The sequence below is a fragment of the Papio anubis genome, chromosome 6 (assembly GCF_008728515.1).
Source record: "Papio anubis isolate 15944 chromosome 6, Panubis1.0, whole genome shotgun sequence".
NCBI classification, from domain to species: domain Eukaryota; kingdom Metazoa; phylum Chordata; class Mammalia; order Primates; family Cercopithecidae; genus Papio; species Papio anubis.
In genome coordinates this window covers 38,974,561-39,118,739 of record NC_044981.1, presented here as the reverse complement: position 1 = coordinate 39,118,739, position 144,179 = coordinate 38,974,561, and the positions used below count along the sequence as shown (strand labels likewise).

Genomic DNA, 144,179 nt, shown 5'->3' with positions numbered 1-144,179 from the left:
TGGGGAGGGGGATGGTGAGAAGTAAGCAAGAAGGCATTGTAAACTCAGAGGGCCTGGAAAATCACGCAGGAGAGACTGCATGAATGAAGAGTAACCAAGACTAGGTAATAGGTTGTATGTGGGTCACCTATTCCTTCATTCAAAAAACTTTCAAGAGCCTTACTATGCCAGGCACTGTTCGAAGCCGAGGCGATTTAGAGTGAATGAGACAGGTGTGGTTCCTGCCCTCTGGAAGCTGACAGTCTGGTAAGAGAGACAGACATTAATGCAGTGATGCTGCAAATCAATAGGGGATCACATATAGCAAGACGAGCCTGTTACAGCAACTTGATCAAATTGGAAAGAGGGAGGAAGTGGGTCAGGGAAGGCTTCCCTGAGGAAAAGAGGTGTCCCTGGGATGCAAAGTCTGAGTAGAAATGTTCTAGGTGTAGAGCAAGTGGAAGGACATTCCAAGTTGTGAGAACAAAGGCCTGGAAGTAGCTAGGACTCAGAGAGAGCAAGGAGGTGGGGAGGGTCTTGGTAAGAGAGGAGGCTGGGAAGGCAGGGGAGGACCTGCAGGGCCTGGCAGGCCATAGTGAAGATTTTGGTCTTAACTCTAAAAACAGTAGGAAGCCAAAGGAGCAGGGATGAGCATGATTCAGTTTGTGATCCTAGAAATCTACTCTGCTTGAAATCTGAAGAAAGAATAGGAGTGGGTCCAAAGATGATTCTTGGAGGGCAGTTAAGAAGGTTTGGCTGTAAGCCATGGAAATGAACGCTGATTATCTCAGCCACAAAACGATGGACTGGAACCAGTTAGGACACTCACAGAACTGAAAAGAAGGCTCTGGGGACCTTGGTGATTGGCTTGGGTTTAAGTCCCCCAAGACTCTTTTTCCCTTTTGTTGTCATGTTCTCGGGTCTCTCCACATGCTGAGGATATGGCTGCCAGCTGCTTTGGGGTCATATCTTTATATTCATTGCCCAGAAAAAAAAAAGAGAATATTCTGCAAAAGGACTCTGATTGAGCCCCATGCTTGGCCTCAGGATCTAATGGGATGGGAGATACAGTGGGGCAGGAGTACTGGGACTGACGACCACACCAAAACCAGATGGAGCCTGGGAAGAGCACCTCCCTAAAGGAAGGGGTGAAGGACTTGGGGGATTCTCCTGCCAGAAAATGACAGAAGGGATATGCACAGACAGAGGGGAAAATAGACGTTTAATGCAGAAGCGATGGCAACAATCTAGACGGGGAGAAACAGAGCCCGGAGAACGGTTTGAAGGAGAATGGAAAGGAAAGGAACTAGCATGGATGAAGTTACTGTGTGCCAGGTATCGAGTTGGGTCATGTTCCTTATTTTCACAACAATTCCATGACGTAAGGTTAATTTTATAGAGAAGAAAACCGAGGCTCAAGAGAAACAGGGTTGCTTGCCTGAGATCTCACAGACATTCAATGGAGGGGTTGAGAGTTGATTCCAGGATTTGGGGGTTAATTTCAAACCCTATGCTTTCTCGTAGTCAATGTGTATCTTCCCTGGGAGTGAGTTTGGGTGGAGAAAATAATATTGGCCTTTGACATGACTTTCCAATTACAGGGAGGCCAACCAAAGAGAATAGCCTTGGAAACAGCTTAACACCCAGGTTGACAGAGAGAATGAGGGGTTCAGTCTAGATTTGGAAGTTGAGAGGTCATCTGGCAGGCTCCCAAGGCATGTGAGTCCCCATTAAAATGGATCTCTGTGCACCGTCTACCTCCTTTTTCTCCCCCCCGCCACCCCCCCTCCCAACCCCCGCCGCGATGTGGTCACCTGACTGGCCCAGTTTTTGCTGATCTTCTAATTAACAAAAAAGCCAATTGCTTGTTTTTTTTAATTTTTATTTTAGGAAAGGAAGCAAGATGATTTTGCACAGGTTTGTCTGATTGCTGGATTAGCAGGCGCCTTCCAACTTGCTTAATCCTTATTTAATTCCTTGATCAACCTGGTTCAGCTCAAAACAGCCTGCACCTAGAAAACTCAGAATAAAAGCTGTGTTTTCAGGCATTAAGCACTGGCATTGTGTTTATTCTTTAATGTGACCAAATGTGCCTGTCTGTAATGAGAGCAACAGGCATACCAAGAAGTGGTTGCCAGATACAGAATTCAAAGACTGGGTCTGGAAAATGAGGTCAAGGGGAGACGGAAAGGGGCATGAACTTGGGGGTGGAGTCAGGAAGGAAGTGTGACTGGATACTGTGCCCCAGGCCCAAGCAGAGACTGCTCAAGTCATAGTTAGGGTTCAGATAGGAAACAGATGCCACATGGCAAGTGAGGAGTTTGTAGATGGTTTAATAAAGGGACCATTTAAAGAGGAGGGCAGGGTACAGAGAAATCACAGGAATAATGTGGTGTCCAGGGCTAGTAACACAGGGGCCATTCTCACTCCTAGATCTGAAGGGCCAAGGGGATGGAACAGAAGAACAACGACCAGAATCCAGAGGCAGAACAAACTGTATGAAGAGAACCACTGGACAGGAGCTGCGGCCTCCAGGTAAGGATCCTGCAGGTTGGGAGCTGGGAATGAGCACACCAGTCTCATTCTCCTTCCTCCTCCCATCTCCTGTTGGTGTTCTTCATTAGCAAAACCCAAATGGAAGCCTGGGGGCAGAAGGCCCAGTGAGGGATCCCATAGACTGGACAGGGTTCTTGTTGGGGAGGGGTTGGGAGGAAGAGCATATACAGAGGGCCCAGCACAGCTCTCTGCAGTCATCCTCCTGGCCTCTCTGGCTGTGGGCTGTGGAGAAATGCTATGTGTGCGTGGGAAAGGGGGGAAGGAGGACAAGCTTCAACCTCAGTCATTGCTGTCTGAGCCTGGCCTTCCAGCTTCCTGCACACCCAGGCTTGCCAGTCGTGTCTCCATACCCTTCCCTCCTTTCCTTACCTTTACCAATGTGTATTTGTCTCTCAGGGCTTGTTAGGCAAGTGGAACTAGTCTGACAGATAGAACCTGGTTTAGATGTGTTTCCCCTTCATGTTCCCATTCATAGAAAACCAAAAGCAACACTTGCCTTTTAGGTCCTGCTTTGGACTTCAGGGGAGTTTGGACACAGCTCCTCTGAGGAAGAGGAGAATCTACCTGACCCAGGTGTGCCAAGCCTGCCTCCTTGTTTTGACTCTCATCTTTTCCAAGACCTGAGAATTCATCAGAGTGGAGCATAATCTGGATATGCTACCCTTTTCTCACTCCTCACTCCATACAGACTGCCCATCTCTCTCCCTTCCTTCTAGGAAGTTTTCCCTGATTACCCCACCAGCATCTGCTCACTTCTCTGCACCATCAGCAATCATCATTCACAGGTTCCTGTTGCTCCTGCATATGGTTCTGGAAATGTGGGTTCTAAGCCCACTGGACTATGATCACTTTCATGGAGCATCTCTTTGGAATGTCCCCAACTTTTCACCATCTGCACCAGCTGAGCCAACATCTCTAGGATATGTGAGGTTGCAGGGGAGGTACGGTGTTCTGCACAATCAATCATCTAACCTGACCCCAGAGACACAATGCTGAGTAGTAAAACGTAATATATTCAGGGTTCCATGGCTTTGGGAACAGAGAGAGACCATTGAACCAAGTTCTAGTTCTGGATTTTGAAAACTGAGATTGTTAGAATTGGAAAGAAGCAAAGAGATCACTTAACCCAATAGTTTACACTAATTTTTAGCTACAGAATCTTTTATTTCCCACAAATTAAATCTTTTGTGGATTCCAATAGCTAACAGAGAAAAGGCAGCTTCTTTGATTAAGGAGGTTTAAGGGTCAGAACTCCACTCAGCCTCAGCTGGTCTTCAGGTATGAGAGTCAAGGGCTTTATGTGGCACAACGCCAAATCTCTGAGCAGCCCCAGTGTGAACATTGAGGCCACAAAGGAAGGTAACTTGTCTTAGCTGGTTGCTGGCAGAGGAAGAACTGGAACCCTGGTCTCGGCATTCCCAGGCTGATGTCCTTTCTTTCTCACCTGGCCTCTTCTGAAAGTCGTTTGCCTTGGTCATTCGTGGCCCAGCTCTCTCCCCTCCCTGTAGACCAAGAAGCCAGGTCTGTGGGGGGACAAAGCATAGCCCATGAAGCTGTGCTGGGCCTATGGGGAGTGCTGGACATCTGGGACTGGAACAGACCTCAGAAGCACCTCCTGATTATACCCCCAGCTCGTTAGACCCCAGTGGCTGAGCAATCCAGTTGCCAACAATCCCGGCCCAGGACTTTGGGTTGTGAAAAGCCCAGGCTGGATTCTCTCACTCTTAGATGAGTGCCTTCCTCTGACCTCTCAGGAGTTTATTGGTGACCTGGCAACTTGGCTGTGTCGAGATCCTGTGTGAGGTTCAATTAGCATGCAGGGCCAATGCTGGCTGGCTCCACGTATTATTTGCACAGGTTAAGTATTCCTGATAAGGCTTCTCAAATCAAAGGGCTGAAATGAACTTAATTAGAACTTGGAATACTCAAGGTAGAGATAAAAGGAAGCACCTACAGTTCTCTGAAACAACACACTGGGGGTGGGGAGAGCAAAAAGGAAATGGTGAGGGAACTGGTCCCAAGCCATGATAAAATCCTTCCGTGTGCAGACAAGGAGGCTGGAGGCCAGCCCTTGAGTCCTGGTCTTCCTTCTAGGGATCTTCTCTTCCCACCAGACTTAAACTCAGACCATCTCCCTGGAAAATGAATGTCAAGTGTACTCAGGGGCCAAGCAGCATGGGTGTGAGGAGAGTGGGTGGGTTGGCGGGCAAGGAAAGGAAAGGGAATTCAATTTTTATTCCATTTAGAAAGACCAACAGCCCCCAGTGCTTATAATTTCCAACAGGTTGGGGTACGAAATGCAATCGTCAGAGACGGCAGCTTCTTAAGCCTGGGTAAGAGGGCAGGGGAAAGAGAAACTAGTTAGTTTTCTCTAATTCTTTCAGATTTTCATGTTAGTTCTCTCCCAGATTCTACACTTCCAGGGATCTGAGTCCCTTCTAGTGGCACTTTCAGCTCATTCCCCAGTGGGATAACTAGAAGACACTCTGCTATTCCCATTGGGGCCGGGACTCTTGGTGCTTCACCCACGTCCCCACACATACTCATTGCTCAAGCGTGAGGTGTGTTCTGCACAGGGCCCCAGGCCTCCCCAGCAGGACTGAACCCCAGTGGCCCACAGCCGTCGTCTACTCAATACTGCACCCTGAAGTGGCTGCCTCCCTTCCCTGCCCAGTTCCATGCTCCCTGTGCTCATGGCCCTAAGAAACCACTTGCATTCAAATCCTTGTTTCAGAATTTCCTTTGGAAGATGCAAGTCAACATGCTTAAGAATAAAGAATCTTCAAAGAATGGGGGTGGTAAGAATAAAGAATCTTCAAAGAATGGGGGTGGTTGTTATTATTTTCCTCCTCAACTTTCTCACAAGCTTGGACTGAAACATTGCAGCTCCTGTATGATCTCCCTGGTCTCACGTCTCTTTATCTCTCATCTGATTGGTGCTGAACCTCCGGGGGGTGTGACTCACTGTGGCCTCCTTTTCAGCTTCTGCCATTGCCACTGGAGGTCATCTCATCACTGGCTCACCCTGGCCATGTACTCCCTTTCGGCCTTGGTCTAGAAAGCAGTTTCAACTCATGTCCACTTGCCCACATGATGCACTGGTAGCCAGAAGCATGGTATCCCCCAGAAGCCCCCACTCGTACCCTTCGCCTGCAACCCTAACCTCTGACCCCTTTGAACCCCAGTCTCACTTCTCTGTCTCTAAAGTCTTTATCCACTCTCTGCTATGGTTAAAGATACATATCTTGTCTTGGGGAGGACATTTGAGAGCAGAATCTAGGTTGGATTCATCTCAAGGCCTGTGCAGTCACAGACATTGTTGCCCTCAGAAACATTTCTCCCCCTTCCCCTGTTCTGTTCTATAATAGGGGGCTGACCCCTACTGGCTGTGTTTCTCAGGCTCCCTCATCAGCTTGACTGTCTTCTGGGTCCACCGATAGGAGGCCCTGATGAAAATTGGAGGGTGGGAGGAAGGGAGAGTGTTTCTGCTTTTTATTTCCAGCAGTGCCTGCCTTTCCTCTGGTTCTAGTTTCCTTCTAACAGGCTCATAATGTTCAAGGTGACTTCTACTGCTAGGGTTTGGTGATTTCCTTCTTTCACCTCCAGCCCTACGGGTGACAGTGGCTTTTTGCTATTGCTAGCCTTGCTGTTGTCTTACTATCCCCTGTTGACTTCCCAGCTCCCTGCATCATCCAAGCAACCAATTTTCTGCATTAAATTCCCTCTGGTTCTGTACTCTGAGTGGTTTCTATTTACTGGGTTGGACCTGCCTGATTCATGTGCCATTGCCATATAACCCTCCGGATGCAGGTCTGTAAAATGGGGGTAACATTAGAATATACCTCAAAAAGTGGTTATGGGGGTCATACGACTTAACCCTTGTAAAGCACAGAGCACAGCACCTGGCATGTGGCAGGTGTTCAGTAAATGGATGGTGCTATTATTAGTGAACTGTGTGTGTCAGTGAACTATGTATGTTAATAAACTGTGTGTGTGTGTTATTACTAGTGAATGGAACTGATAAATCTCTGTGGATGTGAGTGTGCATTGGGGAAGGGGAGGATGTCCATTTCTGGGGGCAGCTGTGTGTGCCCTGTGTAAAAGGGTGCCTCTGTGGGTAACCAAGCCAGAATTGAGGAATTGAGAGCCCATGTAGAGTGCTGTCATTGGAAATGCCCCTTGTCACCTCATTATCCCCTTGTACAATCACCTTTCCCTTTGCAAGCTTATAAAATCAAAGAGCCTGGAAGACTCTGGGAGCAGAGAATAGGTGCCAGCCGCAGCCCTCCTGGGGTTGGCACATCAGAGATATGGCTTGTCTGTGGGGAAGACAAGGTCTTCTGTGGCTGAGTGGCCAGAGGAGCAGGGATAGGATTGCCTGGAGCCCACGGTGCTGTGTGGGCCATGCGGGAATTTGTGCTGGACTCGACAGAAGTCATCCCATGCGACCAAACTTTCTGATCCTTCAGCATGTGCATCCTTGGTCCAGGCATGGGATGAATCACATAAGAGCTTCAGTCCATGGGCGTTGGCAAGGGACCTCCAACTCCTCTGATCTGCAGACACATGTGGAATTTAGAGCTCATGAGCGTTAGAGACTCATTCCTATCATAACACAGAGGAGGAAACTGGCCAAGAGAGGGGGAATGACTTGCCCAAAGTCACTGAGCTGGAATTAGAACTCAAGTCTCCTTATTCTATGCTATCTTTTTTTGTTTTGGGCAGAGACAACCTTCTCTAATTTTCCAGTACAAATGGATATTTCAATAAGAGCAATTATCTTTTACCTTTGTTTTAGGCTTTACAGTTTACAAATACCTATCTCATTTGTGATGGGGATAATATTTTGCAAATATGAAATCAATGCATTTTAATTTCCCCTCTAAATTGTGTTCTCATCCAGTATTCTTTCTCCAAGGCTGAGCCATGAGATTTGTCACTCCAGTGAGGGGAGAGTGGTCCTGCTTGGAGCAAAGACTCCATGGAGTTGGCCTAGAGGACTCTGGTGAATCTAGTAGGGCTCAAATCCTGGCTCATTCGCTGGGCAAATAACTTCTGTATGTCTTAGCCTTTTCCTCTGCAGCCAGAGGATATATCTCAGACCTCCCTTATAAGGTAGTTTTGAGATAGGAACAGAGTAAGTGTTGCATATGTGCTATCAGACCTAGAGGACTTGCTCATGGTTTCCATAGGGAACACCCATCACCCACTCATTCCAGTTTTGAGGCTTGTAGGGGAAAGAAGGGAGCTGGAGATGAGAAGGGAGGCAATAAGACCTGAAAACTGGCCTTTCTCCAGGCTAAACTCCCCTGTATTAATGGAGAAAACACCAGAGTAGAAAGGATTCTGCCCCAATCTCTTTTAGGATTCAGGCAGGTCATTGGCCTCCCAGGCCGCTCCTGCCGTAGCGTGAGGTGGCTGCACTGAAGCTGACTGGGCAGTGTGGTATGGTTAGTGGGGAGAAGGCTTGAGTTTTGGTCTCCAAGTACCTCTTGATTTCTGCGTGCCTATGATGGAGCCCAGAAGTTTCTGCTTGCCTGAAATGAGGTAATTCTAGTTTGAGAGTTTCCCAAAGAGTTCACAGAAGGCTGCAGGACAGGACCTCAGAGGGTCTTCAGCATCATCAAGAGGCAGAACGGGACCTGTTCCATATGGGAGTATCAGGGGCAGTCCTGCCCTGATGGAGATGGAAAAAACATGCCAGAAGGTTATCGGTCTTGCCCATCAGCAGTGGAGGGCTGCTGAACACTCAGGGATAGACCACCCACCCTCATCTTGCTGGGCACCAACCCACATATACCCAAGGACTGCTTGAGGCCACATGTACCCTTCCCTCCAGTGCCATAGGAGCCTCTCGCCATCCACAAAGGTTCCACCCTGGAGGGCAGGAGGGAAAGAAAGATTGGCATTTTATCCACAAGAAACTGAGTGGTTTCTTTAAAAGACTGTTTAAATCACTGAATTGAACTTAGATGACCGTATTGGGCTAAAATTTAGTTGCCCCTCCCCCATTCCCACAGACTAGGGGCACACACTCCAATCAGCTAACAGAAAATAAAGAAAAGTGCCTTCTCTGCACATCTGAGTGTGCTGTGAGTACATCTGTGACCTTGCCACACATACATTATCTTGTTTGATTCCCATATGTGCTGGAAAACGGCCATTGCTGGGGGTCAGCTTAGAGTGGCCATATGGTAGGGAATAGCAGAGGCCATGGTGGCGTGCCCAGAATTATCTTCATTATCACCATTTCCACTTCTAGTGGCTCCAGAGGCCTTGGGCTCCTCCTGCTAGCACCTCCCTCCATGCTGGGTTCTGAGTTGAACTGAGTTTGGTGAAGGAAGGTGGATGCAATGTAACTCACAGTAATGTAACAGCTCAGGCTTTGGACACTCCCAGACCAGACCTGGGTGGAAATCCCAGCCTTCTTGCTTACCTGCCATGTGAGCCTGGGAAAGCAACTTCACCCCTCTCAACCATAAAATGGAGATCTTAACAAAGTTAACTTTGCAATTTGAATGTGAGAGTGAGGTGCAGGTAGAGTACTAGCACAATGCCCTGGGCATGGCAGGTTCTTGGTAAATGGTAGCAAATTTAAGGATGAATAAATGAATGAATGAATGAGCCACTGCAGAGATAAATACACAGGTAAGGGTCTCACACTGACAGGCAGTATAATGTTGTGTTTAGGAGTGAGGGCTCCAAAGCCAAGTGGCCTGGGCTTAAATCTGGCCTTGGTCACTTACTTGCTATATGGAAAAGTTACTAAATCCCTCCAGGCCTCCGCACCCTTGCATATACAATGAGAATGGGGATAATGATACTCATCTAATGGGGTTGCTGTGAGGATTAAATGAGTTAATGTACATAAACCTCTTATAGCAGTGCCTGGCCCAAAATGAGTGCTCTGTAAGTCTTAGCCATTGACATGATGATGATAGCTGCCATTTCATTTCACTCCTGCCCTGTGCCCAGCATTGCTCTAGGTCCTGTGAAGAATATATGAGAAGCATAAGACATGACATCTGGCCTCAAGCAGCTCGTTGAGGAGGCCAGATGTTCATCCCTGCAGCAACCATGCTCAGGCTGGCATGTGGGCCAGAGTGAGGCTAATAGAACCAAGGACCCAGGGGAAGTGCGCATAAAAGATAGCACTGGGAGCAGAGGAGCAGAGTAGAAGTAGGTGGGCGACTGAGGTGATGGTGCCTCGGTGCTCTTGTGCTATCCAATTTCACACACACCCCTTGTCTCCCCACTAAAGTTTCTCACTATGGAGGCGCCTGCGGTAGCCAAGCTAGTGACAGTGTAGCAGGAGTCCAGACACCAGTGGCTTTTGTATTTGCCTCACCTTTCTGAGAACAGAAGACTGTGGACAAGTCACTTGCTGCCTTGAGCCTCCATCTCCATAAACATAAAATGGGAATCATAGCACCTGTCCTTCCAATTTCTCAGGGTGTTCGCATGGTAAGATAAACCGATAGAAAGTACCAGGTGGGTAGTTAGGATCTTCAAATGAATTGGCCAATGCATGAACCACCAGCCCATGGACTACTGGGAAGATAACTCAAATGAACCACCCTCTGAAGGAGAAGTTGGGGTACTTTCACCCCTGATTTGGTGAGAGGACAACTGTCTCATTCCATATACCTAAAGATCTTCTGTTTTTAGTTTTAATCTCCTCCGAGCGCTGACATTAACTGTGGGGTAAATAGCTGACTTTGTAGCCTTCCTGCACCGCAGCTGCTTGCCCATGGATATCACAGCTGGGGAAGGCAGAAGCACCAAACTCAAAGCTCCTTAGCGAAGAAGATAATGCAACCCACACAACCCTCTTTGCTGGATGGTGACCTTTGTTTTCTGCCATAAGATGCTGGCCTAGGGGCCCCATCTGCCTGCTGCCCCGTGAAACCCATCCACCTCTGCTCACGATTTCCACCCTACTTTCTGTCTTCTCATCCCTCAGATATCAAACTTAATCACCTTCTGTCTGGCTTCTGCATTGCGATAAATAGTTGCGGCGTGCTTCTGAGGAGGAAAAAGATATCCAGCATTTAAAATATTGAGCCACTCAGAAATAATTATTCATGAGGTTTTTGTGCATGCATTAGAGTTTCCCCTCGAGGCTGAGGGCTGCCTGCTGGAATGAACTTAGCCACAACTTGGCCTTTATTTCCTTGTTTTATTTTTTTCTTTCTCATTTTTTCCTCCGTGAGTTTATGATTCCTCAACACATCTGAGAAATTGAAACATTAAAAATGCTCATAAGCATGACATGGGCAGGGCATTTCTGAGCTCATCAACAGAAGAAGCTTATGATGAGGAGGAGGGACCTTAGAGATGTGAGGGCTGTGCAAGAGGGCGCCCAGTCGAGTGTGGGAGGAGGCAGAGCCCCTGTCTTCAGGGAACTCCAGTCAGAGAGGAGATGTAGCCCCATCCCTAGGGAGCCCCAGTCTGAGAGGAGATGCAACCCTATCCCCAGGGATCCCTAGCCTGAGGGGAGACGCAGCCCCGTCCTCAGGGATCCCCAGTCTGAGGGGAGACGCAGCCCCGTCCTCAGGGAGCCCCAGTCTGAGGGGAGATGCAGCCCCGTCCTCAGGGAGCCCCAGTCTGAGGGGAGATGCAGCCCCATCCTCAGGGAGCCCCAGTCTGAGGGGAGACACAGCCCCGTCCTCAGGGAGCCCTAGTCTGAGGGGAGACGCAGCCCCGTCCTCAGGGAGCCCCAGTCTGAGGGGAGACGCAGCCCCGTCCTCAGGGAGCCCCAGTGTGAGGGAGACACAACTCCATCCTTAGGGAGCCCCAGTCTGAGGAAAAGGAAACCCAGGCTCTCTTGGGACATCCTGTAAGAAGGGAGATTCTGTTCTGCTTTAGAGATGCTGTTCTCAAGCTCAATGACTTTCTGATTGGGAGATGTGTTTAATAGTGTCATTTTTCAGTGGGCAACGGAATTGACTGATTTACTTATTTATTCATTCATTTAACAAATATTTATTGAATACAGTTTTAATTCTGTGCCAAGTAGTCATAATACTGAGGGATTCACGTGAAAAAATAAGACACAGTCTTTTTTGCTCAAGACCACCAGCCTTATTTGGGAGACAGGTAGGTAGGTAACAGTGTTCACCGTAAGTTGTAATAAGTGCTCTAACAGAGAGGAGCCCACAGGTCTGGGGAGAGAGACAGGCACGGCCCAGTGTCTCCAAATTTGCTGTGGAGTCTTTCAAAAAGATGAAACAGGAAGAAAACAAGTGTTGAATGTGGAATATCGGAACCTCTCTAAAGGATGTTTTTCACTCATTCATTTATGGATTTATTCAGTAAATATTTTTGGAGGCCCTCTGATTCCAGTACTGTGCCAAACGTAGGGATAGAAGGGGGGCAGGCATGACTCCCCCTCTTCAGCAGCTCATTGACCTGTGGAATCTTCAGCAATTCTTCACTGGCATATTCCAGAACTTTAGAGCAAAAGCCACTTGGAGGCCCTCTGCTTCTGTCCCCCAACTTGAGACACAAGGTTGTGTGGGCAGACCAGATCCCAGCACCCGGCATAGTGCTCAGAGAGGAGCACTCTAAAGCCAGGGAAATCCAGCTGCTCTTACCTGATCCCCACTTTTTGTTTGTTTGTTTGTTTGAGTCTTGCTCTGTCGCCCAGGCTGGAGTGCTGTGGTGTGATCTCCGCTCACTGCAACCTCCGCCTCCCAGGTTCACACCATTTTCCCACCTCAGCCTCCGGAGTAGCTGGGACTACAGGCGCCGCCATGATGCCCGGCTAATTTTGTTTTTGTAGTTTTAGTAGAGATGGAGTTTCACCGTGTTAGCCAGGATGGTCTCAATCTCCTGACCTTGTGATCCGCCCTCCTCAGCCTCCCAAAGTGCTGGGATTGCAGGCGTGAGCCACCACGCCCCGTCACCTGATCCCCACTCTTAACAGAGCTCTGTTTAGGTCTGATCAGCTTTCCTCTATCCCTGTTGCTGCAAACTCATCCCTTTTTCATGTGGGGGCGCCATGGATGAGCTCTTCACCCTCCCTGCCCTCCAACCTCCTCTGCCTTCCTGGCTTCACAACAGCACACTAGCCTAGCCTTCTCTGTGGTTTGTGCTCACTGAAAGGCCCTGAAGATGATCAGATAATAGGTTTCTAGGAGCCCAGAATCAGGATCTTCCTGGGGCAAAGGTGCGCCACCCTCTGGGGAGCTGGGGGGCTGGGGTGGGGGTAAATCAAGAGCACACCTTGGGAATTGGAGCAATATCCTTAGGAACTGCTGGGCCTGCCCTGGGAGGCAGGGGCGGGGGCGGGTCTGGGTGAAGTGGTCCCACCTGGGGTATAGCTGCCTTTAGAGTGGGAAGTGTCCTTTAGGATAGCTGAGTTAGGGAACAGGTGAAGCTGCTGTAATAGAGGCTCAGAAGACAGTGGCTGACATACAGGGGAGTTTACCACTCTCTTTTGTGATAAGCTGGAGGCAGGTGGGTAGTCTGGGTTATCTACCCCAGACTGGGGGTGCTACTCTGCCACTGTCAGCACAGGCCTTCCGTTGCAGGCTGCATGAGGGCTGCTCCAGTGGTGGCCAATCTCCGGCTGGTGGGAGGTCAGGAAAGAATAAAAAGTATTCTCCTTTTTCTTTTTTTTTTAAGGACACGGCCTGGAGATTGCTTCTGCCCACACTTTCACTCACGTCCCATTGGCCAGAACTTAGTCACAAGGCCAAGGGCATCTTGTCAGGGCATCTTGGAAATGTAGTCTGCATCAGGGAAGCTATCAGCTCTGCTAAAGCTTGAGCAATACTAAAACAAGGAGAGAATGGACACTGGGCATCATTCACGGTTTGTGTCACAGGGATCACCTCAACGCTGCCGAAGATCCATGGCAGCTTTATTTCCCCCAAACACCTCAGCAGCCTTTCTGTTCCCAAGGAATAGCAGGGTTCGAGGGAAAAGCCTCCAGGGCAACCAGCTCCGAGGCAGGAAGAAGACTTCGATACCGCCTAAAAATGAGGTTGGTGATGGGGTCCCTCAGAAGCCAGGCTGAGACCCTCAGTCCACCAGGGCTGGTGCCTAAAGCTTATGCTGTGGTAGCAGGGGCTGAGCACCGTGCAGTTGTGGCACCCACAGGGGCCCCTCCAGGATTCTGGGGGGTTCACACTGTCCTGCCCCAGCAGTTGCATTTGGTGCCCTCCTCTGTCCTCTTAGTGTGCCCTTTTAAATTCTATTTCCAAACGAAATGATGGCTCCTTTGTGAAAGCTCCTGTGCACACTGCCTGAGGGCTTTCTCTGGTTACTGGAGCGTGCATGTGCCCTCCCACAGGACAGAAGTGCCAGGGAATTACCCTAAGGGGTAGCTCCCAAACAATACTAAATGGAAGTTGGTGCATAAATAGCCACTCTGGAATGTGTTCTATGCAGTCTCTGAGATTCCCAGTGGGACTGAGCTCCAGTTACCCACAACAGTAACCTGCTCCCAGGACTGGCTTTTTTTCCTTTCTTATTTTCTTTCTTCCCTATAGGTACTTTTTGGGGTGACTTCCCAAATCAACTATTTGTCCTAACGTCATTGTCTCTGACTCTACTTCTGGAGAACCCAGACCAAGAAACCTGAGTTGATTGGTTCTCCTTGCTCTCTCCAGAGAGAAGATCCGACAGCCAAGGCAGAGGACTCCAAACTGGGAACGAGCAGGAGCTGCGTCTTATTGTCTCTGTAGTCCCAGCACCCGGCATAGTGCCACACACAGGACAGGTGGATACGTGCCCAGAAATTATTCCATTAGATTGAGTTAATTAATTAAAGTGTATTCTCTCATCAACTTGCTATGTGATTTTGGGCAAGTCACTTTACCTCTCTGAGCCACACTTTCACCCTCTACAAAAACATCACCTACTTAGAAGATGAAATGAGATAAGAGGTGTGAATGAGCTTTGTGATTCTAACATCTTCTGAATCTTAAGGGGTGAAAGATTAGAAAGCTGCCTCTTATTCTTGTTGCTGCTTTTTGAAATGACCAAATGAGAACATTTTAATGACTAAAAGACAGCATCAATTTTCTCATTGAAATTCTTTTATTCGACAAAGTGGATAATCTTAGTGGAAGGAATATACATTATATTTTCTGTAAGATGCATTAAAGTTGTTTTCATTTTGAATTCAACATGCTGTTTCTGAATATTTGTTCTGAATTGGTCTTGTGCCAAAAAATAAATACATAAATAAAAAAGAGGAAGGCTGCTTCCCACTAATTTTCTCATTTGATAGCTGAGAAAATGGAGAAGGGAGGATTGTGTCCCTAGGGCTACAGGCTAGTTAGGAAATCCGTTCATTCTGCAGATACTACGTGGGCACAGTTATGACCAAGCACCGTGCTGGTTGTGGGTGTGCCTTGGTGAGCCCAAATGGTCACAGTTCTGCCACCATGAAGCTGTCAGTCTCATGGAGGCTGTGACTCTGAACAGAACAGTCACACTAGGGGTTGAATAGCAAGTACTATGACAGAAAGGAGCATGTTTCTTCAAGAACTAAAGCAATGGACCTAAGCTTGTGGTGGTGGGGAATGGAGAGAGAAGGTACCCAGAGAAAGACTATTTGAACTGAAGTCTGAGGCATTATCTGGGAGAAAAAGGAAGGGACAGCCTAGAGGAGATAGGATATGCAAAGATCCTGTGACCTGAGGTGGTACATACATGGTGGGTTTGAGGAAGTGAAAGAACGTCGTTGTGGCCAGAGTATGGAGCACAAGGTGTGGGGTGATGAGAAATGAAGCTGCAGAGGTGAGCAGGAGGATCCACATGGGTCCTTGGAGGGCATGTGTGCTAAGCCAGCTGTGGGAATCCAAGTTTTATTCATGTTTTTCTGCCCAAAATTGTCTACAAAAAATTTAAAATACAGAAAAGTTGCACAGTGAACACTCATATACCCACCACTTGGATTCTACAATTTGCATTTTGCTCTCTTTGGTTTATCACATATCTTTCCATCAATCCATCCCTATTCATCTATTAATCCATCTTATTTTTCATGCTCTTCAAAGTAGGTTATGACATCAATGCAGTTCAGCCCCAAACACTTTGACCTGCATATCGTATCACTGGCAAAAGCACACTGCTGTGCAGCCCAGATCCTTATCAAGACACCAAACATTCCATCACTCCAGAGAGTTCCTTTGTGTCCCTTCTCAGTTAATTCCTGCCTTCAACTTTCAGGCAACCACTGTTCTGATGTTTTGCACCGTAAATTAAATTTACTTATCCTAGAACTTCATATAAATGGAGTGATTCATTATATCCCTTTTTGGGCAATGCTTTTTTAACTCAATGTTTTAGAGATTAATTCACATTGCATGTATCAAGAGTTCCTCCCTTTTTATTGTAAAATAGCATCCCTTGTATGTATGTCTTACAATTTGGTCTTCCATTCTAATGTCGACATTTGGGTTGTTTCCAGTTTGGGGTGATTAAGAATAACACTGCTATGAACATTTTTGTACAAGTCTTTCTGAGGATGTGTGTTTTCATTTCTCTTGGGTAAATACCCAGGAATGGAATTGTTGGGTCATAAGGTTGATATATATTTAGTTTTATAAGCAACTTGCAGACTTTTTTCCAAAGTGGCTATACCATTTTGTATTCTCATGAGCAGGGTAGAATTCCAGTTGTTCCACATACTCATCAGTACTTTCTGTCGTCAGCCTTTTACATTTTTAAATTGGTGAGTGTGTAATGATAGTTCATTATCATTTTAATTTGCATTTCTCTGGTGGTTAGTTGATGCTGAGAACTTTTTCCATGTGCTTATGGGCCATTTGCACTGACTTTTGGTGAACTATCTGTTAAAATCTTTTGTCTACTTTAAAAAAAGAGAATTATTTATCTCCTTATTATTAAGTTTTAGGGGTTTGGGGTGTGTGTGTGTCCTGCATTTAAGTCCTTTGTCAGATATATACAGTAATTATTTTATCCAACAAATGTTAATTGAACAACTGCTAATACCAGGCAATGTGCTAAACTAGACTGCCTGGGGTCTGCCTGTGGAAAGTCACAGTCTAGGTCCCCTGACTAGCAAATCCAAAGCTCTTCCTACTAAACTCACCTTCTTCAGAAGAAGAAGGCTTTAGATTCCATGTTTCTTTAGGCTCCTTGAGCTAGCAGGAAAGGCCTCAAAGGAGACATCAGATCCCAGCTCAGCCACTTGCTGTGTGATTGGGGGCAAGTCACCTAACTTCTCTGAGCTTTTGTTTACTCACCTAAAAAATGGGGAAGGGAAGGGAAAAAAAAAGACCTACCTCATAGATTTGCTGTGAAGACTAAAGGAGGCAAAAACACCGGGCATACAGTAGACCCTAAGCCCATGTCAGTTTTCTTTCTTTTTCTTCCCCTGGGACGAGAGACTGTACTAACCCTGAGGTGACTTAAGCAAGGCTTGACCTGTCTTTGCAGGGTTCTAATAGAGAAAAACTATGTAGTTTAAAACTTAGATGTTATGATGGTGCTAACAAAGTAGTGAGTACTTATGCCTCCGGGGTTGTGCTCAATGGCCCCTGTTTTCCAGAACTGATGAGATTTCCTGGGTTTGCTAATGCAGTATGTTTTTAATGGGCTTCCTGATTTCTCTCCATCAGCAAAGAGCTGAGGGAGAAGCACGCTGGCCTGGGAGGGAGAGGGCCTATGTTCCTGGCCTGTCTTAGTCTTAACCAACCACGTGCTCCAGGCAGATTTCTCTCATTCCTTTTGTGCAGACCCTTTGGAGTAAATCAAGGAGTGGGGCAAAGCAATTTCTAAGGTCTCTTTCAGTTCAAATATTCTGTGCTTGCAGGTTTCTTGGGTCCCTGATGAATGCTGGACCACAGCTGGGAGACACGTTTTCAAGCAGAATTGACTGTTAGATCAGCAAGCATTTATTAAGCACTTTTTTATGATCTTATGTTTTGAGACTTGGGGTGGGAGGACAGAGGTCCAAAGGAACTGTTAGATGTATCACAACTCAAACAGTCTCAATCAAACCTAAATTTAAAAATAATTGATAGGCAAGATGTTAATGTTCTTGAAAAAAACGAAGACAAAATAACTGCATACCCAGTTACTCAGACACCTCTGTGTTCAATTTTCCTTTAAGCAACTTCTTAACAGTCAATTAATGATTCTCCCTATTTACCCAATTGATGGAATTGGGGACTGTCTCACTACTCCCTTTATTTTTGTCTAAGTAGAAAACATATATTTGTTGGCTGTAAGGGTTTTGGATGGTTTTTTGTTTGTTTGTTTGCAGATTATATATCCATGAGATGAAAGCCATTTCTCTTCTCTAATTTACTAATTTGGTAAATTCAAAGCTTCATGGGAGGGATTTGTGTAAACTGTGGTTGAAAAGGAAGGCAGCTCGTGGGAATAACAGCAGCCAGGCTGGCAGTGCTTGGAGGGGCTTCCTCCGGCCCCAGCCTGGGGCTCCCCTGAAGTTCACAGCTAAGTGGGGCCAGCCCCAGGAGGCAGCATTGCCGTGTTTCAGAGCAACCAGCTGCCTTTGTCACCTCCTAGGTGGGCACATTACTCTGGGACTCGGATTCCTCACCTGTATAATGGAGATGGTGGTAATGCCAACCTTGCCAGATTGTTTAAGGAGTACGTGGGGTGGTGAGTGTAAAGCACTCAGTACAGTGCCTGGCGTATCACAGGCTCCACATCCATGTTACCTGTCGCAATTATCAGTATGAAGGGAACAGTGTTGGAGGCCCCTTAGCTTCTAGTCACTTGGATGTAAGGGACTCCTTGAGCAGACACCTAGGAGTCAGCCTCTGAATCCTTTCAGTTCTCCCTCAGGGATATGTTTCCTCTGTATTGTCCCCAAGGCTTTATCCTCAAGTGACAATTTTCCCAACAGTTTTTTTCTTCTGAAACTCTTGGTGTCCATTTACATGTAAATTGGATGTCTGAGCTCCTAAGGCCACAGAGTTTGTTGAATCTGGCTTTCACATTTCAAGGGAGGTAAAGAAATACCACAACAGTGAGGGATATAATTTTCCTCTTCCCGGTCCCTGATAATCTCCCATTAGTAGGTGCTAGGACTAGGCGTGGTGAATTTCCTATTGCAAAGGGTCTCCGCAAGGCTATTCCCTAAGGGGCTCATTTAACAGGGCTTCTGTCATAGTCTATCAACACCTCTCAGTCCTGGCACTTTCTACCTCTTCAAGCTTTTACATACCTGCAGCAAATGCTTCCAAGCAACAGGAGTCAGGGTAAAGGCCTGCTTGATTGCCTTTTCCCGTAACACCTCCATCCCCCTCCTCCAGGTCCTGAAGTCCCCAAGACCAGTGTTGTGCTGAATTGGAGGAGGCAGTAGAGGGGTAAGTAAATCCTAATAACAAACACTACTGTATAACAGCATATTGGATGCCAGTCCCCATTGGCTAACCAAATGCTTTCCTTACATCATCTCATTTCATTCTCAAGAACCCTGGGAGCAGATACCATTATTCACTCAACCAGAATCAGGAAGCTGAAGCTCAGAAAGGTTCACCAATTTGCCAGACACATGAACTTTGCTAATGGTAGATCTGGAATTGGAGTCAGGCGTTCTGACTCCCGAGAGCAGCATGCCATCCTCTGCTGTAAGTGTGATCCTCATGGGAGGGATGAAACCAGGATTTGGCCTTGGGCCTGTCTGACTCCTCAGCCCTGCTCATGCTGCTTAGGAGAGACTCACTGTAGGTATCATACAATGAGTTTTCAAATAAATAAGATGCAGCAAAACCCAGAGAACATCAAAACCCTGTCGGATGCAATTTAATGTCTCTTAGAGATTCAGGGAAGCACATTGTGCTCATTCAGGAATTCAGGACCACGGCTACTGTGTTGATTGCACTGAAGATGGGCAGAGCTAGTCAACTGCTAAGGCTTCCAGGGAAGGAGAACCAGGTAATGGAAAGGTTTCCTGCACTGTCTTAGTTTATCTTCTTATGAAAATGGTGATTGGATTTTAGAGCCAGGGATGGGTGAAGCTCATAGAGAACTGTTTAGATGTGAAGACAGTTTGATCCCACTCACCAGATAGCCTATAATAAGGAATAATAGTAGGTACCACTGAATTTATATGCTAAGCAGTTTCTAGACACACACACATATATTTAACATAGTATCTCATTCAAAGTTTATCAACTTATGAGGTGGATATTTTCCCAGGTTGACAGATGAAGGCATGGCCACCCAGAGATGTTAAGTAAGTGATGCAATGTCACACAGCTGGGAATTAGAGGGTTTGAACCTGGGCACTCTGGCTCTAGAATATGTGTTTTAATCATGTTCTATATTCTGTAACTATTTAGTGAGCCTCTGATGAATGGCTAGCATGATGCTAGGAATATTAATGTGTTAACCCCCAGACCCCTGCACATCTTCTTCCTTAACAGGAATCATATGGGGACTGGTCCATGGCTTCCTTCCTAAGATCATGTGTATTCCATGGGGCAGGATCCCAGCCAGCTTGCCCAGCTGCATACTCAGCCATTGGTAGAGGCTCTGGCACTCAGCATCAACTGAGAGATTGAGACACTTCAGCTCATCCCACCACAACTAGCCAGGTGAGCTCCAAGCCCAACGGCTAGAGCTGCAAGAGGACCTGGGGTTGGAGAATGTGAAGCAGGGAGAGTGGAAACTCCAGGGAAAAGAAAAGAAACTCCAGGGAAACTCCAGTAGCCTAAGGCCCTTCTGTTGTAAGGCCCTGGGTCATTTCTAACAGCATCGGCTTGTCAGAAATGCAGACTCGGACCCATCCCAGTCTTGCTAATCTGAATATGCATTTTAACAAGATCGTCAAGTAATTTGTGTGCACATGGAAATGTGAGAAGCACTGGTGCTATGGCCTCAATGTTTGTGTCCCACACCCCAAATTCACATGTACAAACGCTATCCCCCAAAGTGGTGGTGAGGCCTTTGGGAAGTGATTAGGTCATGGGGTTGGAGCTCTTATGAATGGGAAAAGTGCACTTACAAAAGAGACCCCAGAGAACTCCCTCACCTCTTCTATCATGTAAGGACACAGCCAAAAGGCGCCGTCTATGAACCAAGCAGCAGACCCTCACCAGACACCAAATCTGCCAGCTCCTTGATCTTGGACTTTCCAGCCTCCAGAACTGTGATAAATACATTTATTGTTTGTAAATCACCCAGTCAAAGGTATTTTGTTACAGTAGCTTGAACAGACCAAGATGACTGGTATCAGGAGCTATCATCAGAATGGCTGAGATGACTCTAAAACTCTTTGTGGAACTGGCTGGTTCCATAGGTTTAGCAGGCAAAGGTCAAGTTCAAAAAGGTCAGCTCTGAGAAGTTAATATGCTGAATCCCAGGGGTTAGTGTCAGCTATGGGAAGGTTGGACCTGCAAGCAGGACTGAATGTGATCCCATGACAAAGGTCGCTTGTATCTCTCTCTCTCTTACTTTCTCTGTATGAACTGGCCTAGACTTCCCTCACAGGGGGTAGCCAGGCGTGCAAATGTGCCTGTCCGGGAGAGATGTAAGCATTGATCCACAAGGTTTGAAGTCACTCTCTAAGTGGAATCAGACTAACCTCACCTCTGCTTATTGTATCTACTGCTGCCCTGATTCTTGTTCATGAATACATAAGTGTATCTTCCATGTACAGCTAGAAGTCTGTCCATATACAGGATTCTAGTGTCTTACACAGAACACTTTGCAGAACACAGTTCTCTACTGGAGTCCCTTTCCGCTTATATTAGACTTAATTATTTAAATTTCATCCATTAGTAGTTCTATATTTAATTTTTTAAAATTAAATTATTCCCCTATTAATAGATAATAAAGTTTAACAGCTGTTAACGAGCATTCGAAATAGATAAATTATTACATTCTGTACATAATACCAATATTTACTCATGACACAGAAAAGTCATACCTATAAGAAGCTTTACCTTTTTGACCTGGTTCTCTTTTACTGTTAGCAAGTAAGAACTAATCACTCTATTATGTCACATAAATAAGAAAGGGAGGGGGAGATGAAGGTGATTTACGTGCTAAGAGCATGGTTTGTTCAACTCTTTTGACTGCTCTAGCCCAGCCCATGCTCCCTCCCATCCCCAGCAACTAGGGGGAGATGGGGAGTAGCCCACGAGGGTTGCTGTTGGTTACATGGTGTTATAAACCACTCAAGAGTAAATCGCCCATCCCTCTCTTGCTCGGTGTTTCCCCAGAGTATTGCTAAAAGAGCCTCATGTAAAACCAGAAGTAGGAGGGAGCTACACACTGAATAAGAAAAGCATCCATGAAAATACTGTTACTTTTATTATACAGGGAGTATAAAAGGCATATAAATAAAAATATTTTATTATGTGATTTGAACATTAAATTTCATTGCCATACCCCACATGCTTTGTTATGCAGACTGACGTCTGCTAGGAATGAGATTCTGGCATTGCCTTTCTAGCTTGTGTAATTCTAAGAGGTCCTGAAACAGTGTATTAGAATTTCCACTTACAAAAAAGCTACATGTGTGTGTATGTGTGTGTGTGTATGTGTGTGTGTGTAGGTGTGGGATGTATGCATGGAAGTATGTATATATGTATATGCATGTGGATGAAAAAAAGTAGATACACTCGCACGTGTAGTCACTCATTCTGTTTGTCAGTTAACTATTTATTAAAATGTCTACTATGTACTGTTTTACATGCAGAGGATTCAGCAATGCACCTAAACAGAAAAAATCTCTGTCTTCATGGACTATTCTCATGGGAGAGGGTATTAGGCCATTCTTGCATTGCTTTAAAAGAATACCTGAGACTGGGTAATTTATAAAGAGAAGAGGTGTAATTGGCTCACAGTTCTGCAGGCTGTACAGGAAGCATGGGCTGGAATCTGCTTGGCTTCTGTGGGGGCCCCAGGATCCTTGCAATCATGGGGGAAGGTGAATGGGGAGCAGGTATCTCACATGGCAGAAGCAGGAGCAAGAGAAAGCAGGGAGGAACTACGCACTTTTAAACAACCAGACCTCGCAGGAACTCACTCACTATCTCCAGGACGGCACCAAGGGGATGGTGCTAAACTGTTAATGAGAACTCTGCCCTCATGATCCAATCACCTCCCACCAGGCCCTACCTCCAACATTGGGGATTACAATTCAACATGAAATTTGATGGGGACACAGATCCAAACCATATCAGAGAGAAACACCATATCCAAACCAACAAACAAGCAAATATTAAGTGAAGAAAACCAATTAGAATGAGTGATCAGGGTGCTACCTATGGCAGAGTGACCAGGAAAGGTGTCTTTGAGAGGGTAACGTTTAGACAGAGACCTTCGTAAGGGGAGGGAATGAGGTATGCTGGAGGGGCAGGAATCCAGGAGGAGGGTTCAGCTTATGCTAAAGTGTGGACACAAAGGCTCACTTAGAGGTTTGGGGAACACTGAAGAGGGTGTGGAGAACAGTGAATGAGACAGGTTCTGTGTACCAGACAACAAGCTCCTCAAACTAGGGACCATGGTGCCAGACCTGTGGGGTGAAAGGGGCTTCATAGCTTACCTAGCCAAAGCCCCTCATTTTCTGGGCAAGCTGAAGCCAGAACTGGGATTTTGCACTTAGGAGTCCTAACTGTGAGTCTGGGGGCTCTGCCCTCTCCCTGCCTCCATTCCCTACCCCTAAGTGACTCAGCTTCCCTGGTACAGGCCTGAGCTCAAAACAAAAGGGGCTACTTCCTACACAAAAGGGGCTACTTCCTGCTTGTTTATGGACTGATCCTGGCTCTTGCTCCCTGGCTCAGCCAGACTCAGAGCCTCTGGCATTTCCTTAACCTCTCTTCCTATCCCTGACCTTCCAGAAAAGGACTGGCATAGCCTTGAAATCATCATTCGCGCTTGTGCCATTCTTTGCTTTTACAAACTGCCTAGGGAGGCTTCATTAGGCTTCAGGTCTCACGAGGGAGGGAGGTGGGGAGCTACAAGCATTATTTTGGGAGAGGGGATGTTAAGAAGATGGTGATATTTGTGTTGAGAAACTCTGAGGCCCAGGGAAGTGACTGAGACAGCTTTCCTGGAAGACAGTGACAGGCAGGCCCTGGCTTCCAATGGAAGGTCTTGGATTCAAGGTGGGGTTGTGGATTATCTCAGCACAGTCACTGCCCTTCCAGGGATCTCTGAGCACCGGGGGCCTAAATACTTTCTGTTTTTGGAGACCTGCTGTATCCATTAGTATTAGATTCAGTTGCAGGACAGAAAGGCCAAATATTGAGTAGGCTACTGGCCAATATAATTCGAGTTTGCTCTTCTCTCATGTAAAAGAAGCCTGGGTTGGCAATCCAGGCCTGTCAAGAGGGCTCCTTGGTACCATCCATGTTCCAGCCTCCATGTGTCTTTCTGTTTCTCAAGGCCACACCATGACTTAAGATGGCCACTAGAATTCCAGTCATCATGTTGATGTTCTAGCTAGAAAGTAGGAGAAATAGGGTATCTATCGGCTGAGAAACCTCCCTTTACAAATCCTTTCCAAAATCCCCACCAGTGACTTCCCCTTATATTTCCATGGTCACCCCCATCTGCAGGGAAGGCTGAGAAATACTTTTTTGTTTATTAGGTGGCACATTTCCACTCTAAAGAAATGGTGATTCTGAAAGACCAGACCCCATCTCACTCACTATTCTCCACACCTCTTCAGTGTTCCCCAAACCTCTAGTGAGCCCTTGTGTCCATACTTTAGCATAAGCTGGATATATGGTATTAAATCTCTGCCACTTATGCCAACAGAGCTCAGACCAGCTCAGGCCCCTGTCTGAGGTCCCCAAACAGGTGGGGGATGGCAGAGAACAGGCATCCCTTGAGGTCCTGGTTGGTTGGAAAGAAGAAAGGGACTCCTGTGTTTAGCTCTCTCTCTCCAGATGGAATTATTCTCAGTGGATTTGTTAGGGGTAAGAATGAAGGACTTGGATGGAGGCCATCCTTGGAAAGATGGTCCCCCCTCACCCTTGAATTTCTGTAACACCTGCACATGAGTATGCTGGTCCCTGGACATGATTTCCTCGTTTCTCTTTATAAAACGTGATGATGTTGTAGTTCATAAGGCCGCAAGGAAGAAGAACAGAGAATATGAAGAGAATACAAAACCTGAAGCAAAATTTTGTCATATGGTAGGCACTCAGATACAGTAACAGTTTATTATTGTTATATGTGTGTGAGCACACATGTGCTTATATAAACACGTGTGTGTGTAAGACATGTGTGTGTGTGATTGTTCATGGAGAGGATGGCACAAAAGACAGAAAGAGAGGCTGTGGCAGGCTTTGGTTTTTGTGTGTCCTGTGCCCTGCTCTGCTACCCAGCAGGGCAGGGCAGGGCAGGGCAGGGCAGTGGCGACAGGGCCCTCCTCTCACAGAATTGAGTTTCCATGGGAGGCGCTTTAACACCAAAAATTTCTGCAGTCCAATTTTGAGGGCAACAGGCAGAGAGAAGCCGGGTTGCCAGGCAACCAGCCATTAACAGGAAATTAGTCGCTCATCTCTGAATGTCCTGTCCCATTTCCATCCTACCTCCCCCACTTCTGCCAAACAGAAACACTCACATACAGGAACACACACAGAGCCATACAACTGAGTGTCTCCGGGAGCTTCTACAGAGAATTCACATTGCTGGACTCACATCCAGCTACAGCAGGCAGGCCAGAGCATCACCAGCCACTTCCTCCTCTTTCCCCACCCTCTGTTTCTCCTTCCCTACCCATTCCTCTCCAGGCATCGCTCAGCCCTGTGTCCCAGTGGGCCCTAACGGCCTGTGTTCATGTGTTTTTCCCCTCGAGCTTTCTTAGGTCAGGGACCTTTCTTTTTCACCAATCTGAAAGCTCCCTACAAGTAGTGCTCCCCAGCCTCTCAAATCTCACCCTAACCTCATCTCTCAAACCCTACTCAAACCCTATCCCAAACCCAAATCCCAAGCCTGATTTTTGGCCCAGGTTTCTTGCTTCAGGAGCTGGGCTGCACCTGTCGTCAAAGGGACAGGGCCACCTCAATACTCACTTGGGGTCTGCGAGAAATGGATGGCCCATCTGGGGAAAAGAGTGGAGCAGGCTTGCCTGGCCTCCCATATTGGCCAGGCCTAGGTCAGGGGCTCAGGCCAGGAGCTGCTTTTGCCTCAACCCCGTCCCAACAGAGAACAGTGAAGTGGGGGCCCCTTCAGGTCACCCGATACCTCCTGTGGAACAGGCCCCTTCCTTGGATCTGTTCTGCCCTCATGGGTAGCACTTGGGGTCTTCATAGACACAAATATATCTGGAGAGAAAGCCGCATACCCAGTATTACCATCTCCAGCCCCAGCCATATTTCTAGCAAGTTGACCTCAAGTCCTGAGGCCCCTTCTCCACCTATTCCCTCCCTCCACACATTCATGGACGTGGGCAACTGATCCCCGATTAGCAATGTCAATTGGACTACACACTAAGCTAGACTCCACTGTAATTCCCCTCTTGGAAGGAGCCTATGGCCCAGGGAAAGAAACAGACACGTAAGTAGTTATGTGCCCAGCAGAGGCATATGAAGGGCGTGGAGACCCAGGACAGGAGCAATCCAGTCTGTTGAAGTTGAGGGGGTGGGTGGAGAGAGAAATAAGGGAGCAGATGATATGTCAGTTTGGAGTATGAATAGAAGCTTGCCCGACAGAAATGTTGGGGACAGTGTTGAGGAGAGTGCATTACAAGCAGAGGAAACAGCCTGGACATGGGCTGTGTATAAATAATCACCTTCCAGAATTAAGGAGGAGTGTTGCTGTGTTTTGAAAGTTAATATTTAAAGAACATTGGGATGGGGGCAAGGAGGTTTAGGCCTCAGTTCTGACCCTAATTAGCTGTGCATCCCCAGACAAGTTATGTCACCTCTCTGGACTTCTGTTTTCTCATCTGTGAAACAGAGACTTGGGCCATCTCTGGGGTTATTCTCAAGCCTGACAACCCACGGCTTTGTTTGTGTAGGATGTTCATCTGCAGGGAGGAGGCCCCGGTGGGGATGTCGCAGGGGCTGTGGTCCGAAGACCTGTCTTCTCATTTCTCGCCACTTCCCTCCCTCCCCACTCTGGGACTGCCTCATTTCCTTTTGAGGTTCTCCTGGCAGCATAGAACTCTGAGCATTACAGTGACCTTTGCAGAAAATTGCTTATTTCAAAAGATTTAACTGCATTTAAAGTTAATGTGGGAGGCTTTTAAGCAGGGATTGGCAGGCATCATGGAGTGTAAGGATGGGCTGTGAGGTGTCCTGGAGACCAACACATAGTCTGAGGCCTCCCCTGCCTGAGGAATGCTCTGACCTAGGAGAGCAGGATTAAGACCTGAGCGGTAACCGCTCTCACAAGTTCTGTCCTATAAGAAGCATTATTGTCATGCAGGAGAGGAAGGTGATGAGATGGGCAGAAAACAGCTTATCCTGACTTTTCTAGGTCTCCAACCTCTCTGTACAGTCTACTTACTGGCAGAGCGGGAGGCTGCCTGGATGTCTTTCCTGTCCCAGTGACACCTTCGTGTTTTTGACTACAGGAAAATCCCAAGAAGCCAAGAAAGGTCACGTCATTAGCACACGAGGGTGTTAGCCCAAAAGGAAAGAATGAGGAGGTGCCCAAAAGGGAGACGGAAGGACTCCAGACAGGCTTGATGCCATGCTGTAGCTCTGGGGGGCCTCTGGGCAGCCTCTCCGCTGCCTGGCAGCAGGGCTTATGGAACAACTGACCCTGTTTCAGCCTCATGAAATCATGACGTTCAATGCCCTTCAGGGCCCCAGGGAGGAAGATGCTCTCTCAGTGACGGGAGCGGGGAGAGGAAAGCTTGACCTGTTGCCCCTGTTCCCCGGGTGGTCACTGCTTTCTGGCCTGAGGCTTTGAATCTTCAAAGCCTTTTTTAATGTGAAAGAAATGTAATTTCTTTGTCAAATCAAAGGCTCCTTAGCTGTGCAGAGGCTGCTCAGCCCAAACCCCCTTGCCTTGGGCAGAGCAGAGGCCTGATGACTTGCCATGGGTGTGCTTGTGCATATTTAATTTAATTTGTATTTATGGAGTGCTGCGCTGTCTGCCTCTGTGGGGGCCTGTGTGCTTGAATGCTCCCTTTTGCAGGCATCTCTGCAGGCACTCATGCATGTCTGTGTATTATGTGTTTGGCATATGTCCACGTGCCCACATGTGCAGGCCTGGCCTAGTGATTCTGGGTGGAGTATGCTTATGTGAAGACACAAATGGATGCAGTGGCGGGGTGGGAAGAAGACAGCCACAGAAAGCCTGTGCCTGGAGCATCTCTTGCTGGAGTGCTGAGAACACATCAGCATCTCAGAGAAGTCGCTGAAGCCTGGGCCCCAGTGAATGGAGGGCCAGAAAAGCTCAGGTCCACTGAGTTGTCACCTCACTAGAGGTCTCTAGGGACCTCAAGAGCCTACTGACTCTCTGTGACCTGGATCTGGGCAAAGGATTTCCCATCATAGCCCCTCACCCCCTTATTATTAACTACTCAAGAATGTCCCAACCTCCTTTGCCCATCTGAGCAGTGGCTGGCAGGGTGTCTGGCTGGAGAGGGAGGAGGAGGGCATGGATATGAGGACTTTCCTGGGTAACGTGGGCAGGGGTGGAGGCTGAGGGAAATAGGAGTTTGCCCATTCAGTTCCTTTCCCAAGAGGGGAGCAAACAGCTGAGGCTGGAGCTCCTGGATTACACAGCCAAGGCCTGACCTCCTCCATCTGACTTGGATGCCTGATCTGAAGATGGATCTTGGCTGGAGGATCTGGAGAGGCAAAGCACAGAGATGGTGGGGTAGACGAAGGGGATAGACATAAAGAGACAGGTCTCATTACTCAGGAGAAAGTTGCATTCTCAGTTTTTATAATGCTCTTAAAGAGAAGAGTCAGTTTTTCTCACTTGTAGCTGGCTGGAAAGCCAGGGCTGGGTCAGGGTTCAGGGAGCAGGAATAGGCACTGAGACCTTTTTGGCTGTGGTGATAGATGATACTGATGAACTTGAAAGGATGCTAGGGGTGGAGTTGGGGGAGGGGTTGCCTCATCTCAGGACAGAAGGGGCAGAAGGGGATTATTGTCTGCAAAAAGTGAGGTGGGGGTGGGGAGGCCTGAGGGATCTTTCATCTCTCAGTACCTCTTCCCTCCCTTTCTCCCTCTCTCCCTCCCGAGCTTCCTCTTCCCCAGGGTCCTTCCTCTCCCTGCTTTCTCCATCCAGGCACTCCCCAGCCCAGCTAGTCAGCCTCTCTTCTGGCTCTTGAGATCTATGAGGGACACTGGCCACTCCTGCGGGACACACAAGACTGTCCTGCACCTCTCTCTCTGTGTGTGTGATCATACCGAAAGGTTCTGCTGCTTCCTGCCCCTGGGTTGGCTAAGGGGCTGCTGAGTGCTACCTGCAGGTTTGCATTCCAGCTCCCCCTTTCAGGGACTGAGCAGTGGAGGCTGTTAAAGACAGCGTGTAATTAACATTCTGGGCTGGTAGGTGTGCAGGTACTGCAGGACTCTGAGAGCTGGAAGAGCACCTCACTCTGCATTCCCACCTCTTCATTCTCTCTCCCCAGTTTGCTTGGATTCCCATGTGCGCTCTCTTTCTGCATCTGTCTGCTCTCTTCTCTGTTATCTCCCTGTCTATCTTCTCCAAATCTCCCTGGCTCTGTGTCTCCTTCCAGCTCCTCTGGGCTCCAGCTGCCTCTCAGTCTTACAGGGTTAAGTGTTTTTTTTTCCCGCTTCCTGTTTTCCCTCCCAGAGCCTGCTTGCCTCTTTCTTTCTAAGTGCTCTGATCTTACTTTCAGTCCCTCTCCCTGTCCCCCTGTAGGTCTCCTGCTCTATCAGCCTGTCTCTGTCTCTCTCTTTCTCCCCCCACGCTCCACCCCACTCTCCCATTTGGAAGGTAAATGTTCAAATAAATGAAAAAGGTCAAACCCCATGTGCCTGGCAGTAGAAAGCAACTTTGCAACCCTGGGAGCAAGCGTGGCAGAGACTGTGTGGAACAAAAGATCCCCAATTACTGCCCCTCAGTGCCGGCCTTACTGCTCTAAAAAAAGAGGAATTCAAAGCAGGAGAGGCAGAAGGGCCTTGGTGGGGCTGTAGAGCTGGAGGTATAGCAGGCAGTAGTGGGCGTGAGAGGACTCAGTCTCAAGACACTCCAAGAATTGTTTCTACCTCTCTCATCTGGCTCCAGATTCCAAGCCTTTTCTCCATCTGAGCCACTCTATGGGCCAACTCCACTGGCCTCACTGCATGTTAATGATGCTCATGCCCACCAGGACCTCACCCCCAGACACATGCTTACACCATTAGAATCCCCACTCTATCGCAGGCCCACAGTTCCCCAGGCCACAGCTCTGTCATGAACAGGTGTCAGGGAAGCCACCCTTATGGGCTTGAGACAGGCTTCAAATTCCCTTCTTACTTCCCTCTTTGAAATCCCCTCAAATTCAGTGGGAATCTGTCTCCCCGGAACAGACCTAAACTGCATTTTAACCAATTTCTATCCCTTCCCACTTTCTCTTCTCCAATGAGTAGTGGATTGATAGAGGATGGGGTAAAACTTTGCTATTTCATGTTTCCAAAGACCACCTCTGTGAGTTATAAGAAAAGCTGGTGTGATGGTTAACATTATGTGTCAACGTGACTGGGCTAAGGAATGCCCAGATAGCTGGTAAAATGTTCGTTCTGGGTGTATCTGTGAGGATAAGTCTGGAAGAGATCAGCATTTGAAATGATAGACCAAGCAAAGAAGATCTGCCCTCCCCAAAGCGGATGGGCATCAACCAATCTATTGAAGGTCCAGAGAGGAAAACAAACAAACAGACAAACAAAGGTGGAGGAAGGGAAAGTTTGCTCCCTGTTTGAGCTGGAACATCCATCTTTTCCTGTCCTTGGACTTTAGTGCTCCTGGCTCTTGGGCCCCAGGACTCAGACCAGGATAAATATCATTGTCTCCCTTGGTTCTCAGGCCTTCAGACTTTAAGCTACTCACTTTAAGCCAACACATTACACCACTGGCTTGCCTGGTTCTCCAGCTTGCAGATGGGCAGATTGTGGGACTTCTCAGACTCCATAATTGTGTGAGCCAATTCCTGTAATAAATCTCTCTATATCTATGCCTATGTATACTTCCTATTGATTCTTTTTCTCCAGAGAACCTTCACTAACACAGGTGGTATAAATTTCACAGTTAGAAGTTCTGAACTCAAATCTAGCTTTCCCTGCTTAATAACTTTGTGACCATGGGCAAGTTATTTAATCTCCTGGAACCTCAGTTTCTCTATCTGTCAAATGTGGGCTCAATAATCCCTATCTTACAGAATGATAATTATGATATCTATCTTACAGATAATGCCTATTTCAAGGATCCACTTATTAGGAGCAGGCATAGTTGGCAGTCTGCCACCCCAAAAAACAGTGGTATTTGGAACAACAAGTAACTTATCATGGATATGAGTTTCACAGTTCACCCTTGAGTATATTCCGGAGGTTCAAGTGGATTCCAGCAGGTCCTGGTGACCTATTTATACTGATTTCTGGATGAAATTCAGAATTTGGGCTCCCTAAAGGAGGAAAACTCTTACAGTCAGTGTTATGCTGTTGTTCCAAGGTCTCTGCAGGACTAAGCTTTAGGAACCAGGTGTTAGCCAGCCTGATCACTCACTCTGTTTTGGTTTCTCCCCTTCCCTGTCCCACTGTCCCATTCCTCTTTCAGTGCTTTCTTCACTTCCCAAATAAATGATATTGTACCCACATCATTGCCTCAGGCTCAGCTTCTGCAGGAATCCAAATTGAGATAGCATGATATTGCATAAAGACTCTGGGTTTTAGGATCATGTTCCAGTGCTGACATGATTTAGCTGAAGGTTCTTGCCTTATTTCTTAGTCTATTTTCTGCTGCCATAGCAGAATGCCACAGACTGGGTAACTAAAATAGAAATTTATTTGGTTCATGGGAAATAAAAGAAAGTCCAAGAGCATGGCACTGGCATCTGGTAGGCCTTTGTGCTGTGTCATAACGTTGTGGAAGACATCACATGGCAAGAAAGTGTGAGAGTGTGTCAAACAGAGGGAGAACATTAGAACAGCAAACCCATCCTTTTTATCAGTAACTCACTGTCACAATAATGGCACTGATACATTCATGAGGGTGGCTCCCTCATGGCCCAGTCACCTCTTAAGGGACGCACTTCTTAATTCTGTCACAATGGCAATTATATTTCTTTTCATTCATTCTTTTTTTTGAGATGGAGTTTTGCTCTTGTTGCCCAGGCTGGAGTTCAATGGCACGTTCTCACTTCACTGCAACCTCTGCCTCCTGGATTGAAGCGATTCTCTTGCCTCAGCCTCCCGAGTAGCTGGGATTACAGGCATATGCCATCATGCCCGGCTAATTTTGTATTTTTAAGTAGAGATGGGGTTTCACCATGTTGGCCAGGCTGGTCTCGAACTCCTGACCTCAGGTGATCCACCTGCCTTGGCATCCCAAAGTGCTGGGATTACAGGCATGAGCCACCACACCTGGCCAGGCAATTAAATTTCAATGTGAGTTTTGGAGGAGACATTCAAACCGTAGTACTTCATAACCAATTTTGATCATAATTCTCGCATCTATGAAATGGGGCTACTAAAAATTCCTTCCCTACCCATCTTAGAGACTATGTTATGATGAGATTAAATGAGATAATGTGAGTAAAAACAATAACAAAAAAGCAAACCATAAATCAATATGTACATGTAAGGAGTTACCGTTGTCATCAATATTTGATCTTGTACATTCAACTCTCACCATCAAAAGGCATTCTGGGAGTGGAGATTTCAGGGCCATCTTACCTGGCACAGATTTGGCCGAGCCTGTCCACCAGCCTCTTTTCATTCTTGGTGCACCTTTTGCACTGTGATCACTGAGGGCTCCCACTTACTCTTCACCTGGTTCCCTGACTTTGAAGTTATTTAAAGGAACTGTTATTACTGACTTTGGAGTTCCTCACAAGGGGATTCTCAGATGCTTTTCCTGGACGTTTGACTTCAAATGTACATCTGACCTGCCATGCACTCTTTTTCTTGTAATAAATAATTAATATTAAAATACAAATATATAATATAGATTATATATACTTACATGATGCCTTTCCCTTTACATCTTTACATGACTTCTTTTTCTCTGCTAGTTAGCCATGCAGAGGGATTTTTTTTTTTTTTTTCCTTTCCAGAAACCAGTCTTTTTGATCCTCAGCACACATTTTTTCCTGGCTTTCAATGAGGATTTTCTTTATTTTTTTTTTATAAATAGTCTATGGGTTTCTTATGCTTTTAAAAATGTTATTTAAAACTTTCTTTTAACCATTCCTTTTGATTTTTTTTTCTTCAACACATGCTCTCATTTTCTATATTTCTCTCTACAAGAAATGAGCAGTGGCATAATGGGTATTTTCGGCTTTCCCACCAGGGGATTAAACTTCAAGGTGCTGTGGTCTGAAGGAGGCAGAGCTTCACCCATAAATGTTTTGGCCAGTTCCTGCCCTTCCCTCCAGCCCGTTCCTCACGCTGCGACCAGCAAGCCTCGTGCCTCTGATGGGTGCCCTTATCTCTGTCACCACCGGGGACTCGCTGCACAATGCCACTTTATCACTTGCACCAGCTGCCTGAGCTCACTGCACCTCACCCTTAATTAATTACACCCTCTGCCGTAAGGAGCCATCTCCCTCCCGAAGACAGCCTTCAAACCCCATCAGATGAAGAAGCAAAACCCTTTCATCTTTCCTGATGGCTCCTCTTTTTCTATGTCATTTTTTCCCCTTCCTGCCAACACTGATTCCTTTGTAAATCTGCTGTGCTCTTGGTCTAGAGCCATCCACGAGGCCTGGACTCCGCAGTGAAATCAAGCTCCAGCAAGCAGGTTGTAGGGCCCATTAAGTGTGGCAGGGAGCAGAGGCAGGGTGTTTGTTCTTACGAGACCCCAGAGGCCAGTATTCAAAAAATGGTCAGAGGGCATGGGAGCATGGGGCAAGGTGGTGGATGTGTCCCAGGTAGGGGGAGCAGTGACTGCTGGGGATCAGAGATAGGCTTCAGATATGGTTGTGAAGAATATTCTCCTGTGACATCATGTTTCACTATTGTGTCATAGACAATGAGAGACCCTGCCAACACAGGCACAGGGAGCAATGGGTTCTGCAAATCATGATGCAGACAGCGACGCTAACAGTGAGAAGCTTCAGCACAGGGTTGTACAGAGAGACTGCCTCTGCATTCGTGACACTGACAGCACAGACACCATAACTCCAGCCATGACAGACTCTGCACACAGGGACCCAGGAAGTGAGGGCACTGCAGACCATACCTCTGACAGTGACAGACCCCAAACATCCACAGAGACAGTAACATCAGCACTGACTGGCTCAGCAAACAGAGAAATAGGGAGGAATGGGCTCTGTCGACGTCATAACACCAACAGACACCGTGACAAGTACTGCAAACAGTGACACAAACAGTGCTAGCCTCTCCCAATAATACCGAACTCTGCAAATAAAACTCAACTCCACAGAATAACGAACAGTGCCACGGTCTGCAAATGGTGACACAGGCAATGACATGCTTTGCAAACAGCTCCAAGCTCTGCAAATAATGACACACAGGGCCAAACTCTGCCAACAGTGAGTATAGCTGCACCTGGGGTGTGGACAGCCAACCAAGGGCCACGCCTGGTTATTTCAAACACTGGCCCTGAGAGCACCCACCTGCTATCACCGTCTCTAACACTCCCCATCTCCCTCCCACTCTCTCCACTGCTTCAAGCCTCCTTTCATTTGAAAATCCTTCACTTGACCCACTCTTCCTTCCTCTTATCTGTGGGTGTTCTGCCTTTCAGAGCTAAGCCTTTCCCATGAAGAGCCAGGCCTAAGGCCTTCTGGTACCCACTCCCTCGGCACCCTGGGAAGTCACACCCTCCACCAGAGCCCTCACCTTCATGCCCTGTGGTTTCTGTAGCAGAGCTGCCCACTCCCACTCAGATTTCAGACTGACCTTCTTTACCCCTGGTTTCTGGAATCTGCCCCCATCTGCCTGAAACAGGGGGTGGGGAAGACCGCATGAAGCCATGTCTGCTCATTTCTGCTTCCTCCTTCACTATGACCCTGTGAGGGGCAGGATGTGAGGAGGCAGAAGCACACGAAGGAGAATTCACCTGCCAGGGCCATAGAGATCCTGCGCTGCTGTCCAGCACTGGGATTCGTGTCTGCCCGACTCAGGTGGATGAATTACTATTACGGGTGACGTAGCAAACCGGTTTGGTGTGCAACTCACAGGCAAGAACTGCTTGAATCCTGGCTCTGTGATCTGTGGGAAATCACGTAACCGCTCGCCTCCTCAGTTTCCTCACCTGGAAAATGGGGATAATAATTATACTTATCTGAGAGTGTCTGAGTGAGAATTTAATGATACTTAAATGCCTAAAATGGTTTTTTTGAAAGTTGCCACTGACCTGCTCAGCCCTGCTCTGGTCTCATTTCCTCAGCCTCTCCCCTGTCCCCTCTACTCCACACAGCCTCCTCGCTCTCTTCCAACCAGCTGGACCCCTCTCTGCAGGGGTGATACATGCTCTTCCCTGTGGATTGAGCTTTCCCAAGTGTCCACCCAGCTCGCCCCTCACCTCTTGCAGGTCTCCAGGCTCAAGTGTCACCTCCACAGAGAGACTTCCCTGACTGCCCTGGGTAAAGCGGCGATTTCTCTAGCTCACACTCCCCTCAGCCTGCTTTATTCTTCTTTTGTGGACACCTTTATTGCAAGTCCTGTAACCTCTGGGAGGGCCTGGAGCTCAGGGGCGTGGGTTGCAAATGTAAACAGGGCAATGCAGGGAAGCCAGCATCTGTGGGAGGTAAAGGAGCTGTGCTGTGGCTCCCTGAGGACTTGAAGCCAGGCCAGGAGGATGATGCTGGCTCTTCGTAGGGATCCCTCACCTTGGCACGGTTCAGCCGAGGTGGCCTTTCCCCTCCAGCAGCCCTTTGGTAGGAAGCGGGAGGCCTGCTGGCAGCAAGGGAGATGACACGCCTGAGCCTTGACACTGACACTTTTCCCCCGGCAAATAGGCATGAGGGCTGGAAGAGGAGAAAACAAAACTGGCCAGGAGAAGGCAACCTTCCCTGCTGTGGTGAGCGACAGTTGTGAGCTGTCAGCTCCTCTGGGACATCCTCTCCCTTTCAGTTCCCTGCCTGCAACACAGTTGTCCCTCTCTCCCACCAGAGAAGGCTTGGGCTGGCAGAGAGAAGAGAGAGAATCACCAGAGAGGGGCCAGGCAGAGGGGAGATGAAACCAGCATATGCTGGTGCCTTGGAACTACACTGAGCTCAGACACACAGGCTCTGAGACTGGAACAGTGCTTCGCTCTTGAGGCTTCCTTCAGGCAGGGCCCACAGAAGCTGCCGCTGCACTCTCTGAATTCCAACACTCCAGATGTGCAGGGGGCCAGATGCACAAACCAAAGCCTCAGAGTCCTGGGTTGAGATGCCTGGGCAACAGAGAGCAAGGACTCTGCTTCATTATGGGATGCAATAAGCAGGTAACTTCTTTCACTGAAAGACTGGATTCTCCTCCAGGTCTTGAGTTGAGATCCTGGGTCTGCAGCAGGTCATCTGAGCATCAAACATAATATTAACCTTTTTGGTATCTTGACTGCCGGGTGAGCAAATACTGTGCAGTCAGGAAAATGGCAGCTTAGTTATGGGCCAGTCCTGTTGTCGCGTGGGCTCTGCAGTCCCCTGAGTCCAGGCTTGAGGGTGCTGCACTGTGCTATCCTCAGATTCAGCCTCTTTCTGTCTCCTGTCCCTGCTCCCTGGCTGCATATCCATGGAATCTTCCTTGAGGTGTGGTGAGTTGTTCTACTACTTGTCCAGCATTTCCAGAACATGTTGGAGGGAATCAAAGCCTTCCTGTAGAAACTAATGGGGACAGATTTCATCCTCTGGAAGAGTGTTTTAAGCAGATGAATAAGCAAATGCCAGGACATGGGAAAAAGCTAGAAGAAGCAAGACATGAACACAGCCTCTGTTGGATGGTGTGGGGTCTGGAAAAAAGAGGGGTCAAGGCAGACCAGGATCATGGAGGTGACCCACCTGGTACATGCTGGTCCAGGGCACTGTGATTTTGTTAGTGAGAAGGCCTGTTCATTCATTCACTGACTTGTCCATTCATTTATTCATTCAACAGAGCACCTACCATGTGCCAGCATGGGGCAGCCCCGGGCCCTCAGATGAACAAGAGAGACACAAAACTCACAGTCCAGTGGGACTGATTTCAAAGACCCCATGTTTCCTTCCGAGTTTGTGTGGTTTCTATATACCCAGCCCACACTGCACACTGTCAGGGCTGCTGATGAGAGGATGGGCATCAGGGCAGCATGTTGAGTTGTGTGGATGTGGTCATGGCCAGTAGCAACTAGAGTATTAAGGATTTAGAATGTCAACCCTGCATTCAGTTCTCTTTATAGATCCTTTTGGTCAACTTCATAAAATCCAGAGTAGGGAGCCCCTTTAGGTAAAGATGTGCTCTTATCCCTGGAATGGGTAGATAGGGCATGGCTGTTACAGTCAGCTCCTGATATCCTAAATGGGCAGGGTCAGGGGGAGGTCCTGAACCCACCCTCTCCCCCCAAACACACACACACCATTTACATACACACACACTCATACTGACATATGCAAACACACATATACAATTCACATACACTTATACACTCACACATACATGCACAGATTCACATGGACACACACATATAATTCACACACACATACATGCACACATTTACAGACACACACACACGCATTCTGTCTCTCGCTCTCTGTCTTGCTTTATTTTTCTCCTGCAGACTGGTCCTTTCTGTCTGGCAGTGCTGCAGACAGGAGTCTTAAGAGAGTTAGGGTTAGGAGATGGTCTCTCTGGAGTCAGTTAGCCCTCAATCCTCCTGGACTTTCTGCTGCTGACTAGCTGTGTATCCTTGGCTAATATTTCTGACCCTCATGTACCTGTTCTTATGAGTGAGAATGATATATCGACCCTCAGGATTTAAATGAGAGAAACAAGAACAAGCATGTGAAGTGGACAGGTGTCTGTTTTTGTGGCCAACCTCACTCTCTCCCTGTGTCTGGAGATTTCTCCCTATGTTGGGATCAGAGTGGGTGGCAGAGCCCACCTTCTACTATGGAAGACTTGGCTCTGCCATTTGGATGCACCTGCCCGAGACTCAGGGGGATCCTAAAGAATTATCTCTGGCTGCTGCAACCATTTTAAGAGTTCCCAGGACAGCAGTGGCTGTGCTGCTAATTTGGTGGCCAGCATCCAGCTGGCAAGCTCCAAGCCTAGGGCCAGCCCAGCAACAGTGGTGTTCAAACGTGGGCCATTTTTGCAGCAGCATCTCTTTGGGTGTTATTCTTGAGTGTGTAGCCCCAAACCTGGTATTTAGGCCCTTTAGAGATTCCATGAGCAAGCAAAGATGTTTTTAGTAAATTCTTTTTTATGTTTAAATCAGCCAGAGTTGGTTTCTGTTGCTTGCAGCTCAGAGCCGAGTCTGCTGGAGTGTGTAAAGCGTTCGGCCTGGTGCCCAGAACACACATAGCAGGTGCCCAATAAATGTTAGCCATTAGAGATGACATGCACACAGCTTCAGAGATAAATTGGAGGGGGCAGGAAGGAGGGAGGGGGCTATGAGAACAGGATGCAGCTGAAGCCCTCATGGCGGAAGTGATCCAATCTCCCCACCCTCAGTTTCTCCAGCCACAGGGCCCCAGAAGACAGACGGGAAGCCTCTTTACCTTTTATCTGGTTTCCTGTCACTTGCCTGCTTCCAGCCCAGTCAGGGTTGGGTTTATTTGCACAGCCCAGATGCCCAGGAGTGGTAGTAGTGGGAAGGGCAGCAGGAGAGGCTAGACAGAAATCCAGATAAGTGACTTTAAGTGGAAGCCCCATCAGATCCTGCCAGATCCCCGGTACCAGTTTATTCCCTTTACTCTCCTAGTAAACATGCCTGTATCTGTTGCTTGGTTTCACTGTCTCCATTTCTGCTCCAACAAATCCCAGATCACTGAGCTTCGGAAAAGAAATACAGGAACACCAGGAAGCCCCTGAAGGCAGAGGACTCACAGGGAGACCATCGGCCAGAGCCTGTGGGATTAGTCTTCTGCCCTGCTCCAAAACCCCTTAGGTACATGGGCCCTTTCTCTAACCCCCACCTTCCTCCATGGGAGATACATATTACCTTTACCCAGAGGGCTACATGCAGATATATGCCTTTTCAACTGCACAGAGGCACCAGCTGAAAGTAAAAGTGGAGTTCCTTGGATCCAGACTGGGTCCAACTGGAGGAAGGAGCACCTTTATACCTCCACAAGAGACTACATGCAAGACCATGCCTGCAGCACTATTGAGGGGCTTTGAGAGTTTATCACCATGTTACTAGTTTAATCTGGGAGAATCACCATCCTCTCATTTTCTGTTATTCAGTGCTATGGTTTGAATGTGTCTTCCAAAGTTCATGTATTGAAAACTTAATTCCCAATACAACAGTGTTGGGAGGCAGGGCCTAGCAAGAGGTGATCAGGCCATCCAATCCTCATGAGTGGATTAATGTCATTATCATGAGAGTAGGCTCGTTATAAACGTGGGTTTGCCCCCCTCTTGCTCCTTGCCTTTCCACCTTCCACTATAGGATGACACAGCAAGAAGGCCCTCACCAGGTACAGGTCATTTAGCCTTGGACTTCCCAGCCTCCAGAACTGTAAGAAATAAATATGTTCTTTATTAATTACCTAATTTTTGATATTTTGTTACAATGATACAAAATGGACTAAGACACTCAGAACCATTTCTTAATAATCTCTAGCGGAGAGATTATGGCCTTCAGTTTTCCCAGCTCTCAAGCATGGAGGTGTATTTCAGCGCCTACCTTACCTCCTCTAGGTCTTTCTGGGGCTGCCGTTAATCAGTGGTGACCCCATTTGTTCAGCCATAGGGACCTCCATGCTCCATTTGGTACTGCTCTGCTTGGTGACATGATGGGGGAAGGGTTCGTGTCCTTGTCTGGAGTGCCCTTCTCCTCCCCACGTTCCTCATCAGGTCCGCTTTGCAGTACTATGAAGGTGTAGACAGGACACTGTGGGGGCAGGAGCCACATCTTTAAGCACCTTCTCCCAAACGGTATCTGTGTAGACCTTGGGCCCATGGCACGTTTTAGTGCTCACTTCCCATGATGGCAGAACCTGACTAGATTCCTACTGATACAAGTCTTCCCCTGAAGGGTCAGAGCTGTGAAGATGGGAAGAAAAGAGGCTGTTCATTCATCAACTCAGTAGCTGCTCTCTCTGTTCACGGGGCAGAAGCTCTTTTCAAATTACATCTTTAAAAGGAGTTTCTTCACATGGTTGCCACACCCTCCAGAGGCCTCTCTCGAGTTTCCTGACCTCCTCTTGCAGTGGCCTCCTCTTTTAAGACCCCAGGTCATTTTCCTACCTCCTCCATGCACAGCTGTCTCCCTTCTTCCAGAAGGAAGAGGATATCCCATCCCCAGCCTCAGTCTCCCCTTCTGTCTAGCTAACTTAGCTGTGTCCTCAGAACATCTCCTCTGCTCAAGCTACGTCATTTGAGAGCAGGAAGGGTGCTGTCTGGTTCGGTTAGAGAGGGTGACGTGTCTTCTAAGTCTTTTTTTTTTTTTAATTTTCATTTTATTTACTTTTTAGAGATGGAGATCTCACTCTGTTACCCAAGCTGGAGTGTAGTGGTATGATAATAGCTCACTACAACCTTGACCTCTTGGGCACAAGCAATCCTCCCACCTCTGCCTTCCCAATAGTTGGGAATACAGGGGTATGCCACCAGGCCTGGCTAATTAAAAAAAAAAAAAATCTATGTCTTCCCACCCTTTTTTTCCCCTTGTAACTTATCAATGATTTGAATTCCTGTTCTTTGCAGTCTTCCAGTGCTAGGCTTTTATTGCTTGCATCCCTATAGTGTGGTAGTCTTTAACATATTTCTCTGTCTTCTGTGTTTCCACAAATTAGAATCTGGGTCCATAGGCTTGAGCAGATTCAGCTACCTCCCCCTCCACCTCTTTTTCTTCTGGGATTCCAGGTTAGTCCCACCAGTGAGTGCTATGGCTGATTTCCTCACTAGCTATCAAAAATACAAACATACCCCACTAAGGAAATGTTAGGGTTTTCTCCCAGGAGAGCAAAGTCCAGCCTCATAAGAACAAAAAATATTTCTCCTGGCAACATGACTTTGATTCTGCTCCTTCTGACTCAGGAGCTTCGTGTTCTGGTGCTAAGGAGGACTTGATACCTTCATTAGCCTGACTGACATCCTGTGGCTATCCGCGCCTCTCTCAGCTCCTGACAAGGTGGCTGCCGCAGTTTAAGTCTCAATGATTTCTACATCTCCCTGCTGATATGAGAGCAGGGGGTGGTGTCAGGCATTTCAGTGTAGCCCCACCATTCTAGGAAGTTATCCTTTTCTTCTCACCCCTAAAATAGGCTTCTTCCCCTAAAGACATATTCTTTTCCCTTCCTAACTCTCTGCTCCTCAATCCATCTGGTTGCCTGAGAAGGCCCAGTGAAGGGATGGGTGGGAAAATGTGTAAGACCTTCGTCAAACAACAGAGCCAGATCCTACAACCAAAGTGTTTATTCATCACAAGCTTGAGGACTAGGAATGAACACAGCCCCAAGAATTGAGCAGGAAGTTTTCTACCGCTCCCTGGACCTAAACCTAATCCAACATGGGTTAGATAATGTTCTACTTTGAGGCAGAAGAAGAGCCTCCATGACATTTAAAAAAATTATTTATTTAAGTCAGAATTTGAATAATGGCCACACATTTTGAGTGGTTGATATGTCTTTAAGTGTTTATTAGTCTATAGTTCCTCCCATCTTCTTTTCCCCCCCTTGCAACTTAGGGATGAAATTGGGCCATTTGTGCCATAGTTTTCCATTATTTGGTCTTTACTGATTGCATTCCTTTGGTGTCCTTTAACATGTTCCTGTGTCCTCTGTATTTCCTGTAGATTGCCAGCTGGACCCACAGGCTTGAGTTGATTCAGCTTTCTCTCTCTCTCTCTTCCTCCCTCCCTCTATCCTTCTTTCTTTTATTCTTTCTCTTTCTCTCTCCCTCCCTTCCTCTCTCGTTCCTCTCTCCCCCTGATTCTCTCTTGGCAAAACTACTCACTCTCTCATGGGTAGTGGTGTATTCTTAGGTTAAAAGGCGCAAAAGTCTGATTGTTTCACTTTTTGTAATGTTAGCAGCTCAGTGAGCAATGCCTGAATTCATTAATTCACAGGGGTTGCCAGATGGTGCCATTTTAATTTTATTATTCTTTTTTCATTTATTAGGTGAATTATTTATTTCTCTGATTACATCCATCAAGAGAAACTTTCCCAGATCTACTTTGTGGACTCCATGGAATAACATATTGGAAACCTCCATGACTTCCTCCTCAGCCAGCACACCCACATTTCCAGCACAGGGGCATGGACCAGGGCTCAATGTCCACCCTACTCATAAGGCAGGAATCGCCATCCTCCTTCATGCCAACTTACCAGTTCAGGTTCAGGGCAGGAAGGGGTCTTGGGCTTGGATCCTGCTCTCAGGGGCTCTGCAGTCTGAGGCACAAATACTACTTTTTTTTTTAAGTTGTGTGCTTTCTCGTTGCCATGGTGGGTCATCCACATGGAGGTCTGTTTGCATTCCTCGTGGTGGGCATATTGTCTTTATGTTTAACCCCATTTATTCGCTTATTTGCTAAATACAGAAACACACACCATGTAGTAGCAGAATTTGGAGGTAATGGGGGAGAAAGTGGTGGTGACATCATACCATCAGAAAGCAAATTACTTAGAACTGGATTTTAAATACCAATTTTCTTAAGTGCCTCTGTCTGGTCTCCCTGTCCACCACCCCCATGGAACACCCCATCCTCCCAGTGCGCCTTTGAATTACTTCTCTTTGGCTCTCCCAGATCCCTGGCCCCGGCCCTTGTCTTCTGTCCCTGCCCTTTGCTTCCCTCCCCCAGTTTCTCCCAACACCTCCTGATCTGACTTGATGTAGTCTGAGCTTTCAGGGCCTCTCCATTCATACTCGCTGTGCTACATCAGGAGACTGTTAAACAAAGAGCCATTTGCCTGCGGGGGAATTATGCCCTTCCAGCTGGTAGGATAAAACAGCTATCATCAGTTGGGGTTTTAAATTACTTTATATATTTTTCTTGTAACAATAATGAAGAAAATGAAGCTCAGTTACCTTAAGGACTTTCCAAGGTTTCAAAGGTAGTAAGTAAGGCCTGGAGTTGGGATTCATATATAGATTTTAAAGCTGCAAACCCTAACATACGTCCCTGTCCTCCACTGCTTATCCACCTGTCACAGTAGTTGGCACCTCTCTGCAGGATGAGAACAGATATATACTCATCCACGAGTGCTCAAAGGACAGATTTACCTAATGGGAATAGAGGCTATAGGCTACACCTGGCTCTTATTTCGGCAGTTAAGCTGGACTGTTTATGAGAGCCTTTAAAAGCAAGCTACTTGGGGCATAGTGTGGTGTAGTTAATAGACAAGTGTGTGCTCTGTGAAGTCATGCTGCTTTGATTCTGATACCAGTTCCACCGATTATTAGCAGTGTGGCCAGAGGCATAGATATTGCTTAGCTTGTTTGTGCCTCAGTGGCATCACAGGGTAACGGAGATTATAATAGTCCCTACCCCATAGGGTTGCTCTGACATAGTGACTTAAATGGTTGCACCATTAGCATTATCTGGGAGTCTGTTAGAAAGGAAAATTCCCAGGCCCCCGAGTCAGAAACTGGCAGGGCCCAGCAGCAGTCTGTGTTTAATATACCCTCTAGACAATGCTGATAAGCATTAAAATTTGAGAACTATGGGCTTAACACATGGAAGTACTTAGCATAACACCTGGGACATAGGAAGTGCTCAGTAAGTGTCAGCAGTTTATTATTATTGTTGTTACTAGCCAGGGCACTCATCACTCCTACAGTCTTGGGTGAGGAAGTTCAGCCCAGCTCCAGAGGAGAAAGGATGGAGCACTATTCTCGTGCTCAATTGACCATCTGTGTTCCTAAGGACTGGTCTGTCTTGTCTTGTCCACTGCAGAATTTCCAACCCCCAGAGCAGTGCTCAGAACATACTGTAGACTTAGCAGTTACTCACTGTGTGAAAATGACATCTCTCTCTGTCTCGTCTGTCGGTCTGGCCTTGAGAAGAGGAGGGATGTTAGGAGCTGAGGAGTAGACTTCAGCTCCTGCTGGAAGTGCCCCACATCAAGAGAGCATTCTTTGCTCACCTAGGCTTGATTTCATACTCTCTTGTTTCTGTTAGTCAAATAGAGTGGGGTGTGTTGTGGTGGGTGGGTAGGAAGTTACCAGGCCCCTGTGTTTATATTACAGTGTATTAATAAGAAAAAGACAATTCAAGAGAAAAATGAAGAAAAGCCTTGTACATTACTTGAAAATGAATAGTCAAATGGCCAATAAACATGAAAAGGTGCTCACATCATTAGTCTGAAGGAAAATGCATGTTAAAACCACAGTGGGATGCCACTACACACTCACCAGGAAGACCAAAGTAAAGGAGATGAAAAATACTGGGTGCTGAGGAAGATGTGGAGCAACTGAACTCTTCTATACAGCCACTGCGATAATACATTGATAAAGCCACTTTGGATGACTGTTTGGAAATACTACCAAAGTATATCCTATGGTCCAATATTTCTACTCCTAGGTATAATACACCAATAGAAGTGTGTCCATATGATTCTCTGAAAGACAGGTGCTAGAATATTCATAGAAGCGCTATATTGAATAGCACCAAACTGGAAACTACCTGAATAAACGTGTCTGTCAAGAGTAGAATAGATAAATCAAAAGTGGCATATTCACACAAAAGAATACTACACAGCAGTGAGAATTAATGACCTGCAATTACACTCAACAACATGAAAGAATCACATAAGCATACTCGAGCAAAAGAAGCCAGACATGAGAGAATATGTATACACTGTTTGATTCCATTTATATAAAGTTCAGTAACAGACAAAACCCATCTATGGCATTAGACAGCAGATGGTGGCTCCCCTGGGAGCATAGTAACTGGAAGGCAGCACAAGGGGGCTTTTTTTTTTTTTTTTTTTCCTTTTTTTTTTAAGACGGAGTCTCACTCTGTCACCAAGCTGGAGCGCAGCAGTGCAATCTTGGCTCATTGCAACCTCCCCCTCCTGAGTTCAAGCGGTTCTCCTGCCGAGTAGCTGGGATTACAGGCACGCGCCACCACAACCAGCTAATTTTTGTATTTTTAGCAGAGACGGGGTTTCACCATGTTGGCCAGGATGATCTCGATCTGATCTCGTGATCTGCCCACTTAGGCCACCCAAAGTACTGGGATTACAGGTCTGAGCCACCGTGCCCAGCCAAGTGGGCTTCTGTGGTGCTGGTATGGTATGTTCTTATCTTAAGAAGTGCTAGTTACTCTGACATGATCAGTTTGTAAACTTTCACTGAGATGAATACTTCTGATGTGCGCACTTCTCGGTGTGATTACTTCAACAAAAGATTTAAAAATCTTGGCCAAGTGCAGTAGTTCACACCTCTAATCCCAGCACTTTGAGATACTGAGGCAGGAGAATTGCTTGAGGCCGGGAGTTCAAGATCAGCCTGGGCAACATAGCGAGACTTTGTCTCTACAAAAAAATTTAAAAATTAGCCAGGCACGGTGGTACATGCCTGTAGTCCTAGCTACTAGGGAGGCTGAGGCGTGAGGATTTTTTGAACCCAGGAATCCAAGGTTTCGGTGAGCTATAATTGTGCCAGTGCATTATAGCATGGGTGACAGAACGAGACCCTGTCTCTTAAAAAAAAAAAAAAAATCTAAGTGATCGTGGAATATCAGGCGCTTCATGGCTCCTACTGTTCCTGAGGAGGTAGCCTTGTGGGAGGGAAAGAAGTCCATGATCCAAGACCTAGACCCCGAGCCCAGGACCTGTAAGCATTCCAGGTCTCAGTGCCTATATCAGTCGATTTTGCACTGCTATAAAGGAATACTTGAGGCTGGGTAATTTGTAAATAAAAAAAGATTTATTTGGCTCATAGTTCTGCAGGCTGTACAAGAAACGTGGCACTGGCATCTGCTTCTGGTGTGGGTTTCAGGGAGCTTCCAATCATAATGGAAGGAGAAGGGGAGCCACCGTGTCACATCCTGAGAGATGGAGCAAGAGAGAGGGGTGGAGGTGCCAGGCTCTTTTAAATAACCAGCTCTCCCATGAACTAGTAGAACTCACTCATTACTGTGGGGAGGGCATCAAGGCATTCATGAAGAATCTGTCCCCATGACTCAAACACCTCCCACTAAGCCCCACCTCTTAACATTAGGGATCACATTTCAACAGAAATTTGGAGGGGACAAGTGTCCGAAGTATATAAATGTCCTTATCAATAGATGACAAGGAAACTTAGACCCAAGAGAAGGGAATCTTCCAAGATTGTATAGGCAGTGGTTGGGAGAATATTGGCCACATGCAAAGAGGTAGTCAAGGCCCTGCCCAAATGCTGTTAGAGTGATGAGATGATGTCTGCAGAGGTGCTGTGTGCTTGATGGGTGTGGTAAAGCTCTGCAGACTGCCATTGCCAGCATTCTTTGGGCCAGAGATACATCTAAGTGGATTTCTCCATAACCTCCCAATGCCATGCTCATTCTTTCCAATGATGCACTCTGGTTCTTTCTTGAAAGTGATTGCAATCCCTAAATGAACACACAAAAATAACCTCTTCATTAACCAGGGAAAAAATCTACCACCTGAGTGGAACGTGAACCATAATGCAGTAGAAGCACAGCAGCACATGCTGAACTAATTACCCCTGTCTCCACAGATGGATTTGTTCAGCCCAGTGGTTATGCTATGGGATCGGGTGGCTGGAAGCTGCTTTGTTTAGGACAGCATTTCCAAAGGGTGTTCTCCAAAACACTAGTCCCATGAGATGTTAACAGGTGCTGTGAAGTGGCAATTCCATGCTCAAATACATTTTGGGAACTACAAGGTTAAATGTTATAAGATGTGTCCTTTGCTGCAGGACTTCTCAGAGACTTTAATATACTAGTGGGCATAACGAATCACCAGACAGACATCAAGTAGGTAGCATTTTAAAAAAGTTACTTGATTGCTCAACCCTTTTTGATTTATAGAGAATATCATGAAAAATGTTCTATGAAACTCACAGTGAGAAATATTAGCATGGACTCAAACTTTGTCCAAGAGCCAAGGGATCTGGCTTGAAGATTCAGCTCTGTTATCAATCAGCAGGGAGACCTTGGGCAAGTCCTCCTTCTCTCTGAGCCTCAGTTAACTGGAAAAAAAGGGACTCGAAGAAAAGGAAGAATATGGATTCCCAGAGGGAGACAATGGTATTCTAACCATTGTCTTACCAATTTTTTTTCCTTTTTTAATACCACGGTGTTAGGCAATGAGACAAATTTATATATGGGGCAGACACTATTGATAATCTACCCAATATAATGGCTATTACCTTCATTTCTTGCTAAGATAATCCTGACTTTTCTCATTTGGTAATGATCCCAATGACATGGTAAATCTCTTTCCTTTTGTTTATGAATCAGTTGTGGCCAGTAAGATGTCTAAGGGAAAGTTTTCTGGGGATATCTAAGAAAGGCTTTCTTCTCTGATAAGACAGAGCCACTCATGGAGAAATGCTCTTTTTTCCTGTCTCCCTTCCTGATTAAAAAAAAAAAAAAAGTGGTTATGCAAGGATATGATAGTTAGAGCTGTGGCAGCATCATTTGATCATAAGACAATAAGGATGTAAATCAGGAAACTGAGGACTCATAGAGGAAGGAGGGAGAGTCTGGGTCTCTGATAACATCATGGACCTGCTGACCTAATAGTTGAACTGCCTAACTCTGACTTCTTGTGAAGTAAACCATCCATAAGTGTCCTCACGGTTTTAGTCACTGTTAGTTTGATTTGCTGTGACTTGCACTCACACAGAAACTTGCTGATAATATTTGTGTCTATTTTTATCTTTCACTATTGAATTTTCTTATTTTAAGGGATCCTCAGTTACAAGGTGCATTTCCAGTTGATTTATTAATAAGTTAGGAGTCTCTGATACAATAAGATACTAAAGCTTAAAATCTCAGTGACTTACCACTATAATAACTTATTCTTCACTCCACCATAGTCCAGTATGGGTTGCATAACCCTATTCCAACTAGTGGCAGTGTCATCTGGAACACATGGTATATTAGTCAAGTTAAGCTAAGCTAGGTTGCAGTAATAAACTCTGAAATTTCAGTAGCTTAGTACATAAAGGTTTCTTTTTGGTTCATTTAAAATCTGTTATTGGTCTATTGGCTCTCCAGAGAAGTTCTCTTCCAGCTAAAGGCTCAGGGATCCAGGCTACATCTTATAGATACAGACTTTAGAACAGGTGACTTCCTGGTTGCTGAAGTAAGAAAGGAGGGAGCTGAGGGTCATGCACTAACTCTTAAGTACTGTTGCCTGGAAGTAGTGCCACCTTTCTTTATAGCCTGTTGTCCAGAGCTAGTCACATATCCCCACTTAACTACAAGGAAAGCTGGAAGATACAGAGGAGCGTATGGTTACTTGGTGAGTGCCAACTGCCCCTGATGCAATTTTACAATAATAGCTTTTTAAATAACCTTGTCTCGGTCCCTGAAATGTGTCAAAGGGAGACCATAGGGGACAGGAAGAGGTGTGTGTGAAACTTTCTGGGTACCATTGAATCCAGCTTCCAGAGGTTAGTCCAGGCCAAGCACTAGGTTCAAGGTTGCACATGGAAAGAGCCAACTGAGGACCCAGAAGTCTGGGTTCCATTCACCATGTTGGGCAAGCTACCTTTTTATGGGCTTGTCTAACCTATAAAAGGGTTTTGACCCTGTCCTGGTCACTTCAGGTGTGTCACAAGTCACCCCAAAATTATTTATAACAAATAATCATTTATTATCTCTCATGGTTTCCATGGATTAGGAATACAGGAGTGGCTTGGCTGGGTGGTTCTGCCTTAGGATCTCTTATCTACAGTCATCTGAAGTCTTGACTGGGGCTGAGGATCCACCTCCAAGGTGGTTCACTCATATGGTTGGAGAACTGGGGCTGGTTCTTGGCCTGGGGCCTCAGTTCCTCCCCATGTAGGCCTCTCCACAAGGCTGCTTAAGCATCCCCATAGCAAGGTGGCTGACTTTCCCCAGAACAACAATCCCAGCCACCGAGATGAAAGCCACATGATCTGGCTTTGGAAGTCATACAGAACACTCCACTGTATTCTCTGGGTCACACAGCCCACTCTGCCCTTGTGAGAGGTGACCACACAAGAGGGTGAAGGAGGCGGAATCATTAAGGCCCATCTTGGAGGCTGGCTTTCCATGTCTCATCTCAAAATCCTGGCTTTCTTTGACTATAATCTAGGACGATCATTCATCTTCTAGTTCTGCTGGTCACACAGCAACACCCCTTCCTCCAAAGAAAATGCAGGCAGGACCAAGTCTTCCTAAGGTTTTCTCAAATGTTTCTGGCCCTCTAGGATGTTTTCTAGAACAAAAACCCTAACAGTGAACTCATTTTTTAGTTAATTCTTTCAAGAACTCAAGACAGGTGCTGTTTTTATCATCCACATTTCATAGATTGGGACACTGAGGCCTAGAAAGTTGACTTGTCTAAGGCCATGGTCAGCATATTCCGAATCAGATTTCAAGCCCAAGTTTACGTTCCTAATACCTCGTGGAGCCAGGCTCAGGCCCAGAGGGGTGAATAACAGCCCTGCTCCTTGCACCTGCCCAGGCTTGAGCCCAAGAGTCCTCTCTGCAGCCTGGAGGTGAGGCAGCTAATGTCTACCCCCCAGAGAAGTGCTTGGCACGCCCAGGCAGTTGCCCTTGCCCACACAGAGCTCACTTCTTTCCATGCAGTTCTCACCCTATCTGGAGGGGCTTTGCACCCCAGGAACTTGCTAGAGACTGGAAGTCCCTTGGTGCTTTCGGTATTTTTAGTGCACGTTGAGCTAATGGTGTTAGCAGCAGAACATAACAGTGTGTTTCGGCTTAAGGCAGTGATAATGGAGGCTGATAAGTCAGAACAAGGAGTGATTTCTTTACGAGCCAGCATATTAGGGCTTAGCTGTAAAACTGCCCTTTTCTTTAACTGGCAGCAGCAAGTGAAAAAGCTCCTGACCACAGATTTATTAAATGTTGTGGACTTAGATAAGATGATTTAAAGTTCATGCTTCTGTTCCTGATCTGCCTATCACCAAGAAGCTTCAACAAGGACTTATCCCATCTCAGCAATTTGCCTGTATTTGAATAAGACAAATGGGCAATTTCTTGAGGTCTGAGGACTGGAGGGGAACCAATGAGCCTTAAAACAGCATTGGAAGGCACTGCCATTCCCTTCCAGGGAGGGTCAGAGAAACACTGAACACTGCTGACTTGGTGCATGTCTCCAAAGAGCACAGTGCATTTATTCAGGGATGCATGTGTGTGGTCACGAAGAGTTGGGAGTGGGAGCACCATACATGCGGGGACCCGTGCAGGGGGTGGCATGTGTCCTAGTGGGAACCTGGGAGGTAGTGGTTGAGAGTACAGACCACGGAGACACACTAGAATCTTGGTTCTACCATTTACAGCTGGAAACCCCAAATGGGCTTCCTCATCTGTGAAATGGAGATAATAATAACAATGGCACCTATCTTAAAGGGTTCTTGTGAGGGTTAAAGGAAGTAACACTTGCCTTGCCTTTCATATGTTGCCTAAAATATCGTAAGCACTTACGATGATGGCTACTTTCATTTCACGTGTTTCATATATTTATTCATGTGAGCTCCTGTTTGGAATGCGTATGTATGTGTTTATCTGAATCTGTGTTTAGTTGTGTGTGTGCATAAGGGCAACCATGTGAAGGTGTGCATGAAAGCTTAGAGTGATTAAAGACAATGAACTTCCTGGCTGTTGGGGACTCATCCCTTCCCAGGTGGAATGTGACACCCACACCTTCTAGTTGAAGAGCTCACCTGGAGCTAGGTAGTGATACAAAGTCCTCCCATCGCTGCATAGGGGAGAACAGGTGAGTAACCGGATGGCCACATTTCAGAGGCAGAGAATGAAAGTTTTGCCCGTCAGTATAATGAAACTCGTAGGGTTCAATGAAAATCCAAGGGGCCAGGTATAACTCTGGCTGATTTTTCTCTCTATAATTCTTAGACATTAACAAAATAGGTGGGTTTGCTAAATCATCTGACTGCAGGGCCTCTGCTAGCACTCTCTGCCATCATTGTTCCTTGGAAACTGGGGCTTTAGGAAGGGGGAGTCAGTCAAACATAATGCTGCTGGAATTGCCATGTGCTGCCCGCTGCTGGCTGCCATGTTTGGCTTAAGGCCTTATGAGAAAGTTGCCAATTCATCCCCAGTACTGGGATTCAGGGGTGTAGCTGCTGGTGGTTTTGCCACAAAACTGAGTCTTTGAACTGAGATGGTTTCATCAGAGCCTGGTCTCAGCCTTTCTCCATTTGGGTTAATGTTGAGTGTGCTGTGGGGTGGCTTTGTGGAGGGAATCAGCAGCAACACTTTCTTCCAGTCTCAGTAACTCACTCGGCAGGGGCAGTGTCAGGAGTGTGGGGACCCCAGTCCCACATCTGCTACTGCATTTCTGTGTCTGGCTGAACACTGCCTCACAGTCATCCAGCCACAGGCTCTCCCATCAGTCCAGCTGTCTTCATCCTTTACCCCCGGGAGTGACACACTGACCACCTGTGAGGACACCTCCCAGCAGTGGGGGTGGAGGACCACGTGTCCTCTCTGGGACCCCTTGTGACTGATACCCTATCTGTGAGAAGAGATAGAGAGCTGGGGAAGCCACGGTGAAGGGTGATGTCAGCTGAGCCACTGAGGACCCTAGAAGCTTGATATAATGGAAGAGACCTGGCCTGGAGGTTAAGAGCTGTTTCTTTATCTGCAAATTGAAGGCTAGAGCCAGGGAACATCGGCTTTGCAGATACAAGATTCATCCAGAGAACTTGTTACAGGTAGCTTTCCAGCCCCCAGACACTGATGTTCTAATTCAGAAGGTGTACCGATGGGCTTGGGTACTCCATCTTTGTCAAGCATCCCAGGTGATAATGATGAAGGTGGCCCTCCCAGCTTTTACATTCAGGGGCCTTCAGCCTTTGGTTTGCCAGAACGTAAGGGCCATCTCGGGGATGTGAGGTGTAGTGGTGGTTCTTACTGTGCTACTAGAGACCAATAATGTCACATGCCCTACCTGCTCCCAGACCCTGGCACCGTGGTTTACGAGGCGTTCTCTGCCCCTTTCTTTCCTCCTGCGGAAAGTATATCATAGTGAGTAAATGCCTTTCTATTCACCCAGATATTTAGGGAAAAAGTGTTGGGCATAATCTTAATTATCTTTTTCTCACAATCTATATCCACTCCTTGGCAAATCTTGCCTTTCGAGTCTGTTGCTTACACAGCAGCCAGTGAGATCTTTTGAAAGCATGTAATTCTCCAGGGTGCATATGATGAACATTTCCACTTTATAGAAGAGGAGACGGAGAGAGTAAGTGACTCGCCCAAGGCCACACAATAAGGTCAGCCACAGGACCGGGACTGGACTCCCAGCACGGTGCTCATCTCACCACCAGGTACCTCCTGTTCTTGCTAGAAAAGGCAGCAAATCAAGGTGAAATATTAAGAACCCAGTGCTGCCATTTTCAAATGTGTGCACTAGAACCTCTGTAGAAGAGACAGTTGGCACAGAGGGGGCCTTTTTATGGTCTTGCATCTCTAATAATCTCTGCCTAGCACAGCATGTGCTTCTAGTCGTATTGCTGTAGAGAAGAACAGTGAGAGGAAGGTGAGGTAAACAGTCATTATAGTAACTAAGCTGGTAACCTCTGATGGGCATAGTTCTGTTCCCAGAGATTCCCCCTCCAGTGTTTGAGAGAAGCTTGAATGCCATCAGGAGGAGGAGGACGCTTTGGGAATGGGGTCCTTCCATCTGCCCTCCACCCTCTCCATCTGGTGAGGGATAAAGATTCTGCACTTGATGAGCACATATCTGCACAGGTGATCTTTGGAAACCTGAACTGAGTGAGCAGCAAGTTGCAGGAGGGTGAGGCCACTTGTCCAAAAGGCTAGGCACACCACATTTCTGCAGTCCCACCTGACACTCCTAGAAAGATGAGGTCTATCTCCTGCAGAGGTCATGGCCCTACAGCATTTGCCCTGACACCAGATGGTCCTGTCCTTCCCCTGACCTCTTCCTTCCTTGAATGTGATGTGATGCCTGGAGCTACAGAAACCATCTTGTGACCATGATACTCTAAGCACAAGGAAGAAAACCAGCTTTTGGAGGGTGGTGGAATGGAATGGTAGAAAAGGCCGAGGTCTCTGGCATCACTGAGTGATAAATTGATACCAGCAACACCTACCTCCGGATTACTTGGTATCAGACAACAATAGCCATCTTTTAATTTAAATTATCTGATTGGGTTTCCTGCTAACTGCAGTTGAATGCATTCCTAATTATATGAGCTTCAGAATTGGGCTTTGTTGTTGAATGATGTTCTAACTTTATAACTATGCTTGTTGGAAGCTCTGAGGTCTTTAGGAGGATAGAAGGTGGGGGAAGTTGAGAAGGAAGGGCTTCCAGGAACCCCATCCTGACTGTCAACTGAGAAGTCTCACTTTTATGTTTCTTTATACATTAGAAATGAGGTTCCCAGGTGTTGGTTGTGCCCAGGAAACTTAATGGTAATTAATGCTTGCAGAGCTCTTAATCAGTCAAATAACTTTGCTACCATTTGAGTTGGGAAGAATGTTATGTTCCCCATTTTCGAGGAAACAGACTCAGAGAAGTGAAGTGTCTTAGCTAAAGTAACACAGCTTTTGGGTGGCAGTGATGGGGTTCAAATACAAGTTTTCCAATTTCAAATCCTCTGGAGGTGACAGTTCCACCCTTGTGGAGACCCCAAAGATCCTGCATTTAGGGAGCCCCTGGTCAGATAGGAACAAAAGAATCTGAAAGGCAGAGACTCAGGCCCAACTTTTGAGGAGTGCAGGGGCTTCTGAAAGAATTAAAGGACCTAATAAATCCCTGAGAGAGGAAAGGATGTCAAATGAGGAAAGGTATGTGTCTGTGGCAGCCCTACGCAGCCTTATGCAGAACGCGACAGGCAGATGTGAGACAGTAACCCCTGACAGCTGCCTGAATAGGGCAAGCTTGGCCAGTTTCTGAAAGAGGAAAGAAAATAGAGAACAGCATTCTAGGGGTGGAAAGAGGGCTAAGAATAAAGGTTTCTGGCCAATAAGAGTTCTGGAGAAACTCACCCTTGGCGGGCCACCTGCTCATGTTGCAAAGTTCTGCTACGTTTGGGTCTGTCTGCATCCTCAAAACTCTTCTCCCTGGTGTGTGGACCGCCCATTCATCTCTAGAGCCAGCCCAGCCTCAGGCTCAGATGGGCGAAGACAAGGACAAGTGCCAAGTCACCTGTGTCCCTCACAGCTGCACAGCTGGCTCCAGCTGGCTGCAGAGGACACTTTGGCAGCGAGTGCAGAGAGCTGAACTCTGAGCTCCCCCATCACTTGGGTGCTCTTCGAAGATGGGACCTCTGCCTCTCCCATCAGAATGGGAGCTCCCTGGGGGCAGGAGCTCTGTCACCCCCGTTAGACTGGAGGCTCTTGAAAGTCAGGGGTTATAATTCTGTCAGATCAGGAGTTCTCTGAAGAGAAGGGCTGCATCTCCTCCATCAGATCAATGGCTCTCTGATCACAGAGATCGTTTTTCTCCCAGCCTTAGGGATAAAGAAATAAGACAAACAGTACCCTCTGTGGGTGGAAGAGGTGGATATGTTAGTCTGGGCTCTGTACTGTTTCCACCAGACTATGGTTAAGGGACTAGTTACCAGCAGACTGTGTTTTTGCTCAAGTCTTCTTTTCTAAAACAGCCTTAGAAAAATTCAACACTTTTGTCTTACCCTCCTCACACCCACCCCGAGTTTCTTGGTGAGACAGATGGGAACATCACCCTCAGTTTCATGCTCTGATGGGTCTTTAGAGCTCAGAGGAGATTCTCTCTGCCTGTTCAGCAGCTCAGGCTACTGCCAGTAGGAATGAAAGCCATGGTTCATGGTCAGCCCAGGTTCTGCCACAGGGTTTCTGGGTAATGTAGTTCCCTACCTTCTTCCTGCTCCTATTGGAAGGAAATGGCTTCAAATCTTAAAGTAGCTTCTGTGAGGGGGATCTCTTCAGAAGAGAAGGGAGAAATAGTATAATTGGAGTTACAGAAACAGTGGTTTTCTTTTTTATAGCTTGACACGGTTTAGAGATTTTCAGAAAGGGCAAGTTGCTTTGATACAGACCTGCAACCTGCAATTGCAATGCTATTTTTTTTTTTTTTTTGGAGACTTGGTATTGCTCTGTCACCCAGGCTGAAGTACAGTGGTGTGATCAAAGCTCACTGCAGCCTTGACTTTACAGGCTCAAGTGATCTGCCCACCTCAGCCTCCCAAGTAGCTGGGACTACAGGTACATGCCACCATGCCCAGCTATTTTAAAAAAAATTCTTTTGTAGAGACATGGTCACTGTGTTGCCCAAGGTGGTCTTGAACTCCGAGGCTCAAGTGACCCTCCTGCTTTGGTCCCGCAAAGTGCTGGGATTATAGGCGTGAGCCACTGGGCCTGGTTGCAGTGCCGTTTTTGATAAGATCCTGTCCCCTCTCTGCTGATGGAAGTTGCTCTTTCCCCACGGTTAGGTGTGGGGCTGAGGCTGGGTGGGCCAGTGGGATTTGGTAACTGAGAGGTGCTTCTGCTTTCCGTGGAAACCCCGTAGTGGGCACCACAGTGATTTGTTTCCAAGTATTGATCCAGGCTGGTGGTTATTCATTCACACTGAAGCTTTACCAGTCCACAAGGAAATGGGAAAATAAGAAAAATGCAACTTGTTTGTTGTAAAGCTAAACATATATATTTTTAAAGGACTGTCCTTTGGTTCGATTCTTTTTTTCACTTTTTAATATAAAAATGTGATAGAGACATGGGAGAGGGCCCAGCAGGGAACGAGAGGGAAGAGGTTACCCCATGTGGTGGGTCTCAACATGATTGCTTATGTGTTGGGATATTCATAAAGGCAGTGTTCATCAGTGCAGATATAGTGTGAGTTATCTGCACATTCTGAATTGTCTATGCTGAAGTAAGAGAGAGGTAGAGAATCATTCAATACTGGAGGTGAGGCAAAGAAGGAGAATATTTGTTGAGGATGAATTCAGAAAAGATAATTGACTTGGCCAAGGTCACCCTGATAGTTAACATCAGGTCTGGGACTAGAATCTGTGTCTCCTAATGCCTAGCCTGGAGGGTACTGGATTATAGTAATAATGATTATGTTAATAGTGGATATCCATTGAGCTCACACTAAGTACTTCACAAGCAGTATCTCTCTCGTCTCACGGCAGCCCAGTGAGTAGGCTCAGGAGTTAGACTATTTACGGACGGATGATTCAAAGATGACTTCAGTTCAATTCAAGACACATTCACTGAGCTCCCATTAGGTCCCATTCCAGGTGCTGTACTAGGGCCAGGAAATGGGAACATTAATAAGAGGGGGTTTCTGCCCTGAACCAACTCAGTGGGGAAACATGTGCAATAAAATGATTTCAGTGAAATGTGCTGAGTCTTATGAGCAATTTTTATATAGGAGTACATTGGGGCAGGTGGCTGGATTTCAGAGGAGGGGGAATTTGAAGAGAGAGTGGCTTGTGGTAGGCTTCCTGGAGAAGCTGATCCATGTCTTCCACAGGGAGGGGAGCCTGCCAGGTGAGGAAGGGCGAGGTGGAGATGGGAGGTACTTTGGGCAGAAGGCCTGGTAAAGGCCTCAGGCTTGACAACAGCATGGTGTGCTCTTGCGGGGGAGGTGGAAGGTAGTGAGAGAGGTGTGAAGAAGTTACACATATGGTGCCATCCACTGGAAGTTTTTAAACTGGAAGTGGTATGATACCATTTATAAATTATAATGGGCTCTGTGGGAGCTAAATAATAAGTAGAAGGAAGGGGCTTTCCAGTTCTAGACCAGAAGTGGTGAGATTTGAGCTGGGATCATGGTGGTGAAGAAAAGGGATGGGTTCAGCAATATTTGGGAAAGGAGTGACAGGACCAGGGGACTGACTGGGTGTCAGGGCTAGAGGGACGGAGGTGGTGTTGGAGAGCGGGAGATTCCTCATTTGGATAGCCAGATGGGTGGTGAACTGAACTGAGATGGGGACTCTGTAGGAGGTCCAGTGGGGTGTGTAGATTTCAGGCTCAGGGTGGGGCAAGCTGAATCTCAGTGGCTAACGGCACTGTCACCTATTACCTTCTCCTTCTGATTTATGGAAAGCTCAACTCCGCCTCCATCTCTACAGTGAAGTGTGTGGGTGACAGAAGGGGCAGATGGCTGGCCATGTCTCATGGGACTTGGTGAGCCCATAAACAGTATAGTCCATGAGGTATTACCTGAGACTTGGGTATTTAGGAAAAAATGAAAAGGTGTGCCCTGCCCCCGCCCTAAACCATTGGCCCAAAGGACAGTGAAAGGACATATGACCTCCCTCTTCCTGTGCGCACAGAACCTCATTAAGGGCCCTTCATAGACGACATGTTTCCTGGACTCTTTTCCCACATTTCTGCCTGGGAGACAGCATAGAAGTGCCTCATCTCACAACTGGGTCATCATTTTGGGGTCTTTTTCACTCTCCTGTGATGACTCAGATAGAATGATGCTTTAAATAATTGTCATTACACGTCATTCATTTGTTCTCTCCTGCAAACACCTTGCTCATTGTCCTTGGTGCTGTGCTAGACTCAAGACAGATTCCTAAGACAGACCTTGCCCTCAAGGAGCTCACATATGATCAGGGAAGACAGGCAACTCATGGCCTCTCAGATAAGGTGAGCAATGCTTCTGTAGAGGAACCTTTGGATCTGCACCCCTTGGGTGTTCTTTGTGTGGAGGAGCCTTGGGGGTTGCTTAAGAGCACAGACTCTGGAACTGCATGGCTTTGGTTGAATACTTGCTCCTCTCCACTTATAAGCTGCATGACTATAGGCAAGTTACTTAACCCCTCTGGGCCTCCATTTTCTATCTATGAAATGAAGATAATGATGGCCCTCATCTCCTTGGGTTGTTGTGAGAATTAAACAAGGTAATACTTGAAAAGTGCCTGGCACAGAGTAAGCATTCCTCAGTGTTAGCTCTTACTACTTTTATCATCATCCTCATCTTCATCACAAACTCAGGAGTCTTCAGAGGAGGAGTTGGCACAGAGGAGAGGTTTCATAAGGCATGTGACATTTGAATTGGGCAGGAAAGGTGACATTTTGCCAAGGAACAGAAGGGAAACTGGACCACTGTCCCTGTTAATAACCAGAAACGTGTTAGAAGCATGAGGTGAGATGATTGGGCTTCCAGCTCCCCAAAGCAAAGGCCTCTAGACAGATGGAACCAGAGCCATGAGGTCCCCCCACCCAATGTCATCTACTTTAGAGCCACTCCTCTGCCTGCCATTGATGAGCTGTGGCCCTAGCCTCACCCTGGTGCGGCACCGTGGTGATGGCTCTGCTCTGGGGTACAGGGCACAGATGTCACTGTGAGAGAGAGAGGGTTTTGGAAGCTTGGTTTCCAGGTCTGACTGGGCCACTCATACCTAGCCATGTAACCCTACCAAGCCTCTCTGAGCCTTGGTTCCCCTCTTTTGTAACATGAGGACAATAGTAGCTACTTCAGAGGCTTATTATAGTGATTTAATGTCATAATGAATAAAAGTGCCTAGCATTGGGCCTGTTGCCTAGGACTTTCTCAGTAAGGATAAGTGTTGGTTGTTATTATATCCCCAGCAGCATTGGTTTTGAGTTCCCCCTCATCCCACCCATCCCCAATCCACACTGTTGAGAGCTCCCTCTGTCCTAGCCTTTTCTCACCATATCATGTGAAGATCTGGGACTCCAAGAGATTTCTGGCTGGTTCAGGGGAGAAGTTTCTTCCAGCCCTTGCACCAATCCAGATTCCTCTTCCATTTAATCCTCTTATTTTCTTGAGGTATGTGGTGACCTGCCCTTTACTGTTTAGGGTGTCTCATTATCCAAATGGAGTCAAAAGAGTGCGCAGACTGGAATCTTTGAAGTTTTTCCTGGAGACAGAGGGATGACAAAATGACCCCAAGGTGCCCAGGCCCTGAGCCTTTGCCTAAGTGTCTTGGTGCCCTCCTCTCTTGCCTGCTGGCTTTTAGCCTGGACCTAGAAACAGATTCTGCTGCATAAGGTGAGAAAGCCACTGCTGTGTATTGCCCTCATGTTTATTTCTAATCAGCTTCTGGTGCCGGGGAGGCAGTGGCTGGATGCTCTGCATCCCTGCAGTCCGTCTCCCGCTGCTGCACAGATCCTCCGAGCTGATTGAAATGTGATGTGTGGGCTTAGGAAGGAGAGAGGTAAAGCAGTAACTCAGACCACAGCAGTTGTCCTGGTTCATTGCCTATGCTTCCCTCCCTCCACCGGGCACCCTGGCCCCTCCCATGCTAGGCTGCCAAACTAGGCATCACCCTTCCACCCAGCCCATACTTGTGAACAAAGCCAAGTATCTTCTTTTCTTCACTTTCTCACCTCACCCCAGCAAAGCTGGGTTGCAGGGAAGCAGCTAGGGGCTCAGAACACTGGGAAGGGGAAATGGTGCAAAGGCCTTCCTTCTCATGAAGCTGTCTCCAGATTCACATCCCATGATGCCAGGAGGAAGCTCCCTGTGGGAACCACAGCCAAAGCTCCAGCTAGAATTCCGTCAGGCAGCTTTGTGCAGATCCTTGTGCCTTGTAACTCTCTTTCTCTTCTGGTCAGGAGGCCTAGCTGAGGCCCCTACCCAGGAGATATGTCATGGAAATGGGAAGCCTGTGTGGGCAGAGACCTTTGGATGGTTTACCCATATTACTTGTACTTAATAAAATAATGGAAAGGGGGAATCTATAAGGTAAGGATAAAACAGCGAAGGTTATTTTCTTGGAGAAGGGAGGTTTAAAAGACTGCGAAAATCAAAGTAGACTTGGACAATTGGAAGAATAGGCAAGACACTTAGCTACAAAGTTTATTCATTCATTCAATCACTTACTCACTCACTCACTGACTCACTCATTCACTCATTCAAGTGTTCATTGGATACTTACTGTGTCCAGGTAGTTTAGGAGTACAATGGGGTATCATGGTAAGCCAGCAGACATGGCCTTTGCCCTCATGGAACACTCAGATCAGAAGGGAGTAGACACAAGCAAACCAGCCCTTACAATTCAGGATGAATAGGGATGCCTTAGGGGAAGGACAGGGAGCTGATGATAGAGAAGGCCTATGTCTGTTAGGAAAAACCAGGAAAACAAAAATCACGTAGTGTATTTATAACTGAAGTGACTTACTGCTGGAAACTGGCTCACAGGTGATGGAAGGGGCTGATTGACTTAGAAAGTAACAACTCCAGGAAGCAGTTACCATACCTCAGCTAGAGCCACAAGGGCAGGAGGCAGTGTAACGAGATCATAGAGTCCCCTAGTGGAAAGTAGAGCCACAGTGATTGTGTCCAGTGGGAGCCTGGATGAGACACTGCTGCTGATATCCCCTGAGGCAGAGAAAGAGTAAAGAAATATCCTCTCTTTCCCCTTTCTCCTGCCACCGCCTCTTGTCTGCCAGTGCCTCCCACTGGCTGAACCCAGCCAGGAGCCCTGTGACAGAGGAGGCTGGGAATTGCCACCTACAGGGGTCAGCCTGGCCTTCCCCACCCCCAACAACACAGAGCAGACCAGGGAGGGTGCAAAATGAATCTGAGGGCCAAGAGGCTCAATCTAGACTTGGGCCCAGGGGATGGAGGGGGGTGGGAATGGTGGGGAGATGGGTGCTGGTGCTTAAGAGAGTATGTTTGCTGGAGGAAGTGGGAAGAGCTGTTTTATGAAGCATGAAGAATGAACGCCGGGGTTCAGGGGAAATGGGATGAGAGAGAAGGCTTGGAGGGAAGTAGGAGGAACATCATGAGGGTGCTTGAAAGCAAGTCAGGAAGATTGGACATTAATGCAAAAGCTATAGGGAGCCACTGATTGTCATTAAGCAGTGAGGTGACCAGATCTGGGTTTCAGGAAGACCATTCCAGCTGCAAGGATGGATATGGGCAAGGGAGGAAGGAACATTAAAGGCAACAGATGAATAAGGAGACCACTGCAGTAATCTCCACAAGTGAGGATGATGGAAATAGAGGGACTGGGAGAGGTGCATGGGTTTGAGGAGTATTTAGGAGGGAGAGCTGGTGAGTGATTGGTTAAGGAGGGGGTAGGGGAGGGAGCAAGGATGATTCCCATGACTGTGGCTTGGACAACTGAGCCAATGCAAACACTTTTTGATAAGACAGAAAGCACACAGTGAAGAGCATTTGGAGGGGACGCGTGTCGATCCAAGTGTGAGGTGCTCGTGAGACATTCTTGGCAGCAATATAACTGGGTTTTTTTTTCCCTAGACATGCCTGTGTTTATCTACGGAGTCTCCATGAGAAAGCCTTCCATGTCAGCTCAGGACTCCAAGAGCATGCCTTCTGCAGGCTAGGCCAAGCATGTTTTCTTCCTCAGGTGTCATGTTCTTCTTCTGTCCCTTCCCATTTTAACCCCCTGTCCAACCTCAGCCTTTGCTGTGACCCCTGGCCTCTAAGGAAGCAGGATTCAGGCTGTTTCTTCCCAATCTCATTTCTCATCCAGACTGAGTCATACCCAGACCCAGCAGCTCTACTTTTAATCTCCTGTGTGAGCTGGGATGCTGAAAGGCTTGGAAAATGTCCTTTTCTTACTTTGTCTCTCATCAATCATTGTGTAGCAATTTGCTCTAATTTGTGCAAGCCAGAATCACATAGCATAGACTAAGAGTGGGCAAGAGTCCACACATGGAACAACTGCACACATGCAGTGAGGAGGCACTGCGTCACAGATGGGGAGAAGCTAAAGCAGGATGCTTTTCTTCTCTGAGCCTTTTTTTTTTTTTTTTTTTCACTTTTCAAATGTGTATACTAGACTCAGCAACCTGATAGTCCCTCTCTAATTTTTTGTAGTCTGTAGAACCTGGTTTTGTCCTGGAAGCAATGAGCTCAGCCTCACAAGATGAGCCACGACTGACTGTGGCAATACCACTCTCTTTTTACCAGTGGGTGACTTACCAATAGTTGTGGACATGTAACTCAGTTTTAGCAGAAGGGGCATGTATTAGTTTTCTAGGGATGCCATAACAAAGTAGCACAACCTGGGTGACTTAAAACAACAGAAATTTATTCTCTCAGGTCTAGAGGCTGGAAGTGTATAAAAGGTGTCTGTGAGGCTTTCTTGGAGGCTTTAGGGGATAATCTGTCCTCTCTTTCTCTTAGCTTCTGGTGTCTCCGGCAATCCTTGGCAGTTCTTGGCTTGCTGCTGCAGAACTCCAGCCTCTGCCTCTTTGTCACATGGTGTTCTCCCTGTGTTTCTCCATCTTCACATGGCCGTCTCCCCTCTGTGTCACTCTCTTCTTCTTATAAGGACACCAGTCATATTGGATTAGGGGCCCACCCTACTCCAGTATGGCTTCCTCTTAACTCCTCATTATATCTGTGATGAATGATCCTATATCCAAATAACATCACATTGTAAGGCACTTCCATATTTCCTTTTGGGGGACACAATGCCATACATAATAGAACATGAGAGTGTTTGGGAAAAGCTTTCCTCCCTGTTAAGGAGAATCATCAAAAAGGGCCCACCACTCTGCCTCCTGTGTTTGCCCCGTGGTATGAGGATCTGATGCTGAGAGAGGTGGCTCTCACTGTGGTTGGCAGCAAAGGACGATGGAAAAGTAACACTGCTGAACCATTACCTCAAAACTACAACTTCCTATCTCTGTATTGTTTATTAAGTGGGATAAATGTGCAGAAGTCACCTTTTATTTGGGATTCTATTACTGTCTTAGTTCATTTTTGCTGATATAACAAAATACGCTGAGGCTCAGTAATTTATAAAGAACAGACATTTATTTTTCTCAGAATTCTGGAGGAATTCTGTGGGAAGCCCACAATCAAGGCACTGGCAGGTGTGGGTGTCTGGTGAGGACTGCTCTCTGCTTCGAAGATGGCACTTTTTTGCTATATCCTCTGGAGGGGAGGGACACTGGTCTTCTCATGGCAGAAGGGACAGAAAGGGTGAAAATGCATGAACTTGCTCCATCAAGCTCTTGTATAAATATACCTAATCCCATTCATAAGGGTAGAGACCTTGTAATTGGATCATCTCCTAAAGGCCACACCTCTTAATACTGTTGCACTGGGGATAACGTTTTAACATAAGTTTTGGAGAGAACAGCATCATTTCAACCATAGCAGTTACTCATGGTCAAACACATCATAACTCATCTAGTGACCCCCAATTTCCCTGCTCAGTTTAGGGACATGTAAGAACCACAGAATTTAAGAGCTGAATGAGATATTGAGAGTCATATAATCCAAATTCTTTACTAAATGAATGAAGAAACTGAGGTTCAAGAGGGGAAGGGACTCACTTAGGGCCACAGCACAGATTAGGGTCACAGGCTGGACCCACACTAGGCTCTCTAAACTTCTAATCTCCTGTCATGTTTTTCTGGCTTCCTGTACTCTTCCTGTAAGGAACAGAGGGTGCTATTTGAAAGGCAGGGCTGACTGGGTGGGCTGCTGCTGAGCCATCAGAGGGAAGGAAATGAGTGGTGGGACGGGAGATAAGGAGAATTACAAGGGGAGTGTGCAGGAGCTTGCCATGCTGCAGAGCCGTGTTCAGCCTCAGGGACATACATTTATTCTAATCACATGCTCTATGCAGGACTTGCTGCTCTGAATTATGCACCTCGAAAGGGCCTTTCATCTCGCCGAGGGTTTGATGCCAGCCTCCCTGGCCGCCTGTGCTGGCCTGTGATTTAGCCTCCAGAGCAATTCAGGGCAAGGAGGTAGGAGGAAGGTAAATGGAAACACCTGGGACCTTCCCTTTCCTGAGGACTCTGCCTGCCCTACTTCCTTCCTTCCACCAGTGCTGGTATGGTGGGGCAGCATGGCTAGTGGAGAGGAAGGCAGAGATTCACCTTTCCCCTCCATCAAGAAGGGACTCAGATAATTGTGTACCTGACAGCTTTCTAAGAGTGTAGAGAAACCTAACTTCATGAGCTTAATTGAATTAAGATCTAGTAAATATATATATATTTTTAAACCTAGAACTCTAGAGTGCTGGATAAAAGGCACCAGAGGCACCTCCTAGTCTAGGCTGCTCATTTTATAGTAGTGGAAACCAAGGCCCCAGGAGGGTTTGAAAAGATGTACCCTAGAGGCAGAAGTAGAATCAGAACGCCAAACATCAGAACCCTAAACATCAACGTCTCCACCTTGCCCATCTTCATCTAAAGCAGAGCTGCCTCTTGGATGTTTGAGCCCTGTGGCCAGCAGCTTCTGACACAGGCCTCTAATTTCACCTCCTGGTATCCATGCCCTTGTGTAAACCCCTCCCTTAAGTGTGAGCAGAACCTAGAGAATGGCTTGCTTATAACTAATAGAATATGACAAAAGTGATGGGGTGTTAATTCCATGATTTGGTTACAAAATAATTATGACTTTCTTCTTGTTTGCATTTTCTCACTCTTCCTGGGTCTTGATGAACTTGCTATGACGAAGTGAGCTATAAGGGCCCATATGGGAAGAAGCCGAGGGCCACCAGCAGGCAATGGCCAGCAAGGAGCTGAGGCCCTCAGTCCGACAGCCATGAAAAAACAGAATCCTGCCAATAACCACAGAGTGAACTTGGAATCAGGTCTTTTCTCAATTGAGCCTTCCGATGAGACCACAGCCCTGGCTAATATCTTGATTACATACTTGTGAGAGACCATGAGCAGAAGACCAGGTTAAGCTGGGCCTGCATTCCTGACTCACAAGAACTGTAGGAAAATAAATGTGTGTTGTTTTAAGCTGCTGAATGTTGTTATGTAGCAGTAATAGCAATATCCAATTTTAGGATAATATTTAGGATGCCTACCACATTCTAGTTTCAGATATGAAAATAAATGGTTACTATGGATTTACAGGAGTTTGTAGTTTGATGAGCTAAGATATAGCATGTGAAATGATAATAACTAACATTTTCCTGAGTGTTTCCTCTGTTCCAGAATGGTGCTAAACTTTTAGATGTACTACATATATTTTTAATTTTCTTAATCCACTCACAACAACCCTGTGAGGCCTCTTATTATCTCCACTTTACAGGTGAGAAGACAGAGGTGCAGAGAGATGAATAACCTGCCCAGGTTCAAATAGTTAGCAAGTGGTAAAGGGACTTGAACCCAGATAGTCTGGCTTCAGAGGGAAACAAGATCGCATTCATTTATTTAAAAGGCACTTAAGTGTTTCCTATGTGCTTGCTATTGTTAGTTTCTGGGCATGTAAAGATATACACCTGTTCTGAAGGGGTTAGTGGCTCTGCCTTTTGCTAAAAATAACCTTGTGCAAGATACTTAAACTTGGTTTTCTCATATGTAAAGGGAATATGGGGGACTATAACCCACATATGATTGTAATGAGATAAAATGAGTTAATGTTTATAAAGAACATGTAATAGTGCCTGCTACATAGTAAATGTTATATGTCTGTTAAATAAAAATAAATAAGTGGCAATGTCAGCAGAAAGTTACAAGAGCCTGTGGAAACTGCAGGGACCCCATATGTTCAGGGTGCAATGGGAGCTCAGGGGAAATAACGTCCTTCACCTCCCATCTTTTGTGCATGTCTTTTTAAGTCCTGGGCTAAGTGATGGGCTTTCCATGCAACCTGTGGCTTTTTGAAATATTTCTTATTCCTTAAGATAATTAAGATAATTAGTAGTTCTAAGGTCATCCTTCTTCTGTGGAAATGCCCAATTCTTTTTACTGGTGTACAATTTTTTAGCCTAAGCTTCTCAGGATAAAGAACTTTTGAAAACAACCTCTTCAAAGTTCCCAGGTCCACTTGCATCTCCTCTAGCTCTCCATTTTGGCCATATGCAAATGCTCAGAAGTCACAGAGCTCACTCCCTAGGTGCCTATCCCTCCCACCTTTCTGATACATTCATCTCTTTTGGTGAGAACAACAGTACCTCTTGCTACTTTGCCCCAAATTCAGGAGATTAAATTATTATCAGTAGAAGAAATGTAAAGACTGAAAATGCTTAATGAACTACAAGTGCCAAAATACCCCACAGATAATGAGAACTGTTGATGGAAGGTTGAGGGGATCAGTGCGGAAAGATTTGGTTGAATACTTCAAGGAGGGGCTGAGGTTTCAGCCAGGCATTAAAGAGTAGTGGGGATAGGGAGAATGGAGAGGACAGGGGATTGCCATGTAGGGAGCAGCAAGCATAGCACGGGTGGCATGAAGAGGCTCGTAGATGTTACTAGTGTTTATCTATACCCAGCTTTTCTCTATTTTGGGGCACTTGAGAGAAGTACTTCCCCCACTCCCACACTTGCTATCATGTGGGGTGATATGACTACATGTGGCCAACAGGTTGCAATTGGAAGTGATGTGTGTCACCTACAGGCTGGAGCGTTTGATTGGCAGTGCAAGTGTCTTCAGTGCTTTTTTCTCCAGTCATGACCACCATGGAAGTGTGGGTTGAGAGGAAGGATCAAGGACATTGAGCCATCATGTGGAGAACAGCTGCCTTGGAAAGTTGCTGGACCCACAGTGGATGTTGGGTGAGTGATAAATCAATCTTTGTCTTTAAGCCACTGAAATCTTGGTGGTTCTTGTTCTTGTAGATTACCTAGCCTTCCCTGATGTCTATGGAAAAATGTGTGTTGAGTATTGGGATGTGAAGTTGGATTAGCTAAGGAGTAGCAGAGGCAGCCTCATGTGGGACAAAAGAATCATCTGAAGGTACTTCAAACCACCACAAAAAATCAAATTCAGTTGTGTAGGGTTCAGGCATGAATATTTTTTAAGTTGTTTAGGTGATCTCAAAATGCCACCAGGTTTAAGAGCCATAGACATACCTATTTTTACTCTTTAACTAGTTTATTTTTTAAGCCCTATTTTTAAAGCTGAAAAAGGAGAATATTGTAGGACTGATAGGGCCTGTAATGGTCTGAACGTGTCCCTCCCAAATTCATATATTGAAACCTAATCCCCAATATCATAGTATTAAGAGGGTTTTCTTTAGGGGACGATTAGATCAGAAGGGCTCTGCCCTCATGAATGGGATGAGTGCCCTCACAAAAAAGGCCCGAGGGAGCTTGTTTACCCCTTCCAACCATGTGAGGACAGGTAGAAGATGCCATCTGTGGAGCGGAGAGCCAGCCCTCACCAGACACTGAATCTGCTCACACTTTGATCTTGGACTACCTGGCCTCTAGATCTATGAGCAATAAATTTCTCTTGTTTATAAACTAACTATCCAATATTAGGTATTTTGTTATAGTAACACAAAAGGACTAAGACAGGGTCCAAAGCGAACATTTCACATGATGTATGTGAAAGAGCTTTGTAAACTGTAAAGGGCTGAACAAAAGAAAAGCAATTTGCTTCTTGATGATATTAAAAGCCTAGATTGTCAGGAGGTTTTACTTGACCCAGTGGATTTTTTACTTTGAGAATGTCTGTGGCTCAGGTTTCTAGGCTGGAGTCAGCTTCTCCAGATGCTGCTCTGTCATGCTCGGGTAGGACCAGCCATGAGATTCTCATGAACCTCTCTCACTAGGACTGTGGCAACAGCACCCAGCTGGTCTCCCTCCTCTGATGCTGCTTTGATATATTTATCCACTGATTGGTTAATTGTCCTCCAGGTAGCAAAGACTTGCCAGCATCTTCCTTTCATGAACGAACATATTCATTTTAATTTTAATCACAGTTATATATATATTTAAATCAAATAGTTTTAGAACATACAACCTTCCCATCCAGAATTCTCCTCCTCAGGAGCAACCCTTCCACTCTTTAGCTCCTTCCTCTGGTATTCATTTCCATGTTATTGGCTCTTTCTTGATTTTTTACTTTCTGACCTTATCTGATGATTGCCTACCATGGCATTTGAGCTTTTAGCATTCTTGTATCAGTCCTCCTATCATGCCCCTGACAACATAATTGTGCCTTCCAAGAGTCTCCCGATATGGCTTTATCACAATTTTTGTGATAAAAAAATTAGTATTTAACGTTCACTTTAGCATTTACGATTATATAAATATTGTTTAGAAAAGAGCCACAGATGATAACATCTTCTTTTTTGGACTAGTTTTAATTCCATAGAGTTAATAATTATCTCTATTTTGTTTATGTCTTCCTTTACTGACATTTTAGACTTTTGAGAGAGATCACAGCTAAAAAAACGAATGTGTTCCATTTGCCACGTTCAGTTGAAAACTACAGCATCATTTTCCATCATTTTCCACTATGTGAAAGTGTAATACTTAGAAATGAGTCCTTAAGATTTTCCCTGAAACTTTAAAAGGAGTATTCTAGATGTCTTTTCCAGCTTTTCACCCTTCTCTTCTATCTAAGGTTAGATAGAAATATAATCTAAGATTTATAAAAGTCTTGTATGAGATTAATAGAAATCTTTTCCCTGTTGCACACAGAAAAATGCATCTTCAGAGTCTGGGGGAATAGATTCTGTGTTTCTTTCTTTAGAATAGGAGCCTCCTGAGGGAAGGAATTTTATCTCTTAACAGACTGGGAATCCCTGAGGTTGGGAGAGTGTGTCCTCTTCAGACTGGGGCTCCCTGAGGACGGGGCTGTGTCTCCCTCAGACTGGGGCTCCCTGAGGACGGGGTTGTGTCTCCCTCAGACTGGGGCTCCCTGAGGACAGGGCTGCGTCTCCCTCAGACTGGGGCTCCCTGAGGACGGAGCTGTGTCTCCCTCAGACTGGGGCTCCCTGAGGACGGAGCTGTGTCTCCCTCAGACTGGGGCTCCTTGAGGATGGGGCTGTGTCTCCCTCAGACTGGGGCTCCCTGAGGACGGGGCTGCATCTCCCTATAGCAGCCCAAGGGCTTCACCTTGCCCAGATAGAACCAATTTATCAAGACAAGGGAATTGTGATGGAAAAAGAGTAATTCAGGCAGAGCCGGCTGTGCGGGAGGCCAGAGTTATATTATTACTCAAATAAGTCTCCCCTAGCATTCAGGGACCAGAGTGTTTAAAGATAATTTGGCGGGTAGGGGCTTGGGAAGTGGGGAGTACTGACTGGTCAGGTTGGAGACAGAATCATAGGGGGTTGAAATGAGGTTTTACTGCTGTCTTCTGTTCCTGGGTGGGGTGGCAGAACTGGTTGTCAACTGATGCACTGAGTGCGGGGTCTGCAGAGTATCTCAAGCACTGATCTTAGACTTTACAATAGCGATGTTATCCCCAGGAGCAATCTGGGGAGGTTCAGACTCTTGGAGCCAGAGGCTGCAGGACCCCTACATTGTAATTTCTAATCTTGTAGCTAATTTGTCAGTTCTGCAAAGGTGGTCCCAGGCAAGAAGGGGGTCTTTTTGGGAAAGGGCTGTTTTCAATTTTGTTTCAGAGTCAAACCATGAACCAAATTCCTTCCCAAAGTTAGTTCAGCCTACGCCCAGGAATGAACAAGGACAGCTTAAAGGTTAGAAGCAAGATGGAGTCAGTCAGTTGTGATTTCTTTCTTTCACTGTCATAAGTTCCTCAGTTATAGTTTTGCAAAGGCTTTTTCATCCCCTCAGACTAAGGATCCCTTAGGATGGGGGTGCACCTCCCCTCAGACTGGGGCTCCCTGAGGACGGGGTTGCATCTCCCCTCAGACCGGAGCTCCATAGATTGGAGCTGGTGGACAAGAAATATAAACAGGGAGGAGACAGTCCCACAGATTGGGGTAGAAATCAGGTAGACTGGGAGACTGTGGGAGTCTGTGGGTCTGTCCCCTCCCTGTTTATATTTCTTGTCCACCAGCCCCACCTCAGAATCTAGGAAGGGGTCTTCACGTGGGAGCTGTAGTGATGTCAAAGGTCAGGGAGGCTTAATCGACCTAGCCTGGTTCTGAGATCCCCCAGGAGCTCCTCAGGCTCCAGGAGCTGCTTCCCTCCCTGATTCTTCTGCTGGTGACCTTGGGTCTCACAAAAACAAAGAACAGAAACTCCTCCGAGACACTTGAAGGGCTCTGTCAGGTCAGTGGCCCCTGCCAAGCATCTGTCCTGGTCTCTGTGCCTTCAGAAGATATTAGCTCTCAGGCCCTGCTTGGTTGCAAGGATGGCCTTCCCCTCTCTTTTTCTTTGCATATAGTCTTTCTTTCCTTTTGAGGTTGTCTGTGGAGAAAGACTGTGGCTGGCATGAATAATAGATTATTAATTTGGAACCTCTCCAGTGAGTGAGAGTTGCCACCAGTGAAGATGCGTGTTATGTAACCAGCAAATTGCGTTGGCATCAGAGGCAGCATGTCTGCCGGAGAGCGTAAGATCAGAGATGTGAGAGAAACAGGGAGGGAGGCCCCCTTGCAGGAGGGTCTGTGGGGAGCCTGGCTCTTAGCTGGTTGTTTTCAGCCGCCTTCTCCTGTTTAAGCCTCACAGTGACCAGTGAGGAGGCACTGAAACCTCCCTGTGGAGAGAGAATAGGCCGGTCACAGCAGGAGCTGACTGACGCTGAGGCCTGCTGAGTTCCCAGCACCTGGACCCTGACATTTTCCCATCATGGTAAACTGATTGGGCCTGTGCCACAGAAGATCTGACAGAGACGTCTCCTAAAGGAAACGTGAAAACAGAACTCAGACCTAGGGACCATTGTCTCTGGAGGTGGAAGCCCCTAGCCATCCTCTGGGGTGACACTGAGTTTTTCTAGCAAGGCTCTTGGAGACTAACCTGTGGCCAGAAAGAAATGGCCCAGTGTGTTCGCCCTATCTCTAGCATTGATGCCTGGTGGTGCCTTGGGGAGGGAATCTCAGGCCACCTCACTTGATAGGGCACTGGATGTAGGGAGTGTGTTGGTTGACAAAACTTCTGAGATGGGTTTCCCAGAAGTAGGGGTCTGGCTTGTGGCAGTTATGAAATTGCACCTCCTATATCTTCTGCAGGGAGCACAACTACCTGAGAGCCCCAGCTGCTGAGCTCTGAACTCACTGCTATGTTGGAGCTAAGACCACGCTTCTCCCTGGCTGCTTCTATCCACTAACTGACTGGGACAATGGCTGGAACCTTAAGGCAGACCCATTCCTGCCAGATGGGGAAGAGGAGACTTTGGCTTTGGTTTAACTCTCTCCCCGGACAACCCACACTGGCCTTACCCCACTAGTCTAACTTTCTTCAAGCTGCATTGAGACTAAGATTTTTTTCACTCAATCTTCCTTCCTTCTCACTCTCCTCTACAGGGGTCAGACCAGCACTGTAATTTGACAGTTCTCCCAGCATCTTCCAGCCTTTTCCCTATTTTTACTCATAGACATATCTTCTGTCTTGTATTCCTGGCATATATTTCTCGGGGGACGTAGACTAACCCAGTCCCTTATCCTCCAACCCCTCGATCAAGCAGAAATGCTCATTGTCTAGGCATTGTCCAGATGGAAGTGACTGGTAGCAAACGTGTGTTTATAACTCATGATGATTGTAACTTGATCGCCAGGTCCCTGTCCTAAAGAATGCAAAGACCCTGAGGCTGGAGTGGGTCTGGCCCATGGAATTAAGGCAAGGAGTCATAGTAGCTGAGTTCAGAGAGTTGAGGGGCCAGATCTGGTAGGGCCTTGTGGCAATCCTGAGACATCATTCTCAGCCTAAAGCACAGTAATCTTTCCTGGAGGCCAGGACTAAGCCTTTTCATGGTTTTCTTCTTATCACTCCTCCTCTTGTCCATCAGAAGCAGGATTTAGCCCTTGTTGGTTAATTTCTCCAAGGCTGTAACACCAGAAGTAACTTGTTTCCTCCTAAGACTCCTTCTGATGCTTCTCAATGAGCATTGCCCAACTGCTCTATCCTAGAAGAGAAGGAAGTCTGATAGTCATTGGAGTTCCAGACCAGGAGTCCAAACTCAGAATTCATAGCCCTGCTTGCCCATCGATTAGCCCTGGAACCTTGGACAAGTTAATTAGCCTCTTGAAGTCTTAGTTTCCACATCTGCACAAAGGTGATGCTAATAATGGTAATAGTAGCTAACACTAATTGAATGCCTACTGTGTGCTAAGCGCTGTTCTGAGTGCTTTACACGTATTAGGCAATCTACATCTGTGTTATTCTCTCTTACATTATCGGCATTTGTTTCTCAGAGTACGTAGACTAAGCTAGTCCCTTATTCTTTAACCCTGGATCAGGTAGAAACACCCACTATCTAGGTGTTGTCCAAGATGGAGGTGACTGGTGGCAAAGGTGTGTTTATAACACATTATGGTCATGACTTGATTGCCCTGGGTCCCTGTCCTAAAGAATGCAAAGACCCTGAGGCTGGAGTGGGTCTGGCCCATGAAATTAAGGCAAATCTATTATTATTCCCATTTGTACAGATGGAGCAGTCAAGGTACAGAGATATTTAAAAACTTCCCCAAGATCACAAGCTGGAGAGGAGCAAAAGTGAGCTCCAGATCCAGGTGGTCTTGCTTCTTACCCTTCCACTGCCTTGCCTTTGAGTGCCCAACTCACAGAGCTGTTGGGAGAACCCTGTGAGATAATTCAGCATTCTTTAGGAAATTTATCTAGCCCTGACAGACATGTGAGTTCTGAGTCCTGGGTTCTCTATGACAGTGTGTGTGTCTGGAGCACTTCATTCTTTTATTTGTCCATTTGGCAGACAGTTATTGGGGAACTCTGTGTGCCAGAGAGTGTGGCAGGTGCTGAGATATGGCAGTGAGCAGGCCAATCTTGTCCTTGCCTGCCCAAACCTTATAGCCCAGAGGGCAAGATAGATGCTAAATAGACAATTATGTAGATGATTAATTACAGTTGGGGTCTGTGCTATAAAAAGAGAAGGCGTGCAGTGAGAAAATGTGACAAGGTGAACTGCCCTATGTGGGAGGGAGTGACCCTGAGACTCTGACCCTACCAGTCTTGGTAGTATGATCCTTGTCTGAGTGGGGAGACACTCCCTGGCCTCAGGGAGAGTCTAGTCTCACCTCACCCAGTCTGAGAGGGGAGAGCTAGCCTGTGCCGATATGATGGAGGATGTATAGCCTCATTATCTAGTCTGATGAGCGAGATGAAGCCCAAGTGCCTGCTTATATAATAAAAGAAGAGATTTGCAGAGGCCTAGTTCTGAGAGCACAGCTGAGGTCAGTAAGCAGGACATCAGACAAGCAGAGACTATGGTCAAAGCTGAAGCAGCCTTGGAAGATAGGCTAGGGTTGGCATTTTTTGGTTCTATTCAGACAGGGTTGAGCCTACCCTTAGGGGGTCTGTTTTCAGTGGCCTGATGGCAAGGAGGGAACAGGCAGAGGTTGAAGGGAGAGCAGGTAATGAATTTAAGTGACCCAGCCCAGCAACTGGCCCAGGTGGGTGCTAAATAAATGATAGTTGTTATTGAGTGAGGATCATGCTGTCAGTAAATAACACGGAGAAGCATCAGAGCCATTAACTGTCCTGACCGCTCCATTATCAAAGGTCCCATTGCAGGAGCTTCCAGAAAGATTTATCTCCATTTCGGTAGCAGGCTCTTCAGAGTTGGAAATTAAAGTGAAACTGAGGTGCACAACCTGGGGCTATAGCAATGGACTTTGCGTGGAAATGGGCACTTATTAGGAGTATTAAAAGGAAAAGCTAAGGCTAGCTCAGCCGCTGGCTGCACAGAAAAGGGATTTTTTTTTTTTTTAAAGAGAAGTAGTTGGAGAAAAATTTCTAATGAATCCTATCCAACCATAAAATCATGTAGAAAATGAATCCTATCTGACAATAAAATAAAAGTGAAACAAATTACTAGGTTCTCATATTTGTAGGACAAATTAATTTCATGTTTAGAATACTAATTGCTTGCTGAGGGTCTGCCTGAATTTAGCACAAGCCTTCAAGTTTGGAGGACTGCAGAGGAGGGCGGGGGGCGCAGGTGCAGGCCTGGCCCTGAGTCCTCCGCTTGGACCCTGCCTTTGTCATATCTCTCTCCAGTGCCCAAAGCTCAGTGGGCACACGCTGCTTGGCCTCAGACTGGGGCTCCCTGAGGGAAGGGCTGTGTCTCCCCCTCAGGCTGGGGCTCCCTGATGCAGGGTTGTGTCTTCTTTGCTCAGGCTAAGGATTCCCTGAGGATGGGGAGTCTACAGGAAAGCTACAGACTCTCTTCAGAAAAATGAACAGAAAGGCAACATATCCTTTCGGGGATCCACAGACCCTGCACCATGCCTTCTTGGCTCTTTGGGAGATGGAGGCTAGAAAGCTGGAGTATGGAGATTATATAGGTGAGAATGTGCTGTGCAAATTGGAAACTGAAGGACATGATGTTTCTTTTCCTCTTGCATTTTTCACTTTTTATGCCTCATGCTGGGAAATGTGAGTTCATTCCCAGTTATCCTCAAGCAAGTGATTGCATTTATGAATTATCCAGTAGAAAAAAAGAAACAAAAGAAAAACCCAGACAGTCTGTGAAACTCCTGGGTCACCTGTTCCAACTTGAGTGGTGCCTATTCAGAAGACGCTTGGCTCTTGTCCTAGCAGCCCAAGGTGATAACTGCCATGATACCTTTTATCAGTCTCCTTGTGTGTGTCAGCACCGTACCCACAGCTCTTCACATACCCTGATTCTTGTGCCTTCTGGGGTTTATTATGCCCATTTTACAAATGAGGCAAACAAGGCTCAAAATGTTTAGTAACTTGCACAAGATTGCACAGCAACTAAGAGTTTGAAATGAGAATTGGATCCAAATCTGTTGAGTTCTCCCTCTCCCATGCTTCCCTGTGCTCTGCACCATAAGTAAGGTCAATTTTTCCCACCCCACTCCCCCAAAAACATAGTCACATTTTTCAAATAGCGCGCGCACACACACACACACACACACACACAGACACACACACACACGTGCACAGAGGATTGCGGACTAGGTATATGCATTTTCCTTTAATGTCTCTATGCTCTCTATGCCACAGTTTCTGGTTCCAGGTCTGCCTCCAAGCATGTAGCTAGGTTGACCAGGGAGGTGGCCTGGCTCAGACACTCTCCTTATGCCCTGTAAGCTCTGAGTGAACACCTGCTATGTGCCTGGCATCCTGCCAGGTGCTGGGCACATATGAGAACCTGGTCTTCTTGGGCATCTGAGAGGTACAATATTGTGGACAATATCTTCTGTGTGATTTTGCCCCTTAATTCGTGTCTGTAGGGCTTGTCCTGATTGATTTCGGTTTAGTCATAGACAAGCTGTGTGGCTTTGTGTCATCTTCTCTCTGAGTTCAGTCTTCCAAGACATTTGGACTAACCCGGTGGTGTTGAAGGCCTTCTAGGTCTGACACACTGCAATCCGTGTACCTCTCTGTCTTAGAATGAATGGTTCTAAGAGGCCATCTTGTCCTGCCCACCCTATCCTCCCACAACTGTCATTCTCTGATGACCTTTGCACCCTAGCAATGCTGAGGACATGTGTCTGTCTCAGGAAGATAAGGCTAGAGACCAAGGCTGTATGCAGGTGCTATGGTCTTGGGTTGTTCCTTTAGGCCAGGGACTGTTCATTTGCAGCTTTGGCCCCAGTGCCTTACACAGTGCTTGGCACATTGCTCATGTATAACAAACAGTTGATGAATGAAGAAATAAATGGATAAATGAATGAATGCATATGATCAGGACTCACAGCTCCTCTGGAGACTCTACTCCAAGTCTGATTTCTTTTACTACCCTGACCCGATTTCTCATTCCAACCCCCTAATCTGAAAGGCAACAGCCTCCCCTTCTGGTGTGTGTCCTGTTGTGTCGGTTGCTGAAAACACTTTACCAATAACAACATTCTGCCCCCATTTTCATGCCACAAGCAGGTTCCATTTCTGCCCACTTTTTGCCACTGTCATCTAAAAAGAATACTTTCCCCATCACCACACTTTGATCCCATTATCTCCACTCCTTCTATAGTGCTTGCATTTCCTAATTAAGAAGGAGAGTTCTCAGGTAGGGAGAAAGGGTCTTTAGGAGAAGGGTGCTCTGGCATCTTGCTTCCACTTAGGGACCTAGAAGGAAAGGGATACCTGAGTAGATATATCAAATGAGTCCTCCGGAGACAGCCCACTGAGGTTTCCCCTGAGCCAGTGCTATAGCATGATTACCTTCCATTATTATGGTAATCTCATATACAGAACAGGACCCACATTACTTTACTTTAAATAATTAACTGCTGAGAGGACAGAGTGCTGGGAAGGAACTTGGGCTGCAGCTAAGTGTTTCACGTTTTAATTAAAGCCTCTCTGATAAATGTTTACCAATTTCTTCTGATTCTTCCTGGGAAAGAAATAATAAAAAAGAGAAAGAAGGTAGGATGATGGGAAGAAGAAGGGCAGGGGGAGAAAGGGACAGACAGAAGGAGAAAGGAAGGAAGAGGGAGAGAAGGAGGAACACATAGTCAGAAGGAGATAGAAGAGGAACATGAAAGAAACAACTCTTCAGGCTCCAAACAAGCATAGCCAGGCCCCCTGGAATACTCACACACGCTCTCAGGCCCTTTCTTCCCTCTGAGCTGTGGAGCAGTAAACTAGAGTTTGAAAACAGGAATCTCTTTTACTCCCTGCTGTGTGTTCCGGTGTTACTATTTCCTGTCTTTCCTGGCCTGCCCACATCTCCTTGGGGCTCCATTCCTCAGTCCCTTGTCTCCCATCCCTTACTGCCCTCCAAGACTCACTCCAACCACAGACACCAACACTCCCACCCCCAAGGCTGCTGGGCTCATGGGCAGACCACCTGGAGTGGCCTTCCTGGGGCAGGGACTGTAGCTTTTTCCCCCGTGGTCATCTCCTCGTCTTAGAGACCCGGTTGTCAGAGTCTTCTGAAGTGCTGGTCCACAAGTGACAAACAGATTGTGGCCACCGAAATTATCATGCGACCACTATAACGGGTCAGGTGAGAGGGTTTAGATCCAAAGTGGATTTGGATGGAGAAGGGGCTTCAGTCTAGGAGCAGGAGTCTAAGCTGCCTTTTTGTGACTCTTCTTCGGGAATCCAGCCCTCAGCTCTGTTCAGGGCAGCTGACTGTTAACCACCAGCCGGTTTGTGCGCGTGTGTGTGATTTGTGTGTGTGTATGCGTTCTCAGGTCTAGCGTCAGCATCCCTGCTCTACCCTCTCTGCTGCCACCCCTCTTTGCTAGCCTTAATTACAGCAATTTAGGAGGCACGCTTAAGATGGCAGAATAAACCCATCAATATTTCACTTAAGAACGGATTTCTGTCGGATGATATCAGAGACCTATAAATGAGAAATATGAGACTTGTTCTCAGTAGCCTTAGACACACACAGACACACACACACACAGAGACACACACAAAGACCTCTGATGAATTATTAACATGTGATTTCCTTTCTGTCTCAAGCACTGGGAAAAGCTGAGGGCTTTATTCAGCTGCACTCAGAGATGAGCATTTCTATTGAAGCTATTTGCCTAAAACATATTAAAATAAACATGATAAAACTGTGGCTCTGTGTTTCGGGGTTTCCGGTTGGTGAGAAGCCAGGAGAGGCTGCTGCTCTGTGTGCCTCCCTCCTCTGGGTTTGTTGCGGGAGGAACATGCTGGGCCAGGTGTCCTGGATCTGAGTCATTTCCCCCAGCCAAAAAGGCAGGGTCACTGCGGGGCCAACAAGGCACAGTGCCCACATCTAAGTGGAGAAGGGCCCTTGGGCTCAGGATCCCTCTGGCTCCCCTGCCTTTGTCTTCCTCTCAAGCCCTGTGGATGGAGAGCCACAGGATCTCACTTCTCCACTGGGCTTCATCCACTTCACTGTCTGTAAGTGGGTGGCTTTAAGGAACATGGCTGTGCTTTGGTCAAGGATAGGCCGAGGTAAACATCCAGAGTGACTCAGAGTTTAGAGCAGAGGTGTAGAACTCCACTTGTTATCACAGCCATGTTGCCATAGCACGTGAAGGCCATCCCTTGGCTCTATGCCATCCTTGTCTGTAGAAGGTATAACTGCCCTGCTGACGCTGTGCACGGTGCTCGGTTCGGCACAGTACGGCATGGCATGGCATGGCTCACATGCGCGCCCACCGAGAGAGAATAACACTACTAACCTCTGTAAGGGAGAGCCTGTTGCCGTGAAGGTGGGGCGAGTGGGAGTGGGGGAGCCAGGAACTGGCTTGTGACCAGATAGAAAGAGTTAAGCTGCAGACCCTGACAGAGCTGGCCTTGCAAGCCAGGGCATACAGGTGACGGCCTGGGGGCAGCAGGAGCCACAGAGCTGGCTGCTGAGAGGAGCTGCAGAGCCAGAGCAGACAGTTGAGACAAGGTGGACAGTGTGAGAGAGCTAGTGTGCATAAGTTCCTGATGAGAGAGCTGCTGGATAAAACTACATTTCATGTGTTTACAGCCCCCTGAGTGTTCTTTCAGCTATCTGCCTCGCCGCCCACTCCTGTTGAACCTCAGCATGGCCTGGAACCTGACCACGAGCAGGACATTTGGTGTAGTTGTGAACCTGACAGCTGCTCATTGCTTTACCCCTTAGTGTTGAAAACAGTGGGTCATAGCAGAACAAACGTGGCCTGAGACAGTCGTGAGTCATTGGCTAATTATGTGGTCCTGGGCAGGCCACAACTTCTCTGAACCTCAGTTTCTCCAGTTCCAAATGGGGAACAATTGTGCCTATGCCACTGAGTATTATTATAAATGGTAAATTTAAAATCCCCCTTCAGGGGAGTGTCCACAATAGTCACTTGTATGGTAGTGATGATGGGTGATTTCTTGGTGTGACTGGTTGGGTGCCATGCTTTGAAAATGACTCGGCCAATTTAATTTGCCCAGAAAGAGGTGAGTAGGTGCTGAACAGTTGGAAAACCTTGGACATACAGGATCACATAAAAGGGACTGGAAGTATTTAACTTGGAGAAGTTAAATCTCAGGATGATATACTTGCCTTCTTTAAGTAACCTCCTTGAAGAAGGATCAGATGTATTATGTGAAGCCCCAGAGGGAGAAATAGAAATTGTAGGAACAATTTAGATTAACATAGAGAACATTTTAACCACCAGAACTGTGTGAAGATAGAAAGGACTACTTTGGATGGTGCTGAGTCTCCATCACTGACGATTTTCAAGAGATGCTGAGGAGCCAATTGGCAGAGATCCTGTAGAGGTGATTTTGCATTCCCCATAGGAGACTCTAGGGTTTCATGTCGCCCTGTCTCTGGTTCCAAGTGGAGGGGCCTCCATCAGAGCAACAATCTTCTCCTCCTTCATTGCTTCCCTCATGGCCATCCTGGGGAGGAGGTGACTTCTCTGAGTGGAAATTTGGGACAGGATCTGAGTATACTCCACTCTGGAGATCTCTCTGCTGACAGAAGGCATGTATTTTCTGCTCCTCCCCACCACAGGGCTGGGACTGCTGACTTCTAGCTCTGCCTGAGACTTAATGAGCCTGTCAAGTTCAGGAATAAGGTGTTAGCAAGCCCACCCGGCTGAGAGACCCTAATGCCAGTTTCTCCACTGTTTCAATAGGCTAAAGGTAATATTTTGGTCTCCATCTGCCTGACTTCTATATCCATTTCTTAGAAAACCCTGAACTAGGTGTGGAAAAAGGAGTGTTAGTCATTGACCCTCTGAGATCCCAACACAGTTCAACTTCCTAAGGCTGGAACATATGGTAGTCAATGCCTCTTTGCTTTAAGAATCCATTTCCTGCTGTCTTACTCCCTGAGTGTTGCTCTAACAGAATACCACAGAGTGGGTAATTTATGACCAATAGAAATTTATTTCTCACAGTTCTGGAGGTTGGGAAGTCCAAGATCAAAAAACCAGTAGGTTGATTGTCTAGTAAGGCTTTGGTTTCTGTTTCCAAGATGGCTCCTCAAACACCATATCCTCCAGAGAGGAGGAACACTATCCTCACATGGCAGAAGGTGGAAGGGCAAGAAAGATAAACTCCCTTTGTCAAGTCCTTTTATAAGGGCACCTAATGCCATTCACAAGGGTGAAGCCCTCCTGACTCAACCGCTCCCAAAGGCCACACCTCCCAATAATGTTGCCCTGGAGGTTAAGTTTCAACTGGAATTTTGTAGAGAACAAAAACATTCAAACCATAGTACCTGCCCTTCTGCACACTACATTTCCTAGCCTTCCTTGCCAACTGGCTTCTTGCCAGGGTCAGACAATGAGAGAAATAATGGGAGATTGCAGGGAAGAAAAGGTGAGAAGCTAGAGTATTTCTCCCACTGTCTTCCTGCTTTAATGAGTGTTTTCAAGGTAGCTGAGTAACCAACACAGTCCCACCTTCTGCCAAACAGACTTGGCATCTAGCTTCTGGAAACAGTAGCTCCTGTTGTCCTTCCAGCCAGCCCTAAGGGTCACAGTGGCTTTCTGTTCTTGCTAACAGCTGGTTGCTTTGCTGTCCCTTTTTTGGCTTCTCAGCTCTTCCACCACTTGGGTAACCAGTTTCCTATATTAAATGATTACTGTTGGAAATATCTAGAGTGGTTTATGTTTTCATGACTGGGTCAGAACACAGTCTCTATTTGGGAAATATGTGACTGATTCCCTGGATGGTAAACATCTCAAAGGCCACCATAGAATTCAAGAGTTCCTTGGGGATCTCTGCAAACCTCAAGCTCCTGAACTCTGTGGCTCTGAGTCCTGAGTGTCCCAAAGAGGGATGAAGTCATGGAGACTGTGGGGGGTATGATTCAGACTTCCCAGGGTGGGGTGTAACAGCCTTTACTTCAGGCCCAGGCTTTTCCTGCCCCAAGAAGCCAGTCACAGGGTGATCCTGTAGCAGGGTGTGTGTAACAGTCCACTGTCAGGGGCATCTTTGACCTGGTTTCGGGGCCCTTTTCCTCAGGTGTTGTGTTAGTGACTGACTTCCCTGGAAGCCTCAGTCTTGTGCATCCCAGGTTGTCAGCCCCACCTTCACTCCTGGCTGCTCACTCACATTCAGCTCCTCAAAACTTGCATCTTGGCTTCTGAGTTCTCTGGTCTAGCCTATCCGCACAGTGTGCCCCTACCCAATGGGTCAGCTTCAGCTGTGGGGTTCCAGGCCCTTGTGTCCATCCTTGTCTATAGCTGCATATGACAGACCTTGTCAGAGACCATCGTCTTGCGTCTCCCCAGGTGCCTCGCAGTTATCAGCACCCATCAGTAAGCGCCTGAATGCACTGCCAGAAATTCAGTGGCCACCTGCATCTCCTTTCATGGGCCTGGAAATGGGGCAAGTGTGGAGCTGCAGATGAGGAAGTAGACTCCACAGGAGATCTGCCATACCAGCTTAATTTTGCATTACTGTCTGCCTGTGAGCAACGTGAGAAACTTGATTTAGAATTTCCTTGCCTGAAGAAAGAAGTAGAATAACCTAATAAACTCTGAGATTATTCCATGAACACTGTGAAAGGATCTTAAGAATTTCAATCTATAAATGAATTTTTATGATAACCATCACTATTGCCATCCCCATCACTGTGATGGCCACAAATTCTATTACCCCGACCCCCACCATCACTCCCACTGCCACCACAACCACCAGCAATGGCATCATCTCACCATTGTCACTATCATCCTTAACACACTCCCCCATCATTATCACTGCCACTATTAATGTGATCACTACCACTATGGCCACTGTCACTGAAATCAACACTAAAAACACCAAAACACCATCAACCTCAACATCTTACACATCATCTAATGCCCCTCCTTACTCTTCTGGAAGGCTCTGGCTGGGCCAAGGACTGTAGGATGAGAGCAACGTAGGGGCTGTCATTGGAGACAGTCATACTGACATAGAGGGCACAGCAGCAGAGAAGAAACGTGAAATCAGGACTGAAAGGAACAGAGAGGGGCTGTCTCCTTTGCACAGGACGTGTCTTTTTTTTTTTTTTTTTTTTTTTTTTTAGATGGAGTTTCATTCTTGTTGCCCAGGATAGAGGGCAATGGCGTGATCTCGGCTCACTGCAACCTCCACCTCCCAGGTTCAAGTGATTCTCCTGCCTCAGCCTCCTGAGTAGCTGAGATTACAGGTGACCACCAGCACTCCCGGCTAATTTTTGTATTTTTAGTAGAGATGGGGTTTTGCCATGTTGGCCAGGCTGCTCTAGAACTCCTGACCTAAAGTGATCCACCCACCTTGGCCTCCCAAAGTGCTGGGATTATAGGTGTGAGCCACCGCGCCCGGCCCTAGGGCATGTCTTTGAGTGGGAAGGGCAGTGAATACAGAGATGGGAGGGGAACCCATCACTGAGAAGGCAGCAGACCTCATGCTTGGTATTGGTGGAGGAACACCTGGAGCTACACAGGGAATCAGAGTAGTTGGGAGGCGGGAGACAAAAGGTCAGTTTTATTGGCTGTTGTCCCTCCTTTAGACAGTGCACTAACAGCCCGATTTCGCTGGGCAGGGAAACAATAGGGTGGTGAGGAAGAGAAAAGCAGCCCCTGACGTCCACGAGCTGGCCATGGCATTCTCCTGTTGAACATAAACAATTTCATAGTAAAACATCAACATCAGACAAAGCCACCTGTGATGAGAATGGATCAAGGCAGAAACAAATCTATTCCATAATCATGTCTGAATACAGGCAAAACATGAACATTGTCTAAACTGTAAAATACCAACCAGTCCCTCCTCCAGCTAATGTGAGTGACTGCTGCCTCTCTACCAATTGCAGTGTTAGTCTCACTCTAAGTCTGTCCTCCCCACAGATCAAACTTATTGAGATACCCAATCACAGACTTGTCCCTGCTTTCTGACAGCACTCAGTCCAGGGCAGACGTCTGCTTTCTTGGACTCTCCCCAAGTCAGCTAACCAAAGCCAGATCCTATAATAGCTTCTTCCTAGCTCTAGCCTCTTACTGAGATGTCTCACGAGTCTCCATTTTTCATGTTCTGAATGCATCAAGTAATACACCTAATTTGTTTAACTATAGGTTCCTGGGGGTTTTTGGATGTAAGGCATTGAGAGAGGTGTAGGAAGGTGTTACCTCTGGTGTATCAGGAATAACCCCTGTTATCCTAGAGGGGTCTCTCTTTCCTGGAAGGACATATGGGGTCACCAGAGTAGGGTGCAACCAGGCAGCCTTAGCACCTCTTCTAGGGCCCAGCTTCTCCAGCTGGTCACACTGCTAAGGGAACAAGCCTGTGGAGGATCCAGGCTTTTTCTCAAGTGCCAGTTGGGAGTGGGGCATAAAATCTCCCTGAACTGCTTGTCGAAATGCAGAATCCTGGACCTCACTCCTGGAGATCTCAAGACAAAAGCCTTGATGTCTATTATTTTAACAAGCTCCTCCGGTGGTGCTGTTTGAAAACCACAGATCGAGGGTCCTGCCACTCTGAGGGCCCTCAAGGTCACCACTTACTCAAGGCTAGGGTTGGCAGAGCTGGACTCAAAAGGCTTTCCAGAGATAAATTTAAAACATCCCCCACCCTGGAAGCCATATGTCTATGGGCTCATTGTCCTAGGGTGTCTACCTCTATTTTGGAAAGATCCATAGGGTCAGGTCCCTCCCAGCTACCCTAGCTGGGTCTATACCTTCTTCCAGAGATCACAGCGCAGAGCTGCCCGGTGACATTTGAGGTAAAGGCACCTGCCTCCAGCAAGATGTTTCTCAAAAGTGACCCACATTCTGTATCTTGAACTGAATGAACATATTAATCAATAGATCTATTGCCCTGACCCCTGGGTCTTTGAGTTGCACACACAGGGAATGTAAACCGATTATAGCATTTAAACACACACACACACACGACTGCTCCCATAGGGAGGCTGAGCAAGCAGTTCTCTTATACCCAAAGCCTTGCACAACCTGTCTGTCCTCATCCTCACAGCCTGTCATCCTACCCCTTCCTCATTAACTTGGTCCTCCTCCATGAGGATAGTACTAGCCCAGTGAGATCTTGGGGTCAGGCAATTTACTTTGGGGACATCCTTGCCAGTCCCACCCAAGGATTAGACTCTACTTTATGGAGCTTCAGCCTTGCGAGACCCCTCAGCCCCCTTTTGACTGCTTCTCCATCTTTACCCATCCTCAGCCATTTGGGGCCCTGGTCACAAGGCTGCAGCTTAGAGTTGGTACTGGAATGGGTTAAGACTTTTGGACTGTTAGGGTGGGGGTAAGTGTATTTTGCATGTGACATGAATTTGGGGGTTCCAGAGGGTGGAACACTGAGCTGGATTACATCCCCCCAAAATTCATATGCTGAAGCCCTAACCCCCAGTACCTCAGAATGTCACTAGACTAGCAAATAGGGTCCTTAGAGAAGTGATTAAGTTAAATTGAGGCTGTTTAGTATGGGGCCTAATCCAATTTGATTTCCTTATAAGAAGAGGAGCTTAAGAGGACACAGAGTGATACCAGGAGCCCATGTGCACAGTGAGACAACCCCATGAAGAAGCAGTGAGAGGGTGGCCATCTGTAAGCCAAGGAGAGAGACCTCAGAGGGAACCAGCCCTGCTGGCGCCCTGATCTTGAACTTTCAGCCTCCAAAACTATAAGAAAATAAAATTCTGTTTTTTAAACAGAAAACCATCTCCCTATAGCATTTTATTATGGCTGCCTGAGAACGCTAATACAACCTTCTTCCCAATTGATTTCTCTTCACCTTTTTCTGTCCTCAGAAACTTGGGGTACTCGTCACATCCCTGCAGCTCATCTTTGGGGGTGCAGAAGCTACTTCATCACAGATGTGAGGGTTTGGTGGGACAACCTCATACACATTTGCATTTTGTTAATGTGCTGGCCCCTTGCAAGTGGCACCCAACACTCATGCTCCTGGTTGACTGGTAGATACTGGCATGAGCCCAGACACCATGAAGAAGGACAAGTGATCTACTGGTGATGACCCTTCATGGACACTCTTAGCCTTTATTTTCAACCTGACTTTAATTCCTGGTCCTAAAACCACTGAGCACCTCAGTTTGTTAAAGTAGAGAATGGGGATATGAAAGCCAAGATGACTATCACCTATCATCTGTTGCTTAGGTATTTCCAGCTTGCATCTGGAGAAGATGAACGTGGACAATTGCAGGTGGGGCTTTCCGTGTACCTGTGCTTGGGTGAAGGTGCCAATACTAACTCTTTCACTTATCACACCCGCCTCTGGCCCCAGACAGGAAGAGCACATGCACCTCTGATGAGGGAATGTAAGGAGGAGTGAGATTATTGAGTCTGTGGTGACCCTTGAATGATTTACATAACTGAGAGAGAGGGATTCTAAGGGCAAGAGGTCTTGGTCTCAGGGTTCCCTAGGTTGAAGGCTGTGGGTCCTTCTCCCCTATCTGAGGCTTGATAAAGCTGCTGCAGGAGTCTTAGTACTGTTAGAAGGACAGATCCCTACTCTATCCCCTCATTTATACTGCTAGCCTCAGGCAACTTCTTCACTCCTCTGAGCCTCAGTTTCTTCATCTCAGTTTCTTACCATCACACATGGTAACTGATGACAGTTAGTGGATGCATATAGCAGGTCTTCGATAAATAGTAGTTTAAGCTAGTGAGGTCCTTTTTATGTAAGCAATGTAAGCAATAAATGACCCACTCCCATTATTCCCACACCCAGGCAGGGGAGGGCCTGAGCCTGGCCTGGGAGCAGAACTTCAGCATGTCAGGGACCACTCTCCCTCCCCAGGCTAGCAGATCTGGATGGTGGTTCTGGGTTGGTACCCTGCAGTTTGCTGAGCCCTGCAGTTTTGACAGGCAGCCCTGGGAACCCAGCAGCTCCGCGTGGAAGGAGCCTAATTAATCACTGCAGTAATGGTTCCCGCAGCCCCACCGCACTGGGCCATGTGTCCTCCTGCAGCTGCTCACTCACCACCGTCTGCCAGAAAGCTCATGCGCACTCACCCTGCAACTCCGCCCCCCAGGCAGCTCGACTGGGGTCAAACCAGACCAGGAAAGGGACACCTGAATGCCTCTGACTTCTAGAGATATGGATGCCCCTATGCCCCTCTCCTATTGGGCCTGCCTCTCTTGGCTCTTCGTTTCTGAGCTGAGAGCTCTTCTTCCCCAGCTAAAAACCCAAATGCAAGCAGGAATCGCACACACAACACAGTGAGGGCTGTGGAAGAGCACTGGATTTGGAGTTGAGAGACCATGGCTGGAGAGTCTGTGCTACCCTCACTGGCTGTGTGCACTTGGTAAGCCTCTCTACCTGTCTAAGTCTCAGTTTCCTTATCTGCAAAATGGAGAAAGTAAGACCCATCCTGACTAGCATGTAGGACTGAAGCAAAAGCTTCTGCTTCATAGATGCAAACTGCTTTAAGAGCCATACCAAGCAATCAGTATCTGGAACTTTCACTGCATTTCATGGAGGCCCCTCCCTGCATGATGGATAGAGATGGGGTACCCTCTGGCTCCTCTCTGTGGACCTTTCTGAGAAGTACATCACCCCAGTTGTGCCCACATTCTCTTGTGGATGAGCCCAGGGGGATCCTGTGGATGTGGAGGTGGGGTCTGGCGGGCAGGGCTGCCTGGTTGCATCGTGAGAACGCAATGTGTGTCTGCATCCTGTCAGGGAAGACAGGACACTCCCAGCCTCAGGGCAGGTTCCCATGATTCACACCATGTGAATCATTTCCCACACCCCCTCCCAGTCTGACGGGAGCCCTCCCGGCAGAGCCAATTTTGAGGGCAAAGAGACCCACAGACACCTGGAGACCTTGCTCTAGCCGTGGGACCTTCCAGTTTGGTTGGAGAGTATGGCCCAGCCTCTGAACCTCCCAGCCCAGGTGGGGAGGCTCCAGGTGCAGCAGGGACCCTCACATCAGTCCAGTGAACAAAGCACCTGGAGATGTCTACCAGGTGGTGAGAGCAGATGGACCTTTAGGGGCAGAGCGGCTGCCTGGAAGAGGGTCTGTTCTTAGCCTGGCTTGGCCTCTTGTCAACTCACCCCAGGAGCCCCTCTGGAAGAAACCTGATCCCACACCCCTTCCTGAGCCATGGGTATAAACAGAGGCTGCTCCCTGAATTTGAGTTGCTCAAGATCAAGGGGCACCAATCACCCTGTGTGTTCAGCAGAAGGCACTCCCTGCTTCTTTGATTGAATTTATCTTTAAGGATATTTCTTTCCTCCCCAGATCGTTTTTCCAGTCTCTCCAAAGCCAGTCTCAGCTCTTCCTTTTGTGAAATGGAGGGAGATTATTTGGTCTCCCTTTTGTCCTGAGAACCAAAAGCTTTAAGGACAAATAATGATCAATATAATAAAACCTCTGTCAAGGAAAGGTACTGGGAAACTGAACAAATCCCTCCTTTTAATAGGGATAGCTGACACATATAGCACTTACCATCTGCCAGGCTCTGTCCTAAAAGCTTTTCATATATTAACTCTCATCAGCCATATGAGGTAGATGCTCTTAATATCCCATTTTATAGAAGGGGAAGTTGAGGCACAGAAAAGACTAGCCTGAAGTCCCACGATTAACAAGTAGTGAGGCTGAGATTCAAATCCAGACAGCCTGACCCCAGAATCTGGGCTCTTGACCTCCAGGCTACTCCATCTCCAGCCGCTGAGGCTGTGATCTGGCATGGCTGTTTATGTGTCCATCTCCCATGCTGGGCTGTGCAGGGACCCGGCGTATTCCTCTTTGTTCTCCTAGCCCCAGGCATAGTTCCTGACACATAAAAGGTGACCAGTAACTATCTGCAACATAAATAAATAAATAAATGGGAGGCATAGTGACAGGTGTCACTGAAAAGGCATATTATCTCGGTCTAATCCAGGGGGATCCTGGATGCCTGGTGGTGAGAAGAGAGCAGGAAAGGCCCCATTGGGGGTGTATTTGCTCTCTTAACACTGTGGTTGGACACGTGCTGCATTGGAGTCGTGAGACATCTGCAGGGTGCACCTGAGATCCAACTACATTTTTGTGCCTTTAGAACCTTTCCCACCTGCTCCTCTCCCTCCTCTGCCCTCCTTCCCACAGCAGGAAGGTCCATTGCAGCCACATCTTTATGGTCCAGTGAGGCTGTCTGTGACACTCAGCACCCCCACCCACGATCAGCCACTTGAGTATTCTGAGACCCATTTTAATTTGTATTGTTATTACAGTCACTGGTATTATTTCTAATCCGCGAACCTTATTTTTCCCCTGAAGGAAAAGTTGTTTTACATGCTGAGGCTGGAACGCTAAGTGTTCTGGAAGGAATTGGAAATAATCATGAGCACAAGCAGGTTGTGGTATGTGAGGCTCGCAGTAGGTGGATGAGGAAAAGACACCTCTCCCCTGAGAAACGGTCCTGTTCCCAAAGGCCCTGGTGGGGTGTGAGGCTTAGAGAAGGGGGTGTCTGCAGGCTGAGGAAGCAGTGGAGGAGGCAAATGGGGAGGGTGGAGAGGGGGCAGGAAGGCCCTTCACTGGGGCTTGCTAGGGACACTTCTCTGCAGGTTGTAGGAGAAGGGGGATAAATATCACCATGGTGTGTGTTGCTGGGGGAGATGGGCAGGTCTGCAGTATAAGATATAATGAGTTAAAAGAATCACTCACTGAGTAAAGAGAAATATCAGGAATCAAATTGCAGGGACGATTTCAAGCAATCATAAAGGGTTTTTCAAATATATTCACTGCTAAGAGCTACAGATGTCAGGAGAGAAAATTCGTTCACTTACCAATAATAGTCGCGGAGGCTGGGGGAGCAGGATGCAGACGTGGAAAGTACTTAAGCAGCTTCCCCACCTCCTTCTCTCCTGGGATGCTTGGGTGTATGGGATGAGGGCTGAGTTCTGGGTGGGGAAATGGCTCCTTCATTTGCCAAAAAGGGTGGGGGAAATGGGTATGACTTGCCCCTGGGGAGTGGGATGGCCAGGGCAGGCTGAACTGGAGGGAGGAAAGGCTTGGAGGGGAGAGAGAAGGACATTGTGGCCCCAACAGCCCAGCCCCAGCATGACTCCCTCTTCCTCGCCAACCCATCCACAGGTTATGTGACTTAAGGACAGGCACCATGCTTGGCATTAAGTAGGATTCTTGTTGTTGTTGTCACTGAGAATTTGTTGATGGTTTGTGATGAGTAGAGCATTCTGCCAGGCGTATGACAGACTGGATACCCTCGGAGACCTGGTACCTGCCCTGGGCTTGCAACCTAATTAGGGCGATGAAAGCAGCATCCCAAGAGAACTGAGAAAAATCTTCAGCACAACGCTGGAAGATGTGGAGTCATTGTGATGGGAGATGAGCGTCATCAGCAGTCACCTCAGGAAGCCCAGTCAGGAAAACCTTCAGGGACACTCAGATATTAGCCCTGTCTATATAAGTTCTACCAATATGCTGCCTCTTCCTTTCGGGGGCTCACCTAGTGCAACAGGAAGTATTAACTATTGCACAGACTCTACCTTCACCTACCAGGACAAAGTCTAGGGCAATCATATCATCTACAATGACCCTGGGCAACAAGTTGAAGCTGACCTGAATGACTCTGGGGGCAGAGGCAGTGTTATTGATCAGAGACTTTACTAAAGTCAGGGACGATTTTAATCCTACCTTATCTAATATAATCCTCATACCAATTCCTCAAATGAGCCTCAATCCCTACAGGATGATGTGAAAAGGATCAGGGGCCATCTCCAGTGGGTTAGGTTATAGGAAAGAAACGCAAGCTCAGGGAATCTGAATCTTGCATGACAGATAATAAGCACGCCTCCCCTTTTCTTCAGAAGAGACAATGGTTTAGAAACTGGATAGTAAATACATCCACATTCTGCTGCAAAGGGAAATACTATCTCTAGCTTTCAAGGATGTTTGTGTAGCAAACATCCTGCAAAGGATAAATCAGAATGAGATGTGCAGAATTTCAAAAGGCCATGGATAATTGTCCCACAACATTAACAAACTCTGCAATGCACTTATTTATTATGCTTATTGTTTATGTCCAGCATTCTCTGCTGGAATGGATGCTCCATGAGGGCCAGGATTGATGCTTCTTTTGCTAACTGATGTATCATTAATAACTAGAACACTGCCTGGCAAGTAGTAGGTGCTCAAAAAGTATTTGTTGAATGACTAATTCAACAAATGTTGAATGATTGCATGAGGAAGAAGAAAGCCCCTGCTTGGCATCTCGCCACCAGGGAAGTTCCATTAAGAAATCCACAGCATGCTGTGGGGAGAAGGAATCTTGATGTTAAAAAACTAACCTTTTTCTGTGTGCCTTGAGTTGGCATATGCCACGTCTCTTCTCTGTGCTCTCCTATCTCTCTGCTGATGCCAACTATCAGTGCTTATGAGGCAAGGAAGCTTCCCAGGGAAGAATTGACTGGTTTTGATTTTGTTTCTGCAGCAGGCCGCCTGTGTGTATCACCAGGCTACATGTGTGCATCACCAGGCAACAGGTGTGTATCACTAGGCAACATGTGTGTGTCACCAGGCAACATGCATGCATTATCAGGTTCCAGGCATCTCTCCTGGGCCTCTCCTCTCTCCCCTGCATTTCTCAGGCTGGTAATTAAAAGTATCAAAGCAAAGTAGGGCTATCTCATTACATGTCCTGTTTATGTGACTCTAATGTACTTAGAGATGATTTGAAGGGCTAGGAAATCAGCAGCAGAAGTTCCTTCACATCCAGCCTGAAGCTGGCAACCCTGAGATAAGGACATCAACTGGGTATGAATTAGTTTTAAGGTAGACCAATAATGCTTTCATGTGGGTGAGGAATTAAAAATAACAGAGATGCTGCACATTTCTCTTATTAATTAGCTGTTCTAGTTAACTTTGCTGCTTGTAGAGACAAATCATGGGCCCTAATAGTGGGACAATTTCCTCCTGATCTCTGTGGCACTGGAATGTGGCACCGTGCCTCAGTCAGCCCCTGTGGCCCAGCAGAGACCATGTGCAGTGGGGCTGCATCCTGGGGCGAGGCTACTACAGCCACTTAAGAAGTTACCTCTGGGCTCTCTCTTGAAGCATAGAAGGGGTCCACAGAGGGGATGGAAGGACAGTGGTTGGAACCAGCTGGCTCAGAACCCCTCATTTGGGAGTGTTTGGTGATTTGACTCCCAAGGACAGGAAGCTGGGAGGGGGAAGGTGAAGTTTTGTGACTGGGCCAGCCACTTGGAGCTCATCACATATGGCCCCGAGCTTTTGCTATTTCATTCATTCATTCATTCATTCAACAAATACTTATTTAGCCTCTTTTAGGTACTAGGTGCTTTGCTAGCAGCAGGGATACCAAAACAAAAAAGAATGACAACTTATGACCTCTATGAGAAGAAACTCCTAGCCTGGTACTGGAATAGAGCCGCTCTCAGCATGAGGTGGAGGCCTCTGTCCCTATCACAGGCATTTTGGAGGTTAGGGTCCAGAAGAGGGAGGCGGATGGGCTGTATTCACCAAAATATGCAGGTTTCTGCCCACACACTCCCACCACAGCCTGGATTTGGACACAGTGGGACTTTTTTTTTTTTTAAATTTGAGGATAACAGAAAAACTGTCTTTTTCCAGGGAAGTTTTTCTACACAAACTTGCAAAGAAGTTTGGTGCACTGGGCCAGGGACTCAGGAAACTCTACTCTTGCTTCTTTTCTACTGCAGACTTGCTTCATGGCCTAGGGCGAGTCACTGCCCAGTCCCAGACATGGCTTTGGTTCACTTGTAAAGTCTGTGGTTCCAGGATGCTCTCTGACCTCCACCTTGCTTTTGCTTTCAGATAGAGTTCCTTCCAGGAAAATGCTCCCACTCCGTGACTGTGCCAGAGAGTGAGACTCAGGATGGTTCCAGAAGGTATATAAGGGAGGCCAGGCTCCCCATAGCTCATGCAGAGAAGGCAGGAAAGAAGGGCTCTCCAGAGGGCTGTGGGGTTCCCAGGAAACTGAATGTGAACAACAGGAATATCTGCCCCAGGAACTAAAACTCAGGGCCAGGAGGGGCCAGGCAGGAATGCAGAATGAAGTGGGCTCAGGAGAGACTGTTGAACAGAAGGATCCATGCCCCAGCTGAAAGGGGCAGGTGCTATTCAGCTTCTTCCAGGCTTTCTGGGCTGAAATTGGAGGCCCAAAGGTGTCAGATCTTCCATCATTTTAGAAGTCATAATTCAAATTTTTATGTTAAAAAAACTCTATTTGTTTTAAAATGCTGGGCTTGAATTTAAAATATTTAAATGTTACTGTGTAGGCAAACAAAATATACCTGGGGACTAGATTTAGTCCATGAATATGTCAACTAGAATTAGGTTTAGTCTGTAGTAGTGGAAAACAAACAAATGAGCAAAATAGCTGTGGCTTAAATAAGATAGAAGTTTATTTCTTTCTCACTTCTAAGAAATCCAGAAGGAGTCAATTCTAGACTGCTAAAGTGTTACAGTGGTATTCAAGCTCCATCTATCTTGTTCCTCCACTATCTATGGCCTCTATTTTCAACCTTACCTCATCATCCAAGATGGCGGCTGGAGCCCCATCCATTATGTCTACCTTCTATCCAGCGAGTCAAGGGGAGGGAAGAAGAAGAGCATGCTCTCTTTCTGTTAAAGACATTTTCCAGAAGTTGCACACTTTATCTCTGCTCACATCCCATTGACCAAAACTTGATCACAAAGTTCATACCTAGTTGCAATGAAGGCCAGGAAAGATGGTCTTATTTATTTATTTATTTATTTTGTGATGCAGTCTTGCTCTGTCACCCAGGCTGGAGGGCAATGGTGCTATCTTGGCTCACTGCAACTTCCAGCTCCCAGGTTCAAGTGATTCTCCGGCCTCAGCCTTCTGGGTGGCTGGGATTACAGGTGCCCGCCACCACACCCAGCTAATTTTTGTTTGTTTGTTTTTGGTATTTTTAGTAGAGGTGGGATTTCACTATGTTGGCCAGGCTGGTCTTGAACTCCTGACCTCAGGTGATCCACCCGCCTCGTCCTCCCAAAGTGCTGGTATTACAGGCTTGAGCCACTGTGCCCAGCCTGGAAAAGTGGTCTTTATTTTGAATTTATGATGATCATGTATCCAATTAACGAGTGAAAGTATTAGAACAATAGGAAAGGGGGAGAGTGAATTTTAAGTGACGCTAATAGTTTCGGCCCCAGTTTGCCTTCAGTTTGAGACCTTGCTGACCCGTTCTGTTCTACATGGTGGGGGCAGGAGAGAGGGTGTGGGATCTGTGCACTTGGAGACTGCCTAGCAAAAGGGGCAGGGCTGCTGTGGAGAAAGGTCTGCTCTCCTGTAGGGGACTCAGGTAGGACTGGCTCTGCTGAAATAATTCAATTTCCCTGGAAGCATGGCTCAAGGAGACTCTTTAGGGTTATTTATTCTTCAGTGTTTCACAGGAACAGAAGTTTGTTTTTTTTTTCCCCCCCAACAAGTATCTCCCAGTCACTGATAGTTAATATTCAGACAGTGCCACAAGCATCCTTAGTCACGCATTGGCAGAGCAGGGGTGATGCCTCAATCCAGCCCTTGCACCAGCATAGGGGCTCCAGAGAAAGGTGAGTGCCACTGCCTTATCTCCACTACAGAATGGGAGGGTAGAGAAATTTCAATTTCAGTTAGAGTGATTCAGGTAAAAAATCAAGATGTCTAAACTGAGTCATGAAAGAAGTATAACCAGCCACTAGAAGGGAGGGTGACATTTCTTTTACTTGTGAAGATGAGGCTCTGTAAGCTACCTGTCTGGAACAAGGTCTTGTATGCATCCAGAAAACATGCACTGTGTTGTATGGATCCAGAAAATGTGCACTGTGTGCTAGTTACCAGATTCAGCCTGGGATGGGGTAGGGGGAACCAAGAGGAATGAGACATCGGTCATGTCCTTGGAGGACTCAGCAAGAAAACTGGAACCGAGGAGGGAAGCACATGCCCCTCCAAGATGTACCAGGAATCCCTTTACTTTCTGAGCCTGATACAAAAAGTACCATCCAGGCCTCCCTGTCCTTGGTGTCCAATTGGGAAGCTTGGCAGGAAATCAAAGGTCAGGGGAGAGAGAGGTTGGGGTATTTCTTCCCGGCTCTCTCCTGCTTCAGCTGAGCATCTTTGGCAGTGGCTGTCCCTAGGCTCTTTTTCCTGGCTCTATATCCCAATGCCTCCAGCAATGCTGGAGTTCCTCCTTCCCTTTTCCCTCTGAGCATAGGTGTAGTAACAGCTTCCTGTTGTTACCAGTACCTGGGGACTTCACTCTTCCTTACTAATTCTCTTAATCTTGCCCATCACTCTGTAAATTTCTTCATTAATGTCCTTCATTTGAAACAAAGAAAGGCAGAAAAAGGGAGAGGACATACCTGAAATTTGATCCTTTTCTGGAAATGAGTGATAGATACTTCTGTCTTCCCCATAGCTGTCACAGAAAGACAATCATGAAAACTACTTGTCCACAACATGCTCCTTGCTATGTATCAATCATCACTACAGAGAATCTTCATCATTGCTTATATCATCATCATCATTTTCACCATCACGTCATTGTAACTGTCATCATTGTCATCTTCACCACCACCATCATCTTCACCATCACCATCATCATCATCTTCACCATCACCATCACTACAACCATCATCATTGTCATCTTCACCATCACCATCAACATTACCATCATCATCATCATCTTCACCATCATCACTATCATTACCACCATCATTATTATAATCTTTATCATCACTATTACCATCATTATTACCATCATCATCTTCACCATCATCATCATCACCATCACAATTACTATCATCATCTTCACCAACACCATCAGTATAATTATTACCATCATCATCTTCTTCACCATCACCATCACCATCATCATCACTATAACTGTCATCATTGTCATCTTCACCATCACCATCACTATTACCATCATCATCTTCACCATCATCATCACTATCATTATTACCAGCATCATCATTATCATCTTTACCATCACTATCACCATCATTATCGTTGTTATCTTCACCATCATCATCACCATCATTATTACCATCATCATCATTGTCACTATGGAGACTGACTATTATTACCACTGCAACCACTTTTCATCACTGTCTTCATTATTACCAAAAACTACACATGCACTTTTGCAAAAGGCTCAACAGAGAGAGTGACCCTGCCCGTGTCTGTGGACAACTTGTCATTGATGATTACAACATATAATCTTTGCTGAGCATTTACCACATGCCAGGAACCATTCTAACCACTTTACCTAGATTAACCCTTTTAATCCTTGAACAAGCTATTATATAGGGACTGTCATTATTTTAATTTTATAGATAAAGAGACTAAGGCACTGAAAGGAAGACCCTGAGAGAACAGCATGGAATGAATGAATTATCATAGGTAAAATACCAATCATATCTGAGCTGCTGGTGAGTGTGCTCGCCTGGAAGGTGTAGGGAGTTCCCTCCCACCCAGAACAGGGCTAAGGGGAGGTGTCAGTTAATATCTCCATTAACTGATCCACAATGATTTGGAGAGCTTTGCTGTCCTGATTCACCTTCAGGGCCCAGACTCTGCACAAGGGCCTAAGAACAGCCTCTCCCCTGTGATGAGTTCAGCTTCCCAGGCTCACCCACCCTAACATGTCTCTGTTCCCAAAGAGAGAAGCTAGCCCCTGGCCCCAGGCCTAGAGTACACAGGTAAACGACTAATATTTTCCCAAGTCAGTGAGTTGGATTAGTCTAGTTCTTCCTGGAAATACAAGCCTGCACATCCTTCTTCCAGGCAGCTTCCCTCACCCTCCGGACACGGTGGGCTCTGTTCTTGTGCTCTTCTCCTGCTCCTTTTACAGTTCTTGTGTAAAACACTTAGTGCACTTGTAATCATGTTTAAACTGTGTCTTTTCACTTCAAACTGTCACCCCAGGAGAGCAAGAACTAGGCCTCTGATTCATGCCATGGTCCAGGATCATGCCTGCAACATGTAACTGCTGAATGAATGAACAACGAAAATCTGGATTGCTCTCTGACACTACTACTGCAGGTCTCAGCATCTTCCAGACTCTCAGCTTTCCCCTCTGAAAAATGGAGATAATACTCCAAATTTTGCTATGAAGGTTAAAAAAACAAATTCTTCCTACCAGGTGAGTACATAGCTATGCAATTTATTTTATTCTTGTAACAGCTCTTTGAGACTTCCATGGAATGCAGACTTGTCTCCAGCTTAGAGTGAGAGAGTGGAGATATTGAGTTAATAGGTGCCTTATAAAGAACTCTGGTCCCTTCCTAGCTCCTTATGACTCCCAGCCTCAGAGACCTGTCTAAAGGTCCATATGATGCTCCTCTCTACCCACCACAGAAGTGCAGAAGCTCCTGGGGTCCAAGTAGGAGTAGGAGGAAACGAAGGAAAACATGGGGTTCTGGCATCTCCCTGAGGGGTGAGTGTGAATTTGCTCTTCCTTACAGAGCTCCCATCCTGACTAACCCATCCCTCAGCAACCCAGTGCATCTTCCATTGAACTGAACTTCCTGTAGAGACATTCCTCAACATCCCTGGGCTGTGGGCCCAGGTTCTAATCCTGACTCAGCTATACATTCCTTGCAGGGAATGTGTCTCCAACATGTCACTGATGACCATGCCAGGATTACCATGGCCCCGGTATGATGGAGAAGATCAGGTTTGGAGAGATAAAATGTTCTGCTTAGTTCTGGCAGGGCTAAGAGTAAAACTCCATCACCTGACTCCCAATCCAAGTCCCTTTCCAGTATATTAGAGCTAAAATCTTGGTAGGAAAGTTTGAGAGGAGTAGATGTATGAAAGTTTTTCTTCATTAAATTATTTAAAACTTTCCAACAAAAAGAATTGGTAGATACAATCTCCATAGTCCAACACTAGGTACAAAAACCAAGTTTAATGCATTCTAATCAGGTATTTCATGATGAAGGGTCAATCCATTCTGATAGAACTAGAGAATCCCTGAAGAAAAATGACTCAGGGTCCTCCATCAGACTGGGGCTCCCTGAGTCAGGGCTGTGTCTCCCCCAGACTGGGGCTCCCCAAGGATGGGGCTATGTCTCCCCTCATACTGGGGTTCCCTGAGGACGGGGCTGCATCTCCCATCATACTGGGGCTCCCTGAGGAGGGGGCTGTATCTCCCCTCAGGCTGGGGTTCCTTGAGGACAAGGCTGTGTCTTCACTAAGACTTGGAGACCTTCTTGGGTACAGCTGTGTCTCTCTAGTATGTGGGGTATTTCTCAAGGTGGAGTTGTTTTTCCTCACCAGACTGAGAATTTTCTAAGAAAGAGACCACTCCTCTACTTTTAAGTAAAAACTTCAAAGGGAAACCGAGACTTTCTTGGATGAGTTACATAATTGTACTAAACCTCAATCTCCTCATTTGTCTATGGAGCATAATGATGTTTAACTTGCAGGATTATTCTGAGTGGCTGTGACTTTAAAGCGTGTGTATCAACTCTTCGACACTCCTCCCTTCAGGAGGTACAGTCTCATTCCCCTTGACTATCCATTGACCTGTATGGCTTGCATCTGATCAAACAAATGTGGTAGAGGTGACATTGCCTGAGTTCCAAGGCTGGGCAATAAAAGGTGACATGACAGAACTTCCACGTGACCCCTCTCTCTGCCTGTTTCTATCCCTCTTTCTCTCTGTCTCTGTCTCTTTTTGGTCACTTGCTCTTGGAATCCAGATGCCATGCCGTGAGGAAGCCGAAGAGCATGAAAAGGTCACACGTGAATATTCCTACTGTTGGCCCTATAGAGGTCAGATGGCAGCTGGCATCGACTGCCAGGCCTGTGACTGAGATGCTTCTGAGATGATTCCATTTGACTGTCACTAATGTGAGACCCTGAGCAAGAACCGCCCAGCTGAGTCCAGTCAGTTCTCAGATTTGTGTGAAAAATAAATAACTGTTACTGTTTTGAGCCAGTGTTTGGAGGTGGTTTGTTAGACAGCAGAAGGTAATGGAACAGTATTAAATGAAGTCCGTCGCTTTATACCAAATGCCTAGCACCATGTCTGGAACATTGTCAGTGTGCTAACACATAGCTATTCTGCAGTGTCCTGAGTTCAGGGCTGTGCACAGTGAGATGGGTATGCACACACTCTCAGGGATGCCTGACTCACACCTGGTGTTTGAAGATGCAGTAGGATAAGATGGGCCTGGGTAGAGAAGGCTAGAGGAAGAACCTGGGGAGGGAATCAAAGACCACACAGGAGCTAACCTTGTCTGACAGTTGACAGTCATTGTGGTAGGCATTCTGCAACATCACATCTTTTAATACTCACAACCACACTCCAAGATAGGTTTCATCTTGTCTTACAGAAGAGAAAGCTGAGGCTTGAAGATGTGAGATGTGATTTGGTGCCTCCTCCACGATCTTGGGGCCACTGAGCATACAAGCCAGGCAGTGTCCACTGTCCTGTGCCCTTCCCCACAACACTTCACTTTCATCCACCCCCACAATGCCTCCCTCTTGCTCTTGGCCAATCAATAAACAAGTAATTAGCAAGAACCTTATCAGCACTGTGGTGCCAGGAAGTCCTTCCTGATGCCTGCATCCATCTCCACTGCTGAAATTTCCTTAGTTTGTTGGAGACCAAGAAAATTGGCTCATTTTTCTTTAATAAATCTCCAGAGACCGAATAATTCTTGCTGAGCTCCATGTTGCTCCCCATTTGTTGTCTGTTCCCTACGCCCCAATCTTCTGATGGAAGAACAGACTTCCTCTGGCCTCCCCTGGGCTGGGCTCAGGGCTTTCTCTCCTGGAACCCATTGACCCACAGCAGGATGCCTCGACAAGGGTAATATTGCCCTAGTGGGGAAAAAATTGTTTCTTTCAGTGGGAGGAGGAGGAATGATCTCAGCTATTATGATGATGTATGGACCTCCACAAAGATATAGTGCATCTGTGGTATTAAAATTACAAGAGAGATAATTAAGAAAAAAAAAATCTTAAAAGGCTTATTGGGGGCATCAGTGAGGATAAAAAGATTGCAAACACTGCCCTAGATTCCTCACCCCACAGGGATCTGCAGGCCCATGGCCATTCCTTGAGGGAAAGGTGAAGGGCTTGGGGGTCTCCTGGAGTTGGGGGTGAGGCTCCTATTGGCTCTGATTCCCTGGTCCTGTGATGGTCTGTGGGAGGGATAGGGTGACCACACAAGTGCCCGCTCAGAGGCTGGGACTCAAGTGATTTCCTTCTTTAGGATTCCAACCCCCAACACTTGTTCCTTATGCTAGAGTGCACATGGGAGGATTTTCTTTAGAAAATCAACTCTGATCGATTATTTATTCTGCTGGAAATAAATAGATCTGGTCATTTGCGCCAGAGACTAACTGAAACTCTGGGCCACAGCTGGGAGTTTAGATGTCTGAATTTTCAACCCTCCTCCCTCATACCCCTACCTCACCTCCAGCCCCATGGCCAGCCTTGGCCAGGATAAAGGTTCTCCTCACACCAGAGAGACGGCTACCACCCAACCCCAGTCCATGTCCTTCATTCCAACAGGAAGAGATGGCCACGGGGAGCCTCTCCCAGCCTCTGCACATGGAGTTAGAATGCCCCAAGGGAGCAGAAAAAGACACAGGGGTCGTGAGTGTCAGAGACTCCTAAATCGCGTGAGTATCCGCAGGCTTTGTTCTGGGAATCATGAGGGGAGGAGCCTCTGTGTCTCCGTGTAGGGGTAGAGTGTGTGCTGTGAGCTGGCCTCCCCTGGGGTGGGGAGTGCATCTGTGGTCAGTATATGTGATGTGTGTTGTATCTGGTTACTCACACCCCTCTCTCTGCGTGTTTTCTCACGTGTCTTTGGCTGTCTGTGTCTATCTGTACGAGCTCCTTCTCTGGGCTGTTATGCTAGTCTGACCGTGTCCAAGGGTGCACATGTGCATAGGATCCTCTGTCAAACAACAGGCAGGGAAATTCGCATGCAAGGTGCAGGTTGCCCTTATTGCCTTGGGAGAGAGGGTTGGTTTTTATGTGAGCAAATTAACTCCTTTTTAAAGGGGTTTAAAGCACCTTTACTCTTTTAGTTTCTCTAGACATTTAGGGCAGTGAGAAGTACAAGGACTGAGGGCTATGAGAGGGCTGCTTGTGAGGGTCCCAGGGCTTGTCTCCCAGTGTGAGAGTGGGGCTGTGGAGTTAGAGGAAAGCAGGACTCGAGATTGAGATATTAATAAACCTGGGCAGAGATGATTGAAGGGGGACACATGGCCAGGGAGAGAGACAGAAGATGAGAGGAGGCCTGGATAGTATCGGAATCCCAACTCTGTCACTGCATCAGGGCTGGTCTCATCCCCACTCTCATCCTTCATGTCTCCCCTCTAGAATGGATGAATCACTTCTCAGCCGTAGGCTACCTGGAAGGACACAGGAGAAAGCACATGTCTAGTGCTCAGTACAGTAGCCAACCCATGGAGGCCCTTTGGGGAGGGTATGCTGACAAAATAAAGGCTGAGCTCCAGGTCAGAGGCTCCTAAATCCTGTGGGTGCCTGCAGGCTTTGTTCTGGGAATAACAGAATAAAAAAGCAGGCTCAGAAGCAGGCTCTACTGTTCTTGAAGGCACTTGCCCTTTTTGAATCCCAGAGATGACAGATTCCCTGACCCATTCCTGTGACAGAGGCTCTGGGTGGGCAGTATGCTTGGGACCCCAGCCCCCACGACAGTAACCACAAACAAAGCACAGCTGGAGGCAAGCCTCTGCTGTGTGACATGCTTTGCACACGTCAACTGTATGAGGTCCTCATGACAGTTCCAGGAGGCATCTCCCTGAGGCTTGCTTTCCTTATTTGCAAAACAAGAAGAGCTACCAAACCTGCTTATGTGATATGCCAAAAACTCTTAGGGCGATGCCTGGGACATGGTAGGCACTGAGTCAATGTTACTTATTATCATTCCCATTTTACAGATGATGAAATCAAGGCATAGGGAGAGCAAGCAGCTTGCCCAAGGGCACACAGGTAGGATTTGGACCTGCATCTCTGGCTCCAGAGGCTGTGTTCTTCCTCCAGTAGGACTAGAGCTTGCCCTGCTTTTTTCAGAACCTGGCCCAGAGACCAGAATCATTCTCATTTACTATCCCTGTGGTGCTGGCAGGCAGCCTGCTGCTACTGACCATCCGCTGGCCAACTCCCCTAGATTCCCAAGAGTCGCCTATGTATCCCAGTCTCCCATTGCCACTTTCTTCCTGCCTGTTGGACTTGTCATTCCTTTAGCACAGAATCCCAGCTTGCTCTCTGCCTATCATATTTCTACCATTGGGAAAAAATTAGAAACAGCTGACATTATTACCACTACTTAAATTGCCCCCAAAGCTTCCGTGGTCTGGGAAGGCAGGGGCCACAACCTGAGGTCCAGGGCAACAAAATTCCAGGTCCCCAAGAGTCTCTCCAGGTAGGTGATAGTTACTCAAAGTTAAACTGCTTTGTATCATCCGTCAGTGTCAGGTTTTCTCTATCTTGTCTGTTTAGTTTTTAAATTCCTTTTTGCTTTCATGTTTTAATTCTTTGGCTTGCATTTGCTGGCTCTTCAAACTTCCTGAGGAGGAAGTTTGCTATTGTGAGGAAGATGACCACAAGCCTTCCTTTGAGTTTTCCTTCGGCTTTGTCCTATTGTCTAAACACCAAGAATCTTCTTCTTAGATCCTTTCCCAGAAATGCAGGCGGCACGAACCCTTTGTTCCGTGTTTCAGACCATTTCCCTTTCTTCATGATTCGGTGGTCTGTCGTTAGGTTTGCACTAAGGGGTTGGGAGTGCAGACCATATTGCTTCCCAACAGCATCTCAGCTCTTGTGCCCTCCCTGACTGGGGAGTACTCCTCAGCACAGAACGTGTACACGGGTGCACACACATGTACACATCCATGCATGGTATATATTCAAGTAAGGAGTATTTATCACATGCACACGCAGCACTGTTCTGGGTGCTGGGATGCATTGGTCAAAAAGACAAAGGACGCTGCTTCTGTGGATCTTACACACACACACACACACACACACATATACACACACACTTACACCACCTCCCCTCACACACCATTCTCTCTGTTCACACCTTTCTTAGGAGGAAAGGACAGCAATTGTGAAAACTACTGGATACCTTGACCACAGTCTGATTTTGCTCATTAGGGTAGATGCCACTGCCTTTGGGCAAAGTGTTCCCTGCCATGTAGATGTGGGAAGTTCTCAGCCAGGGGTTCTTGTGGTACCCTTGCTTCATTCACACTTCCTCCCCTTGTGAAAGTGATAGCGCCCATTTTCTACCCAGGCATTCTCCTCCTGGGTATGTACCTAGAATCTCTCCCATGTGTGCACAAGGAGACGTGAGTATGACTGTTAATTGTGGATTTGCTTGCAATAGCAACAACTGGAGAAAACCAAAATGTCCGTCTATACAGCAGAGAAAATGATTGAATCAGAGCTCCATGGATCATCATGAATGCATCTCAAACATGTAACGCTGAATAAAGGAAAAGCAAGTTTCAGGAGGTGCAGTGAATATGCCATTTGTATAAAACTTTAAAAAATACAAACCAATGCTTTCTATTATTTATGGATATTTATATCCTGGGCAAGCATGAAAACCTGTATAGAAATGGGCATGATAAACACTAGATTCAGGAATGTGGGGAGCCTGGGAAGAGTTTGTAAGGGCTTTCAATTCAAACTATAATGTTTAATTTTGTAAAATGGTCGATGGGTCCATAATGTTCATAATATTATTAGCTATATTTTTTATGTCTAAAATATTTTATTTTAAAAGACACAACATCGAAAGAGAAACTAAGAAGTGTGTTTAACCGGAATTCCTCTGGGGTAAGAGTGAGAATCACAATGGAGCCTTTATTTCTTTATTTAATTTCTCTTCAAGTTGCAGGGGATTTTGTTCAGGTAAGAATTCTCCATTTAGAGAAAATGACTGGAGTTTCTTTTGAAAGATGGCAATAACTGTGAAGTGGCTGGATCTTTTTACTCCCATTTTGGCTTTCTGTTTATTTTCTATTGCTAATCCTGCACTGAGGGCTGTGACAGCTCCTATCTTCCTACCCTGTTGCAGTGCATGGAATGTGAGGTTGAGTGATGGGGAGCTTTCCCTGTAGCTGGTCTGCTGGTGAAGGAAATGGGTTGACCCTCCTCGAAACTGAACCTACAAAGATTTTTCCATCTCTGAGAGACTTCCTCCATCACACAGGGTACTAAAGCCTGCAACATGACTCATGTCCCACCCTGCCACCACTATCCAAAGCTATCCTTTCTACCCAGGCATTCTCCTCCTGGGTATGTACCCAGGATCTCTCCCACGTGTGCACAAGGAGACGTGAGTGTGACTGTTAATTATGGATTTGCTTGCAATAGCAACAACTGGAGAAAACCAAAATGTCCATCTATACAGCAGAGAAAATGATTGAATCAGAGCTCCATAGATCATCATGAATACATCTCAAACATGCAACGTTGAATAAAGAAAAAGCAAGTTTCAGGAGATGTGGTGAATATGCCATTTGTATAAAGCTTTAAAAAATACAAACCAATGCTTTCTGTTCCATCAATGTCCTGCTCTCTACCAGGTAACCTTGTGGTCTGATCCTAATTCAGGAGTCTTGTGATGACACCTTCCAAAAGATACACTTTGATCTTAGGCAGACTTAAAGAAAGAGTAGTACCTAGACATTGTGGGTGCCTCTTGTCCCGCAAGGTGAGTCTGGTGAGGGTGAGGGCTGGGAATGTTGGCTGGGAATGCCCAGGCAGGATTGGCATGAGCAGGGGGTGGTGGGGAGAGGCACATCAATAGGGGCCCTGATCAGAGCAGAGCAAGTTACGCTCTTCCCAGGCCCCCTTGCTCATCCGTACCATCTCGTCCCACTGCCAACAGCAGTCATCTATCTTCAGCAACAGCTCGCATTTGTGTTATCAGCGAGAATCAAATCTGGCAAAATGGCAGGAAAAATGCTTGCATGGGGCTTTTCAGCAAAACTCAATTAAAGTGGGGAATTGGACTTGAAAATGAGCCACTGTACTTACTCTTTTACTCAGAACATCCCCTCCCCTTCTACATATGCTGTATGCCTTCATGGGATAGCCTGTGACGGGTCAGTAAGAGAAGCCCTGGTTACCCGTCATTCAGTGCTTTCATCATCATCAAATCCCATACACTCCTGTGACAGAGGGTTATGAGTCCCACCTTCCAGATGGGGAAACTGAGGCATATAACCCTTAAATATATTTCCCAAGACTCTAAAGCTGGTCAGTGGCAGGGCTGTATTAAAAATCCTAGTATTCTGGCTCCAAAACATGACTTGTTTTACTACTCTATGCTGGCCTGATGAATTCCTACCTAGATCCTCTAGAAACTCATCTAAGCTAAGCTTCCTCCTGCCAATCAGAGCAATGCAGCCACAGACTCAGCTCCACTGCAGAATCTGCCTCCGAAAGACATGAAACATGTCATCCAGAGCCACTACTGCTCAGCCTGGATGTCTCAGTGGATACAGCCACCCGCTTCTGTGGAGTTGCCTCCCCACTGAGGAACTGAAAGAGTTCCGTTAGAAATCACCTTGCTTATCCCAGGCCAGGTTGGAGCCAGAGTACTAGTAATGGCTGTCATTTCCCTAACCCCTACTCCAAGCTCCTTTCATTTTCACCAGTTAAGATGTTACTGTCCTGTTTTTACTCTTGAGTACATGAAAGCTCAGAGAAGGGAAGTGAAGTGCCCAGGGTCACACAGCAAATGTGGATCAGCAATTTAAAGCCTGTATCTGTCAGTCTTGGAACCCCTGAACCACAGCTGCCTCTTGTTCCCATGGTCAGGCTTTGGGGGACTGCCCCCCACCAAGGAGTTGGCTCATATTCTGTGCAGTTTCTCTTGTCCTTTTCAAGGTACCGTTCTCCTGTCCTTTCTACACACCCAGTGCCTCCCAGGACTTGTGGAAGAAGCTTCTTAAAGTTCTGCCTGTCATTATCTCCACTTGGAACTAAAGGAAAGCAAGCAAGTAAGTGCATGGGAGAGTTCTCTGTAATGTCTGTCAGACATTAGTAGAATTTTGTCTCCCTGACAAAAAATAAGTCATATGATTGTATTTAGGGTTAGATAGTGAATATATTTTGATTTAAAATGTGCAATGAATCAGAGTTAATTGTGTTTTGGTCACTGAGACCTGACCTGGAGAATACTTTCATTTCTCAGATATCTGCACAGTGGTCTTTCTAAGTGTGGGAAAGTGGTTGTTTCCATACTAATTGGATCCTCTTGCTTTATACATCATCTTAGGAGAAAATAAACCAGTGAGAGCTGTTCTTGGTAAGATCTGTTAGGCAGCAAGTAACCAAGTACCTGAACAGAAGTGATTTCAGTAGTAGGGGCTTATTCGGGTGTGAAAGAGGTAATTCCAGGCTTGGGGCAGCTCTATGAGGTCATCCAAACCCCAGACTTTTTCTGCCTGGCCGCTCTGCCAGGCCACCAGGTCGTTGTCCCTCAAGTTGCTAGATAGCTGCCCGCCTCCCAAGTGGCAAGGTGGGAGGGACATTCCTCTTCAGGAGGATAAGTTTTCTCAGTACCTCTGCACCCCCTGTAGGCTTTCTTGTCATCTCATTGGCCAGAATGGAGCTACATGCCAAGTCCTAGAATAGTCACTGGTAACAGAGAATGGAGTTATTACAACCAAGTTAGACCAAGCAGGTTTTATCCTCATCACGCCTTATCCGCCATCATAATATTCCACACAGCATTGTTTATGACCAAGGAACTCACTTCACAGCTGAAGAAGTGTGGCAATGAGCTTGGCATAGTCCTACCACACCAAATAAGTGTTTTCTTATAAGGGAGAAGACAATAGCTGTTAGGTAGCCACAAAGCATGGGATATACCTCAAGAAGTCAACATCTTCCTCCGAAGTAGCCAGTAAAAGAGCTGTTCTTGAAATAATAGGTGAGGGCAATGGTAGGCCCGAGGGAACAGAGGGCTGGCAGAGACACCAAAGAGATTCTGGTCATAGCAGGGTCTGATGTCTGTGACGTGGTATAGCCACTCTGTTCAGATGATACCCTGAGATTCAACCCTACTCCTGAGTCTCCCTAGGATAGAACAGATGAGAACCCTTGCCAAGACATCAGATTCCAGGGAGATAAAATGTTATGCTTATTGTATGGTGTGGTGATTAAGACCACGGGCTATGGAGCCATACAGACTGGGTTTGAATGGGCTGTTGATCCTGTGCATGTTACTTAGTTGCTCTGTGCCTCAATTGCCTTGTCTGAAAAATGGGAACAATGGTACATCCTCATGAGGTTTTGGTGAAGATTTTAAGCTTCTCCACACTCTTCATGAGGCCTGTGTCTCTCCTCCTCTGCAGACCCAAGCTTAAAGCATTGTCTGGCACATAGTAAGTGTTCCACAAAAGGCTAATATTATTAAAATGATTATTTATTATTGTCTGGTGTAAATCACATCCAGATCAATGAGATGAAAGCCTGGGCACCGAGAGGATTGTTTTGAGACTGGGGGAAGAATTGGGGAATAAGATCATTGTAGGTACAATTTCCTATGACACGCCTTTTCTTTTAAAGTTCTCCATTCCAGAGAAACCATGTGCATCAGTGAGGAGAGATCTGAATATTCTAGTTCAAGAGGCATTCCGTGACAGGAACACAGGAACAGAGAACAAGATGTCATGGAAGTGAACAAGATCAGTTCAGCATTTCTCTAAGCCCAGCAACACTTATTCTCATGGGGTGGGGCACCCCAGGCTTAGCACCTCCTGTTTTTACTCCCTGTTCACCTGTGTTCTAGTCCTCCCCTCTATTCCTCTTCAAATATCATTGTAGCTGCATTAGGGATCATAGGCAAGTGGATCCAGGTTCTACTCGGAGGCTGGACATAGCAATACAAAGCAGGTGCTGAGGCTGTATGTTTTAGAGCTGCATTAGTCAGGATGAGGCAGATTATGCTGCAGAAACAAATGACCCCAACATCTCAGCAGTTTCATGCAAAGAGGGTTTTTATTCATTGCTCATGTTACATATTCAACACAAGTTGGAAGCAATGTCTCCTTGCTGAGTCACTCAGAGACCAGGCTGAGAGAGGCATCACCTGGATACAAGCTTCTAAGGTTCCTAATGCAAAAAACAACAAAAGGAAAACTGAAGTCAAGTGTTGGCAATTAAGCATGTCTACATTTCATTGCAAGTCACATGCAAGCTGCAGACAAATCACACACCCATGCCTAACTTTAAAAGCACAGGGACATGCATCCTACCACGTGCCAGGAAAGAGAAAGAACCAAAATATTTGTGAACATCACTAATGATGAGGCCTTTGAGGCTTCAGGGGACACAAACATTTGACAGGATTAGAGTATGTATTTCCTCCTGGAGATGATGTTGTCCCAGACACACTCTCCATGAGGCCTGTGTCTCTCCTCCTCTGCAGAACCAAGAGGGTAACAACCTGGTTTGGAATTGTTGCTCCTTATTGCAGAACCCATGGCAGTAGATATCACTGCTTACAGAACATCTTGTCAAATAATTTTCTCAGAGTGAGTTCACCTTTTTTTCAGACTGCTGAGAGTCAAGCTTGCACAACCGTCCTCTTGCAGGAAGCCTTCCTGGATTGCCTCATGAAGGTACTCTTAATGCCTCCTAAGACCCAATCCAGATATGGGTCCATCAGATTTATTTCCTTTCTTCCTCATCCCTTAGATGCTGTCCCCTCCCCTGGTGGTACCTGGGAACCAGCTCACATTTGGATAATCCCTTGCAGTTTTAGAAAATGTGCCCGCATACATTCACATTTAATCCTTATAACAACCTTGTGGGGTAGTTACAAGTTTATACCAGAAACCAAAGCCTGAAGAAATAAAGTATCTGGTTTAAGGTCTGGACTTGGAATTAGGTGGAAATCAAATTCAATTCTCTGAGTCCAGTAATAGCTGTGAAAATAATAATAGTTGTTCACAATATGCTAGGCACTGGTCTACTATCTTATAAACTCTCACAACATATCTAGGTGGCATATTGCTATATTAGCCCCACTGTACAGTTGAGAAAACTGAGGCACACTGAAGTTGAGGGAGCTGCCTGGAGTCTTACAACTTGTTGACTCTAAAGCTGGGATTCACACCCAGGGCATTTGGTGCCTAGGAGCATGTGCTTCAGCACCATGCTACATCCCAAGTCCACTGCGCCACCATTCCAAGTTGTGGAGGACCCCTGCTTCTCTATTATCAGCCACTTCATCTCTAACTCCAGGAGCAAAGGTGCCCCCTTGCCCTCAGCCGCTGCATACTGTTAGTTACGCAGGGGTCAGCTCACTTTCTCAACCTCTCATGACTTATATCTTGACTCCTAGTATACTCTCATTCTGACCTTTGATGCATTCAGTGATTATTCTCCTACAAAAAAAGCATGGCCAAGATTACCGTCAATCTGACCCAGATGTCAGTACAGCATGCTACTAAGAACCCCATTCCTAAAACCCCAGTCTTCCCTGTATCTCAGATTGTGAGGACTGAGGGGGCCACCCCTAGGTAATCCTTGTCCACCATCATTTCCAGAAACACTTAGGATGCTCCCCATCATCCTTGGCTTGGCCCAGGGGCATACCCATAGCCAGAGGGGCCTCTTGTGAGTTTCAGCCTTGTTCTACTGGCTTGAGCAGTGATCTCTGCTTACCTAGACCTGGGAATGGGCGTGTGAAGGCTGTGCCCAGTCTGCCTGACACAGCAGGGAGACCCTCAGCTCTGGGGAAAGGCATTAGAGTGGAGGCCACTGTTGTCTTTGGTCAGACCCTGACATGCTCACCGTCACCCCTTCCAGCAGGCCCTATGTGCTTCCCTTGTTCTCGGAGCACACAGCTAGCACACAGCTCTCTGGGGGAAGATATACACAGCAGAGGAAATCTGAACCAGTCTCCACTCTCCAAGGTCAGCCTGAAAGGCGAGTTGAGTTGGGGGAGGATGAAGGGGTCTCTCACTCCCAGCCCTGCCACCTCCTCCCCAAGCAGCCTGGTTTTGGCCGGCACCTTCCCTCGCCTGCCTTACAGCTGGTGGAGAAGAATGAGCTGCTTGAAGGACACTTTACAACTCCATAAATAATCACGATGTTGAGCATACAAGATGAGAGGCACGCCCTCCGAGGTGGGCGGAGGGGGCTGGGAGCTGGCTGGAGTTCTCGTCCCAGGGCCCATTGTCCTGGCTCTGTTCCCTCCAAGGAGCTGCTTTTAGCTCGGCCTTGGTGGTGTCAGCATCTCCTCCCACCCCTGAGTGATTTTTTTCCTGGAGGGGCGGAAGCCAGCAAACCACAGAGCTGTTGCTGCAAGAGAGCAAGAGGTCCAGGCCGAGTGGGGAAGCAGCAGCTTTAGGGAGTTTTTCTGCAGACACAGAGATGAATGCCCAGGAATCGACCCCTCTGAAGATGAATCACGGCAAGATGCACAAAGAAAACCCCTTTGGTCTGAACAGGCAGATAATGTTCCTGACAGGGCCTCCGCTCCGTGTCAATTTGTTGTGATTGGTGGGAGAAAGAGCGAGAAGGAGGAAGGGAGGGAGGAAGGTGGAGGTGGGGGTAGGGGGGTCACACAGAAAGATGATGGAGACACAGAGGTGCACACAGAGATGAACAGGTACAGAGACCCAGAGACTAAGATGCAGAGACTCAGAGACATATGCAAATGGAGAGGCACTGAGACAGAGAGAAAATGGAACAGCCATGGAGAAATTCAGGATGAGAGGGCAGAGATGTTTTCTTCCTTTGATCTTGTTGGGCCGGGGGGAGTTAAAGGCAGGGAGACTCTGGCATTTTGCTGACATTAAACATTAACCAAGCATTCAGGTCAAGTTAGGCTTTGGCTTATTGCTAAAGATTAATCAAAATATATGTTTGTGTGTGTGTATATATATATATATATACTTCAAAACATCATGTTGTACACAATAAATATATACAATCAATGTTATCTGTTAAATTTAAAAATTAAAAAATGGCCAAATGTTTAACCAACTGTCAATTATTGATGAATTGTTTCTATGTGTGGCTTCTCCTTGAGCTCTTGGGGGTCCCCTTTCTATTACAGATGTGTGTGTGTGTTTGTGTTTGTGTGTGCGTGTTTGAGACAGAGAGAGAGAGAGAGAGTCATGTTGCATTTGATGTCCAGCCAGATTAGATTTGCGTTTATCTTTTCATTTCAAATTAGCAATGCTTGCCTATATCCATTCAGGTAATTAAAAGGTAACCATGAGGGAATTCATAGCATGCTCTGCATATCCTTAATGCACCTCAAGATCAGGTTTTTTCTAATTATAACCTCAGAGTCATAAACTCTCAGAACGTGGTTTATCAGAGTTGGGTGGAAACCTGATAGGTCTTCCAGTCCAGTCCCTTCCATTGCAGATGGAAATACAGAGGGACAAAGGCCATGGGTGCCTGATCAAGGGCACACATGTAGATGCAGCCTGCCAGGTGTCTTCTGCTTCTACTTGCACAAGAAAAGATGGAGGGATCCATGTCCCCAGGGCAGAGGGGCCCCATAGCCAGGCTCTGCTGACTCAGAATCCTTCTCAGTGATTCTGCCTCTCACTGACCAATACTAGAGCTTTTTATTCCTAGTCTATACCAGACTTTGCAGGGGTGTTTGGGGAGTGGACCTCAGAGGTAGAAGAAAAGCACCCACCCTTGACGTTAATACAAATTCTCTCTCGCAGTACGTCTAGAAATGGATCATCAGACATGGGGACCAGTTATAAGGCAGGTCCTTCAAGATGCGGGAAGGCAGAGTAACTATTTCTAAAATCTCATTCCAGGAAGCAGGTAGCCCTAGCTTTCTGGAGCAGCAGTTTTCAACCAGGAGCAATTTTGGCAATGTCTAGAGACATTTTATGTTGTCACACTGGGGGTTCTACTGGCATCTAGTGGGTAGGGGCCTAGGTGTGCTGCTAAACATCCTATAATGCATAGGAAGGTCCTATGACAACAAAGGAGTGTCTGGCCCAAAATGTCAACAGTGCCAAGGTTGAGAAACTCTCTCCTAGAGGAAGCAACCCATCTTATTCATTTTCCCTCCATACGACTCACATTCAAGTGTGGTAATGCTCATTGTTTTGCCTGTATAGACTTGTTCCCAGTGGCTCAGAGAGGATAGACTCACTGGTAGGTGAGGTGGGGAGACCAGGATGAGCTGGGGGTATTTTTAATAACATAAGTGGGTCTCAATAGACCTTCCCTTTCTACTTCAGTTTAGGATGAAGGAGAAAGAGAACACAACCTCTACTTGTTTTCTTCTTACCGTATTTCTTCTTCATTCTTACCTTGTACAGTCTCTGCCTGCTTCCTTCTCCCTTATTCATTTTCTGTTCCAACCCCATCTTGTCTAGGACCTTGCCCTTTCACTTTCTTGATGTCTCTCTTCTGTTCAAAGCTAAATATTACATAGAACAAAGCACAAGTTTTCATCTTTTCGCCTTGGAACCTAGACCCACCGCTACCCAAAGATGATTACCACCAGCCTCACTCCCTGTACATTGGTGTATTGTGGCAATGCCACCCCAGAATGGCTCAGGGTCTCCAGAGGATCCCCCAGGGTGTCCTCATGGTACTCACCCTTCACCTTGACCACTGCACCTGTTGGTAAATAAATTGATGTATAGGAGTTGCTTAAGGATTCTGATAGAACAGAGGTTATAAACATGAAATATGTGGATCATTGTTTGTACTATTTACTGTCGTGTGTGACTCAGGCAGCAAGAGTGTGAACATTTGTCACATGGAGTACAAGGGGCTGGCTGGAGGGGAGCAGTTTTTCTTCCATCTTTGTGAATTATGAAGTCGCCTGACTTTGGTGAGCATGGAAGAGTTGAGGTTCTCACAGCTGTAGACCTATGCACTCATTCTTGCTCATTTTTATTCTGATCAGGGTTATATGATTCCAGAGAAGTATCATGTAGATGTAAAAAGTGCATCAGCTCTGACATCCAAAGACTTGAGTTCGAATTCTGGCTTGGCTAATGACTAGTTTTGTGACTTTGGGCAGCTAACAGTGTCTTCTATCTGTGGAGTGTAGTAATAATGATCTTACAGAGTCATATTTTCCTCTGTCCTCAGGCAACCTAGCAATGAAACAACCTTGGAGCACACAGTAGGTGCCTCATAAATGTTAGTCCCTTCCCTTTGCCAAGAAAATGAAGTCACTGTGTTGTTGGCAAATGTGCCTTCCCAACTATGGAAAAGTTTGCACATCTTCACCCCTAATAGCTACACATATTGAGTTCTTGATGTGTCCCTTGAAGAAGAATGATTCACTCCCTCCTCCAGGTGAGACCCTGTCAGCATCTCCAAAATGTCTTCACAATGTAAAAAATGGGCAACCTGACTTATCTTTGCTGCCCCTGCCCTCTCCCAGCACTCTTTGCCAGTTTCCTGTGCCCAGAGACCTTGTAGTTGATAATTCAGTTCTGCACAGCAAACCCTCTGGGTTCTGCTAAAGGTCCTGCCTTATGTTGTGCCAGGGTGGGGTGAATGGATGTGGGTGCAGAAGGAGTTAGGACCTCAGAGTGGCATGGATTACAGAGACCACAACCCTCCAGGGATCCAGGACTCCCTGGTATTAGAAGAGGACTAAATTCTGCGGGGGTCAGGATTCTGCTGTGATTGGACATATAACCCAGATGCCATATGACTTGGAGGGTCCTGTTGGCCAAACTTGATCCACTGCTGGGTTGTGCCACCCACTGGGCCAGACCAGAATCATAACCATCCTCTCCATGTTATTTGAACTCTGAGTTAGAGTGGCACATGGTAGGTGCCCAGCTAAAGTTCCCCCAGGAACAATTGCCTCAGAGCCAGCCATGGAAGCAGGGCGGGGGGTTCCTGGCCCAAGGTCAATGTGTTGGGCCATTCTTGCATCACTGTAAAGAAATACCTGAGACTGAGTAATTTATGTGTATATATATATTTTTTAAAAAGGTTTATTTTTGTCTCATGGCTTTGCACGCTGTATGAGTAGCATAGTACTGGCACCTGCTTCTGGTGAGGGCCTCAGGAAACTTCCAATCATGGCAGAAGGCAAAGCCAGAGCCAGTGCATCACATGGTGAAAAAGAGAAGGGGGGTGGTCCAGACCCTTTTGAACAACCAGATTTCATGTGAACTAACTGAGCAAGAACTCACTCATCACCAAGGGGATGGTGCTAAACCATTTATGAGAGGTCCACCCCATGATCCAGTCATCTCCCATCATGCCTCACCTCCAGTATTGACAGGATTGCACTGGGGATCCCAACATCAGAGACTGCATTTCAACATGAGATTTGGAGGGGGAAGACATCCAAACTATATCAGTCGGCCTGCGCTGGCTTCCACAGTGTTGTCGATGAGGCCATGGTAGGCCTCACATCCAAGCTCTTGCTACTCCCAAACTGGAGAATACCTGCTGTCTACCTCCCCAGTTCTAGAAGGCAGAATGTCCACATTCAGACAATGCAGATGAGTGAGGAGGTACTGAGAGGACGCGAGTTGGAAGGGTGCACTTCTTAGGAGTCTTTTATACAATTCAGACAATAATGAGTAGCTTTCAACCCACTTGTGGACATTCAGGTGAGGAAACCCAGGGACTGGGGCAAGGGAAACCCTCTCTCTTTCTCCCTGTCCTTCCTCCCTCCCTGTAGGGTGCACCACCCTTCCCCCCTCACCTGCCTTCTCTTAAGTCTATTTGTGGAGCCTCAAGTCTGTGTGTGTGCGCGCGTGTGTGCATGTGTGTGTATAGTATGTGCATGTGTGTAAAAGTAAAGGGCCCCATGGAAGGTAGATAGGCTTTCTCTCCAAAATATGCTTGTGTGTGCAAACCTCGCTATTTTCACAAGGGCTCTAAAGGGGATAACGAAATTAAATTAAATCAAGCACATTGTAGCCAAATTATAGCATTTAAGCGCCATATCAGCTTAGAAAGTGCCTTCATGTGTAGTCACCAAAACACCCTGTGAAGAAGTATTCATTTTAGCCCTAAATTACAAATAAGGAAACTGAGGTTCAAAAAGAGAAGCACTTGCCTGAGGGCCCACCAGTGGTAAGTGACAGAGGTGGACCTAGAGCCCATATCTTTTGACTGCAAAGCAAAAACTTTTTCCAACTCACAGAAGAGTTGGCAAGATAAGATAATTAGGTGTGTCTAAGCATCCAGGACCAGAAGGCCACTGCGGGTGAGAAAGGAATATAGCTCTGGGCTTCTGAGAGCCAGAATCAACAGCTAGAAAGGAGAGAGAGGGAGGAGATGATTTCAGAGAGTGGAGTGAGGGATAGTCATGGGGAGATGGGCATAGGTGGGTGCAGGGACTTCAGTGGAAAAGTTGTGCAGGCACAAGGGAGCTAGGGGCAAGGGCATCATGGAGGGATAAGGGACCAGAGAGGTGCCTTCATCTGTTTCCGCCATGGGTCTCTCCCTCTGTCCCTGCCTCCATTTCTTGGCTTTTGTTCCTTCCAGAGCTGGTCCTTAGCAACCCCAACACCCTATGCACACACTTTGCAAGACTTCCTGGGGAGCTGGGAGATGTGCAAGAGACATGCGAAACCCTGGTCTAAAGCTCTGACTCATCCTTTCTCCCATCACTCACTTCTGCCCCTTTGCTCCTGGGGACACTAGCCCCAGTACAGTGAAACCACAGGGACATACTTCGCAGGGGTCACAGAGTTATATGGGTCCTCTGGTCAACCCTCAGAGCATAGCGGAGAAAACTGAGGTCCAGAGAGGGGATGTGGCTTGCCAAGGACGCACACTGGCTAAGAATCGGGGCAGGGAGCTGGCATAAACCAGACTCTTCCCCCACTGCAAAGCCATAGCCAGCAGCAGGGCCACAGCCTGAGACACTGCTTGCCTCTTCCAGAGTTGATCCCACTCTGTCTCCCTCCCTGCTTTACTGTTTAGTGTTTTTAAAGCACATCTCAGTTCAGTGCTTTTGCTACAGTAAATATCTAATAATTGTTTCAGACTCTATTACTTGCCTCACAAAACAGTGCCTGGAAATGGTGCTTACTTAGTTTTGTGTTGAAAGAGAAAAAACTCAGAAAAGGCCTGTCACATCTCAAGTGCTCTTGACTGTTTGTGGTCCAGAGATGGGAGGGCGTGGCCCACTACCTACCACCTGGTGCTGGATACGCCTTCTCGCTGTGGGGTGCATTTATTAACCCCGCTAAGCCAGTCTCTGCCTCCACAAAAGCTGCTGAGACTCTCTGTGTGTGTGTGCATGTGCATGTGTGTGTGTGTGTGTGTGTGAGAGAGAGAAGAGATTTACAGGCTGAAGTATTTCTCTGAGTATTAGTATAAAAATGTATATGTTACATATCACCTTGTGTGTGTATATACATACACACACATGTGTTGAAACATGAAAGTGGGTCCAACTTTTAATGGTCACAACCATCCCCAAAATCGTCCTCACAAAAGAGACCACAGCTGGAAGGCAGGGGTCATAATAAGCACATCAACTTTACTATTTACAAATTGTTCTCACATCCGTGATTTCCACTGATCCTCACAACCTAGATATTTCCATGTCCATTATTCAGATGAGGATACTGAGGCCCAGGGAGCTCAGAGTATGGACTGAAGTTCAAACACTGGTAAGTGTTGGGACTCAAGTTTTGGCTCCATGAAAGTGCAGAGGCTAAGGCACCAGATTTGGAAACACTAGTTTTGGTGTCAGATTTGAATCCTGACTTGAGCATATACTAGCTGTAAGACTTTGAGCAGAGGATTGTCTTACTTAATCCACGGTTTTCTCATCTGCAAAATGGGTATTGTAGTGTCCACCTGCTTATCTCATAGGAAAGTTATAGGATAAATGGTTGATGTGAGAATGGCGCAAGGTAACAGGTGCTTAATGCCTAGCCTGTTGTAGGCACCTGCACATATTTGCTGTTACTATGATCAGCTAATCCAGTTCCATTGCCTCTGTCTACAGTCCCAGCTAAATGAGCGCCTCTCACCTTGCCCTGGGTCAACCATGGTGTCACTAGATCAGCAGTTTGAAAGCATTTTTGTCTCAGCGTCCCTTTACACTGTTAAATATTATCGAGGAGTCTACAGAGCTTTCATTTATATGAGTTACACATACTTTTATCTTCAGAGAAATTTTTAAATATTTGTATAAAATATTTATTATTTTAAAATCATAGCAAACCCATTGCATATTAATACAAATGATATTTTTATGAAAAATAACTATTTTACAGAAAAAGTTTGTAAAAACAGTGGTCTTGTTTTCCATTTTTGGAATTCTCTTTCATGTCTGGTTTATCAGAAGACAGCTGGACTTGCATGCCTGTTTTTGCATTCAATCTGTTGTGAAATCACAGGTCATGCAGCCTCTGGAATATGCACTGAATGCTTATGAAAGAATCAGAGTGAAAAAGGCAAATGACACCTTGGTATTATTATCAAAATAATTTTGACTTCACTGGCCCCCAGAGGTCCCTGGACCATGCTTTAAGAACCACTGCATGAGATGAAGACTAAACTCTCTTCCTGTCCAGGCAGGCTGTGGTTTATATATTTCTGTCACTATATCTGGAAAATTAAGATTGACTAAGACAAAAGCAAACAATATCCTTGTTAGGTTTCTCTGTTCTAGGGCATTCACTTGCGAACCTGATATTGACAAACTAAGGTTGGCTACTTTTTACCAACTTCTTCACTTGTGTCCACCATTGACCCTAGGCTGTTGATTGATTGATTTATATTATATGTGTGTCATCGAAGAGGCATTTGAATTTATTGTCTGACATAAGAAGACTGAGTGATTGTAGGGCTGATTGCTGCAAAGACTTACCAATCATCATCAATGACCCAGGTTCTTCTTTATTCTCTACAGGCTTATTTTATCAGCTTTGTCTCTCACGTGCTCAAGATGGCTGCAGCAGTTCCCGCCACCACATACAGACACGACAACACTATCGTCAGATAAACCTTTGTTTCTGTTTGGTCTCTTTGTATTAGTGGGAAACATTTTCCCAGTGGGCTTTCCCTCAAATGCTATTGTCTAGAATAGAGTCTCCTGCTTTATTGGTTTGCTGGGCTGCTATACCAAAGCACCACAAACTGGGTGGCTTAGAACAACAGAAATGTATTTTCTCACAGTTCTGGAGGCTTGAAGTCTAAAGCAAGGCTTCAGCAGGACCATGCTCTTCCTGAACATGTGGTAGAAGGGTCTTTTCTTGTCCCTTCCATCTTTGCAGCTCTGGCGTTCCTTGGCTTGCAGCAGCATAACTCATCTTTCATGTCTTTTCACATAGTCCTCCCTCTCCCACAGAAATTTGACTGTGCCCAAATTTCCTTCTTTTTATAATGATATCAGTTGCATTGCACTGACTTAATGACTTTGTCTTAACTTGACTGCATCTGTAAAGACCCTATTTCTAAATAAGGTTAAATTCACAGGTACTGGGGCTTAGGATTTCAATATATCTTTTTTGGAGGGACACAACTCAACCCCTAACCCCTGACCTTTCTTAAATTGGTAGCAAAGGAAATACAGCCATGGCAATTGGTTTCCAGGGGGTTTCAATCAGGGGTAGCAGCCTCACTGGGAAACATTTGCATATGTGGGGAGGAGGTTTTGGAAGATGTAGCATCTGGGGCCTCTCTGAGCATACAGTCCCTGGGGGGCAGAGATGCTCCACGTCTGTATCACAAATGCCGATGGTGTTCCATGGAGAAAGGCTGGGGTCCAGTCAGGGCCAAAGGACACTTGCAGCACACCTGGCCTCTGGGAAGAGGATCAACACTGAAATACAGCCAGAGACACAAAGGGAGCGGGCAGATTCAGGAAGGCTATTAACAATGTCTGCTGATTGTTGAACTGATTTTATTGTGTGTGTCTTTCCAAGGGCCTCCAGCCCAGAGCTTTGAGTAAAGCTACAATTGTCTTCCTCTCTGCTGGGCCTCTCCTGATGAGGGTGAGGAAGAACAGTGAAAATGAATGTTTTGTTTGTTAGAAATACTGTCCTCCCCTCCCCACCCACACTCACCCTGTACCCCCAATGTTAGTAATGCAGCTGATTTTGAGAGGGGAAGAGGAAGTAGAAGAAAAGAAAAAATCACTCACAGCTTCACAACACAGCCACTATTATTTTTAAAACTTTCATTTTTCAGACATTTTGTTATGTGTGTTTCATTTGTGAAACTGAGATCCTTTATGTATTCAAAACCAGGCGTACCACTTTTAGGAGAGTAATGCCTATTGTTTTGATTATACAATAGACGGGATGCAAAAAAATATAATTCTAATTCCCAGACCTAATTCCCCAATAATAACGACTGTTATCATTGTTGGATCTGTCTAGTTTGTTCCCCCTGCTAAGCATTCTAAAATAAAATTTTGAATATTATATTTGGGGTTTTTTTTTTAAACCCCAGTTAACCAGTAACATTTAAAAGTTTGACAAAAAACACAATATAAGGGGTAGCTTGGTGGCATATAATATCTGCCACTAAGACTGTCCCAATTAAAAAAGCATAATGATTCAGAACATTAGTGGCCAGGTTTCTAGAAGCAATGGGCCTCTTCACCTGAAGTGGAGTGGTCTGGGTGAAAACCCGGCGTCTTCATTGCATCCTGCAGCACCTGTGGAATTGTAGACAAGACCGTGTGCAGAGCTGGAGGCAGCGACTTTCTCTCTAGGGTCTACTGTGACAGTTGTTATAAGTCTCCCACTGTGAAGCCTCTAGGACAGAGAAGACAGATCCAGGAGAACCACTGTCACCCAGGCACCCACCAGGCTCAGCATCTATGAGAGAAGCCACTGGTGGTGGGTGAATAAATGGCTTGGGAGAGTTCCTTCCCTTTTCTAGACCCGTTACCTCCTGGATAAAACCGGGAGGGGTAGACTGATGCTTTCCAAGGGTCTCTGCAGCTTTCTCAGTTCAGCCAGAGCTCCTCCTCTCCTCCCAGCTGAAGGTTGAGTGGCCATTGATCATTCAGCCATAAGAGGGGAGCCCATGGCAGATGGCTCATCTCTGAAGGTTCCCGAACACTTTCACTCTGCTTCACTCCCTTCCTGAGTGCAGTTCAGAGCCAGGCTTCAGGGCCACCCAAGGGCTGTGGGCCTGCAGGTTGTCCAACCAACCACCCCGCTGATCCAAGGGAGAGGGCAATGCTTCTCCAGTGAGGATGTCTGTGGACCTGGGGCTCCCTGCACGCACCATGGGGACGAGCCCCACCAGCTCCATATCTTCCTCCCTTGTCTTCCAACCTCTTCCTGCAGCTCCTCTGGCTCGTTCATGCATACTCACTGTGCTGCACCCCCCCCCACCCCCTGTTCCCTCTGTCTCTCTGCAGACTTCCTGCTCATGCTCCATGCCTGACCCCTCCTCTCCGCCCCAGCCTGCACCCCCTGCCTTCCTGTGTGATGGGAAAGGTTAAGTGGAGACACGCTCAGTCTGTCTGTTGTGATGGAGACGCAGCAACTTTCTCCCCTAATCAATCTGTCAGGCATGATTAGGCTGCCACGAAACACAGACAGCTCACAGCCCAGCCAGCCCAATGGGCTGACAGCTTCCAGCCAGGACACTGCTGGGACACACACAGACACACACATGCTGAGGCACACACACAGTCTGCCCAGACTGCACCTGGGGCCTCACTGCTGTGACGGAAAAACTATTTAAACAGAGAAGGCCACTACTTTGGTGACCACTCCCTAAATCATTCCTTTTTTGTTTCTACAAGCATGTACAAAGTGGCCTGTCTGTGACAGGTCCTGTTCCAGAGCTGCAAAGCAGCAGGGAACAAAACTGGCTGACAAGGCTGCCCTCAGGGAGCCTACAGGCTCACAGTGAACAGACAACCACAGGTAAGCTGATAAACAAGTAAAGCTTTCAGCGTGAACAAAGATGCTGACTGCATGGAAAGGAAGGGAAGAGGAGAGAGCACGGCAAGGGACTGGGGTGCTGATGGGCCCCAGGCAGGTTGTAGGAAGAAGCTCTAAATCCCCTTGTTCAGGGAACTGCTCACCTCACCAGCAGATGACATGGCTTCAAGCCACCTCTGCCACTAGCTGTGTGACCCTGGGCAAGTCACTTAATTTCCCTGTTCCTCAGTTTCCTCACCTGTAAAATGGGCTTCATAAAGATTGTTGTGAGGGGAAATGAGTCAAATGCGTGCAGGCTGCTCAATAAGGTGGTAGGATGGACAGGAGGTCCCTCTCCCAGAACAGAGTCCTGCAGGTGAGGGCCATAGGCAGGTAAGTGTAGAGGCACGGCATGGAGGTCAGGCGGGTTGGAGCCTACAAGACGAAGGGCCTAGAAACGTAAGAATTAGAGCCAAAAACGGGTCATCCCACTTCTGATTCGGGTCAGGCCAGGCATCCAGGCGGCATTGAATTTCATCCTCCAGGAAGGCATTCTATGTCTAAACTTTCTTTATAAAAATATTATGTGAAATGGCACAGATCGACACTCATACAATGTGTGGGAGTCTAGGAACTCCGGGGGCCTGGGCATATTTCACTGAGCCTCTGTCCTGAAGTTCCTCCCTCTCCTCCTTCCCACACCCTCTACTCCTCTCCTTTCCCACCTAGCCCCTCCGGCACAAAGATGCTGAAATGTGGCAGACTCCACAGCCAGTAAACTCACTCAGTGTGGGCACCTATAAATAAGTCAAGTGGAAAGTTACACAAACAGAATGAGGACATCCTCACAGCACAGGGCTCTGCTCCATGGCAGTTCAGACCAGGATCCCGCCTCCTTACCTCCCAAGTTGCCATATCTGCTTAAATAGTCCGGAATCTGCTGTGGGAGCTCCCAGTCTTAGGATTTCTGCTACAGGTATCCATGCTTAGAACCACAATTGGCAATGATGGGAAAGGAAGACAAGTCCTTACTTATTGGAGCCTGGTCTGAGGGAGACACAGTCCCGTCCTCAGGGAGCCCCAGTCTGAGGGAGACACAGCCCCGTCCTCGGGGAGCCCCAGTCTGAGAGAGACACAGCCCCGTCCTCGGGGAGCCCCAGTCTGAGGGAGACGCAGCCCCGTCCTCGGGGAGCCCCAGTCTGAGGGAGACTCAGCCCCGTCCTCGGGGAGCCCCAGCCTGAGGGCGACACAGCCCCGTCCTCAGGGAGCCCCAGCCTGAGGGGAGATTAAACCAATAAAAGCCGGCAAACAATAACAACAAATACGTAAGACTAACATATTGTTTTGAGACAATAAGAATATAAAATACCAGATAGGAAGAACTTTTCATGGCTTTGAATTCCAATATTGATCCCTTGAGGATGGGGAGTGACAGGAACAGAGGCCTCACCCCTCCTGGATTAAACCCAGATCATCAGGGCCAGGAGCGCTGCCTGGGAGAACACAGCGTGTTTTTCATCCTTCCCTTCTTCATCCATCCATTTCACACTGAGCTTCGCCCTCTCCAAGGGCCTTACATGCCCGTTATGTTACTGGAGCTTTACAACCCTTCCCTTCACAGGAGCTTCAGAAGCCCTCTGAGATGTGGTAGATGGGGAGCATCATCCTTATTGTAAATGAGGGGAAACTGAGGCCCTAGAATTGAAGCCTCAGCTGGTTGGCCCAGAGCTGGGTCTGGGATCTTGAATTTTGGCCAGTGGTATTTCCTAATATAATGCTGGTTTCCATCTTGTGACTCTGTTTCTCCTTTTTGAAGTGGGGATCATTGTGATGCCTGCCTCATAGCAGCATTTTAGAAATTGAATGCGTAATGAAAATTGAGCCATTCCAAAGATACCTGGCACACTGTAAGCTCCCAATTACAACTACTGCTACTCCTACTCCTATTTGTTATTTTTTATTCTGGGTTCCCTCAAGCATGGATTTTTTTTTTTTTTTTTTGAGACGGAGTCTTTCTCTGTCACCAGGCTGGAGTACAGTGGCTCAATCTCAGCTCACTGTAACCTCCGCCTCCCGGGTTCAAGCGATTCCCCTGCCTCAGCCTCCTGAGTAGCTGGGACTACAGGCGTGCACCACCACACCTGGCTAATTTTCGCTATTTTAGTAGAGATGGGGTTTCACCGTGCTGGCCAGGATGGTCTCCATCTCCTGACCTTGTGATCTGCCCACCTCGGCCTCCCAAAGTGCTGGGATTACAGGCACGAGTCACGGCTCCTGGCCCAAAGCATGGATTTTGATGCAAGTGATTTGTTTGGGAGGTGTGGCAGGGTGTGGGGCCTTGAGGAGGGAGGGAAAGGAAGCCCCTGGAGGGTATGCTAATGAGCAGCCACCACTGTGGAGAAGTGAGTCTCCATCTAGCTGGGGACCTCTTGGCCGTTGTGTAGAACACACCTCAGCTTTGTCCCCTCTGGGGGAAAGGAACACAGGACATTTACCCTCCAGCTCCCAGGCTTCATTGACTGCTCCGGGACTGTCAGCTCCTGACAGCTGGGGCCTGTTCTGTGCATGAGTCAGGAAAAAGCCTGAGACTAGTCACAGTGCTTAGTGTAGGGCCCCAGGCCATGAACTGGGTCAGTGAGTGGAAAGAATACAGAGTGTATCTGCTACATACAATCCTAGTCCCTTGAGAAATGTGATCCTCTTTATTGGATCCCACTGGACTTGGGACAGAATTCTGTAAGAGTCTGGAAACTCCTGGCTGAAGTTCTCAAAGGCAGGGACTTCATCTGCTTTGGCCGCTGCTCTATCTCCAGGCAAACACATTGCTCTTCACACAGTAGGTGCTCAACAAATACTTCTTGATAACTACAGGAAGTCCCCTGTGATAGCGCTTTAGGGCTCCACTTTACTTTCTTGTCCGTGCCTCTCAATACACATGCTCAGTCCTCCAGGGCAGGCCTGCACTCTGCGCAGCCTGCGTACTTAGCACGGTGACTGGCATGTGGCGAGTGCTTATGACTCACATGTCAACTGAATGCTCAGGATTCCTGGAGTCCAAGAAAGAAGACAGCTCTATTTTGGGTGAGGAATGGAAACCAGAAGCTGGTTCCTCAGTGAGCACAGAGGCAGGATTTGGGGGCAGGAGAGCTGTGGGAAGCCATCTGGAGAAGACTGATGGATAAAGATTAAAAGTGTCAAAGCCACCTGGAGGAAAAGCAGGAGATAATGTCTCATTGCCTCACCAAGTTGGCAGGCCTGTGGGATTGCCAAAAGAACTGGCCCTTGGCTTGAGAAAGCTGCTGTGGAACCCATGCTTTACAAAGGATAAATGGGAATTTTGAAGGGAGGAAGGCCCGCAGAGGAAGCTTTGAGAGCAACAGAATTGGAGGCCCCAGCAGGTATTGTGCAGCCTTGGCAGTAATGAAGAATCCAAGAACAGTGGATACAGCAGAGAAATGGCCGCAACATGAAGCAGAATGAGAGCGGAGGGCATGGGGGCTTCTGCGGCCTCCATCAGTCTAGAGGGTGATTGAGGAGGGAAAGGAGATGAAAGCAGGAGAGAACTGCAAGCGCTAAGGAGACCACCTTAGAAGTCCTTTCTTGAGCTCTGTTTCCTCTGGACAAAGCCTACCTTACGATAGTAATCAACTGACAGCAAGAGATGATTTTAAAGGTATATCAGTCGGCCATTGCCACCATAATGCTGTGTAACAAACCAACTCAAAATTCAGTTGTCCAAAACAACACTCACTTGTTTTTAGACTTTTTTTTTTTTCTTCTCAAATTCTTTCACACTGTTTTGGTCAAGATGTAGGGCCTATGTCCTCTCTCCTTGAATTCAAACTGAACTTAGTGACTAGCTGGTCACCAACTCTGAAATGGTCTACCTCTAGATTTTTGTGATGCAAAAAACAAATATTGTTTTAGTTGGATATTCTGTTATGTATAGCTGAAAACACCCCGATGGATGCAAAGATATTTTAAGTCACATCACAAACCAGAGAGAGATTTTTAGCCAGGGGTCCCTCCCACAAGGCCTCAGTAGCATGCCTGTGGATCCAGTAGAAATAGTTCTTCTCTGTTACTGCACATCCTTCAGTGGACCTCCTCTCACCCCACACCCATCCCTGACCAACCAGAGGACTCTCATATCCTGTCTCACCTTGGCTTGCCTGTTCATCTCCACCCTTAGTAATATCTGTCCCCTCTCCCAAATCCAGCAGGATTGTCTGAGAGGATCATGCTTCTGCCCTTTAGCCCTCATGGAACCAACCAACCAGTTGGCCCTGCTGGTCTGATCTCCATCCACAGATGGGCTTGGAGCCATAAGTGCCAGTTCTTACAGCAAGAATCCTCTATCATAGCCAGACAGGTTTATACCATAACCCTCAGGGATTTGGGAAATTACTCATCACAGTGCACTTTCTGGGTCAAAGATCTTCCAGAAGGAAGAGAAGTAGAAAGCTCTGGAATAGTGGACTCTGTAGGGGATGTGCCCAGGGGATCCTTAGTGCTGGAGGTGAAGAGATGACTAAAACAAATGCTATTTGTTGATCTGTGGTTTTGATGGATCTTCTGTCCTCCTTGATGTATTTATATCTTGTTCTGCAGTCATGAAACATTTTTACTCTCTCTGATTGTAGAGGCCTCTCATCCTCTGTCTTCACCTCTTAGCTTAGTGCATGTGTCTCTGTCTTTCCAGGTTTCTCTCAGTGTTTGTCACTCTGCACGTCGCCCTCTCTGGACCTTGTCTCTGTATCCTTTTCTCTCATGCACATGGAGTGCTCAGCAAATGTGAGCTAAGTATTTGCTGACTTTCTGGGAGTACATATGTGTCTCTACCAGTCTTCATAAAGTCCTCCTTTAGTATTTAAACTTTTAAACTTAAACATTTTAGGTCTGGGGGTGATAACTTCAAATGTCGTTTAAAGGCAGATGAAATTTTCTTGTCATAGCTGATAAGGACTTTTGATCCACTGGCCATAGAGAAACAGATTCTCTTCTCTTTCAGAGTAATGCTTTTTTATTTGTTGCAGGAGCTAAAATTGTCATTTTCCTTAACTTCAACAAACTGAATACATTGGCTTGTGGGCTGTATGAGGAGGTTAGCAAAATTATGCATGGTCACTAGAAGGCATGGCTCACTTCCCTCAATGTGGCCCAGCCCCGGCCCTGGGGACCAGGCCTGGTGCAGGGTGTTAAGGTCTCCAGCCACCTCCCAGAGGTGGCTTCCTGGGAGAAGATAAATAAAGGGCTCACTTCCTCAGACATCTGCTCCATGGCCTGATTGGCAGTCATCCCCACATCCATTTGCCCCTACTTCCCCATCTGGGAGCTGAGCTGTGGTATCCTTAAACATTCAGATGACTGATACTGGAACAGACTTCTCAGTGAACTCAGAGGGGCAGCAAACTTTCCAGCTTGGCCCCCTTCCCCATTCCCTGCTATGGAGATGACACCTTCTGAAGGCAGAATAGCTTTGCAATATCTGCATGCTGGCTTTCCTCACTGCCATTCCTGCTTGCTTAATTGAGCTAGAATATTTCGGTTAAACCTGTGAGGTTCCAGGCTTTCTTCCCAGATGCAGTCCCTGACACCTGGGTGGAGGCTGGGGAGGTAAAGAATGCCTGCCTCACCCTGTCTGGCAGGGCAGATCTAGAATTAAAGGTCTTCAAGATTCATGTGGGGCATTAGGTAGTTAGGAAGAGCAAAGACTGACAAAGACCCCTGGACAAAGAGGAAAGCTGGCAACTCTCTTGTTTTCTTTCTCCTCACCTTTTCTCTTATGTGGGAAGGTGGAGAAAGAACAGGTGGGGGAAGTTAGGCCTATAAAATCGATGGAAATGCTCTTCTCTTAGCTGAGCTAAAGCAGAGGAACTGTTTGACCTCCATGTAGCATGGGGTCCTCCGGGAGTCGGGAATCTACTCTGATTCTTCAGCCACAGTGGTTCTGTCTTGACATATGCTACTCCTGGGCAGGGTGTGGGAGGGGGATGCAGGAAAAGGAAGTGATCTACACAGCTGTAACTGCAGCTCAGAGGTGGATAATGGCATTTCCTGAATGTCAGATGCAGGAGGAACATTAGCTTTTCTTGTGGAACCTTTGAGTGTTACCCTTGGGTAAACTAAGGCCTGAAAAGGGGAGGTGGTTTGCCCAGCCTCCTTCCTCAGTGTCCTAGTCTAGAGTCCAGGCTTTCTGACCCCCAGTCCTGGGATCCTGGCTTCTGGTGGGCCAAAGATATCCTGAGGCAGGATGGGAGATAAAGCAATCTTGGATCAGCCATTTCTGTGGATTACTGTTATCCTGGAACACTCACTGTGGTTTGTTGTCATCGTGGAGCACTCACTGTAGCTTGCTATCATTGTGGAGCACTAATGGTGGTTTGCTGCCATCATGGAGCACTCACTGTGGTTTGCTGCCATCATGGAGCACTTACTGTGGTTTGCTGCCACCGTGGAGCACTCACTCTGGTTTTTGTTATCATGGAGCACTCACTGTGGTTTGCTGCCACTGTGGGGCACTCACTGTGGTTTGCCGCCATCATGGAGCACTCACTGTGGTTTGCTGCCATCATGGAGCACTCACTGGTTTGTTGTCGTCATGGAGCACTCACTGGATAGGCAGGCACAGTGGAGAGTGCTGTACAAACGCCATCCCAACTGTTCCTTGCAAAAACCCTATGCAGTGGGTACAGAACTATTGTCCTCTTTTCCTGACTCAGGGGAAAAACAGATCCAGAGAGACTCAGTAGCTCTTGCCAGCAAGTCTGTGGAAGGACCAGTCTTCTAAGTTTGCTGCTTCTGACTCCAACCCCCATTCCCTAAGTCCAGGATTCTCAGTCCTGCCTGCACACTAGAGCCTCCTGGGACCACCTGACATACTCATGCCAGGCCTGAAGCCCAGACTAACAGAATCAGAATATCTGAAGGTAGAGGCTAGGTATTAATGTATTTTTTAAAAATATTGACACATAACATTCTTTAGAAAAGTGTACAGTTCCTAAGTGTGCACAACTTGAATGTTCACAAACCGAACACACCTATGTAACTATCACCCACATCAAGAAACAGAGCATTGCATTGTCAGCCACCCAGAATCCCACAGGCTTCCTCCCAGTCATGCCCTGAAGCTCACCAATATTCTTTCTGACATCTTAGACTAGTTTTGCCTGTTTCTGAGCTTCTTACAAATAGATTAAAAAGTGAGTCCTTTCTTTTGTGCACAGTTTCATTTACTTAATATTATACGAGAAGCATCCATGTTGTTGCTTATAGCTGTATTTACTCATTCTCACTGCTCTCTAGAATCTCACTGTATGAATATGCCACTCTTTATTGATCAGTTCTTTGATTAAAGAGCATGTGGATCATTTCTCGTTTGGGTTCCTGTGAAGAGTTCTGCTATGAACGCTCCTGTTTGTGTCTTTGGTGGATATATGAGGCATTTATGTGGGTATGCTCTGATGGAAGTGCTAGGTCAGGCCATATGTGTATGTTCAGTTTAGATCCCACCAAGCAGCTTTCTGATGTGATTGTGCAATTTACACTGCCACCAGCAGTGAATAAGAGTTCTGGTTATGCCACATGCCAGCGAGAATTTGGTATTGTCTGTGCTTTTCATCTTCGCCAGCCTATGGAGTGTGTAGTGGGATCACACTGTGGTTTATTCTGTGTTTCCCTGATGACTAGTGAAGCTGAGCATCTGGATGTGTTCATTGGTCACTGGGTAGCCTCTTTTGTAAAGTGCTTGCTACGTTTTTCTCAGGTTTCTGTAGTTTTTAAAGCTCCCCAGGTGATTCTAATACATAACCAGGGTTGAGAACTTCAGCAGCTTAACCATTGTGGTAGAAAGTTTTTGGCTTAGAGAGGCAGAGTTGGTGAAGCAAGGGTAGACTTGTGTGTGCGTGTGTGTGTGTGTGTAGTAGTAGTAGAAGTGGTACCTACAGGGGCCATAACCCTGCAGGGTGGACTAGTGTGTGTGTGCGATAATAGTAGTACCTACAGGGGCCATAACCCTGCAGGGTGGACTCGTGTGTGTGTGTGTGTGTGTGTGTGTGTGTGTGTGTGTGTATTAGTGGTACCTACAGGGGCCATAACCCTGAAGGGTGGACTCGTGTGTGTGTGTGTGTGTGTGTGTGCAATAATAGTAGTTGTACCTACAGGGGCCGTAACTCTGCAGGGTAGACTCGTGTGTGTGTGTGTGTGTGTATTAGTGGTACCTACAGGGGCCATAACCCTGGAGTCCAGGGCACCTCTTGGGAACAACTGAGCTGGAATCTTCTTGTAGGCACATTTGACAAGAGAAGGTAAGAAACTCCTGCCTAAGAGAAAAGTAAGTGCCACTGTCCATCTCCACCCTTAGTAGTTCCTGTCCCCACTCCCAAATCAAGCAGGATTGTCTGATATAGAGAGGAACATGCTTCTGCCCTTCAGCCCTCAGGGAACCAGCCAACTAGTTGGCCATGCTGGTCTGATCCCCATCCACAGGTGGGCTTGACCATACGCCTCAGCTCTTACAGCAACAATCCTCCACCTCAGCCAAACAGGTTTATACCAAAACACACAGGGACTGGGAGAATTGCTCACTGCAGTGTACCTTCCAGGTCAAAGGTCTGGAGCAAGAAGGAAGAGAAATAGAAAGCTCTGGAATAGTGGATTCTGTAGGAGATGCCACAGAAAGATACTGTCACGGTGACCAGAGCAGCCAGTGAACAGAACTCCAAAAAGCTGGCTGCAGGAGCCGCCTGCTGCCTCAGGAAGCTCCTTTTGATTTAATGCCCCCTGAATTAAAGAGCTCTCTTCAGGCCCAGCCCCACTGGGGCCATCTTTATTAGGAACAAAATAAAGAAAGGTCACCGAGCCACATAAACCAGGAAAAGTGGCATCAGATATCGACTGTAAGAGAGGGGGATTAATGATGGTTTGTTGACAGGAAGGCAGGAGCCAGCCCCATCCGCCCCCCTAAGTGGGGACCTGGAAGCAAACATTTCATGTTGACATCTGCCGGCGTAGCCCAGATAATCAGATTTCTCAGGGAGGATGAGGCCAAGGCATCAATAAAAAGGGCAGATTTATCCTCCCAGCCTCCCGAGCTTAGCATGATGCATCCTCAAACCACAGCAGGAGCCAGACATGGTCACCATCACCTTCACCAGCTCTGTCACCTGCATCCCTTGGGTTGTGAAGCATAGTGGGTAGGGGTGGGGCCTCACCAAATCCCTGCCCTCCTTGGCTTACTGGGGAGATCAAGGGTCCCACCTGAGGCAACAGCCTCTCAAAGCAATCTGGGCGCCCCACAGTCCTCTTATGCTAAGAGTCACTTGGGGATGATTATCCTGTGTTCTATAACAACCATGCTCCACACAGAGTGAGGGCTGATCGGAAGACAAACTCCAGGCCAGGCAACAGTTGCAAGTTCAGAGATGAATTATGGCATCTGGCATCAGAGGCCCCCGAGGGCTTCCCTTACTGCAACGGAGCTAGCTGTAATTTGAGGACCCCAGGCTCTGGCATGCTCTCCAGACACAGACTGCTTGCTCTGCCTTGGACTTCCTGAGCCATCTGCATGACTCCTCTCATTGCACTCTGTATCAAACCTGTGGAAAAATCAGAGGATTTCTTTATTTGACGATTTTAAAAGCAGCTATATGTTTTTCTAGTTGGAAATGTTTAAGAATCATTCAGTCCTTCACTGTCATCATATGTCATAATTATCATCATCATCGTATTTATTGAGAACTTACTATCTGCCAGGCACTGTTCTAATTGTGCTCTGTGTTTGCTCTTCTGTTCTTCTTACAACATTCCAATGACATAGGTGCTCTCATTACTGCCCTGCTATAGGTAAGAAAACTGAGACATATATAGATTAAGTATTTGTCCACAGTCACACAGCAATCTTCAATAAAGAAATAAGGATTTAGGAAAGTAAAATCATATTATCATCATGATTTAATGAGTGTAGATGTGTCAGAGGCTTTACATATTTTATTTCCTAAGTTTTATAAAATCCCTTTAGGGTGATGTTTCAGTTCGCTTGGGGGGTCATAACAAAGTACCACAGACTGGGCAGCTTGAACCACAGAAATTTATTACCTCACAGCTCTGGAGGTCAGAAGTCCAAAATCAAGGTATTGGCAGGGCCATATTCCCTCTGAAGACTCCAGGGAAGGATCATTCCAGGCCTCTCTCCTAGTTTTGGGTAGTTCTTTGGTTTGTGGCAGAATGCCTTCAATCTTCACATGGTGTTTTCTCTCTGTATGCCTCTCTGTGTCCAAATGTCCCCTTTTTGGAAGGACACCAGAGTCATATTGGATTAGGGCACACCCTAATGACCTCAGCTTAACTCAATGACATCTGCAAAATCCCTATTTCTTTTTTTTTTTTTTTAGATGAAATACTGTTCTACTTACTTATTTTTATTATACTTTAAGTTCTAGGGTACATGTGACATGCAGGTTTGTTACATATGTATACATGTGCCATGTTGGTGTGCTGCACCCATCAACTTGTCATTTACATTAGGTATATGTCCTAATGCTATCCCTCCCCACTTCCCCCACCCCACAACAGGCCCCAGTGTGTGGTGTTCCCCACCCTGTGTCCAAGTGTTCTCATCGTTCAATTCCCACCTTTGAGTGAGAACATGCGGTGTTTGGTTTTCTGTCCTTGCAATAGTTTGCTCAGAATGATGGTTTCCAGTTTCTTCCATGTCCCTACAAAGGACATGAACTCATCCTTTTTTATGGCTGCATAGTATTCCATGGTGTATATGTGCCCCATTTTCTTAATCCAGTGTATCATTGATGGACATTTGGATTGGTTCCAAGTCTTGCAAAGACTCTATTTCTAAGTAAGGACACATTCACAGTTACTGGGGCTAGAACTGCAAACATCTTTTGGGAGCGCTCAATTCAACCCACAGCAAATAGGTATTATCCTCTTTTACCAATGAAGAAATAAAGACTCAGAGAAGTTAAACGACCTGCCCCAGGCAGTAGAGCTAGTGGTGGAGGTGTGTGGACTCACACCCAAGGGTGCCCATTGGAATCAGCTGGGGAGTCTGCACCTGACTGCTGCCTGAATCCGCCCGAAGAGATGTCGGTCTCCAGGTGATTCTACCTGTGGCCAACGCTGACGACCTCAGAGTCAGAGCCTGGGCAGTTCCATCACACCAGTCTTGCTTGTGTTTTGCACTGGACAGTGTCAGAGCTGATTACAGCCTGTTGGCTCTGCCGCCGGTATCCCCTCCCAGAGCCCCCAATCCACACAATTCTGCCATGAACTGGCTACTTTGGAACAGCTCTAGCTCACTCTTGCATCCTTAAGCCCCACTACTTCCCAGGTGGATGCTTGGCTCCGTGGTTTAAGCAGAAACACACTGCTTTTTTGCTCTACCGGGTGCTGAGGCATCACTTCCCGACTCCTGCCTTACCCCTAGGGGTTATCCGATGTCAGCACGGAAATGCAGTGGACAGTGTAGAAAGGCTGTCTTTTATCAAAGAGGGCAGAAGGGAGCGTCACACCATGCAGGGAATGCCCATCAGTGGGCAGAGTGGAAACCTCTGTCACTCAGGAAGGCAGAGGCTTGTTTCCACTCCCGAGGACCTGCAGGGAGGAATTAGGGAGTTTGTGGTCCAGGCCCAGCTCACACCACAGCACAACTGAGACTTGTGAAGATTTGCATTTGCAGAGCCTTCCAATACACCCCTTCATGTGGGATACCCGTAAGGGTAAATTGTATCATCCTCTCTCTAAATGTTGCACCTCAGATATGTCATGTGCCTTAGTCCGGTCACAGATTGTACTTGAGGGCCCGGACAAGACTTGGAATTCCTTCCCCAGTGCTCTTGCTAGTCACCTTTCACTCAAAACATGACTTTTTGTTTTGTTAGTTGTGTACACACACACAAACACACACCACTTTTTTCATAAGAGAATCTGAAAAGCCTTACAAAAATACATATAGTACAAGAGGATAAACAGATTAGTAGCACAGACAATGGAAAAATGGTTAAGAGGGCAAAAGACAGGCAGGAAGGCTGTGGCTGAAAGGTGCTTTCTCATGCCTGGCTCCCCAGGAAGCAGAGTTGGAGAAGGACATCAGCGTAAAGAAGCTTATTAGGGGATGTTCTTGGGATCTGTCTGTGAATGGGAAGGAAGACCTGCAGGACTGAGTGGAGGAGAAGCTAGGCCATGATTCTGTTGTTACAACAAACTCTGGAAGTGGGTTTGGGGCAAGCAGCTCAGACCATTCCACTGCTGCATGGATCTGTCTTTGGCTATTGTTGCTGGGGACAGGGGTGTGACCTTGGGCCAGGTGCCTTTCTTTAGCCAGTGATAGGGTTGCTGGGTGAAACAAATAAATAGACAAGATGCTTGATTAAGTTCAAATTTCAAAATAACAATGAATATTTTTAGTATATTTAGTGTAAGTGTGACCCAAATCTTGTTTGGGACATTGGAATGTACTCAGACTAAAAAAAAAAAAAAAAAAAAAAAAATGTATTTGTCATTTACCTGATATTTAAATTTAAACTGGTGTCCTGTGTTTTATCTGGCAACCCTAGCCCAGGGCAAGTCCAGGAGAGAACTGACTTGTGAGCTGCCAGCAGGCAACCCTGCGTGCAGCTGGGGGAATGGGTACCTGAGTCCTGAAGGAGGGTTCTACTCAGCACAGTCGGGACCTATCACACGTGCTTTGCATTTGCGGTGATAGGGTGCAAGGTCAATTCTCAGTTTCTTGACAGTCAAAGAGTGATAATGTTTAAACCCTAACAATAGCCTAAGATTTAAAAATTCTCAGGCAATTTTGCTTAGGAGAAATGCAGGTCGTTTGTGTCATGAACTTTCTCCTTGTGCTTTCTCACAGGGGGCAGAAGGTGATGATGTAGTAGACGGTTAATCTTAATACGAAGGGAGCGTGCTGCAAATTAAGGAGGACCCCAGGCTCTGGCATGCTCTCCAGACACAGACTGCTCAGCCTTGGACTTCCTGAGCCATCTGCATGTCCCCTCTCATTGCACTCGATATCAAACCTGTGGAAAAATCAGAAGATTTCTTTATTTGACCATTTTAAAAGCAGTTATATGTTTTTCTACTTGGAAATGTTTAAGAATTATTTAGTTCTTTGCTCTAATTTTATATCATCATCATATTTATTGAGAACCTACTATGTGAGTAAACTATGAACAAAGTTTATTCATTCATGCATTTGCTCAGCACGTATTTATTAAGCAGCTTCTGAGAGCCAAGCTCTGAGATCGATGCTGGACATTTGGAGGTGAAGAAGCAGGTATGGATCCTGGCCTCACAGAGATGACAGTGTCCCCACCTAGGACTGGACACCTAAGTCAGGACGGCAAATAGATTTCAATTCAAATACCAGTCCATTGGCAGAGGCTGTCTGGACATCTGTGTTAGGAAGGATTTAGTATCAGCCAGAATTCAGTTTAGACTATTGTTAACAAAGAGACCCCAAAATATAGCGGTTTAAATGAAACTGAAATTTATTTTATTCCCACGCTAAAATCTTGAAGTAGGTCACCAGGGCAGCTAGGACTGCCCCATGTCCATTCCTCCTGGAGGTTTCAGGGGATTCAAACTTCTATTTTGATGCTCCAAGAAAATGACTCACTATTACCCTATCTGCACTCGAGCCAGTGGAAGGGGGAAGGGATGAATGTGCCCCGTTTGTTTCAAGGGCATAGCAATAAAGCTGTAGATGTCTTTTCTCTTCACATCCATTGGGAAGACTTCAGTCCCACGGTCATATCTTCTTGCAAAAGAGGTTGGTAAAGGTAGTCACTGCATGGGTTCGCCATGCATTCAGCTAGAACATGGGGGATCCTTTATTAAAGGAAGGGTGAGAGAATGGTTATTGGGGAACCACAGCAGTCTCACCCACAGATTCTGAGAGGAATTAAGTGCTGTGTAACATTGTGAAGACTGTCATAAAAACAAGATCTGGAAAGAAAGGCACTCATGCCACCTGTTTTCTCTCCCTACCATGTAGCCCAGGGTCTGGGGGCTGTCTGACCCCAGGCTTCTAATGACTCCTCTCATACCTTACCAAAGTATTTTCCAAGACATACAAAAGATAAGATAGGACCACTTATCAAAGCCTCACAAGATCAAATTCTGGTAAGTATAAAAATCAGGACTAGCCAACCAGGGTAAGGGAGCAGGGACCAGGAAGAAAGCGTACCAGAGCAGACACACCCTCCTCTCTTGGGTCTGTCCGTCCATCCATTCATTCATTCAGCTCCTCTGGCTGACATCAGACCTCAGGGAGGGGCTAGAGTGGGGATGAGGGCACACAAGAGAAAGGTACTGGGATTTGTAATAATTATATCTCCCAAATGCTTTATATATGTTTACATTCTTATTTAATGTGCACAGAAATGCTTACGTTTATTTTTATTACCTAGTTCAGATAAGGAAAGCAGAAGTAAAAATCTGATTCAAGATCTGAATAATGCCAACCAACTTGACCTTATTGATATTTATAGAATAGGATGTTCAACAACTGTAGAATACATATTTTTTTTCAAAATAACATGGTATGTTCTACAAGACAAACCATATTCTGAGTTGTAAAACAAGGCTCAATAAATTTAAAAGGATGAAGATTCTGTAGAGTGTGCTCTCTGATCACTATGAAATCAAATTAGAAATCAATAATAAAATATCCACAAAACTGTAAGTATTTGGAAATTAAACATTTTTCTAAAGAACCATAAATTAAAGAACTCACCAGAGAAATGTAAAAATACTCCCAAATGAAGGATAAATTCAGTTCTCATTTTCATGATTATTACTTCTATGTGGCAAAAACATACCACATCAAAACCTGTGAGAGACAACTAAAGCAGTGCTTAGAGGGAAATATATAGTTTTAAATATTTATATTAGAAAAGAATAAATATCAAAAATTAATTATTTAAGATTCCACCTTATGAAGCTGGAAAACAAAGAACAAAGCAAACTCAAAGTAAGAAGGTAGAAGGAAAGAATAAAGGTAAGTACAGGAATCAGTGAAGTTGAAACAACACAAACAAGAGAGAATATTAGCTATCAGATACACCTCTAGCTAGACTCATCAAGAAAAAAAAAAGATGCAAATTACCAACATCAGGAATAGAGAGGCCATCACTACAGACCTTAAAGACATTAAAAAGATAATAAGAACATTTATTTCAATAAACTTACTGACTTAGATTAAATGGACAAATGCCTTGAAACAATCAAATTATCAAAATGGATTCAAGAAGTAGAAAAATATTAATAGTTCTATATTTATTAAGAAAATTGAATTGATAATTAAAATCTTTCCACAAAGAAAGCCGTAGGCCCAGGTGGTTTCTCTGGTTAATTCTATCAAACATATTTAAGGATGAAATAACACCAGTTCTACTAAAACTCTGCTATAGACTGAATTGTACTCCCTGAAAATCCTATATATTGAAGCCCTAACCCCCTAATATGATTTGGCTGTGTCCATACCCAAATTTCATCTTGAATTATAGCTCCCATGATTTCTACATGTTGTGGGAGGGGGCCAGTGGGAGATAATTGAATCACGGGGGTGGTTTCCTCCTTATTATTCTTGTGGTAGTGAATAAGTCTCATGAGATCTGATGGTTCTATAAGGGGTTTCCCCTTTTTCTTGGCTCTCATTCTCTCTTGCCTGCCACTGTGTAAGACATGCCTTTCACTTTCTGCCATGATTGTGAGTCCTCCCCAGCCATGTGGAACTGTAAGTTCATTAAATCTTTTTCTTTATAAATTATCCAGTCTCGAGTATGTCTTTATCAGCAGTGTGAAAATGGATTAATTCATCGCAATGTGATGGCTTTTGGAGACGGAGCCTTTAGAAGGCAGTTAGGTTTAGATGAGGTTATGAGGGTGGGGTCCTCATGATGGGATTAGTGCTCTTATAGGAGGGGACACCAGAGAGCTTACCCTCCTTTTCTGCCATGTGAGGATGCAGTGGGGGAAGATGGTCATCAGCAAGCCAGTCATTGCACCTGAACCCCAATTTTTTCTAAGGGGCTTAAACAAACCTGCCCAACATTTTACCCTGGAGGTCCTATCCTTTATAGCATATCTGCTTTTATTCAGAGGTATTTGCAGATATTATCTGTCTTCCTAGGCTGTTTATTGTATAAACACTCTTGAAAAGATAATCCAGAAGAAAAGGTGGTCAGTACTTCTGCCTGTTAGCATCTCTCTTACAGAAGGGAAATTTCTTGCAGGAATATGAGAGATTCATGGAGAATTATGTCCTGGTACTCCTAAGATGGAGAATAAGGCAAGGATATCCACTCTTACCACTATAATTCAACAATATATTGGACCTGATGGCTAGTACAGTAACACAAAAAGGGCATAGAGATTGGAAAGGAAAAAATAAAACTGTATTGCAGATGACATGGTTGTTTACATATACAATGCCAAGGAATTAGGAGTTGCACTATAAAACAACTACTAGAACTAATTAGTGAACTTAGGAAGATCCCAGTGTGTAAGGTCAAACACTAAAATCAACTGGACTTCTATGTACAAGTAACAATTTGTAAAATTCCACTTAGAAAAACAACAAATCATAAAATTAGGAATAGATTTAAGAAAATAAATGCAAGACTAAAAAATATAAAATGTGTTGAGAGAAAATAAATAACTGGAGAGATAATACATGTTAATTAATTGGAAGACTCAAAATTGTTGTGATGTCAAATCTCCCCAAATTAGGCTGTCCCCATAGATGGATTACACCCCCCATTGATAATTCCAATAGCCATTTTTAAAGAAATTGACCTGCTAAGTTTAAATTTTACATGGACACACCAAGGATTTAAAATATCCAAAGCAATCCTTTAAAAAAGAACAAAGTTAAAGGGCTTATGCTACTTGTCTCCAAGACATATTATGAAATCTACATTAATCTGAATAGCATGAATGGCATAATGATTAATAAATCAGTGGAACAGAATTGTGGGTCCAGAAATAGACACATAAGCATTTGATTTTCACCAAAGACACCAAATCAATGTAATGGAAGGGAAAGTCAGCAAATGGTACTGGAAGAACTGACTATTAACATGGAAAACTGAATTTTGGGTCTTGCCTTTCACATATATGAAAATTAATTCAATATGGATCATAAACTATAAAGCTTCAAGAAGAAACTATGTAAGAATATCTATGAGACTTGGGGGTAAGAAGGAGTTTATTAGACAAGATTAAGGAAGACAATAACCATAAAGGAAAACATGATTATATCAGACTTCATAAAAATTTTAAAAATTCTACTCATCAAATGGCATTATTGAGAAAATGAATAGGCAAGCCACAGACTTGGCGAGATATTGCAAAACATACCTGAAAAGGACTAGAAGCCATAATATATGCATCACTTCTGCAACTCAATAATAAAAAGACAATCCAATAAAAATAGACAAAAGATTTGAGGAAACACTTCACAAAGAAAGGTAAATGAATAGCCAATAATCACATGAAGAAAAGATGCTCAACATCACTAGCTGTCAGAAAAATGTAAATTAAAACTACAATGACTTCTACACACCCATTCAGAGGACTAAAATTAAACAGCCTGACAGCACCAGTGCTGGCGAGGATGTAGAACCTGAACTGGAACTCTCATGTATTGCTGATGAGAGTGCAAAGTGTCACCAACATTTTTTGGAGGGTTCTGGCAGTTTCAAAACTAAATGTGTATCTAACCTATGACCCAGTGATTTTATTCCTGGATTTTACCCAAATGAAATGAAAACGTCTGTCCACAAGAAATGTTGCATAGAAAGTTCATATCAGCTTTATTCAGAATTGCCAAAAGCTAACAACCTAGATGTCCGTAAGAAGGAGAACGAGCAATCAAGCTATGATACATCCATTCAAGGAACTGCTACTCTGGCATGAAAAGGAACAAATCACTGATTTCACACAACATGAATGAAACTCGGAAACATGGCGCTCAGTGAAGGAAGCCTTATGCAAAATTGTATGTATTAGATGTTTCTGTTAATGTAATATTCTAGAACTGGCAAACTACCGTGAAAATAATCAGAACAGTGGTTACCTTGGGGTAGCAGGGAAGGCATGGACTGGAAGAAATGTGTGGAAACTTTCTGGAGCTGTGGTAATGTTCTAGGAGCTTTGATTATACAGAATGCACCAACGGTAAATTATAAATTTAGGATTGGTGCGTTCACTATGTATATTGTATATGTAAATGTGACCTAAAAAAGAACCATAAGCAAATACTTAACCCTAGTTAGTGATATGTATACTGAAGTATTTAAAAGTGAATTGCACTGATATGTTTCATATAATTTGAAATGCATAAAAATGAGATGTATTAGTGGATGGATAGATGGAATGACAGATAATACAGCAGACATTCTAAAATGTTGATTGTAGAATATAGGTGATATGTTTATGGGTGGTCACTGAAAAATTCTTTTGTCTCTTCAACATGCTTGCAATTTTTCATAATAAAATGTAGAGAAAATATAAGTGAAATATTGTTGAAAAGTATTTGTATATACAATACAATTTGTGGGAAATAAAATTTTGCCTTATGACATATACCAGCATGCTTAGCTTTTCAGCAACAGATTTGCTGCAAAAGGCTGCCCCAGAGAACAGAAATGGCATGCATTAATTAAAGAACTTTCACATCAACTTATAACCTCAAGGCTAATTTTTTCAGTTTGTAGTACGATGATGTAGCTTCATCACAGTCATTAGTGGGAATGAGAATGTGATTATGTCTCTACACGTCTGTTTGCATTTCACAGCTGCTAGTTGGGCTCAGTCAACACTTTCACGTGTTAGTAATTGTAATCAACCCATTTGTTCATTTAAAACAAATATTTACTCTTTGGGGAAGAAATACCTTGAGTCCTAATTTGTTAATTATTAGTTCTTATGAACATTAGCCAATTATTCTCTTTTTCTCCCAATATATAGAACTACTGAGCTACCTTTTTTCTCTCCTGGAAGATTGGTGCAGGAATTTTCTTCTACTCCCCACCTGGTTTGTAAATGCTCAATTAAAAAAAAAAAAATGAGGTAGGTATTTTACACACACACACACACACACACACACACACACGATAATGGAAAGAAGAGAAGCATTTTATTTTGGTGCAAATATTACAGTTTATTATTACATTGCAAAGTGCAAAGACACACATTTTTCACTTCCTTTGGAGCTGGAATGACATTTCCCTAATCAAAGACATCTGTGTATATCACCTGAACGTGGAATAAAGACTAACAGAAATTCATCGACACTCCTACTCTGGGTAGGCTTGCTGAAAGAGATGAGCTTCTAGATTAGCTGAGAATGACAAAAAAAAAAAAAAAAAAGAAAAAAGAAAAAAGAAAAATTCATGAGAACTGACAGAGAGAGGAAGAGATTGTTCCAGGAGGCTGTGAGTGAAAGAGTGAGGGAAGGAGGCACATATAGTGTCTACCATGACATGGGCGAAATCACCTTCCGGCACACCACCTCACTGAAAGCTCGCAATCCCATGACATCCCTCTTCACAGTCACGTCCCCACTTTGAGATCCTCTGAGATGAGCGGTGGGCACCCTTGATAAAGCTATAAGGTCAGTGCTACAGGTCCCAGCCCCTTGGTCAGAGCACCTACTTCCCTTGGGATCTTCCTTAGAAGACAGCCAACTCCTTCACCTTCCAAACAAGCTTCTCTCATAGCTGCTTTACAACCCAGCATTGCTTGGTTTTAGCGTTTGCATGCTGTGACCATGGAGATGTTATCTATCTATTCACCTAGTCCTTTATGTTCCTTTTGTCCTTTATGCTGGAATGAGTGCTAAACAGGGAACTTTTAATCCAGAGGAATTTTTTTTTAAAAGCAGGAAGGAAGATAAGAATCAGGAGCCTGGTGGCCCTGATGGGTGGGACAAGGCAGTTCTCCAGAGTGACCAACTTGTCCTGGTTTGTCCAGAACTCTGCCAGTTTTAGCACTGAAAGTCCCACCTGGAAGCATGCCTACCCCACCTCAGTCCCAGGCAGACTGGGATAGCAGGTCACCACCCTACACCCCTCCTAGGTCCTCTAAGGGGCTAGGACATTTCTGATTCCCTACCCCTGGGTCGAGGCAGACAGTCCCAGCCTGGGAGATCCCAGAGGAAGCAGCACTGGTAGAACCGAAGTTCTCTTACCCAGTGGGGTCAGAAGACTGTCCTAAAGAGCAGAAGTCTCTAGCTGAGAGTTACTCCCTTCCCTCCCCTCCCACTAGACTGTCCCAGATACTGAGGAAGGCATGGTGGTGGACACATCTCGCCACTGTACCCTCTCTGCTAGTGCTGCTGCAGGAAATCTGAGAAGACACAGTGCATTCCAAGCCTGGGTCACTCTGCATTCTGGGCAGTCATTCAGGAGAGGGGGGCATCCATTCTGGCCATCCTCAAAGATTGGGCCCTAACTACTTGGCAGTCAGCCTCATGGCTCCTTAGGGGCCCTGGCAGGAGTGCGACAGTCATGTCAGCTCTTCATCAGGCCCGCCTCCCTGGCTTCTACTCTGACCACTGCAGTAGCCTGGATCATGGCTGCAAGGCCCAGCCTCGGACCTGGTAGCTGGAATGCCGGAGAGGGGCGAGTACACTCACTAAAATGCGTGGCTTGCAGGTTCCAATCCACTTTGCCACCTGGCTGGGTGGGAGCCCCCAGCTCTTTTATGTCGCCATTATCACTTCTTCCACCCATCTCCAGAAACTCACAGTCTTTTCTGGTGCAGGGTTGTGGGTGACCTTGAGCCAGGGTCCCAGACTTCTCGGGTGCCAGCAACACCATCTGGAAAATGGATTTGTAGCCTAATAATAGAAGGCTCAAGAAATGAACTCATTGAAGGGAACTTTGGGATATTAAGCTGTATGAGAGGCCCAGAGTGAATGTGTTGGCTGATTGTTCTGGGCGGGTTTACAGCTGACATGCCAGGAATAGGGCACCCAGAGCATGCAGCCGCTCTGAGCTGAGCATCTGAGCATGAGAACAGTAGGGAAGTGGAGCTTTTCTTTGGCAATTGGCACAGGAAACTCTCAGAAAAGAGAATGAATTTAAAACCAAGAGATGAAGATTGAGATTTTGTTAAGCACCTAGTATGAGGCCTGGCAAAAGCTGGCCCTTTATAAAAGAGTATCATTGGCTAGGCATGGTGGCTCACACCTGTAATCTCAGGACTTTGGGAGCCTAAGGCGGGCGGATCACCTCAGGTCAGGAGTTCAAGCCCAGCCTGGCCAACATGGTGAAATGTTGTCTCTACTGAAAATACAAAAATTAGCTGGGCATGGTGGCAAGCCCTTGTAATCCCAGCTATTTGGGAGGCTGAGGCAAGAGAATCACTTGAACCTAGGAGGCGGAGGTTGCAGTAAGCTGAGATTGCACCAGTGCACTCCAGCCTGGGCAACAGAGCAAGACTCCATTTAAAAAAAAAAAAAAAAAAAAGAGTATCATTCTTGTTATTCTAGAGAAAGTCTGAGAGGTAGAAATTGACATGAGAGTAATTAGGATGGGGCCAGGGCAGAGGGAGCAGCTAGCAGAAATGGCCACAGAAGCAGAGACCAAGAGTCACAGGCAAAAATTCCATAGAACTGCCAACCAGCATGTTAGAGGGAGTCACAGTTAATAAAGCTTTCCACGGTCTTTACTGGGGATCCAGGCAGCTAGGAAAAGAAGTTCCAGTTTACAGATGAAGATGTCATTGAAGTTGGAGTGGGATTTATTTATAACCAGCAGGACCCCTAGTTCCAAAGACCATGTGCTTGCTTGCTTTTTTTTGCATCACACTTTGGTATGTTGCAAGTATTAGGGTGAGTTGGTGCCAGCTGTTAACTTGGAAACTTCTTGAAGGTAGGGTTTGTGTTGCCCCCATCAAACAAGATCTTTCAGAGTATGGACTGTGTCTACCCCCTCAGATTGGGGAATCCCTGAGGCCAGGAACTGGGTCTACCTGTGACTGGGAAGTCTCTGCTCATGGCCACTTATTATGGGATGGGGTAGAGGCATGATTAGTTTGGCCATGTCATGAAAGCTGCCCTGGGTTAGGCACAGGTTTTTTGAAGACGCTGGTGCAGGGGTCGTAGAGATTGTCCTAGGCTTCTGGCCAAGGGGTGAGACTCAAACACAACCCCACGGAGAGGGGACAGCTGTGGCAGGCAGGGAACATGGTGTTACAGCCTGTCAAATAAGGAGGACCTGCTGCTTCTGCTCCTCTTGGGCTATTTCCTGAGTCTTACACCCTATGCTGCTGCTCTGGGAGCAGGATTCATCACATAGGAAGAGCTGGCACCCGCAGCACTCCCCAAGACTACAAATAAGTGTGTTGTGTTTCCTGTGAATGCCCGAGTTATTACTTTCCCTTCTCAAATGAAAGAAGTATTTTATTGGCTTGGGTTTAGAAAGAAAGCGTAAAAAAGTAGCTTGTTTTTATTTTCTGACATCATGAAGCTAAGGCTAGAGAGGGAAGTGCTGAGGAGGAATGGGGCGGAATGGAGACAGAAGTGGGAGGGGAGGCAGGGAGGGACCAGGCGAAAGGAGGAAGAAATGATGGGGCCCAGAGGGGAGGAGAACCGTGGAGGAGGGTAGAGGAAGATGGGGACCAAGGAAGGGCAGGGGAAGGGGGAAGGAGGAATTGCTGTTGCGCAGTAAGATATTGGCATCTACCTTTCTAGTACCCCTGCCCAGTGGGAAGGCATCAAGAGTCAAAGGCAGCAGTCAATTTCATTGCAAGCTTCAGCTCCCTGGAGACACTGAGCAGCTCAGCTGCCAGGGTTACAGAGAATGGCTTGGAGCCCAAGGGGAGGGGGCAAGGTTTTCTCAGATTACTCCAGCCCCAGGTTAGCACACACAGGTTTCTGCATCTAGGAATTGAGGCACCCAGAAACAGGGCTCAAAGCTTCTCTCATTTTGTGAAGCAAGAGGGAGAGAAGTTCTTAATTTTTGGTCCCTTAAATGATTCTTCTCCCTTAGTTCGCTAATAGTATTGCTTAATGTTGGGGATGGAGATGGAGTGGTGGCTGTGGGTGAGATTCCATTCTGCACCCTTGGCTGCTCTCCAAATCCCAGGCACTCTCTCCATGCTCCATGCCTTTGCCCACACTGATTCGTTCACCAGATTGCTGTCTTATGCCTTGATGACCTGTCAAATGCTTGTCACTCCATATTTTGACTCAAATCTCGTTTCTCTTTGGAAGTTTCTCATGCCATCCCCAGTCTAGTTTTCACATCATCCTGCATTTATTTTTTATCATTGTTTGTGTTATGCTGTATTTTGATTGTAGTTGATTTTATCAGTTAAGCATTGACTGGGAGGTCTTTGAGGGCAAGAACTGTGTCTTAGGTACGTTTGTATGCTTAGCACAGTATCAGAAACATGGTAAGCATCCACTACTGTTCAAGGAAGGAGGAAGGGAAGGAACTGCAGAGGGGCAGTACTGTGTAGCGGATGATACATGAACCTTGGGTTGAGACAGCCATAGATGCATATCTCTCCTCTGTTACTTAAAACTGTGTGGTCTTCAGGGGTTATGTTTCAAGGTTGCCATGAAGACTACAAGTAGCAAATTACTGGCCAGGCATGGTGGCTCACACCTGTAATCCCAGCACTTTGGGCGGCTGAAGTGGGAGGATTACTTAAGCTCAGAAGTTTGAGACTAGCCTGCGTGACATAGTGAAACTCCTGCTCTATAAAATATATGTGTGTGTGTATACACACACACACACACACACACACAAATTAGATGGGCATGGTAGCACACACCTTGTAGTCCCAGCTACTTTTGGTGCTGAGGAAGGAGAATCTCTTGAACCCAGGGGGTCAAGGCTGCAGTGAGCTGAGATCCTGCCACTGTACTCCAGCCTGGGTGACAAAGTGAGACCCTGCCTCAAAAAGAAAAAATAACATAATACTTAGCAAACAGCCTGGGACATGGTAGGTGCATAATAAATAGTAGTGAATCTATATGCCAGACCTCCTCATTACTAAGGTAAATTCCTACATACGTTCCTATGCCACCCTTACCGCCCTATGAGCTCCTTCCATGAATCTCTGGTCTGATTTTTCCAGGAGGCAGACACAGGTTTTCTCATGGGAGGAAACAGTCTTCCTGTGTCTTTGTCAGCATCGTCAGAGTGTCTGCCACAGGACTGTTGATAGGAGGTGCAAATGTGTTTCCTAATTTGAGATGATGGTGTTTGGAATGCCTGTCACTGGCTATATTTAGCTCTGAATCCCCCAAATAGCAACAGCGAGGAAAAGTCTATCAGCCAAACATCTCCCATCCAGCTGGAAAATATCGCAATCATAATTATTATTTTTTATTATTGACATTATTATTTATTGACTAAATGAATTAATAGGACTTGGGTATCCATTGGCATCTAAAATTATGGCATCTTAAAATATCAGAGATCAACAGTCCTTGCATGCCATGCAGTGAAATATGACCTGTTGTACAAATAAAGGAAGTGAGACTCAAAAGAGGAGACATGACTTGTACACCCAACATCAGAGCAAAAACTAGAGCCCAGGTCTTCAGTTTCCTGATTTTATGCTATACCAAGAAAGGGCAGTAGAAGCATGGAGAACTCAAAATAATAAACACCCTATAGACACCTTTCTTTCTGGCATTGAAAGGTAATGAGAGATGGCCAGTGGGCTCTGGCTTACTAATCTTTCATGCACAGGCATTCTCACACACACACACACACACACAGAGTACACTCCTGCCTGTCTCTAACCTGCTCATTGGGCTCCCCAAAACTGACCCTGGGAAGAGCTGGGAAAGGAAGAGCCAGGATCACAGTTAACCTAGCACAAACATGCTGCAGATCACAGAAGCTAGGGGTACAAGCTGCTGGGAAGGATGTGTTCATTGTCA

General features: G+C 46.4%; 2 long non-coding RNA genes across 3 annotated transcripts; both read left to right on the top strand.

The window, feature by feature from the left end:
- The first annotated feature begins 34,026 nt into the window (after positions 1–34,026).
- Positions 34,027–87,985, top strand: LOC103883665. Its single transcript, XR_645971.4, has 6 exons — positions 34,027–34,129; positions 38,544–38,667; positions 63,396–63,530; positions 64,235–64,510; positions 66,128–66,285; positions 84,206–87,985. It is a non-coding gene; the product is annotated as an uncharacterized LOC103883665 (long non-coding RNA).
- Positions 87,986–94,373: 6,388 nt separating this feature from the next.
- Positions 94,374–108,647, top strand: LOC116275275. Of its 2 annotated transcripts, none has more exons than XR_004184273.1 (3): positions 94,374–95,218; positions 95,334–95,550; positions 97,115–108,647. It is a non-coding gene; the product is annotated as an uncharacterized LOC116275275 (long non-coding RNA). The 2 variants fall into 2 exon arrangements; XR_004184272.1 differs by having other exon boundaries at positions 95,334–107,041; positions 108,234–108,647.
- The last annotated feature ends 35,532 nt before the right edge of the window (positions 108,648–144,179 follow it).